We start from the raw sequence: 129,878 nt of genomic DNA, 5'->3' as shown, positions 1-129,878 counted from the left end.
AATTAGATTGTACTAATTGTTAGTAACATATAGGATGTAACAGATATTAATAAGTCATAGTAGATTTAAATCAAATTATGAAGTAATAAAATGTAGACCAAAAAATTCCTTTTATAAACCTTGCTTCCATGCACAATTTAAAAAGATTGCTCTCTAAACCAAAAGAGAAATTCTACACAAAACAAATATAATCTTTGAGGAAATCAAGCTAGTACCTGAATGTACATGACAGTCTCTGTCTCATGGATATCCTTTAGCAGTCATAAAGCTTTCTCACTTCCTTTTGATTTAACCACAGACATCTGAGTTCAGGATGGTGACAAATAGAGTAAAACCTCTGTTTCTCCTGCTTTAGCATCTGGTGTCCTCATGCATGTCAGTTGAAGCAAGTCTGAGATCTCAGATCTTGGCAGATTAGGAAGGATGTCTTGGCCCTCCAGCATTTAAGTGTGTTCATAAGCACACATATTTCCTATAGGGCAGTGAATCTGGGCTCCATGAGGACCTGCAGGAAGATGAATTCTTTGTGTGTGTTTGTGTGTGACTTTCAAGAGCCTAAGGCTATGACCTCAGCATATCACTGAGAAGTGTTGCATGGTTTTTTTAACTTTAAAAAATACCAAATAAAGTATTAGATCTTTATCACATTTTCTTTCAAAACTATAAAGCTGGTGAGTGAAACAGAAAAATGGTGGAACTGTGAGAGAATCATGAAGTAGTTGATGCTGGAAGAGGTCTCTGAAGATCATCTGTGCCAATCTCCTGCTCAGAGCAGAGGCAGCTCCATCAGGCTGTCTAGGAAGACAAAACAGCAGTTCTGAGCATAAGGGTAACAGATTTCCAGGACCATCTTCTCAGCTGCTTTATGACATCAGGCTACTCATTAGCTACTCTGTATCTCAGAGATCCCATCTGTAACAAAAGGATATTAAATTCTAGCACAATTCCTAAATTTTCCCCAACTTTCTAGAAAAACTCCTTTCCAATAGGAGTGGGAGATTCTTCTAAGGTTATTTAGAAAGCTGCTTAAAGACTTTAAGACTGCCTAAAACATTTGCATTCTAGACTTCAACACTGCTGTGACTCCTGTCTTCACAAAGTTTGTCAACGTAAACTCATCCATCCATCACTACTGGAGGAGATCTGAACTCATCCTGCCGACTCCCTGCAACCAGTTGAGAAGAGGGAAGCAGATATTCTGGAAGAACTGGTAATTTCTCGATGGATGCTGTGAGTGACATTTCAAAACCAGTGTTAGCCAACATTCATTATAAGCCCGCAGTAATTACCCATTTAAGTACCATGAAAAAGTAATGGGAGATGATAATTCCCATTGAACACTTCCAACATGCCCTCTGTCCTAGAAGAACGTGTCTTAATTTACACTGAAACTCATTAGAAAAACCAAAAAAACTTAAACCCTAATCAAAATCCTAAAAATAAAACCAACACCAACACCATCAAAACATTTAAGGTTACATACATCCACTTCAGAAGAGACTTCAGACACGTAGTGCCAATGTTTAAGTTTCAGCTCCCAAGGAATGCAAGACCAACAAAGAAAAAATCCTGGTGTTTCAAATGCCACTCACTATAAAAGTTCTCTGAATTGGGGTGATAAACATGAGGAATTTCCAAGGCTCTGCAGTTGAGGTGTGATACATCAACACTTCAGCTGTGGTTTGTGCTTCTATAGCAGATTTCCTCTCTGTCTTCATTAAGTGAGACTTTATTTTGCTAGTGTCTCCACAGCAAATGCCTTTGGAGAGAGCATGCAGACCACAGGATCAGACTAGAGCATGTCAGAGGTGGGAAATGCCCTGAACTATAAATAACGAGATCTTCACATCTTCTGCACCAACTACTTCACTCCAAGTAGCAACTCTTCTTGTCTCCACGTTTGTCATTGTGGGCACAACTCACAGGCACTATCTCCATTAATACTGTTTCCAAGAAGGAATGAGTTAGGCTGATTTATGTTACAATAATTTCTTGCATCTCCTCTTTGAGCTGCTGCAAAGAACCAGAATGGGAATTAAGTCAAAATCCTTGAAGGTAGTCTTTCTACTTTTCCCACCACTTCAGCTGCCACCCCAGGGGATGAGAAAGCTTAGGGGTAGTGCAGTGCTCCAGATGCCATTTATTCTGAGGATTTGTTTTTGAAAAATGCTTAGTATCTATTTAATCCTTGTGGTTTTGGGAGACCAAAAGGGAAATATGCTTTTTTTTTTTCCCTCTGATAATTAATATGCAATTAAAAAAAGGGGGAAGGGAAATGGATGGTAAACTGTCCCATTGCTCATCATTCCACCTGCATTCCACCCCTCCCCCACTCAAAAAAGAAACAAAACAACCTATAGGACAAGTTTGAAAGAAGTTTTGAAAACAAATTAATCATTTCGGGGTTGGGCTGAAGCAGTGCTTATGTACTCTAGGAAATAAATGTGATAAACAAGAGCTGGTTCTTCCTGTATGTTGCCACTGGTGATTACTTTATATTTAAATGTTTCAAAGATAGTCAGAGATCAGGCTTTCACAGAATCCAAATATGAAATTCAGCCAGACTGAATGACTAACTGACCCCTGTTAGTCATATGTCCTCTCTTCAGCAAATTACTAATAAATGCTTGTAGGAGGAATGTCAGGCAAGATTATACGTCAGTACCATTAGTAACTCTGGATTGTCTTTCTTATTCCATGGTTGGATAAGAAATGCTTTGTCATTTTCAGGAGTCATGCAGAAGTGAATTTCACATTCATTTACACCTCTTAGCAGAGATAACATGGCAAGTAGCAAATGGATCATCCTTTCAGCTGTGAGCTCCTGAGGGTTCATTTATAATAATTCTTGCAGTCAAGCATGCAGTCAGATAAAACACCACGTATTCCTATTCTGGTTTCATACGAACTTAAATACTGCCCCAACTTTAGTCTGAATATGTGTGGGCATAGATATACACATATGTACACAAGCATGAATTCCTCATCTTTATTATATTCCTTACTTTCCTTTCTATGTCATTTCAAACTCTCCATTATTAATCCAGCCCTTTGCTATCTCCCAGCAAAGGGTGAGCAGGGGCTTGAAAGTTCTCTGTTGCCATTTAGCAGGACTCCTCCATCATAGCTGTCTAAATGTCTTTAGATGTTCTAAGATGCTATTAGGTACCCACTGGGGTCTATAGACATGACTCAGTGCCACCAAAATGTAAGGAAATCACATGTTTAATCTACTTCAGATTGTTTTAAAAACCACATGCGACATATATCTCTGTTTAACCATCAAAGCAGCTTTGTGTACACTTACACATTGCTCCCAAGAGTCTAGCACTGGCTATACCTTCTGCTTACTGCCCTTTCAATATCATCTTGAAAAATATGACGCTAAAAACCAAGTTGTCTTTCTGTTAGTAATATGAAGGTTCATGAGACTTCAATTTTTATATTCTGTAATTTCAAAATCTGAGCGTATATTGCAATGTGCTTTCTTGTCTTGTTCTTCAAAAGATGAAACTTATCTTACATTACTACTATTACAATTGACTGTCTCCTCTATAGATGTGAAAGAATGGGTTGAAACAGCCTTCAATAAGAAAATAGTTTAAAAATCTAGTTAAGTACAATGTAGCAATAACAATAACTAGCAGATACAGTAGTCAAGAATTTCACTAAATTGGTGTAGGGTGCTTCAGAAAAGCAAGCATTTAAATCAGTTACACAGAGACAGAAAATGGGTTTATGCTTCTGAGACAGCAGTGGAAAAAACAAATTGGTTTGATAGAAGAATAATTCAGAATGATTAATGAGATGCTGGTCTGAAAATAAACCAGATTAAGATGTTCTCCCATGATAGGAAGGGTGTGTGAAGGCTACAGAGGGACAGGGCTGTGGTGATCCTTCAAAGGGGGAGGTGGCCATGCAGTGAATCTGCAAACAAGTGGTTCCTAGCATGTGGAGAAACCATGACTAGAGAATAAGCTGCAGCATTGGGTAGCAATTATCAGGCCATAGCCTCTGGGATCAGGGGGCATTATCCCTAGTCCTCTCACTGCTAAAGGGGACCCTACACTTGGAACTAGTTTTCTTATTTAAATTAAATAAGGAAAACTGATCTACTAAAAAGGTAATAGTTTTGACTTTCCTACCCTAATCAGCAGGGTGTGATTTATGTTACATTTGCAAGAGAAAATCTGAAAATAATCTGGTTTTGGTCAATCACCGTGCATTTCAGTCCTGAGTTTGTCTTTCAATCATACTGAGCCCAATTTTATGTGTGACTCTGGGCAAGCGCCGAAGATAAGCACATTATTCCACCTGGGATGTCAAAGAGGGGTGGTGCTTCCAAGCAGATGCAGGATTTCTTTGGAGGGATCCCTTTCATGAGTGTCTGCAAGGCAGGTATCTCTCCTATATCTGACTCAGTGATGTTGCTTGTGGTTCTCAACTCATGCAGCCAGTCAGCAAAGGAGAGCTGGGGCTTGAGCTGCTCATACCATCTCCCATTTGTAGAATGATAACACTAAGAGTTCCTACCTTTGTCCATCTCTACTATTGATTTACCAAATAGGCCATAGAAGAGTTTGGGATACTTTGCATGTGTTAATGCTCACTAAAGTTTTACTATTGCATTTATTCCTGTAGGGTCTACTTCAGCAAATCTAGTGGGCATAATATTTTTCATTCAATTGAGATAAATATGCCTGGTAAACTTCTGAAATGTCCCTTCACAAGGTAAAAGAAAAGAATCTTTGTAGCCATCATTAAATGCCTTCACCACAATATTTATACTGCAATCAGAACAAAGCAAATGGGCGCTTTTGGCAGAAAAAAAAAAACGAGTCTTAAAAAGACACAGGCTATTGTTGTTTTCTTGTAAAGTATAAAATTCCTCAAAAATTACATGGTGTCACACAGCCTGCCATAGCTTATAAAAAAAAAAAAAAAAGATGCACTGCCTTTAGTTTTATTTGGAAAATTACACTGTGTTAACTCTTTGTGTCTTTGAGGGCACGTCTCTGCATTGCACAGTAAAGCTTCTTCCAGACAGATGTGTGCCATGCACACGGCTCAGAGTAACACTGTGCCAAGATAGTCACTCTGGAAAGGTTGGCTCAGATAGTTTCATCAGCACAGGCAAAGCCTGCAACCAGGGGCTGGGAGCCAGACTGCTCCTGGCCTGGAATAATGGGAACCTTGCTGCTGCTGCTGCTGCTGCTGCTGCTGCTGCTGCAGGAAGGAAGGCATGGCAGGAGTGAGGGAGGCAGCAAGGATGAAGCACATCTTTCATGTCTTTCTCAGAAGCATCAGCCAACTTGTTTTTGTCTGTCTCTGGCAGAAGCGGAGTAGGCAACAAAGTAACTCTCAATGCAGCAATAAACTGCTTGACTTGTCTGTGCTGAATCACTTGATTTACTATAACCCGCCTGCAACAGAGCCCACTGACTCCAAGCACATGTCTCCCCAAGCAGCCTTCTAGGGCTGAGATAGCCTGGCCAGTGCCTGCATGGGAATCTGTGCACCACACATCCTTGCATAGGGCAGACCTGCCCCTATACTCCAAAACCATGCCATTTTTAATAAAAGCCAAAAAAAGACCTCTCTGTGAGCTTGGTGTTCAAAATGGGAAGGCTGAAGCCAGCCTCCTAAGAAATGTTGTAAAAACTCATCTTCTGAAAGTGTGGCACCTTGATATCCCTGATACAATTAAAGCCTTCTATGAGGCAAAATTATGAGACAGCAAAGCAGACTCTAACTCTTAGAGATTTTATTACATTAGTGAGCACCCTCCTGTAGACATTTGCTAGTCTTTCAAATAGCATAAGATCAAATGTTTTGTGACTACACTCTCACAAAGCAATGATTTCCAATCTTTTCCACAAAACAGTTTAAATTTTTCAGGACAATCTCCCCTGTAGCCAGTATTTAGCTGGACAAGTATTCTTTCCCATATAAAATACATGGGTGATCACTCCCTGTTTGAATTCCCATGTTAAAGATGCCAAAAAGTATAGGTGAGAAAACCCTTGGTGCTAATCTAATTTATTGCCTTATCTGTGACAAAGGGGGAAGGAAAGCATAAATGAGGTGTTTCTGCTTAGAGAAAATGTGATTGCAAGAATCAGTCCTACTTTGCACACAAAGGACAGAACTTCTGCTTAAAAGGCCATGAAGAAAATAATATTGGTTTGAGGATGCAAAGGAAACATTTGTAAAGGGACACATGATGTCTGCATCAAATATTTTATTTGAAGGTATATCTTGGTGGCAATGCTGGTAGATTCAAGTGCCATTAGCTGAAGTCTAATATTCAAGTCAAAAGAGTGGGGGGTAATAAACTGTTCAGGGTGACTGAAGGTAGTATGAAGTGGATTAATTCATCATGCATATAGCCATTTACTGTAAATAATGTATAGAGTAATGGAAAAGATCCTCAGGATCATCTCCTTTTTCCTCAGTGTAGCCTTGGGCAGTGGGATCCAAATCAGAAATAACAGGCACAAAATGTAGAATATCTAACTGAGTGACCCTGGTAAGACTACCAGAAACAAACCACGTTATGGCAATGTTGTTCTCCAGTCTGTCAGCTTCACCATGCAACACCAAGGCCAATTCCATACAGAAAATCTAAATTAAAAATATTTTTAGCAATGTTGAACTCGATCAGAATATAAAGCGTCATCGATTCAAGGATTTCATGTCTGTCCTAACCAGTATATTGGAACATTTTTCAGTTTCTCACTGATTTCATAAATCTGGTGCTCACTTGAACTCAGTAAATAAAAAACTTAAAGACTAATCAAAACCAAATGTCTTTGGTTCAAGAGGCTTGTGAGGCAGAGGTTTCCAAAATTTTTATATATGAAAAGCCAGGAAAAATGTGCTGGTGTATTTTATTATCATTCAATACCTAATTTTAAATATTGAGTAACTGTATGCTAAAGGCAGAATTGAAAAAATCTGATCAAAACTGCATCTGTTGTAAAATCTCTTTGTTAGGGACATGCAGATAGGAACTCACCTGCTGGCAGCAGGAACTTAGTCACTGAATATGAAAGAAAATGAGTGCAGCAAATGCAAAAATATGTGTCATCTAAGTCATTAGCTAAAGAGGTCATTTTAAGAAAAAAATCTTTATGTGCATTATTAAGAAATCACTCAGATTTAAAATGAACAATTACTGGAAAATATCCAGTGAAAGGCAGAGTAATTCTCCTAGCTGTCAGAGACTACTGGTGGTTCATACCAGCCTTCTTTGTAGACCTCTCATTTAATATATTTTCAAATAAATTCTTCGTAAGACCTCCAAAGCTCATGAAAGGTGACTGAAATGTGATAGACTGATTTGCGGTTTGCTTCCAACTTTTCACCATTCAGCAGTTTCCCAGAATTCCTCTGTAATCTTTGGGACTATGTATCTGGTCTGGGGGTTTATTTTTCTCTCTTTGGCATCGCTAAAGCTGGGTATCTAAGCCTGTTCTTGTCATCCTTACCTCTTTCTACAGTTTAGTAGGAGTAAAAAGTGATTCCAATTTTGGATTTGCTCCATTAATGAAAATGTTTAAGTTGTGTGAAATAAATCCCTTCTGTGGGCACTGCTCCTCTTTATCTTCTCAAGCTTTAGAGGAAATCAGGAACAATTGGTGTGTTGCACCAGACTTCAGCATCTGTCTCTGGGACATCTGCAGTCAGATGAGACAACTCTTACCTTGCAAGAGAAATATTTGTCCCAGTGCCAGCTGAGGTTACTACACAATGTACTGCTTTGGGGACCTATAGTGTCTGGAAAAAATAACTAGGAACCAGAACAAAACCCTGGCTCCTACTATTTGTATTGTAATATTTGTATTTGTATTTGAATCACTGTGTTCTTTGATGCAGACTACCTGACCACCAGAGATAGCTGGGAAAGGGATCACGCATGAGCAGCGACATCAGCCTGTGTTTGTTTTCTCTGCAACAGCCCTTATGGCAACCAGAAAGTTTGGTAGGGGATGAGCCCAAATACAAAACATAAACAGAAGTAACAAAACTGTTTAAAAAGGGGAACCCTCATCAAAATCTGAACTAAACTGTGATTTTATTTATGTTTCTGCAGATCATGGACAGGACAGAGATGGTGGGATGGATGCCCCTCCAAAGACAGCTTTGCAAAGTGGAAGAAGGTGATGCCTACATCTGTGTCCTAGGTTTTCTTCTGCTTCAAATTCTTGCAGTTTAAGAGTGTTTGTTTTCAGTTACATACCAAAACAAGCACTGTAATTACTTCTTTGTATTAAAAAACAATAACAATAAAGACATCCATATTACTAAAAGCAGAATTGCCAGTATTCCCTGTTGGCATGATCTCTGACATCAAGTGGGGCAATAACAACACAGAAACAGAGGAAATTAAAAGCACTTTTTTCATATAAAAGGCAGAGTACTGGAGTTGGGGAGATTTAAATGACATAAATACTTTTCAATCCAAGCAGAGCTGCTACACTACAAGCACTTGTGTTTTTTTGTTGGTTTTTTTTTTGTTTGTTTGTTTTGTGGGGTTTTTTTGGTTTTTTTTTCTGTATTTTGTGTTGCAGCCCATTAATGATTTAGCATGCCAGTTTCAAGAGAAAAGGGGGAATGTCTATGGGAGAACAGGGTATAAGAATGATATGTGTCCTGGGTGCTGCAGACATTAACTGCTTCTTTAAATGTGGGAAAAGCAAAATTCATGCAAGGTGTGTGAATTAGCAACAACAATAGAGTGCCAGGGTAGCAGGGCCTTTTCTACCTATGTGTAACAGAAAGAAATTACCTCAGAAGATACTTAACCTGCAATCCATGCTCAGGGAATCATCACTCCAAAATTTGAAGAGGTGGAGGCATCTGAAGAGAGAAGGGACAGAGCTGTGATTCTAGGCAAACATGGCTTTCAAACCAGGGTTTTGTTAAGGATGATATCTCTCCCTGTAGTCTTTTTCTGAACAATTGTTTGAGTGGATTATCTTAGATTTACATCTGTTTTATATTTTTATAAAAATAAATCCTTTATAATGGTGGTGGTGTTTGTTTTTTTCTTAAATGAAAGGATATGGTTAACATTAATGGTAAGTGTTAATAAATTCAGTCAACTCCTGTGCAATGGACATAGTGCTCTTGGCATCCCTGCAAGAAACAAAGCAGAACAATTATGAGTCATCAAATGTATTTGTCAGAGGATTTTGTGTGGTAAAAAAAGCCTGTTCATGTTAGCATAGTGTTGAAAGACAAGGAGTGAATTATAGCTTGGAAAGTGATGGGATAGATATAAAATCCAAGGGTCCAGAGGCCAACTGACTATATAGACTCAGCTGGAGACAGAAAATACATGTTATGTATTTTTTCAATGGATTCTTCCATTTATCCTGTTAAGAAGTAGTGACTCCCCAAATCAAATGTGAGTTAGGCTAGAATTTTAATCGTACTAGAAATGTTGCCACTGCAATTGGTGTGTGAAGCTCTCCTAACTGATAGTTATGCTATTTGTTCTACTGTGAATGCAGAGAACCAGCGGCACAGAAACAAGAGCTGTGGATAACAGGACAGGCACAGTGACATGCAGGCAACTCCGTGAGAAGTTCCTGATGAGGTGGTGCATATGTGTCTTCTTTTTGTGGATGCTGGTGTCAAGGTGAATCCTGGACCTGTTCTGATAACCCAGAGTTTACAAGCAGCATTCTCATAAACCTTAAATTTCCTTTTTTGATTGCCCTGAGATGTCTCTCTAGGGGTACAGGCATATAAGAATATGTCTGTTGGTATCCTAATATTAGTTACCAGAAATAATTTAGGAATATTACATAATTCTTTGTGATATAGCAGAAGAACTTTATTAATCTCTTTTATATTTTTCTAGGAAAAGAAAGGTGGTTGCAATTGGAGATTTTTTTTATAATGAAGACATGAAATAAGCAAAAAGAAGTTTTGTATGTACCTTCAGGATTTGAATTTAAGATAACTAATGAAGAATTTGAAAACTCCTGGATTGATTTCCTTCAGACATGTAAATGTACAATGAATTGAACATGTTGCTGTGATATAAATGGAATAATATTATAACAGGTTTTAAAAAATGTATGCTCGTTAATATTATTTCTAATCCATTGGATCTATTTGCCACTCCCAAACATTTTACAGTACCCTTAGTTGTGCAGGAACCCAAGTGTTCGATGTAAAAACATCAAATTCTCTCACTGTGGTGGAGGTTGGATACAACTGGACAATAAGCTGGAAACTGCCACTGAGGGAAGTGAAGCTCTTTCAAAAGAGATCTGGGTGAAAAGCTTATGAAACAAGTCCTAAATCATTTGTCTTCAGGAATTTCACCTTCACCTTTGTAAACTTGCATGGACTCTGGAGCTCCTTCATAGCCTTCCACTTGAGTGGTTGGATGGATCAGTGATGTGGTGATGGCATCAGCTAAAATTCACCAGAGCTGGGTGAACACTGTACTTTCATATGCAAATTTAACTTCCTTCAATGGGAACACATGCCATGAAGTCACATTCTGATTTTTCTTCTGACAGTATAAATTACCAGACCTGAAGGTACTCCTTGCTAAAAGTAGTGTCTGGCAAGAATATGATTCTACTTGGATAAAATAAAATTTGAATAAAGACCAAAGCATTTTTTTATCATCTTCTCAAAGGTAAAGAAAACTCCAGCATGTCTAAATATATGCAGAGCAGTGATTTTAAATACCTCATAAGTAGTAAAGTGTTCAATAACAATTTTAATGATAAAAATGTAATAGTTTATCAAACTAATTCAGGTACTTAAAATTACATATTTTTTGTTCAATTGGTCAAATATGCACAAATATGATATTTCAAAATTTATAAGAGTTGGAAGAATACTAAACTTTCTGGTGCAAACACTTTACCTCAATGCAAAACACAGGGAAGAAAGGTCAGCAACACCTAACTGTTTTTTTTAAGAAATAATAAACACAAACATTCTGCACAATAGTACAGTAGTAGCAGATGTGATATTATCAGGCTTTGACAGTATTTTCACATAAATTATTGTGTAAGCACAGTTAATCATTATGTACAGGTGGTCAGCCACCTGTTTAATTCAGTTTCAAGCTGATTTACACAGCTTTTAAGGTAAACAATCCCCCCCTCCAAAATTACAGTTTTGCCTGTATATGAACTAATGTGGACAATTTTATTTCCCGTCACTTCCCACCACCCTGCAAAGACACAGAGAGAAAGTTGCAGCTTCTACTCCCCCTTTACAGCCTGGTTTTAGCTGCCAAGTTGTGAGAAGTGCCATTATACAGGTATTAACAGATGGTTCCAGCCCCTCCAAAATGAATTTTTACTTGCTATGTGAACAGTGGTGATCTCACCACTTGTGTATCAATATTGTGCCTCCAGCTCTGTGTTTCTGCTAGTACACTGTGACCTGTGAGAAAGACCAGCCCCACTTGACAAGCAAACACTCCTCTTCTGCAGGCCCTATACAACCTTATGTTGTATATGACATAAAAATCTTGGTTGTTGCTTGGGTAGCCCTCATAATTAGCACATGTAAGTTGTGTAAGAAATGTTCACAGCTTTGCAGCAAAGTAAAAATGAAGAAGCAATCTCAGCATGCCTGCAGGTGAGGATCCCAGCATCAACATGAGTTCAGTGCATAGTTATGCTCATGCTAATATGTGAAGAGAAATTATTTTTCATCCTACTATTGGACACATTAGATCTGCATTTCAGTCTATTTTTTTCATCCTGTTGTTATCAGATTGAACCTGTATTGTAATCTGGAATAGTTTAGAGCTGTCACTGACCCTCCTTGTTTTGTTGGTTTTTTCTTTTTTTTTTTAATTTAATATTAATTTTCCCTTAACTTGAGGTAAAGGTCTAAAATGGATAAACAGACCCTGCTCCTAACAGGTATACTAAAATCTATCAAAATATACAGGTAAATGTTAGTATTACTAAGCCTCTTCTGAATTCATTGCTACATATACCCTACTTGTTTTAAGGGCTATCAGCAGTCTTTTTAAATTGTGCCCTGAGTACAAGGGAGAACTGGGAGGGACAATTCAGGGCTACGAGAGACATCCACATCTACAGTGTACCCCAACCTCTACTTATCTCAGCAGCACATTTTGAGTCTATTGCCATCATCTCTATTTGTTACCATTACCCAAAGTCATCCCTGCATTTACCAGCTCGGGTGGCTGCAGCTTGCCCATCCCTGTAGCTGGTCCTCACAGTGCACTTCTGGTGAGGATTTCAAAGGGCCAAAATATTCCCCTTCTTTCCAGCTCTGAAATCTTCCTCTGGCACTGAAATGAAAAATATAAAACTGTCAACAAAAGGAGAGTCTATTTTCCCTGCTACCTTATCCATCTTAAAAACCTTTTGAGGTAGGCAAGGTAAAAGTGCAACCTTTTAAAGGCTACAAAAGTTTTTTTGGTTTTTTTTTTTTTGCTGTTGGTCTCTATTAAGATGTAACAGAAGCTGAGTCCTTCCTTTAGAGGTGGATGTTGCACTGCTGGCATAGACTAAGAGAAAGAAAAAGGCATCCATTTGTTGATTTAATACACCTATGGAAAGAAAAAAACCCAGAAAAAATTTGCTATTCAATTTAATAGCACTGACCCATATGTGGAAGGTGATGGTGTGGGGTCTTTGAGGAACAGGGTAAAGCTGTGACCACTGACAATATAATGACCATTTGCTATTTGAACATGAACTTTACCTCTCTGCCCACCATCCAAACTACCTGTGTGGCTGGCAGGAAAGGCACACGCCTCTCACAGTAGGGGAAGAATTTGGCAGAAATGCAAAATGAAGTGCTGTACAGAATTATAGGAATTACAGAAGTTTTAGTATTCCTCATTTAGGTTATGGGGTAGGAATAGGGAAAATATGTGATTAAGGAAATACACCCAGTGTCTGGAAAGAAAATGGGCTGATGTGAAAGGTGTTTGCTGCTACAAAGTGGGGAATGAGTGGTGGTGACAAGTACATTTGTCTTCTGTTTGCTTGTCGAGTTTCCTGGAGGGTCCCTAAGGGTTAAGTCTGCCTGGTACTTTAAGAGTTCATCCAGAATTCTTCACCTTCATGCACCCAAGGGCAGACATTGGGTGTCACCTGGAGTTTTGACCTTATTCCCCAGGAAAGTGGTAATAGCATCAATTCATTTGCATGGGACTGAACTGAGGTGGAATTTTACTTGAGTGTTTTGTTGTTTTGCAAAGAGTCTGAAATGAATTTTCATGGTTAGAACTGGATGTAAGCACCTTAGGTTAGTGTGTAGGTAACAGAGGTTGCCTATTTTATTACAAGCTGTTAGCCCTGTTGAGAGGGTACAAGATTTGTTTGATTGTACCTGACTATCATCTTAATGTGTCGTTTACCTTACTGCTTCTCCATCACTGCTCCCTGTCCAAATATTAGCAGGTGTATTTATGCAATTATAAATACAGGACCACAGAAAATGCTCATGGCAGTGGTCACTTAATGAGGGAACTTATTTAATTGAAATAATGAATCTGAGTAAGTTCCTACTCTGATGCGATCTGACAAAAATGATCATAGGATAAAATTGCTGCTTGCTGATCCCCACCTATCTTACATCTCAACTTGCTGCAAGATTGAGGCAAACTGCACCAATTTACTGCTCCCAACTGCCTGATAATGGACACTTTGCTGTGCACTCTCCCTTCATTACAGCACAGGTCATGGCTGTTAACAGGGCTCTTGCCACTTTTGACAGATAGTCACTACCAAGATGAATGGCACTAGCCACATGACCACTTAGTACTATGCTTTTCCTCTCTAGCACCTTTAAAGCACTTATATTTTTTAAAAACTCACTTCATCCTTTAACTGTTTATTAACTAGCAGAATCAATAGGAATCTGCTGAAACTGAACTCATGCAATTCTTCTAAACTTAATTGGGTGCATCACTATGAATACATCTGGGCATTTGTTGCATGCCAGTAGTGAGAGATTCATTTAAGCATTTATTTTAAATTCCTTAAGGACTTTCAGATAATTTGCTCAGATTCTCTGTGTGTACTCTAGTGCCAGGTTTTAGAGTGATTAAAGGCATAAGAGCTGCAAGGACTGAATCATAAGAGTAACTACCAAATTTTTGGCCTTTTTAGTTAAAATATTTGTGCTTGAATTTATGGCTTCTTGAAATGTAAAGTATTTTTATTTTTCATATTTCTGATGTCTGCTTTTATCTCTGTCAGCCTAAATATTACCAATTTTCTTTTTAGCAAGTTTGTGTTTTACTAACAGACATGGGAAAGCATACTTTAAGCATGTCAATGCCAAGCATTTAACGAATAAGTTGCTTAGGTGCATTCAGTTAGCTAAGAAAAATTGTTTCTGAGGCAGTGCTAAGCATAATCTGTATTTTTGGTTAGCTCATTGCATTACACAACAGATCAGTAAACAGCATTTATTTTCAAAAACAGTAGGAGCGATTAGAGAGAGGAACTTTTTTAATAACATGTATTCCTGTGGTTTTTTGACAATGCTATTTTTTATTGAAATCTCCCAGAATTCATAGTTATAGAAATAGAAAATTTGTTCTTTGTATCAATCAAGATGCTTTATTCCTGACATGGAGTGGATCAGGACTAGAAGCTGACAGAAGTGTGATCAGACAAAACAGGTTTTTTATGCTGAAGGTTTTACAAAATCTGAAAGTCTTCATGGTTGTGAAGGGACTTTCTTGAATTAAAACCACCAACTGGTTGGTAAGCATATGAGAGGTAATGGGTGTGCCAGGAATATCAAGCTCCTTTTTACAACTGGATACAAAAGTTTTGGTGAAACTTAGATTTCATTATAACTCTCATGGAAGTTCTCTGGCCAGCCTTAGGTTACTGCACCTATGTGCACTGTTTTAAGCAGTAGCATACAAGAAACTGCATCCAATCTGCACACACACGTTGATGAGCCTTGAGTGAAGTTCAGAGTTCCTTTAGGCTCTTTGGCAGATGGATGGAAAACAGGCAGGTATGCTAAATAAAACAAATGCATTATCCAGTTTGATGATGATCTGTTTTCTTTTTGGGTTATCTGTTTTTCTCTTCTTTATTCAGCTTGTGTATGTATCTCTTTCCTATTTTGACTTTTCTGTTGTGCTTCCTTCTGTACACAGAAGGGTCCTTGAGACCCCAAAAAGAGCGTACTGTGGGGCACGTGCAGCCAAGGAGGCTTCTCTTTTGTTTCTGCTCCTGTCCTTTCTCCAAATCTGAAGGAATAAACAGAAGGCTGGGAACTTAAGGTATTCTTTCCTCACCTTAATTCAAGGTATAAATGTAAGGTTTTGTGACTGCATGTGTCCAAGAGCCAACTACAGTGTGAATGTCTCTCTTTCCTTCACACTCAGTAGGCAGTGTTTCTGGGATGACAAAGTAGATGTAGAGAAGAGGATTCACAAAATATGGTGACTAGGACTGCTAGGAAGTCCTTTCAGCTTGGAAAGTGAATACTGCTTTCTCCTGTGCAGATCTGCAATTCCAGAATGATTTCCTGCTTCTTCCATATTTGTGTTCCATGTGCCAAAACTGCTGTTTGCTCCTCAAAGGGAAGAGAAGGGGTTTTTTCTGCTTTTGGTAGAATGTGTGGAGAATCTGTATCTTCTATCCCTTTGTTATAGATGGCTGGTGGATTTTCACACGTTGCCCTGCCAGCTTCTTCATCTCCTGTGCTGGTCTGTGTGCCTCAAATCCCAGCTGCTGGTAAAAGAGAGAGGAACAGGAACCCATGTGCTATAGACTAGACCACACTTTCTGGCTTCAATTACACTAACAAGACTTTTTCTTCAGACTACAAACAAGAAAATTCGCCCACAAAGTTGCAATTCATAGGATCATAGAATGGTTTGGGCTGGAAGAGATCTTAAAGATCATCTAGTTCCAACCCTCCTGCCAAAGGCAAGGGCACCTTCCACTAGACCGGTTTGCTCAAAGCCCACTCAAGCTGGCCTTGATTCCTTTGTGTTTTGTTACAAAAAGAAAAGCACTTTGAGTGTTTCTGAAGTGTTTTTTATGTTTTTTTCTCATATTAACACAAGGAGATGAGATGTTCCTTGATGCTATAGGTTACTACAGTGTCACTACCAAGTGAAAGAGACTATTGCTCTAAAGGCAGACCTGTATCCATGGCAACATGCATTTCAACATCTATATTTTCAAACATATGAAAGGACAACCCCTTTATATAATATTTGTGCTTCAACATAATCGTGTGTCCTGTGACACATCAGCTGCAATGGCCATGATCTCCCTGCTGGTGCTCCACACTCCGTCTGTCGCGCACAGCCGCCCAGAGCGGCCATTTTCCTTGTCAAGGCCTCACGTTTGTTCTTTCCTGTTTTGTTTTTCTCCTTAACCTGAAATAAATACCACTCAGATGGAAAGCACATGACTGCTCTGTGTGCATGGAAAAATAACCGTAACAATTATTATGGCTTCGATTAACAGCAGCAGTGACCTGGGGGTCGGGCATTTCTCCAGCGTGAATGACCGCATGGGTTAAGGGCCCCCTGCTCGACGTCGGGTCCTCAATTCTTTCAGCTGGTCATTAACAGGCAGAAATGCCAGCTCTCAGGGCCATTATTGATTAATTAATGCAGACTATAAAACAATTTTCATGTGGTTTCAGTCTATAAAATCTCCATCAATTGCATAATGTTTCTGAATTGAAAAAATTCATGGAAAAGTTATTTAATATTATTTATTAATTTGCCAGTTTAATATGAATACATAATTAATGATACAGAATGATTTTTAGGGAAAGATCTAATAGAAATAATTACACTGAACTCACAGGCTTTCAAGGTTACAAGAAACTGTCACTCAGTTTACACACAATTAATGTTTTTCACTTTGTGTAATTCTTGATCATTTCACTATGCTTTGCTCTTGACAAACAGTCAAATTATGTGGTTACAACTGCTATTAGATTTACATTGCATTGTCTAATTCACTTTGCCTCATGAAATTAGATGAATTATTAAACACATAATCTGTTATTCCCTATTAAAATTAATTGATTTTCATGTCAGTTTAAAACTAATGAATTGTCTAGGGAGATTCTCATAAACCTCATCACATAACAGAAAGAGTGTTTTATTTCTCATAATTTCTGATAATGATCTTTAGAATATGATACCTCTATGCTTTCATACATGAGTAAATATATACAGGTTTTTAATCTTTTTTCACAGAATGTTTTCAGTTGTTCTACATCCATGAAAAACAAAACAAAACAAAACAAAACAAAACAAAACAAAATAAACAAAGGGAAGGAAGGAAGGAAGGAAGGAAGGAAGGAAGGAAGGAAGGAAGGAAGGAAGGAAGGAAGGAAGGAAGGAAGGAAGGAAGGAAGGAAGGAAGGAAGGAAGGAAGGAAGGAAGGAAGGAAGGAAGGAAGGAAGGAAGGAAGGAAGGAAGGAAGGAAGGAAGGAAGGAAGGAAGGAAGGAAGGAAGGAAGGAAGGAAGGAAGGAAGAAAGAAGAGAAAGAGAGAAAGAGATAGAGAAGAAAGAAAGAAAGAAAGAAAGAAAGAAAGAAAGAAAGAAAGAAAGAAAGAAAGAAAGAAAGAAAGAAAGAAAGAAAGAAAGAAAAAGAAAGAAAGAAAAGGAAAGAAAAAGAAAGAAAAAGAAAGAAAAAGAAAGAAAAAGAAAGAAAAAGAAAGAAAAAGAAAGAAAAAGAAAGAAAAAGAAATTGGGTAAATTTCTGGTAATGTGTGGTAATGTCCTCCTCAAACTAAAGTGCACAAATTATGTGACCTCTTTAAGTGCAGAAAACTATGACCAGTAGTTTCTGAGAGACATATTCGATACATCATTCCTCACAGTATTAGTATTTAAGGGAGTGGTGCAGCCGTGTCTGAATTTACAATTAATTTTATTAACTAGTTCTTTTATTCAGATGTTCTCTCCTCATCTCACCTCTCTCCCCAACTTCTTTTGTAGGTTGGTTACTGTAACATTGCTGAATTTAGCTGTGTGTTTGGTAGGTTTGACTTCATTATATTCCTTTAGACATGTATAAAACCCCATTCAGCTCTTTTGTCTGGAAGCAGCTCCATTGCTTCATGCAATGCAATTCACCAACTCACTTCTAATTCTCCTGATTGCAGTGCTCATCTAAACTAGTGGCACTGGCATCAAACAGTGGTCTCCAGTGTGTAGCATTGACACAATAGCTTCCCAGGGTTTTGAGAAAGCTGCTAATTTCACCTTTCAGCTGAGATAAAGCACTCACAAAACTGTAGCAGTCCAACAGTGTTCCGTTCCACAACATTAAAGTTCCTAGGATTTCAGTTGAATAGATTTTCTCCGATTTATTTCTTTCTACAGCTCATTCCCATTTTATGCATATGATTGCTATTTACCGAGAAACAAACATTATTTATGCCTTACATTTTAAAAATCTTGAAAGGTTATAAATTCCTTGACTTCTTTCTAACTCTGGCTTCTAATGCATTTTTTGACTTTTCTTTCTTTCAAGTCTCAGAGAAATAATTTCAAACAAGCCCAATTATGCTTTCTTCTAACGTCTTTATGTTTCACTTCAATTGAAATAATGTAATGGCATGATGAAAATTAAAAATGTTTGAAGGAATAAAAATAGTGGTTTGCTATTGTTTTCATAGACTTATCATGCATAAGCCTACAAATATGTCTAAATAATATTTATAGTATAATGTTAAGCAGTTTGCAAAGCTTATTGAATTTTACCCTGCATTAGCAGTTTGAATTTCTAGGAATTTGATTTCAAACAAGGAGGAGTTGCAATCCTTTTAGAAATATTTGGCTGAATACATAAAGCATAGTGCAATGGGAGAATGAAAATGCCTGTAGTTAATCAGTAGACTGATATCCAAGCTAAGGTTTTGTTTATACGCTTCTTTCAGACTGCTGAAAGATATGTTGAGTTAAGGGACGCTGATTATTCCTTCCAAAGCCAATTTGTCTGATCTGCTGTCTGGCGTGGGTATCACAGCTATTCTTTACAACTATTATTATCATAGGATACAGATACTTTTTGCATAAACTGCATCATAAAATGAGTGACGCTGAGGCACTTCATAGAGTCCTTCACAAAGGTCATTATCAGAGAGCTCTGCTAATAAGAAAACCTGAGTAAGGCATTTCTTTATTTTTCTTTTTTTTTTTTCACTATCACTCCCTATTTCAGTTGTGGAGGTAAGTCTCCACTGTTTCATTTTCACCAAAAGTCACACTGTAACTTGCAACATTTTGTCCTGTAGGGTTGCAAAAGGGCTTCATCTGTGAGCTCTGAGCTACATTGTCCTGGACAGACGCAGCTGGAGACTGACTCCTTAAAGACCTGAAACCGTAGGGTGAAGAACCTGGCATGGTATTCTATGCAGAGAGGGAACAACTTGACAAAGTCTGCTTTCCCCAGGATCACCTGCATTTTGCTGATTTGTCCCCTGTGAATATTTGTTTGCAAGGGTGCTGACTCCTCACACACAGCGTGTCTCATTACCAGGCCCCTGTCACACCCAAGTGGCAGATTGCTGTCAGTGAGGTCTGTCACCTCTCTGTACAACAGTGTGTGGTCTCCCACGTTCACTGGAGCAGAGCAGGGACAAGATTCACATCTATAGAAGAGGTTCCCGTGGGGTTTTCAGGGCTTTTTTTCCACACATGGCACTTTTTCTCTCTATTTAGAAGTGGTGAAACTACTAGTGGTCAGGTACTCCAATGGCCTTGAAGACAGAAGCCAATAGTGGTTTGCAAGCAAGACCTGAGGAGATGAGGTAGGTCACCACAGAAGTCACTCACATCACCAAAGTTACTTCCACTCTGCTCCCTTTCTTACAGCTGAGGGGCAGCCACTGACTTGTGATGACCAGGTTGGGTCGAAGCCTGAGAGACGTGTCTCAAAACACAGACAAAAAGGTTTCCACAGGACCTGTGACCTTCTGGGAGGTGAAATAGGCCAGTGAAGATGGTTGGTCCTTGCTGACCCTGTTTTCTTTGGATTCCATGTCTTTGCAAGTAGTGGGACTATCTCAGAGGTTCACATGAGGTCTTTGCCCACACTCACCCCTAGGGCAAAGAGCAGCCGCTGGACCTGACCCACGAGCCTGCAGAGCCAGGGCTCTCTCTGGGCTTGTAGACTGTCACTGAGAAACCTGATGTCCCTTTCCAGGGAATGGGAAATGAAGTTCAAGGCCTGAAACCTTCACCTATAGAAAGGATGAGGACTGCCCTGAGTGAGCCTGTGAAGCCTCCCCAAATCTGAATTTAGGGATAACAGCACAATCACTATTCCCCCATAAAAACCCCACCAGTTTCTACAGTGGAATGTGGCATTTTTATAGCTCCAGAGTGGTGAGGATATACCCACCTAATAAAGCCATTAAAAGAAACTTCCCCAAGTCAACACAATAAAAAATATTTTATACATTATCAAGGTCCAAATAACTTTCTTGGTATTATTAGATAATGAGCTAATAACCACCTAATAAGATAATAATAAAAAATTAAGATTCCACCTACCTAGTAGCATTCAAGCAGCAGCAAAGCCCCAGAGAAATAAGTCTCTGTGAAAGATGCAATGGAAAATGTATTTATGACAACATTCTTGTATTTATTAAGAACAGTGCAAAAACCTCACTTCATATCAGTGATTTGAACCTTTGTTTCTCTTTAATAACAATTTCTTTAATAAATTTATGATAAAACAGAAAGGTATCCTTTTGATTATTTATTATTTATTCAATAAGTATGTGTATAATTAATTCAAGAAGGTGTTTACTAGATGATTAATATTACTATTTATTATTTGCATTGCTTTAGCTTTTAGTACAGTGATTATTTTCTGAGCTGGAAATGACAAATGAGAAAATAATTCTCCTTCTAATTTCAACACTTCCGTCAATCTGGTTAGTACAATTTCTTCTTTCCTAATTTCCTTACATTGGAAAAGAAAGAAAAGCCATATATATGTGTGCATATATATATTTTGAATTCCTCCATCATTTACAATATTCAATATGATTTTCACGTAGTGGTATAAACAATAAAATATTGTTGTTTAGGAAAGAAATAATATAAAATTAAATTTAAAAATTTTTGAAAACCAGGATAGGGGTATTCAAAATCAAATTCTATTTGGGACCATTTTTAGTTCTATGTCAGATTAATTGAAAGTTTTGGAATCATGCTGAGTCCAAAATGCCATGCAGAAATAAGTCCCATGTGGCAGTTTCAGTTACTGAGGTGATTCCTTCAAGAATGTAAATCTTTTGTTTTAACATGAGGTTTTTCTCTCAAATTATTGAAGTAGAAATTGAATATGTCCCTTTAAATACCAAAAAAAAGTTCTTTGATTTGTTAGCATGGAGTAACATTTCATAATTTCTTTGTGTGCAAAGTGTAACCAGTTTATCAAGAAAAGGTAGCATGTTGGCAGCTTGAAAATTTTACAGCAGTGAATGTTCAAGAGTTAAACAATGAGGAGCAGACTGACTGTTGGCTTTGATGCCAATAATAATATATAAAGGAAAACAAATATAAAGCTTTAAAGCCTTACAGATGTGTAAAAAATATATGTACTTCGCTGTCAAAACCAATTGGCAAAGTAAAAAAATAGAAAAATCTTCATACACACCCAAATGTATAAGCTTGCAAAGAGAACAAAGGCTGCTATAAATATTCCAAGAAGCCAATAAAAAAACTAGGAGTGGTTAGTTCTCCTGTGTAATGGGCTGCCATAAAAGCTTTTATTGTTAAGGGAGTTACTTTACTAAGAGCTGTATGAAGAAAACTGAATGAATGTGAAAAATTGCATGCAATAACCTGAACTGAAAGATGATTATCAGCCTCTGAGTTCTATGCTTTTGAGTGGGTGCTGCTGTTAGAAGATTGCAGTTGTGGTTAAAGAAAAGCTTGTTTTGTACTACTATCCCTCCTCCAGGTATACAGAGAGTCACTGTGTTCTTCTCCAGTGCCTTTGTCTGTCCATATTAAATGTCATTTTTTAAAATTGAAGGGCCTGATCCTGCAGTTTTGCTTTCAGGAAGCACTTCAGTGCACTGGAACATTTCCATTGGAATAAAATTTAGGATTTAAGGGTCTGATGGCCCAATCCTGGACAGAGAAGCAACCATTACCCACTCTGTCAGCTGTGTTGCACTGAGCTGAGAAAGTGTTAGCCTGCAGGCCAGAGTTTGTAAGTGAAGCTTGACCTAAACCCACAGAGATTCCCTTGCATGACTCAGATGAATGCTGAATCCACTACTTTTCAGCAATAAAAACATGTTTTCCTTCTGTGACTGTTGATCTATTTATTTTTTTTTCACTTAGTGAGGTATTTACAAGTATACCACATGCACACATTGGTAAAAAGCAAAACCTTTAAAAGCTGCAAAGGAAGGAAGTAAAAGCCATAGTTATTTCTATACTTCACTATATGGGAGGTTCTGAGTGCTGTGCTAATTAGGACCTTATCAGTGGTTAAATGAATAGGCAGGTATCCTGTGCATTCCCTGCCACTTCAAAGGGCACTCCAAACGGAACACTTAACAACATCGGGCTTTTAGATATTACCACTTTACAGAATATCTTTCTGCCTTTGATTTTTCAGCTATTTTTTCCCCCATGACTTATCAAACACAACAAGAGCAGAGGATGGCTGCAAATCACAAATTGACAAGATACATCTGCTTAGAGTTTCCATGGAAAATGCTAAGACACCATGCTTGGGGCCCCTCAATGTTTCATGTGTGTTCATATTTCCTTGTCATCCTTTCTGATTTTGCAGAGATCAGGTAAAAGAGAAAAGCACTAACATCACTATTACTACTTCTCTTTCTGTTCTGTTTCTAAGGAAAGGAAAATTGAAAAGAAGATATTGCTCGATCTTGTGCAAAATCACCACAATGAGAAATTGAAAACACTGGAGTTGAATGTGTTTCCATAAATAAGAACCAGATTGTCCTAGATTAGCTCAAATTGCCTTCTTTTTCTACAAATCTCTAAGAATTGGTATGCTGTGTTCATATAATTCTAAGTAATATTGATATTTATACACTTAATTTATCCTAATAAAAATACCATTCAAAATCTCTGAAGCACTAACTCATTTTCAGTGTTACCAGACCACATAGAAAGTTTAGCTAATTCTCCATACCACACACTATTCTTTATACAAATAAGTTTTGCCCTGCATTGGCCATTAGGCTAATGGCCTCCGAGGTTAACAAATAAATGCTGCTGCCAGTGTACCTAGAACACAGGAGAAACTGTTGTGTCACAGCAGAAGCCTATTCTAGTAACGTGAGGCTCTGCTGAAGAGCATCCAGCATGAAATCATCTCTCCAAAGAAAACACCTCCTGGACTGCATAAATGCCCCTTGAGGGGAGAGAAGATTGGCTTCAGACCACTTGATTCCCTAGATATAGTTTCTGCTAAACAGCCATAAGTTGTATAAACTAGACTCCCTGAAAGAAAATACTTCCGACACAATCCATACTTCTCTTTATCTGTGTCTGCTTCTGCAGGCAATTCAGGGGCTCTAATCATGTACTCCAGGCTATTTTAACAACTTCAAAAAGGAGCAACAAGGTTGGCTCTTTATTATCATCAGGTAGTGTATGCGATTTGTACCTAGGAGATTAAGGATGCTGCATGTCTGCTCTGCCTTTTGCCTGTGAATCTCACTGGTTCTCACCAGGAGAACAGGCTGAACCTGTCTTATTTAAATGGGCCATTTTTGCTTCTTACCATCAGGAGCTTTTCTGAGCCCACATCTCCAACAGGGAATAATGGGTACCTAACAGAGAGCATCTGGCCAGGAGTGTTAGATGCAGCCAAATTTATCACTTCTACCTGGTGTGTCCCTGATAGAGGCTACCTTTGGCAGGGAAATCAACCACATTTTCCTCCAGCTCTGGCCATGCAAACACTTGGTATAACATTAGTCTAGGAACAGAATACTAGAAAGATAATAGGATATATGTTCTCAGCAAAACTTGTGACTTGTGGTGGTGTGGCTGGAGACTAAAATCCCTGCTGGGTATGTGGGATGGAGATCATGGTTTGGCATATTTCTACATCCCATCTGACTGCTTCAGGTCCAACCCAAGCTGCTTTCTAGTGCTTGCACAACACAACTGCTAGAAATCCCTGTTAACCTTAGCAAACACATAACTTGTTTGCAGAATTTCCAGGTGATATTATGTTCTGCTTCTCTCTATGTCATTTGCCTGGCTGAGATAATAGGTTGCTGTAGACCAGCATCAAAAACCTGGATGTATTCCAGCAGGAGGAAGTCTTCTGAACATCACTCTGAGCTGGGTAAAGCAGAAGGCTATTCCAAGCTTGCAGGCAGAGGAGCAGCTGTGTGGCAATGATTTCACAGCTTCCTCAGGATAAAAACTCAGCATTTGAAATTCCCTGCAGTGTACTTAGAAACTTGTTGGGTATGTTAAACCACAATTTTGCTAAAAGTAGCTGCGCACATGGATTCACCCATAATACTAGCAATACTACAGATATGCTTGAGAAATATCAGCATCTCAAGCATTGCAGAGCTACGTAATTTTGCTTCCCAAAATTGTAAGGTATCTTCTTATCCTCTCGCTCCTGAGCATTGCCTTACTGCTTTGCAGTGAATTTCCTTAAGATGCTTGTAAAACAACAATGTTAACTAAGGAGGTGTACCCTTGTAATTTCTCAAAAAATCAAGTGTATTCTTGAAAGCTCTCATAATAAAAAATTACTTGATTATTTAGAGAATAGGTATGGTTAAACAAAAGGAAATACTTAAAAGCCAGTGTTGCAACATCATTCAGGGAAACATCCATTGCAATTAAAGGAAGTTTTGTTTGAGAAATGACTTAATATTGGATCTCCAAAGACATAACTAAGGAAAAAAGGCATCATCGTGTTGGGTGACATGGTCACTTGGTCACTTGTTAAGCAACAATACAATATCTTGTTTATAACGAGAGCTTATTGAGTTTGGTTGCCTTAAGTTTTCAGCTTCTGCTTATGTTCTCTGGAAGACAATGGGAATGGCTTAAAATAATAAGAAAGCTGCTAAAATTGCTATGGCTGCTGCGGTATTACAAAGACACATGTTGGCTCCCTGTGTATAGTGTATAATATACATTTAACCTGTCACTAAACACAGAGAATTTTACAGGTAAAATGCAAAGGGATGCATTTAGTAGCTATCAAATGAACATTTTTTGGTTGTACTTGAAAGTAGCTACTTAACTTAAAAGACTAATTTATTAAATTATAAATTAATGTATGCTGCATCAAAAATGCTCACAATTCCCTTCTGTTATTGCATGAATCATTCTAATGCAAAGTTACAGGTTTCTGGAACATAATGAAATTCAAACTTGCATTCTTAGTGCAGTTGCCATGGCCAATTCAGTTGAAAATGAGAATTATAGTGAGAGCATTTCCTGGTCTTTGACCCCTCTTATAGGGGTTTTAAAAAGCAGGTTTTGTGGAGCATTAACCTCATTCCCAAGCAATTCATTTCTCTGAGTAATATGAGAGGTGTTAAAACACTTCAATAAAAGGAAAAGTATTTAAACATCTTTTATTCTATGTTTCAAAAGGCTGGACATTAAACTTCAAGGATTTCTGGCTGTGTAATGTGAAAGACTGACAATAGAACCAACAAAAGTAAAGTATAGTCTCTAGTATATATACATAATGCCTCGTGACAGCTAGGCAGTGAGAGACAGCCATATCTGACAAGTTATAGTTACATATGTACTCTGTATTTGTTTCTGTTTTACTGTTAACTGCATATAGTAAGAAAGAGGTGACGGGGAGAAAATAAAAAAATCTCTGACCCTGGACAATGAAAGGGAATTTCATGGGTCTTGATGGTATTCCATGAACCTAAGAAATCATCATATGTATTCTAAAACCCTTCAGCACCAGCTGAATGGTCCTGAGATAAACTGAAATGCATGTGTAAAAAGCATGTAGTGTAATTTATTTTTCTGTTGGATTCTTTGTAACTTTCAATAATTATGCCCATGGATTCTTGCAAAAGCAAACTCTGCTGAGGTAAATGAGAGTTGTTTTATACATACATATCAGAAAGAAGTTTTATCATCTCCAGCACAAAGAACAAGTAGGCCTGAATAACAAACCCAAAATTAAATAGTAAAGATTGGATTCTAAGTATGAAATATTAGATACTGCATAATGAGCCTCCTCAGTTCCAACATTTTAGCTGCTTTATGACAGAGGTAAGAATGAGTCATTGCAAATACCATGTTATTAATGAAATGGACTAAATTGCTTATTACAAAGTTAGATCCTATCCAGTTTTTCTCCCTATAAACTATATTGGAATTTTGCAGGTTTTGTTTTATTATTTTTCAGCTTTGACAAACAAGCAGCAACTTATCACTCAGGTGGCTTGTCATAGCCTGTGCTTTTCACACAGTATTACAAAACACAATGAACTTTCTGCAAATGTACTAAAGTAACTTGAAGAAATGAACATATAGAACAAACATTATTTCATTATTCTGGAAAAGAACTATAAAATTGTCATGTAAAAATGTTATGCTGATGGAGGGGAAACTTAACAAAGCAAATACTTATTTTCAAGTCAAACTGCAAAAATGTGAGAAGTCACCTAGTGTGTGAGCACCTTAATCTGTGGGTTTGCAGGCTTTTGAGACAAAACAGTGGCAGAATGTTTTTCTATTATAGGGCTTGTCTTATCAGGTACTGTTATGTGTGCAGGAAATTATGCATGTGATGGGAATTAATGGAATTTCTCAAAAGGAAACCAATTGTGTCTCATTGCATGTTTGAGATTGGCCCAGTATTTGGGAAGTATATCTCAGCATGTTCGTTCTCCTTTTTGGCTTATTGGTAAATATCCACAAACCCATGAGTTTGAATATAACAATGCATTAATTGTGATGCAAAAAAGAAACATGCAGCTCTCAACACTATATCTGGGGGCAGAGAAGGTATTATGGAAGGGTGCACCTCATGGAAATGATGAAGTTGCAGCCACTGACCCAGATGGAGATGCTTTTTTTGGGGAAAGCCAAACAAATTCATGGAAGTAGCTTCCCCAAAGGCTAGAAACAGCACACAGTGGGGCTGTGTGTACCTCAGAAGAAGATATCTCCTGCTAAAAAGCAGGGCTTGGTTACTTAGTGAAATGACTGTAGGATGTATTTTTACAATAACAGCACTTCTACATACAGAGGAGCCCAAAAGAAGGTATCCAAATGCTGCTGTAATTGAAGATCCAAAGTGTGTTAACTGCTATAGACAGAAGAACCAAAACTGATAATCTCCACAGCTGAATCCAACCCTAACATGAACATCTGTGATTTGCACAAGATGGATCTGAACCCCTCCACTCCCGATGTTGTGCAGTGCACTAAGTCCACTCAGGTGCATCTATCATAAGTGTTGCTTCTCCTTACTGCAGGTGAAAGAAGAATCTATCCACTGAAAAAACATACTGGAAATGTGAAGAATGGAATTGTTATGTAAATACATTATTGCTTTCCTTATGCTACTGGAGAATAAAAACCTATCAGCTGGAGAACTAGTTTACAACAGAATGACAACTACTCAATAACGTGTATTTTTTGAGACACAAATCTCTTTTGGAAAAGAAGAGAAGGCAACTTAATTGACACTTTTGCAAGCAATGGTTGCTTCCTTTTCAAGTGTTCACCTTGCTGAGGAAAAAATTGAAATGCAGCCCAAGACGTAAAATATTGATGTTGCATTATTCAAATGAGAAAGCTTTGGTATGCGTCTCTTTTGTTTAATCATGCTAAAAGCAGAAGTGCACAGGGCATAAATGACAGAACAATAGGGCTCTTATGTATTTAAATGACATCAGACTCACAATGTACAGCAGAAAATAAAACGCCTCTAAGCCTAGCATTTCCTAAAAATCACAGACACATAGAGAGATTAGGGTTTATTAACAGGATCCTGTTGTGGGGTTTTTTTGTTAATGGTAGTCTTTTTAAGAATGGTGTTATGCTTAAATGTGCTAATGTACACAGAATAAATAATTGTCTCTATGTTAAGACCATCAACTTAAACATTTGAAGTTAGGCAGTTCCCATGGAATCCTTTTTCTTGATAATTTTAATATCTCTGCTAACAAACAATAATTACTTATATGATCATACACTGTATCTGTCACCAAACTTCTGCCTCTTTCAAGACTCAGGAGGGACAATGCTTATAACAAAGCACTATTCAACGTTACATTTAATCTCTATTCAGCATTAAATTTCATCTCTATTCAGCATGTGGCCTTATGACATGTTTATTGTATTCCTTGTTCCGAATACCAAACTGTTAATACTCTCTTGTTTTTCTCCTTTTGTTGTACTCCTCACTGCAATAGTTGACTGCATCACAAGCAACGTTGAATTTATCTCAGAGCTCCTGTGAGGCAAATTAACTTTTTTCTGTCTTACAAATGAGAAATAGGTATTTATGCAGGATAAAGGCTCTGATATTAAGAGCCCAATCTAAGATCCCCATAGTCTGATTTTTCACAAATTTTATCTTTATTACTTTATAATTTTGGAATAGTCTGCATTATTTAAGTGCATGTATTTCCAAACACATTAATATTTGGGTATTGGCAACACTTTCTAAATTGATGTTAAGATCCTATTCCCATTGTTTACAAGTAAAACTAATTAGTATTACACTTAACCACAAGACAAAAATTTTTCATTGCTAGTATGGTTGAACACTGAACAGGGTTTCCAGAGAGACTGTGCATTTTTTGTCCTTCAGATGTGATATCCAAAACCAACTGGGCAAGACCCTGGGTAATGCTCTTTGGCTGACCCTACTCTGAGCAGGGGATTGGACTAGACAATCCCCAGAGGTGCCTTCCAGCCTCATCTACTCCATGATTTTGGGCTTCTGTGAGATTTTAGCTAGGTCAGCTGAAAACATTTATAAGAAAGAAGGAGCTAAAAAACACAGATCGTATTTATGCTTATCTCAAATTCATTTAAACCTTACACTGGAGTTGTTTTATTTAGTCTGATGTTTCAGTTCAATCAAGATAATGTCAGCATAGATTTAAATTAATGAAAAAATATATAGCTTTGTTTAATCAAACTAGATTAACAGTCCATGTCTATTTTTCTTAGATTTAGTACAAATATTGTGAAATGAATCTAAATATTTTCATATTTTAAAAGGTACCTTCCGCAAAGGAGAGATGACTCATTTAAGATAATGAAATTTAGCAGCTTAAAAATAAAATTATAAGCAGTTGCAGCATAAATTAAAGAAGATTTATGGAAATAGCATGAATTGCATGATTTAATCTAGGGAAGCAGATTATTAGAATTTGGAAAACCTAACTATCTATATTCAAATTACCTTTTTTTGTAACACAGAAGAATGAAAAATGCAAATTACTTATAATACAATATATCTTACAGTAAGTATATGTTGGACATAGTACACAACAATTGAAGATTGTGTAGTTCAAGGCAGACATTTGTATAACAGGTATGGTACAGAAGGACTTGCTTATCCTCTCACTGTCCAGGTGATGGCAGAGATCCCGTGGGACCCACATGGGAACTGCATCACCCACTGTGGGACAGGGGAGCATCTCACAGTGCTGGGTCACAGAACAAAAACCACCTCCCTGCTCGGTATTGCCTGGTGGGATTGGGGCTCCATGAAAGGGAGAGGGGCTCTACACAGTGGGATTGGAGATCTGTGCGATTATGGGATGTGGACACGATGGGATGTGGAGCTAGAGTCCAAGCTGGGCATTGCAGATGGAAGACAGGACTATCAGGGAAACTGAAGATTCCTCAGCAGCTCCATCTCTCTGGCTAATGCCCATCAAAGCACCCCTTACTATACTATGCAGTTACCTATAGAATATTCTCACTATGCTATCCCATAAAAGAGCTCTCTAAAAGCTTTTGGTCAGTAACCTGGTAGATCCATAAGCTCTTGCACTGAGGTGTGTTATCACTCTTAAGCTCTTGTATGGATTCCTTCAGTGTTGCTCAATGGGAGCAATTTTAGAAACCAAAATTTGAAAATACCGTCTCAAGCCCTGAATTTTGATGTGCTGCCTCTGTCATGAAGAGAGCCCAAATGAAACCAAGCTGGAGTCTGCACAAGACAGGAGTGACTGTAAAATTCTCTTTGCCCACAAGAGGGTACATCCCGTACTGTGACACTTCTTAGGTGAGGATAAAAATTCAGTTTAAACAGTAAATGAATGTGGTGCAAAACTGGTCACATTTTAGGTGCTTTCTCTTACACTGAACAAGATAAAAGGAAAAAAAATCATAGTGTGGAGTTTCTAGAGACAAGAAAAAGACATGAAGACAAAAAAATGCTAAGCTCGACAAAATTATACGCAAATGGACATAAATTGGATCAGAATTAAAAGAATAAAACAGAACATCATCATCATCATCATACTTTCTACAGGTCAGGACCCTCTTGTGCCTAATAGTGTCCATTCACAAACACACATATCACTGAGTAATTGCCTTATTAATGTAACCTAGCAAGAATATATTTAGAATTTATTTTTAAATACAAAAACATAATTTTGGGAACTTAACTCCTGAAATTACTAACTACCTGACAGACAATGAGAAAAAATAAATAAGCCTGCATTTAAAACCACTGTATTTAATTCTAGGTAAAATCCTTATGTTTTGCCAAACCTTTGCAACAGAAAGAGGCATTTGTCTTTGATTTCTAACAAATTTTGTCTTTCTTTTTTAAACCCTAAAAACATCCCTTAAAGCTTACAGACAAAGCTGTCATGTGTCTGGTGACTTTTTGGTGTGCACTTTGTATTCAGTAAAATAACAGGAAAATATGGTTCACTGATAAGGCAAAAAATATATACATATGAAAATAGAGATGAAGAAAACCCAAAGGTCAAGGAATGACATATTTGCATGGCAGAGAAGGTGTAAGAAGTGAGCAATCAAATCTGTATTTCAAGGAATGACATATTTGCATGGCAGAGAAGGTGTAAGAAGTGAGTAATCAAATCTGTATTTCAGCTATGTTTAGGAGTTTAGAAATGCATACACAGAGTTTGCATTGCCTCAGGAGCGATGTGGTGGGATGAGCTCAATCTGGCATGGGAGTTACAGGGTGGCCTGGTATGGCCAATTATTCTTTTTTTCATCTCCATCTCCTTTTCTTCTGTCTTTTCCTGTAGGTTGAATGTATGGATGCTGTGTGCTGTGTTGCCTGTGCCTTGAGAGTGTGCACTCTGTATTATGGATAAGCAGCACTTGACACCTACATCCACATCCAAGTAGGAAGCATTTATTTAGCACTAAAGGACCAGTTCATTAAGGCTGGGTAACATGTGTTGACCAAAGATATTTTCCTAGCTCTGTGATGTTTTATTCAAATCTTTGAATCCCTGATAAGGGAAGTGAGGTTAGGCACAGAATCACAGTGTGCTGTGTGTAAAGATTGGTTTATTCACAATCTTTTCTTGTTGCTACATTACACATAACAGCTGTGGATGGATAATTCCGTGTATGCCATGTTATTTCTTACAATTTAAGAGGAAACAGCACGATGCTCTTGCAGAAGACATGAATTTCCAAGAGTTGTATTACCTTCATTTAGTGCTGTCTTGTTGTAGACCTGCACATTCCTATATATGCACACCTTTGATCACACAAATGCACTTCTAAGGTGAAGAAAAAAATGTAAATAGCAATGACAAATTTTTGCACAACCTAGTTGTTTTTTTTTCCAGATCGGCCAAATGTTGATTTCTGTACCTCTGTGTCTCCCAAGGAATTAATTTCCACAAGTTCCCACCCTTAGTGTTTTAACTGTGTTGTCTGTGGAAGTGACTTCAGAGGTTTTTCCATCACCACTAGACTCCATGTGCAAGACAGCAACATCCCTGAGTTTTAGACTCTTGACTAGTAACACCTTATGACACATAGCAGCTAAAGAGAAGGATTTCCAAAAGACATGGTTGTTTTTAGGATTCTGGTTTCCTTATATTTTCTTGGTCCCATCCAACAGCTATACTGCAAAACAACTGGGCATACAGCTCTGAAGGAGCACAGTTGAAAAGCAAGTGGACTTAATCAAGCGCTCCTCAGTATCTGATAATATACAGCTAGAAGATATGAAGGGAAGGAGAAAAACATCACGGTCTTTCTTTTTCTCTGTATTAATGCCTTCAGTAAATGCCATTAGTTTTAGTGGAGTCACACTGTTATATATCCACATCTTCAGCTTTCATACGGTGTCTATCGGACTGATATCATAAACCAGATGTGCAGCAATGAAAGAACATGGGTCTTGAAAGAACAACATCTCATTCACTTACCACATTCAATGGAAGAGGTTGTTACTGAGGATTTGTGGCCTTCCAATACACATGGGAAAAAATAGAAATGACAGACTGTAATTAAAGACTGCTTTAGTGCCTGTGCAAAAGCAGACAACATGAAAATTTGAGGAGTGAATTTAATTCTCCCATTCCCAACCATTAAAGTGTTTGGCTTTGTAATTTCAATATTTTAACATCATTTTTGTTATGTTGTGTATATCTGTAGGACCCCACTTTTTAGTTTATACCTCCTGAGGGACTGAATGCTTCAGAGTTAATGAACTTTCTCATCAGTTGGCCATTAGTTTGAACTGAAGCCAACTCATCAGGATGAAAAGCATCTTGCACCTAATGGATGTTTGGGGTTCTGTATAGAATGAGTTTGGCAGGTCTCTTTCTCTAGCTGCCACAACACAAACATGCCATAATGCTCTGCACTAATTGGCAGATTCAGTGAAGAGGCCAAATGTTGGCTGATCTATTGAGTCTGATCTACCCTTTCTGCCCCTGGAGGAAATCTTCCACCTCAGGTATGCTGTCATGGTTTATTAGTGTTTGTTAAGCTTACCAGACTGCCTTTTTTCCAAATGCAGAGGATATCCGTCATGAAGGATGTCTGGTGATGCCTCTCATTATTACTAAAACCACACAACTATTTAAAGTTGCCATGAATACATTTTTTGCACCGAGGCAAATATTTCATTAGCTCAACTGAATAAAATGTCACCCGCTGCTATACAAAGCTTGGCGGCTACATAAATTTGCAAAATTCCTGCTTGCTTCAGAGTTTATCAGTTTATGCATGTCTAAGTTTGTGTCCCAGTCTTGTATCAACAAGTGTTTGTGTTTACCCAGAGTTCCCTTATATTGTAATCCTTCAGCCTTTCATTTGTACATTCCAGGATATGCATATATATTTTATATATAATAGGTATATAATATCAGTACATTCAGTATTTCTTCTTGGAGTCAAAAAACCAAAAGTCTGTTTCTGGACATATTAATTGGAAATTCTTGGTATGCCAGTGAATGAACAGGTAAAAAGCATATTTTTGACAAGCATCTTTTTGATTCTCATCCTTTTAATGTTTTATTTTTCCCCTCCATTAGTGTCATAAAGTAACTGAAACAACCACATGGAAAGATGCCAGACTAACATGCTAGACATGTTAGACATCTGAGGTGCTGTCTAAGCCATTCTTGCCAGCCTTTTCTGCCTTTTCCAGGGAAGATTTCAGGGAGAGATTTACCACCAGAAATCAGCCTTGTTGCCAGTGAAGCACAGAGGGCTTTAGATGCACGTGTTGTCTGGTGTATCCTGCTTTTGGATACCTACCCCAGGCTGGGATACTCCATGGAGAATTCTGTGGTGCACTCTGCTGGAAGGTACCTGTTCTTCCCAAGCAGCTCTTATGTTTTATTAGTCAGGCAACAAAAGAAGAGTCTGTTTGGAGCAGATTTCTGTTTGCTCCAGCTGCTTCCAAGATAAAAATCTGCGGGTGAACTGTGCCAGATTTGAGGGCTGGGTATTATGTTTGCTTTGCTGTGTGCAGGCTTACAGCAAAATACCCCTCTTACAAACCCAGCAGCTCCATCCTCTTCTACTCCCTTCACTCATTCTTGCTTGGTGTTTGACTGTGCATTTGCTCTTTCCCCTTATTTTCTTTCTGCTTTTATTTCTGGTAATGCAATTTGGTTTGTATTCATGATTTTATGTTTATGTGTAAAGCACTACATGGTAATATCTTTATCATTTTTGCCAATTCAAATTATAACCATTCTCATGCCCTCATATGAGGAAGGAATATTGTTTCTTAACTACTACTTATTTTTAAGTTATAAATTCTTTGTTTTTTCCCTCACAATTGATTTAAACTCAGGACATCTACCCATTACTGCTCAAAAAATTTCATAATTATTTCATATTTATTTTGTCCATTTGACAGGAAAAAGTTTGGTGGTGTACTAGGGAGAGTACACCACCAAACTTTTTCCTACCATATGTATTTGAAATACGTTAGAATAACATAGACATAACACCATATGTAATTGAAATAGACAATACACCATATGTAATTGAAATATGTTAGAAATGTATATAAAAAGTCTAAAAATACAAGATTGTACTTACTAAACACATAATTCCAGTTTTAGAACAATTCATTTATATTAATCATTAACTATTACTTTAAAATATTTTTTAGTTATGGCTTTATTTTTATGGAATTATGGCACATCCTGAGTTGGAAGGGACCCACAAGGACCATCGAAGTCCAACTCCTGGCCCTGCACAGGACATGCCAAGAGTCACACCATGTGCCTGAGAGCACTGTCCAAACACTTGAGCTCTGTCAGGTTTGTGCTGTACCCACCTCCCTGGGGAACCTGTTCCAGTGCCCAACCACCCTCTGGGTGAAGAAAATTTTTCTGATATCCAAACTAAATCTTCCCTGAGGTTATGCCCCTAGGTTGGGATGTATCCTTTATCAAATCGACAATGAATTAAATAGAAGAGGGGACTGTAAAACTGATGTGTTTATAGTAACAACTGTGTCTGCAATGAAAAAAAAAACCAGCAAACCTTTCAAACCTAAATACCAATTGTTTTCAAACATCAATGAATGAAGTCAATATTCTACACATTTCCACCAATGGTGTAATTTCTTTTTTTTTTTTTAAGAAACCAGGAGTAGTTTCTTCACCTATACAGCTATGTCACAAGTACTGGTGTTTCTTTTCTTCAAACCCTCCTGGAATGTGTCAAATTTGGGAGCAGGACTATACTGACAGAGCTGTTTCAGGACCTCCTTTAGCTCCTATACTTTTACTGTCATCAAGGTGTTCTCAACAACATCAAACTTTGTCAGACTGTTCTTCATCAAAAATTCAAGGAAAAGGAAGGATCAGCCTACGAGACAACCCACAAAAAGCCCATAAGGTCAAAGCTCTCATGTTAGTAGCAGATGAACAGGGACTTTCATGGTTGTCATTGGCGTCTGACGCCTTAAGTTTTTAACATTTTTTCAATAACATGCTTCAAGACTTACTTCCACAAAGACCCCAGTTTTAATCAAACACTGGTAAGAGCAGAGCTTAGATCTTCACTAAAGGCACTTATCAGCAAACTGCATCAGGCAACAGCTTTAAACACTCCAACTCTCTCCCAGTGGACCACTTTTATTGTAGAACTTATTGCCGACAATGATGTTGCTTCTTTGAAATATTTTTGTAAAACTGCAGGGTGGTGATTTTTTTCTATTCACAGCCCTCCTCACAGGTTACCTTTTTTTCCATGTAGTTCAGAGAAATTTACTGAGCCATATTCCTCTGTATTTTCAGTGTATGGCTTGGGAGGGGAAAGAGAGGACTTAAAAAAAAAGAGAAAGAACACTTGAAAGTGCAGGAACTTTGAAGAAATGAAGATTCAAAATTTCTCAGAGGATGTGGGATCAGCTGTAGTAGTAAAGTCACACATAAATCCAAGCCAATGAGAGACACTGTCATTTGCTTCCTGACTCAGGGTCACAAACTGATCATTTTGTAAGTTTTCAAAAAGATTCTAATATGTACAATTCAGATAAAAATGTTGTCCTTTTTATTTGCATTTGTATAGGTATTTTATACAGACATTTATGTTGTATTTATACAGACATTTTAAATTCTTACTCTTGATTACCTAAAATAGAGAGGCTTAGAAATTGCATATAATAGGCAAGGATGTCTCAAACACTTCATAAGTTTATTTTTAGTTTCATTTAAAGCTATCCATCTACAAAGGCAGATATTAAATGATTAAACAGTGATCTATATAAAAATTTCTACAATTCTTCTGTAGGTCTAATTAACCTTCCTTTCGTATTTTCAGTATTCTATGTGTAAATGAGTGTAATATCACAGGAATGCAATAACTGTTATCTTCAAAGGACTTTGGTGACTAATGTTTTATTTTCAGGATACTGTAGGGTATCCCAATTCCTGTATCCACAAAATGGTGCATACTTTTCAAGTGTGAACACAAAGTGAGTTAATAATTCATATTTTACAATATTTACTGCATAAAAGGGGTCGTGCTACACTTTTCCCATTCACAAGCTCTGGACCCAGACTTTCCAACCCTTTATTTATCAAAAATGAAATATTATGCTAACCATGACCTTTTAACAACAGCCTATTCACAGTGGCCAAAGGTTTTTATTGCTGACCTATTAACCTATTATAAAACAATAATTTCCCTGGGCTGCCTTTTTTTTTTTTAAGGAGAAGCAAAATAAAACCACAAAGATTAAAAGAATAAGGATTAAAACTCCCTGAAACATTCACCAAACACAGAATTTCTTCTTGTTTCCTCTGCCAGAACACATCAAGCAAATACTATAATTTATAGCTTACCCCCCTTATAAATCATGAATCCACACAGGAAAAAAAAAATCTATTCTGTACATACCTCTCTTCTAGTAATTTTAAGTTTTCCCATGTCCATTAGGCCCTTACAACCTAATCTTGCTCTGCCAATTGCTCCCATGGTGAGATCATTAAGTAAATTATTTAAAGATCAAACAGCCTGCAGTGACAATGGAGTTCCATGTAAGGTAAATGCTTCAAAGCCCCCCCTCCCTCCCTTCTCAAATTATAGCTCTACAGGCTATTCATCACCTCTGGATGGGGCATGCCCCACCATTACTTGGCTTTTTGCTGCAGGCTAAGGTAGGACCACTAATTGGCCTTTGTAACAAAACTGACCTGTGGACAGGATAAAACTTGTTTGGAGCTTTAGAGACAACAATTATTCAAGGTTAAAAACACATCAATGCCAGAGCTACGTCACTATAATAAGGGTGAATGAATTTCTTCCTCTTGGGTCTTAATGTGAAAGAATGCGTTCACGTTGTGCCCATGCCAAACAAAAGCTCCTTCAGGTAGTTGAACTGGTCCACTTTTCTTTCTTTCCCCCACCCCTTCTTTTTTAGCTCAAGGACAAGTAGGTCTATCATTTTCTTTATTTCTTCAGAGCCCCTCACAGTGAGGGCCCTTTGATCTCTGAGAATAATGGTAGATGGAACAATTTAACTGCTTCATACAGGTGCAGGAGTTTATTTGACAGGTTGTGGCTTTTATTTCTAGCACATTAGCTGCATGCATACAAATGGGCTCTTGACAGACTCAAGCAGGTAGCTCAGAATTTTTAATTTTTTCTTTTTTTTTTTAAGAAGCCTCAACAAAGCCTGGCCACACCTGCAATGATGGCACAATTTGAAATGCTGCATAAATTGAAGACAGGTAAGGCCAATGGCTTCCCTGCTGTGAATGAATTTTTACAACCAGTGAAAACAGCAGGTAGGAGGAAAAGCTGCACATATCAAGTAAACAACAAGGGATTCTGTCACTTGTCTCTCAAATTAAAGAGATCCTATTTGATCTGAGTTATTTTAAAGTAAATAGCGCTACTGACAAGATTTTATGTTATATTGCCTTTAGCAGGATAGAATGCAGGCTAGAAGCAAAGTGAGGGAAAACATTTTCAAATTGCATTTACTCAGACCAGCACTTTTTTCCCAAAGGAAGATTATCTGTATGCATTTTCTTGAATTTATAGTTACATATGTTTAAGACTAGTAAAGTGAAAATCTGCCCTTAGAACTCTTGTAAAATGAGGGTTTCTTCACTCTTTTTTAGGTTTTTCACTTAAAGTGTCATTGAAATGGCTTGCATAAGGGGATGCTATTCAACAGTGTACCCGCTAATAATAAGTCTGCTAAAGATTGGCTCTTCAGATTGCTACCACTTATGGAAGAAACATAGACATTTTTTGTTTATTTGTCTCTGCTCTCCTGTTTTGAACTTGTTTTGTTTTGTTTTTTTTCCGTGCATTGCAGTTTTTCAAAGAGTATCTTGCCCTCAAATTCACAAATTCAAAAAAAAAAAAGGTGTGGGGCATTGTGCCAACATAAACAATTTTTTGGAAGTTTTATAATAAATGCAGTTATACTAGAGGCAAGATATTTTCTATTGGTTTAGTTTATTTGACACTTGGGAGTATTTATTCTAGACAAAGTTTTTTATGGCAATGTAAGTGCTTTAGCACTTTATATGTAACACTATAAATGTAAGTGTGACACTGTGCTTAAAATTTTAAATCTCGAGGTCACATTGACATCACCTCTGCTGACATGGCCGTGATGGAGGTAAGAGGGGGTCAGAGCTGAGAAAAACCCTGTATAGTCCTTTCCAGTCAGAACTGGCGCATTCTTAGCCAGTGTTTTGTCACTGCATCAGGTTGGCGATGTGCTGCTTCACAGCTGACGTGTTCCTGGAGAACACATGGCCCATTTGTCACCTGTGTGGTAACTATAGCAGCTATTAAACAGATTTGATGAAAATTACACCTCTGTTTTCTGGGCAATATAATGTTCTCAGAGAGGCAGCAGAAGCACAAGACTGTGCTGAGGAATAAATACTTAGGATAACTATCAGTCAGTTTAACTGTTTCAAACTTGTGCGTAGTGAGTCATGTTCAAATGTAATTAAAATATGTGGTGATTCTTCAGATAAATTGGTATTTTACTCCACATAAATGACCTCTTCCAAAAGAGAGCTTGAGCCACACTTAAATGCTTCAGAGGAAAAATTCTAAAGTGAACGCGTAGTCCTAGAGTGAATTTTTTGCTGATAGAGCTCAGAATACTGAAATTCTGAATTGGGTGAAAACCACAATTTTCTTCTGGCACAGTATAAGGCAGTGTAATTATCCTGGGAAGATTTCTGCTATTGGCACACCCCTAGAGGATTTTTGTAATCAGCTGATGGGAGAGGTAGCTTAACTACACTGTTTTGTTCAATTTTGCATATTGCAGTTCCTGAGTGGGGGCTCCACATTGCTTCAGTGCTGCAGGTCTCGTGTAGATTAGTAACCACCTGCAGAATTATGTCTGCTGACAGCCTTCCAAGAAGTTCTGCTGCTCTCAAGCTGGATTGCAAATAGCTGCTGTAGATCGTGCTGGCACAGAGCCTGCTGGGGCCACTAGAGCAGGGAAGATGCCACCCTGTAGCAGGGCAGAAGGAAAGTGTCCTGCCCTGCAGAGCAGAGAGCACTGGAGATCTTGCAGCTTCCATGTCACTGTGGGAAATGCTGCCCAAAGCCTGGAATGCAAGGGCTCCCCCAGGCCAGACCACAGGCTCTGCCGAGGGTCTCACCACGAGATCAGTATCTGCAAACCGACTCAATTCCATATTAAATTCTTTCTTCTCCACCCTGCACCAGCTGTCCTAGGATGCTGACAGACAGGTGCTCCCTGTCCTAGAACAAACAGCCTCCTTCTTTGTTTGTTTGCCTGTTAATTAAAAAGCAAATTCTCATTTGGAAAAAGCCGAACATCAGGATGTGGGAAAGACTGGCTCAGACACAGCACTGAGTCCTGTTGACAGTCTGCTACTCTAGCTCCCGTACCCAGAGTCCAAGAATAAATGTGAGGTGTTCCTGCTGCCAAAACAGTTTCTGTAAAATAAAAAAAAAATAAATTAAGACTTACCCTGTTCTTCCTGTTTTGTCTTTTCTATTTTAACACTCGAAATAAAATATCCTGCAGCAGATTGTATTTCTGTTAAAGCTATAGCAGGTTTATGACAGTACTAAAACAGTGTAGCAAACATGGAAATTAGTGTAAAAATCATTTAGCATACTTTATTACTCTTATTTAACAAAAAGTATAATAGCTTTGTAGCACCTAAATGTACCTAAGTAGGGACTTTTTTTCCAAGAACTTTCATTTGGATCTGGTAATGGAGCAATCAAAGGATTTTTAATATACAAATCTCAAAGAACTACAGAATACCTGTTACCTAATATTCAACAGATTAGAAAATGAGCTACAAAACCAAAACTTCCAGAAATTCATATGTGATAATATACCGGTTGATACACTGCACGATGAACCAGTTAAAACAGGGCTATGATAAATTCTTTCTCAGTGCTTTCTCTTTTTCAAGGAAGACTGGAATATTAAACCAGTAGTGGTCCAGTGGTGGTGGTCAGAGACAACATCTGAATTTTTTTTCTTATTCTGGGTTTCTTTGCAACGGATTTAAAAAGAAAAAAATATTTATGCTTCAGTGGAGTGCATCCCTTCAGTGGATGATTAATCTACAGTGTGACTTCATGGTTTTTGTCAGGGGGCATCTGAAACGGCATTCTTCCTCACTATGGCATTGACCATGGAAACATCCATGATCTGTTCTTGTGGGCCCAGTGTTCAGTCCTTATGGTGGCGGTCAAAACTATCAGCTGTGACTCGTTCTGAAATCACCCTGTCTAGTGATTTCAGCTGGACTGGTGTTCTTCTGCAGTGATACATGCAGAGAGGTTAATGCATTTTCAGGCAGACATACATTAGGAAATATGGAGAGTAAGTAACTGCACAACCATCTCCAAACAGTTCAACTGCACAGTCATGTGCAGTTAGGGTCATGCTATAGCTACTGTGGTTCCCAAAAATATGACAGAGCTGTTAACTGCACCACCTTAATCTGTAATTTTTGCACCTCATCCCAGTGTGGATTCCAGCTGGACAAAGCACTTTGCGCTCTGCTGGGGAGGCCTACTTTCAGGACAAGAAACAATTGGTCAGCAGCCCTTTTTTATTCTAATTTCTCCATCTCTGCCGTTTGATTCACTACAGAGAACTAGAAAGTAGTTCCACTATACAAGTTTTTAGTTTCACTGTAGTAGATTGAAAAGTTTTCTTCATTCCATACTTTTCAGAAATCTGGGTTTATTATCCTTTTAAAAGGAAATATTTAAATGAGATCTGAAATTTATACTGTCTGTAGCAATTTAATTCTGTAATCTTTGCTTTCCACATGCAATTGAGCATGTAACCATCTCAACCCATAGTAAACAAAACTATATTTGAAGTCACAAAGAAAGCAATACAGAAAGCAACACAGAAAACTGCAACTTCTCAATGACCAATGGAGAATTGTCGTGACTTGCCCATCATAAGATTCTGCTCCAAACTGAGATGAATTTCACAGATGAAGGACCACAACTGGATATGGCATGAATGGTTCCTCTCAAGCAATTAGCTAAAACAGCAAAGACTTTGGCTTGCTAAGATCTGTACAGCCAAACAATAAAGAATTATTAAGGCTATTATTATTTAACTTTCAATACATATCAACCACCAATTATATACTCCATTTAGTTACTATATCTAAAGATGACAGGTTAGCATATACAGTGTTTCTTTCAAGCTACTATTTTGCCATCAAATATTAATATAATAATTATGAATTGGTCTAGATTAACTACATTTAGATTATTAAACAGCACTAAACCAAGATTTCTTTCTTACCTACACAGAATAACAGATTTCTTGTTTTTGTAGCATCTCAAGTGTCTAGTGCATTAAAAGTTGCTCACAATTAAAGTGCAATCAGTTTACCTTTCTCTAGGCCATTGCACATGCTCCCACATCACAAACAAAACTGCAGTTCGAATATTGCTGACTGCAGTAACGCTCATTTTTTTCTCCTAAGAGAGCCATAATAAAAACCTTTCTGTTGTTCATGACTAGACCTATAGCCTTATACTTAAACTTATACAGTGCCAACATTTTGCACATCTTTGTGAAAAACCATGTATCTCAACTGTTTTAAAAATGACTGAGGATATGACAGGTACTTTCAATGGTCCAGCTAAAAAATACCCAACATGTTAGATCCTGAAGTTCCTAATTAATGCTGCAATGCTTTTTCTCTTGAGAAGAGGCTTTAAAAATTAATTCAAAGTCAATAAAAAGAATTATAACCTTTCCCATGACTTGGAGGGCTTCAAATCTGAGTTCTAACTGAACTTGCAATTTTCCATGTGTTTCAACTCATGTAGATATTCAGCCACTTCACAGGACTTTGCTTGCTTCATTTTTCAGTTTCTCCTCTTACCTCTCCTGTTTTTGTTTTGATGTGCCAAATAGGTTGAATTACTACTTTCCCCATTTGTTTTTTTCCTATTTCACAAGCTCTTTCCAAGGGGTTTTCATCTTAGATTAGCTGCATTGTCTACCTGCTCCTGAAATTTGTCTGTTTTCAGCAGATTTTGTCTTGCAGACCAGGCTGCACATTCTTCTAATAGAGGAACACATTCTCTGATGGTTCCTAAAGAATGTAAATTTTGGAGTTTGGAATAATCCCTACTGGCTATTTTGTGTCCACAAATGTGCTTTTCACTTTTCCTAGCTACACCTGAATCTTCTTGTGCTCTTAAGTGATCTTCAAAATTCCCTGGCAAAACTGCAATTGATCATGAGGATGGGAAGTAGGAATGCCTACAGTGCTAACTGGTGAAGTGCATAGAGGGAAGGAGTTTGATTGCTACAAACCACTTTGAGTCTAGGATCTTGTGACTCTCATGGTTTTACTGGCAATGAAGCTTGCTTTGGCCTCCTATCCCAGGCATGCCCTGTGCCTGCCTACAGTGCTTGCTGCTGGAGGACACTGGTGCTGCCTCTCAGGGAGGTTCCTCTGCTTGGTGCCCATGTGTGGGACTTCAACCCCTCTTCCACCAAGGGGGAAATCCTTAGTGGCACGTTCAAACACGTGTCACCAGATTCCTGTAGATACAAAGCAAATTTCCACCAAAGAGATCCTTGTGTCACTGGTGATGCTGTGCCCCTTAGATCTTCCAGTAAAAAACCTGGTGCTAAATTGTAGGACTTTCAGTCCGTGTGAAACTTTGACAGCATGAAGAAAATTTCAATGAGATAGGATGTCACTGTATGTGCAGTTTAGGATTTTTCCTTCTCCAGCAGTTGTTTGCAAAGAACTGGCTGGACACAGAACTCTTTCTGCTCTCCCTTCCAGGTGACCACCTGCACTAAAGACCACTACAACCCTGACATCTACCCTAAATGTAAAACCAAAACCAAAGAAGCCAACAGAACAAATTAAATGGACTGGTTAGCTTTGTCAAGGTAGTATCACCTCATTAGAACTTTTAAGCAAATTTTGGTCCTTAGTCTTTCACTGCAAATTAAGATCAATTTAAGGTTATCATATGAGCCAAAATATTTTTGGCATCTCCACAAGGAAAGCATTGTATTTTTTTAAAAACAGTTACATTCTTATTTTGCTATTTTGACATAGGTTGGTTTGAATAGCACTGATCATTTGTTGTGGTGAGCACAGTTATAGGACTAACATCTTTTACTGCTAGCTGGTTTCTTTAATAAAAACAATTCTATATTATTTACCAGTGCTGTAGGTTTATATAAGTAGCCTATAACAATAAATAGGAGGTGCACTTTCCTGAAATATGGATTTGTCTCTTCTTGGCCTATGAATACAATGGAGCATTATCACTTTTACCTTGTAGACTGAACCATAGCACTGCATAATGCAACTTCAGTCCATTTTGAGATGGCTGCAAATTGTCGTAATTTTTTGTTAGAGTAATGATCAAATATTGATATTTCTTCAGTTCATACAAATGGATAAAACCTTTTTACATGCTACTTAGTCAATATATTCTGATGTTCACATTAGGGATTTGGAAATCAATGTAGTTTTCCTGTTATTCTTTTATGATTAAATCAATTGGGGTTATTTACTCATAGCAGAAAATATGGGTGATTGCAAACCCTACAGCTTGGTGAATTGCTTTCTCACTATTGCTGCCCTGTAATGAGAAGGTACAGGTTCTCTTCAGGGGTTGACTAAACTTGCTTATGTATAGAAGCCATTTGAGGTGCAAAAATTGTTTATTATTAAAGGCTAGCAGTGTTTCCTGCCAAAGGGCATCTTCGTCATTTGCTGTTGCAAATTGACAAAGCATGGAAATACTAGAGCCCAGCAGTGCTGATCATATGGGGGAAAATAGCAGATACTTGGCAATTCAGCTTAAACCAGAACACTTTGACTCCCAGGTTAGAGACACCAGTTAAAAGAAAATGGAATAATAATATGGATGAACAACAGGAATTTTGGAAATATTATTCTTGAGAATCAGAGCTATAGATATATAGGAGGTTGTGCATTAAGCAGATTCATATTAAATCTCCCCATAAAAGCAGCTGCAGCATAATCTGATATTCTAGAGTGGGCAAACAGACTTTGTTCATATTTCAGAGGCAAGAACAAATATTAATTAGCACAATAACTTTAAGTAAAGCTACAGTTAATGCATTGAAATGCAAAGCATATTGCTGGAGTCCAAGTTCCCATGTTAATGTTATTTCTGTGGGCATCATCCATACTTTTCTTTTGGAAGGGAAGCATGTGTGTGTTTAGAATATACATACTTGGCTATTCCCTTAGTGCATTTAGAGAAAAGCACCTCTCATTCATTAAAATTATTCCAGTTCAAGCCTATTTGATCAACCTAAAGCCCAGTTAATCTTGGAATCCCACTACTATTTGTGCAGCTCATTCCAGAACCTCAAATTTTGAAGTATTATGGTACTTAACCCTGATGGAAAAATATGTCTTTCATCATTTAAGGTTCAGAATATATAAACATTCATAGACACAATCAGAAATTATCAGAATTGAGAGGCTCAAAGATCCCAAATCAGACTGTCTTGTGAAAAACAATACTTCCCATACAGGAAAAATGTAAATGCTGGTGGGTGCATCATACTGCCTTAATTCACTAAGCCTTTTGTAACTTTAAGCAGCATGAGCTTTCTCCAGGCTTCAGAAGGTAAAGGTGCTCCCTGCCTAGTTTTGTACCACTCACATGATTTACTGGATAGAGAACACATATGATAAAGCAAAATTTTGGTTTTGGGAAACAAAGGAAAGCACTGGATTTTTAAAGGAATGTGACTGCAAAGCCGTTATCAAATTTATTTCTTTGGCTGAACTTTAAACTTCTAAAATCTGGGTCTGTGATGAAAGAACTTACAGCCTCTCAGTTATGTCAATAAAACTGAATGCATATACAATAAAAGTCAGGTGCCAAGTCATATTACTACATCTTAAACCACACAAATACAAGGGTGAACTACAGGAACATGACAAGGTAGCAGTGTATTTAGATCTCACTTAAAAATTAGTGGAGGTAACTTCTCTTTCTTGACAGCAGCAATCCCATAAATTAAGCTCGCTGATGAATGTTTTAAAACATATTTTCTCCTGTTTCCTCCTCCTTTGACCCAAACAGGCAAAGATTAAATACTTCTGTGCACAGAGGTGCTGAAGCCCATCCTTTCCAAAGCATCACTAGAATGCTGTTGATTCCTGTGGGAACTGGTCATTCAAATCTCGTAGTTTTGGGAAACTCACTGAAGTGTGGAAACAAAGTGGGAACAGGAGGGAAAAAGAAAGCATGTGGATTTTTATGCAGTTTTTATGTCTAGATTCAGTACTTTAAAGAGCCAGATCTCAAAATCAACACCAGCATGAACTTAGACATTGAAGAAATGATTTAAAAGTGTGTATTTCATGGCTAAAATATTTGAAATGGACAACAATGAGTGACTGGCAGGATGTGGTGAAGTCTGCTCCCAGGGGCTGCCAGGACCCCTGCCTGCAGCCGCAGCCATAATTCAGCTTGGACGTAGTAAAGGAATACACAGGTGTCAAAACCTCTGAATGCTTAAGGAGCACTGCAAATAGTTTTTAGCAATATGTTACATATGTTGATTCCTACCTCAGCTTATACAACTGCAACCTAGTGTAATTCTCTTGGTTTCACCATTGTACCAGAAAAGCAGAATGTGTTTCTGGACCCTTAAAAAATTATGTCAAAATTGACCACATTTCTGAAACAGCACTGAAAAGTACACACCTTCAATAAAGCATCTTTTCACTAATGCAGGTGACTTCTTAATTTCCTGATTTCTCTCACCTCTGTGAAATGACTCTACATACCCTTACATCTTGCCAGCAAAAGGAGTCTTCCCCCAGTGCTTGTGGCAGGGCATGATCAGAGTCTGTGTCAGTGGCGAGCTGGAAAAGGGCTGCTTCCCTCCTTCCCCAGTACTGTCAGCATCCTCCTTCCTCACCAGCCTGAATCTGGCCAAGCATTTCAAGATAATTTCCAAACCTGGCTGTCCTTCAAGCCATCATCTTGGTACAGGTTGCCAGTAAAATGCCAGTGGCCAGCTCCTTCTGGGTAAGCAATCTTCCTAATGAAAATAGGTCTGAATTAATTATCAAAAATAGTGTTTTGCATATAAGAAACACAGCTAAATACCTTGATGGAATCTAGTAAATTTTAGGTACAATTTCTTAGGGTGTGACAGGGTCTTTGAAAAGAGTTAGAAAATATTAGTGTTCTGTGATGGCAAGCTCAATTTGCTAATAAAGACAATACCTTACCCCAAAGGTTTTTTCCAGCTGCAGCCCCTGAAGCACAAATGTTGAGCATGTATCACACAGAACTGTCAGTTACTACTGGAGCCAGAAAATTGTTGTTTCAAATGTTACAGTACAGGAAAATCGCCTCTCTGCACTTGCTGCCAAAAAAATGACAGCTTAATTTATGCCATGCTGAAGCTACATTACAGAGCCATTCAGCCTGGCAGTTAAGTACACTCCATGCTCACATCTTTCCCCTGTGCAAGTGCACTGGGGAGAAATACACAGGGACTGTAATAAGGACAATTGGCTGCAGTGTTTTCCATGTCACTGGAACTAAATACAGGTGAAACAGTATCAGCAATAAAATACATCACCTGAACCTCATATGCAAAACACCACTTGGTGTGTGGATTCACAAATAATCAGGAAGGACGTGGGACAGAAATGTTATGCATGAAGTGGATTATAGAGAGGTTTGCTTGTGTCAGACCTCTGGGTTTTATGTTGAAGGGAGGTGCTGAGGTATTACCCATGCCTTTGAAAATTATGTCAGTATCCTTGGTTCAGACCTTCAAAACTTGGCAATGTTTACACTTTCTGAAATTAAAAATCTGACAGTATTAAAGCACAGCCTAGTGTCGATATTTGTCATCAAGGTTTTCAGAAGATATTAGAGATGCACATGACAGTATTTAAAATGAACCATCAGCCAAACAAATCCCATAAAATTATCATCCTAAATGAATCCCAAGATTGCTACGTAGTTTTTTAAGGCCAAAGCTTAATTTTGTTTGACATTGAAACAATGATCATCCATGTAATAGAATGAAAGGAAATTATCATGTCTGTTTTTCTAGTTAGTTTATTCATATTAATCACATGGTAATTTTGTCCAGAAAGATTGATCTTAAACAATCTTGCAAATGAAGAATTGTAATTCATTTCATAAACTCATCAAGATCAAAACCAGTTGATCTTGATGTCAGTTAATTTATTTCCCCTCTCCTTCCTTTTCTACTCAATGTTTGTACCAATATTACTATGTACAATATTAATGCTTACCTTTAGAAGGCCTTTGCTAATAGCTAACCCATTCACAGCTGACTGGCTTCACAGCTGTTTTCTGAGGTGGAGGGCAGTAAAACAAAAGGCTTCATGAAATGAATCAAATGCACTGACTGAGATTTTCAAAGCATAAATGGTCTTTGAATATGCCCATTTCTGTTTGTGCTATGAGATCCACATGCAGTGAGTAGGGCTGTGTATAAAGCCACTGTGGGTGGTGTGAAGAAAATATTTCTTATTAACTTGGAAATTCTGGGTACAACTAAATAACTTCAGAATTAATCATAATGTCAGAACAATGTTGGGCTTAGAACTGGCATGGTTTCTTTGGGAGATCTTGTGTCTTGTGTGAGCTTATGTCCACATCTATTTTAGCCTGAAGGAAATATTTCCCATTCCTGTTTTCACAGAGGTTAGAATTTGAGTGAACCCCAAATCAGGAAAAAAAAAAAAAATCTCTGTTGAAATGTGTGAAGTGTGGCTGTTGAACTAGAAATAGTCAGAAATTCTCACAGTCTATATGCTGAATATTAAATCTTGTTCACTCAGAATCAAATGCTGGGAAGTCTTTCATCCATGTAAGATGAGGTCTGCCATTTAGTAAGGCAAATCAAAAGGGAAATAACATAATTCCATAATTTTACTTAAATTCCAACTTCAATTTAGTACATTAATACTAAAATATGTTTTATTATTTTCTTGAAGCCTCTCATGAATTTCTAAATGAAAACCTTTTTAAGCTTCTGTCATGTAAAACCCTATTCACTCCAAATTGGGCATACAGCAAGGTTTTATCTTACAGTACTTGTGCTTTTTTTATTTTCTCTCTCTGTGTAAAGCCCTTGAACCGAGTCACTGTATTATTTGTGCCTGTTCATAGATTGACACTATCAAATCCATAATCTCTTAACACATACGGGGCAGTTCACACAAGGCATTTTCTGTGTGATTAGGAATGCTGTAAATTATCCATTTTCATTTCATGAGAAATAGGTTCCTGTAGTACAAAGGTCTGTGCCAATCCCATTCTTTGGAGAAAGAAACATGACATTCAGTTTCTTAGGAGCCATAACTCATTGCTAGTTCTACCACATAAACAACAGGCTCATCTTTAGCATGTGTATCTCTACTTATATGGACATGTACAAATTGTCTATACTTCAGCTGTGTCAGGATTTAGAATATTATTATTACACATGAAATAGGGGAGGCAATGCACTACTAGAAGAATGAGTTTCACACTCATCAATGATTAACGACCAGTTAATCAGACACTGAATGTGTTTCCTTGTAAAATTAACCAACAAAGACATTGGAAGGTGCAGGGATGTCCCAGGTTTCAACCATGTAGCCCTAGTAATTTAGTCTATTAGCAAGAAGAAAGGAGCTTTACAAATATGACAGCTGTATTTTACAGTTTTTCTCCTGAGGAAACAAAAGCATGCTGATGCTGCACCCAAAGTCAACCTGAAACACCTACTTTCATAGTATTAGCTAAATGTTCATGATTTAGGTGAAGGATTAGAACTCTGAGAATCCACTTTGTCCTAGGAATTCCCTGACATCAATGCATGCTTGGTCATCAGGAAGAGTCACTATATGAAATTTAGCATTTTAAGGGTGCTTTGGACTTTCAAATTTCTAATTAGTTAATTCTAAATGTAGTCCAACACAGTACTATTTGGAGTGAGGTTTCCTAGACTGTTTTTCTGTAGGCTAAGATGCCTCAAATCATGTTTCAACAACAGAAATCCAGATGCATGTGAATGCTTCTCTCTTTTGCATACGTTCTTATTAATATTGTGGCTGATACTGTTTGTTCTCTTATCTCATTGCTGTTTCCAGTAAGCTATTCTTATTTCAACCTGTGATCTTTACCTTTTGTGCCTTCAATCCTCCTCCCCAGCCCACTGCAGGGGGAAGGGGAGGGAAAATGGGGGATTGAGAGAGTGGCAGTGTGGTTTGGAGAGTCTCAGTGGGATCGTGAAATTGCGGAGTACCATTCCTAAACCACAACAATTGGGAAAGCCAGATTTTGCTTTCTTGCCTTGGGGTAGACTAATCCTTGTGAAATATGAAATGTCAGGGTTCCGTTGCAATGGCTGTACTCACAAGTACGCCTGTGTGTTGACAGTCTGACTTTTCAAACTTGGAGATGTCACCTGAGTATTGCCACATTCCGCAAGCAATCTTTCAACTCGAGCAGAAAATAGCATAACATAAGAGAAATCCTGTTTTGATTTTCCCTTTTTATTAGGAATTTCAGCCTTTCCTGTACCCTTCAAACTCAGTCATATTGTCCTGATCTCATTCTTTCAGGAAGATAACCCAGAGCCAATATCTCTAACATGAAAATTAAAAAAATTTAAAAAAAAATTGCAAGAAATATGGAAATTCTGGAAGACCTTGATTTTTCATGCAAATCACTGAATGAATATCAAGATGGAAGAAATGCTTCTCCACAAGCTCACTCTGGAAATGTGTGTTGAGAGGAATGCAGTGTGCAGCTGTCATTATGGCATCTATTGATTTCTGTAATATCATGTAATTCTTCAAATACTTCAACAAATTTTAATTTTGCTTTAATCTTTCTAAATAAGTTTTCTAGAAAGGTAATATGAAAATTTCAGGCATGCTATTACAACAAAGTATTTCTTTTCTGATCCCAAGAAAATCTTAAACCACTTTAAACTGTTCATTAATGGAAAAATCCAACAATATAGTCATAATATCCTGTAATAAAAAAGAGCAGATACAGTAATAATAACAACTCCAGTGATATGTCCACATATTATTCTTCTTATTGGCTAATGTTTAGAATCATAGAATGCTTTGGGTTGGAAGGTCACCCAAAAATCATCCAGTACCAGCTCCCCTACCATGGACAAGAACATCTTGTACTCAATCAGGTTGCTCAGAGCCCCATCCAACCTGGCCTTGAATACTTCCAGGGATGGGAAGCTATCGTGTCTCTATGCAACATTTCCAGTACTCCAACACCCTCTGAGTAAAGAATTTCTTCCTTACAGCTAATCTAAACTTACACTCTTACAGTTTTAAACCATTGCCTCTCATCCTGTCACTATCTGCGCACATACCAAGTCCCTCTTCCTCCTTTTTATGTGAGCCCTCTTGAGGTACTGGAAGGTGCTGTAAGATCTGCTTGGAGCTCTCCTCTGTGGTGTACAGCCCCAGCTGTCTCAGCCTTTCCTCATAAGAAAGGTGTTCCAGCCCACTGATCATGTTTGTGCCCTAACATTTCTGAACAGCAGCAGATCAGTGTGAACATCCACACTAAACCCCATTCCTAAAACTCTACATATGTCAGTTTTTCACCTCCAAGGATATGAAATTAATGGACAGCTGGGACTAACTGTGGTCACACAGGTCAATGTTTACTTGATCGAGCATGCAGACACCCTAAATTTATACATGACCAGGGGCAGCCACATATTTTTATTTTTGTCATAAGTTTATTAAGCCTAGAATATAATGTTTTCAGTATTAAAATACAAACCACCAAGTTACATAGTATAGAAATATTTGACTTCTCTAATTCAAAAAAATGCCATACGGTCAGCTGGACTTTTCCTTCTGTTTTGTCAGCTTAGGAAAAGGTAGAATATAAAATCAAGTCATGACCCTCACCACCTCTATTTCTGACTGAACTATCCTCCTCTTGGCAAGGCTGCAGCAGGCTGCTTTTCTTTTGGATAGATCTAACAGATAAGTTTTGTTGCTTAAAGCCCATGAAGCAGGTACCCAGACACCTTTCTCTGTACAAGTGACAACTCTCTTGCAGACAAGGTAATACTTGCACATAACCTTCCTTTCCTCAGTTTCTCCACCATTTGAGTGTATTTGGCATTAGTTACTTCAGTTAAGACCCCTTGGTGTCCTCTCTGGATCCTCAGAAAATACTGATGAAGACTGAAAATTTGGCTTCATATTTTGTAGTTTTTTTCACAAACTACCTTCATTTACAAAAAACTATACTTTTCTTTCTTCTGCTGGAAAAACTGTTAGGTCATCTCAACTTAATGGAAGTATAACTTACATTCCGGGTATTATTGTTCACATGATATGTGGGTTTTTTCCTGCAAAATTAAATATTTGTTTTCTATCAAAATGCGGCATTCAAGCACAGAAACAGTCTTTAAAGCATCAAGATGATAATTTAGCTCTGATGCAGGATTCCGTTTGGGACAAAATTCCATCAATTGCTTAAATATGCCAGTACTCTAACCTGTTTGAAGGCTCGAAAGAAAATATTTAGTTTATTGTCTTAACTGTATAATTCTGTGCACTAAGATGTCTTGCTTTTCTTATTTTTATCAACCATTCTTTAAAAATAGTATCTTATACTAAAACTAAATCACTACAAAACTGTAAAATTTATTTAGCAGCAAAAGTTATTTTTGTCTTTTGGGGTTTTTTTTGAAAATGCTAGACATTGGAGGCAGTGTTCCTTTAAACAACCATCTCTGAATAGTGAGTGTTGAGATTTTCTTGTCATTCAAGAATATTGTAACTCATATTTGGAAACAACTTTTTTTAATTTTTTTTTTTTACTTCATCAAGGCAGATGGACAAGACAAGGAGAGCAACTAAATGAGAAGTGTAAATTCTTTCCTTCAAAATTGAAGTATTCTATAATAAACAAAGAGCTAAATTTCTAGTTGCTAAGAGACCTACATCAAAACAACTACCTTTTCCTTCTAAATAAGGACCCAGCATAGACTATGATTTAACTCTTTGTGGTCTCCAGCTTTCCACACCATAACATTGAAAATGAACAAGGGAATAAAAAAATACTTGTGCGTAACTACAACAAAAACACTTAATAAAACATTAGGTACATAACTATTTTGTTAGCTAATGGTTAGGATGCTATCAAAGCTGGGTTTTTTTCCCTCAGGAAACAAATGCAATGTGTCAGAGGATATAAAATTACTGCTTCATTTAAGTAATAAGATGAACTGTTTTCAGAATATGACCTTTTAAAGAAACAAAAAGAAATGTTTTGAGCAATATGTTTTAGTAGTGCCTGTGTTGTACTGACTGACTCTTACAGTATTGGTGTCTTTGATCCACCATGTAAGAGAATGTGTGGCTGCAGGCCAGCAATAACAGCCTCAGAAACCTTTAAAGAGTCAGCAGCTTTTCCTTTTTTTCCCCTCCCCCTCTTTTTATGTCAAGGAAATCAAACATGCAGCTAAAGGGCATCATAAATATATCCGATCACTGTTCAGGGGGTTTCCAAAATGAGCCACTGGAGAGACCATCTTTATTGCAAGGCCAATCCCAGTTTTAATCAAAGTAAATGTGCTTTAAAACCTAGTTGATTAAACTGGAGTAAATGTCAAAATAAAGACCAGAGAACAGTATTTACACAGAAGACATGTCTGTCTCATTTATGCAGTGCCAAGGACACATTTCTGCACTGTTCCAAAAGCAGTCCTATTCATCTGGAAGTTTGTCCAGTGTCCTCTTCTGGACTCTGGGAAATAATGAATAGGAGGCACTGTACTTTTAATTAGCTTTATAGCTGCTTTGGTCTCTCCATGGGTACTTTGCATGTCTGTCTCACTCAGCATTCAGTGAGCCTCCCTCCCTCCCTGCCTTAACCACAGGACTACAAACTGTAGCTCCTTTTCACTTTTTGGGTCTTTAAGCAGTTCTGTCTGTGAAGCCAAGATTCCTCACCCAGAATCAGCACGTATGGTGTAAGTATTCTTCCAACTGACCTTGTCTCGCCTCAGGTCTAGTGGAAGAGAAAAATGCCAGCTCTCAGTGTGATTTAACCTCAGCTCTATAGACAACATGCCATCCAGACGATAATTTCTGACACTAGAAGAGGTGAAAATCGACACCTGCTTCCAGACTCGTGCTGACTGCTGAGATGTTTGAGACATTTTGCCCACAGAGAATAGAATATCAAAAGACAGGAGATCTAGATCAGCAGCCTGTGGGACATTTGATTGTTACTAGTCTGAGCCACTTTAGCACGAGTGTTGTACTTTACCTGCCCATAAGGAACAAACGGGGTATAAAAATTGTATGCAAAGGAAACTTATGTAGTAAGAAAAGTCAAAATATCCTGAGCAATTGAGTAGTAGCTGGTAAAAAGCTGAACAACAGCAGAGGAGTCAAATATATAGCAGTCCTCCTGACACAAGTTTCCTCTGTTTCTTCCAGCTGCTTCATGCACCTGGAAGCTTTTTGGAACTATGTGATTCTCCAGCTTCTCCTCCTGAGTACTTTGATTATCGCAGAACCCGAGAAGAGTTTGGGTTGGAAGGGTCCTCCAAAGATCATCTAATCCAACGCCCCTGCAATGAGCAGAGACATATTCAACTAGATCAGGTTGCTCAGAGCCCCATCCAAGTTGATGGTGAATGTTTTCAGGGATGTGGTATTCACCTCCACTCTGGGCAATCTGCTCCAATGTTCTACTGCCCTCATCATAAAATATATTCTTCTAATCTAATTTAAATTGATACTCTCTTTGTTTAAAATCATTACTCCTTGTGCTACTGCAGCAGGCTGTGCTAAAATCTGTCCCTTGTTTGCTTTGATTCACTTAGAGATAAGGTCTATTCATCACTCTGACTTGTTGGGTGAACCTTCACTGGGAAATACATGACATTTGAGCTACTCAGCCTTGTCTGAAGCTCCAGTCCCTTGAGAAATATGAATGACTTCCAAATTCTGTCCAGCCTTAGGACCATTTCAGTCATTGTAACTACAATGCCAGTGAGTTGTACCTCAGCATGCACAAGCCTTCAATGTCATTAAATGGATTCCACGGACCCTCTGTTTTCCCTCTTTCTTCTATTACTCATGTAAGTCCATCTTTCATTCCTATTTTGTGATATTCTTAGGAAATTGCATACAAAAATTTCATGGAATGTGGTTTTGTCATATTTTTTTTTATGAAATTGACTGCTGTGTTCTAAGTAATCATTCCCTCCAAATACTGTTGCTATGCTTGTGTTCAATAATTTCAGTAAGTCAAAGGACATCAAACCAGTGCAAAGCATCGTAAAGTTAGTTCAGATATATGCTACAATAAATGGCAGTGGACTTAGCTCAGTGATTTAAAAATACTTGTTAAGAGAAGGGAGAAGGTAGCAGAGAGAGCCCTGAAACCCAGCTGAGTCAGGTGTATGGCATAACTTTCAAACACCCTAAATATTTTGATAAGGAAGTTTGGCAAATAAAGGAAAAAGGACAAAGGTTTGCTTTTGGCAGTAGGCAGTTCTATCACAAAATCATTGCAAGAAATATTGAGCATGAATGATTAAGCATGGAATATAGAACTGCAAGCATGAGTTAGCCAAGTCAAAGACACCCAAGATTAATACATTTTTTTCCTCAGCAGCCAGCATGAGACAGTTCATTCTTTTGTTTTGATATTATCACCATATAAACTATTGTACAGGTACACATAGAGGTAGTCTAGTTCTTGAAATCAGCTCTCTCACAAGATGAGTTCCTGAATTAACTTGTTAATAAACTGGAGGCTTTATTTATTTAATGCTTTATTTAGCATTAAACATGGCCTCTGAGAGACAGCAATGCATATTTGGGAACAATACTATTAGGATTAGCACAACTATCATCAGTCACCATTTGCAGCTGTTTTACACTAGTATTTGTTTTCTTAGGTGATAATTCTGTGTTCCCCGTAAAATACATTTATGTTGCTACCCTAAAAAATAAGATATAATAATTTACTTGTTTAATCTTCAGTTTGCATGCACTCTTATGAAGGTAATAGCAATCTTCTATTGAAATCACAGCCTCAGTGCCATCTAAATGAAATTTTTTGATGCAAAATTATTATGGGAATGGGATCAAAACAAGTCACCAAATCACAAAGGGTGTTGTTACTGATTATTTAGGCCTGATTGCTTTATAAGACATTTGCAGACATTCCAAGTCCTTAAGCTGAATAAGGAAGGTTGTTCCCAGTACTGAGAGCTATGTCAAAGCAAAATGTTTAGATGTTTTTAGTGTCCTGTGGTGGCTGGCTGCCACTTGTGTCTGTCACATCACCATTTGGTGCGTGTCCATTGAATGAAGTGACACTTCTGAAGGTCAGTGTTGATATCTTCAAACCTAAAATAGCCGACTGGTGTCCACATCCTGTTAAATCAGTAGAGGTTGAACTGCTTCAAAAAATTGTCTCAGGAGTTTCCAATGCAATAAATGAGATCAGAACCTGACCCTCCTCATGACAGGTGATGGAAGAATTATAGAACAGCCTTGTATCTTCAACCTCCTTTCCTTCTCCCTCAAACCAGACATATACTGATGGAAAATATTTATTGCAAGAAAATGTCTTCTAGAAAAACAGTAGATACTTAATATTTATTCTGCCCTGAGACAGTCAGGAAATTTATGCATAACTTACAAGTTCTGTCTTTATGAACCTTTCATGTAACTATAACCATGAATGTTGAGAATTTCTGACAGGGTCAGTGTCACCTCTCACACGTTAACCAGAGGCAGTCAGAGGACATGAGAAAAAGTTGTTAGCATGGGATAAGTGCCTTGGAAAACAACAAGCATGACAAAAGCCTGAGCAAGTCATGGTTCAGAGATAGCTGTGGATATTAACTGACGTGAGATTTAACATGTCATGCCTGCCCTTGGGATTGAGAGCAGAGCTGGTCTGCCAGCTGGATGTGATGCCTTCAGTTTTAGCTTTCATATTTTCCTGATTCTGTACTGCATTAGTATATAACTCTGAACTTCATACAAAGTGTTAGCAACAGTTTAGACAAATCTTTTTCCAGTCTGACAACCAAGGACATTTTTGCAGCTTCAGGTCCAAAAAGTGTAAACAACAGCGACTTGAGGAGAGCAATCTGAGAGGGTGGGATTCATAACCTGAAGCTGTAATTGGACAGTTACCCCCAATATGTAAATGAACCAAAACTTATAAAATGTGAAAACTCGTGACCCAGAGTCCATCTTGGGTACAGCCACGGCCAGGCTCTTGTACTGCCCAAGGTGTATCCTTTGAAGGCCTTTTTAATAAATATCTACTTTATTCCTTTAACACTGTCTAGCCTCTGTTCTAGGCAGCCTCTTTAGGCATCAGATGCAACCCACAACGTAAAGCAGGAAAACAGAAGAAAAATTACTTTAGCTAGAGCTGCTTAAAATGGGAGTGGTCTCTTGGCTCTCTAGGCCAAGGGGTCTGAACTAAAGAGGGAGTGCCCCGGGCCTGAAAGGAGAACCTGAAGTTAGGGAGGAGATGAGACCATGGTGATCAAAAGGATGCAGGATAAAAAAAGGGTGGCTGAAAGGAAATTAAACCAAGTGTTTTTATGCGCAAATGTTTTTTGCTACTTTTGTATGGACCTGTAAATGGCTCTTTTTGCATATGAACAGTGGGAATGTGTTTAAAATGTTGGCTTAGAATGCTTGACTTCTTTGTTGTGGACAAACTGAAGGACTCAGGGAAAAACAATCCTAGTGAGAATGCAGGAAACTATAGAGAACATTGGGGAAAAGAATTGGTGTCAACAATTTTTTGTGGAAGAAATGGGACTGGAACACCTCTTATGCCTTCTGGGCAGGAGGGCTTAAATGGAGTGACTACCCCTGCAATGAGCCAAGGAAGCATAACTGGAGTGTTATCAGGCCAAATAAACCCAGAATCATCAGTCCTAACACAATTTTCTAAAACAAGGAGATGTTCTGAAGACTACTGCAATCCATTGAAAAAAGTATTTTTTTGGAAATTGAACCTCTTGCTCTCCATTCACTTTTGGAACTGTCAGCTGAAGCAAATTCTCTTTTGGGAGTACTGGGTTGCAATCCTGTCCAGCCATGGGTGGAGAATAAAGGGCAGGATGGACCTTATTTCTAAATAAGCACATTCATGCAAACTGTATAGGAGTCTGTTCATACAGACCAAAGTCAATACTGTTTATAATTGAGCTAATGATATATTAACTTTCTTTTATTATAGTCAGAAGCCTAATTGCTTGCTATAAGATATGAGCTTCGGTACTCCATATGTCAAGTATGCCAAATATTCAGAGAGGCGGCACACAGAAAGCTTTACAAGATTAGGTTGGGTTTTTTGGCTTTATTTTATTTCCAGTTTTCTTCTGTGTTTTTTAACACAGACTTTGTCACAGTGCTTCAGACACATGACCCATTCAATGGTGTGGTTCAGTGTTAGTCTAATCAAAACATGTTAGTCACATGAATATTTGTGAAACGCACAGATGACAGCTTCACTGTATGCATCCAGGATGAACTATCTCTTCAAATGAATGACATCAATGTAATCTCTCTGAATTCAGCAAACTATAAGTCATGTCAGCTATGTTCTACCAACTTTACAAGACTGTAGGACCCTAATCAATCTCACAGTCATGTTTTTAATCCAAAATGTTTAACCTTGCCCATTTACAATGTCATGCCTTGAAACTCGCATAGCAAACCAGACTCATTTCCTTTCTTAGAAATTGTCATTAATAATTTCTGTACTTGCTGACTCATAAACAATATGATTGTCAGGGAAGTGCACCTACTTCCTGAAAATTACTTTCTTATAAAGAATATTATTTTGGGTATTATTTTAAACTGACTGAAAGCAACATAAAATATTAGAAAGATGCATTAATCTATAGAGAATAAAGTATTTTTCCTATACATCCACAATTTAGGACAATTTAATCTTCTAGCCACAATGGTTAAATACCTCATAATACCTATATGTTAAAGCTGCCTTATGAGATGGAAATGTAGTCCTGTCAAAAGAATTTGCATATGGCATGTTGGCGTATTAAGTCCTCCATCATAATTAGATGATTAATTTTAAATTGCTTAATTTTAAAAGAAGATAGAGAAAAACCCAATAAAATACTGAAAATTCAAAATACTAGATTTTACAATGTGAGATGCGATCAAACAGAGAATCATACAAATATATCACATCAATGAAGCTATTAAGTATATTTTTGCACTAATTTCAGGGGCTATGCTATTAAGGGATTACAGTATAGGCAATATTTTCCAAGACTAAAGAATGTTCCACTGTATGGTAGGTACTGAAGAGAGGGCTAATGAGAAAAAGAGTGATTGTGACAAGCAATTATGTCACCTATGTGAATGGCTTAATTTTCTAAATTAGCCACTTTGATAATTATGACATCTCATTTGTCTTTTAATTCCATGAGCTGTGAAGTTTACCTTTGATTTTTTTTTTTTCAATCAGATAAGAGGCTTTGATAAGCCAAGGGTCTATTATGTGCCTGAAAACCTCACATTTCAGTCTGCTCATCTGCTTGAACTGGAGAAAATAGCACTCTTCACAAGAGCTCTCCAAACAAGGCTCTCCACTCCTTCTATTGGCACTAGCTATTAAAAAAATATTTGCTAAGCAAATTAATAATGTAAATAAGACTGCAAGTGGGAATGTTTAGTCTGCTTAAGAGGGAAGGCAAACAAACTGTTTTCAAGCACTTTTTAAACCACTTGAACAACAGGCCATTTGCATACAAGCAATTAGCATGTTAATTACAAATGATTCTTATTCACTCATTAGAACATTTCTGAGATTCACTGACAAATATGGGTCTTTCTTTAATTATCTTGATTCATAGGGGAGTGATAAAGCTTGTATTTAATTAAATTAAAAGGAAAGAGTAGTATTTTAAAGAATTAAAAGGGAAGAGTAGTATTTGAAAGAATTAGGTCTGATTTGGGATTTAGATACAGCAATTCTTCCAGCTTCTGCATTCATGTGCATGAAAAATACCCACAGTGGTCTCTCTGTTTTATATAAAATATGGAAAATAAATATTTCATGCAATTTTTGAATATATGTATAACCCAGCCTTCATTTTCCTTCACTGAATAGGTATATAATTTCTTTGCAGGGACCAGGCTATTAACTGTGAGAGAGAATACAATAGTTAATGACTTATGGAGGAATCTGACAAAATAAAATGCCATTTAACACGTAAACTCATTTGGTGCCATCTTCTCCTCTCTATTTGGATGTGCTGGTTGCTATTTCAGCCCAAAGGGAACAAGAGTGGACAGATTGTTCTTTTCAAAATAAAAATACGCTGCATTGTCATTATTTCTGTCGTGCCTTTATATTGGCATGAAATCAGCAGGAATCAATGAAGAGTAGGCTTTGCTCTCTGATAACAGCCACAACCGGGCAGAATACAGTCCAATTACTTTGATCAGGATGTCAATATTTGTGATATCAAAACACAAGTCATGAAAGCTTTGTAGTGGGCAAAAGCTATGCTACTTGGTTGAAAAACAGTAGTAGGTATGCGTCCTCATGTAAAGGCCTTTTCTGTTTATTTGGTATATGGCAAGGGAGGTTTTTTATTGCTTGTTTTTGCCAAAAGCATTTTCCACTTTTATTCTAAAAACTACACAGATGTAGGAAGGACATTACAAACTCTCTTGGCTGATGCTAAATGATGTGTGTGCAAAAGTTATTGCTGTTCTAAAAGTTATTGCTGTTCATCTTTTAAATGATATTGAATCCCTCTTCTCTCCAGTAAGCACCTAGGTGAGACACCCGTTAACAATGATGATAGATTAAATCACAGCTTCATGAAAGTAGTCAATCCGCTTGAAATGTCATGTGTGTTTTTGCAATACATCCTTTTTCTGATGAGTTTTAATGATGATGAGGCTTTTGGAAGTGCATTTTAAACAAAGGTCTGGTAATTTTTTTTTTTTAACCATATGCACTTTTGTTGGTTTACCGTATTCTACCAAAATCGTCTTTAAAACCATAACTTCCTGTGTTCTTGTTAGCTCCCCCTTGAAAACTCAGATGAATGCTAGGAAACCTCACCTATAAGAATCTCATTTGGCACGAGATATGAGCCAATGTCCTCCTGTGCCCAGGCCTCCGAAGGTTTTGTGAAAGTTTGCAATGGAAATCCTATGACAGGCTAGGAGACATCTGCCGGTAACAACAGGTCACTGGGCTCTTCTTCATCCTCCTCTTCTGCATTTCTCTTTTGCCATTTCTCATTCTTCTCCTCAGTCTAGATCTTCTGAAGCATCTGAGCACTCCTGAGTTTGTTTTGCAATATGTGGAATGACGGCACAAAAAAGGCACAGTCTTGCATACCAGAGTTAGAGTACATAATACCATGAGGTCCCTTACAAAAAAAAGATTCAATGATTATGTGATTATTATTCATTTACTTTAAAATCCTGAAACAGAAACATTTATTTGAAAAACCTGGAATAGAGAATTTTTTTACTATTATGCACAGTCTTACCATCTGCACCTCAGCTTTGTAAAAATTGAATATTGAATAACTATAATACAATAAACCTGTCTAAACACTAAAAAAGAAAAGTATAGAAAAACTAGTGCTCATAATATTTTTTTTTATTTCTACAGAACACTTTACCTCCAGGACTAGACTTTTATAGATGAACTTTAAGTAAAGCCATTATGTGGAGAAGATTGCATCTAAATTGTATACTAGAACAAACCTTGGATGCCAGTGCATATATTTTTATGAAAACCATTTATTAAAACCAAAAACCATAAAGTGAAGCCAACTATTGAAAAGAGAAACAAACAAAACTCTCTTCACTAGCCAGGAATTTGAAACATCTTTAAAGCATGAAAGAAATATTGTAGGTATTTTGCAATGTAACGTAGATAGAAAAAGCAATCAACCATATTTGGACATAACTCCCACTTTATTTCACTATAATTCCATTTTAAAAATGCAATAGAAATCTATTTATTTCTTTGTCTGTTCAACTTCTCACTTCAGTCACTGAAATTTTTCTCTTGTTTCTCAACTTTAATACATTAATAATAATAATAAATAATTTCTTTTCTCCCTAAATTTTCACAGCTCTGCTTATAGCTCTGCCTTTTATTCCTGACTGTCTTCACTTGAATCTATTCGGAATATCATATTTGCTTTTTCAACCATCAGCTTCTTCTCTCACTGGTTCTGCCTTCCCCTATTTTTTTATTTGCTCATAGGTATTCAATTGCTAATTTAATAACTGCTCCTACCTGTTCTAGTGTTTCTTCTGAAATTCCTACATCTCTACTTTCCAGTTTCAGTTCCTGTACAAGCTGCTACTTAACTTACTCCACTTCCTAGGGAATCTTTCCAATCATGCACACGTATTTTAAAGGCCCTAATTCTTAGTCAGGTGGGAGATTCACAATGGCAGAGTTTTTCAGAGTTTGTCTCCAGTCAAAATGTCCAATATTAGTGTCTAATTTTAACAAGTACAGATCACAGTAAGAGCCAATGGGTAGAGCCCTTACATGTTAACCTGTAAAAAATAAACTTGTAGATCTGGGGATTGTGGATTGATTACCCACAAAAGTAAAAGAGACTTATGGATGCATTTATGAAACAACCCCAAATCTACTAAAACAGAATAGTCAAATAAAATATCAGTATGTGGTACAGAAAACAGGTAATTTCAGACATGCAAGTAGTCAATCTTTAGATTTAGAAAAGCAATTGTGTGCTATTCAATACTTGGGATTTGATTTGCCTGCTCACTTACTCAAGCTTTCAACAGCTGTGCTCTCTCAATTTTTGTGTTTTATTTTCTCACAACTGCTCTACCTTGACTATGCGGAGCCTTGAAGGACAGCTGGGGTGACACATTGAGTCTGATTGATGGCTGCAGGACCCAGATGGTGAACTCTCAAAAATGTTGCTGGCAGATAGTTTTACTGCTGGAGCAGTTTGGTTCTTTCTGTGGTTCCCTTAGCTGATGCTTACTAAACGCTGAGCAGCCACTTCTTGGCTAAGGTCCATCCAAGCTGCATGGGGATCTTGATGGAATGGCTACAACCTCATAAAAGTTCATTGTTTATACTCACTCTCACTCACTGAGAGTTTGCCAGCTCGTAAGCACTCGTATTCTTAGAAATTCTTCAAAATAGCTGCCATCAATGGGATGTTTTGACTTTACTTTTACTGTAGAGAAAATACTGTCAGAAAATCTTTGTCATGCTGTTTATACATACTGTACATTTTATGTGGAGTTATTTATAGAGCTGTGAGAGTTTTGAAAGACTGGAGTTCTCTTTGTTTAACATGTCTTTCAAACCAAAAGCATATCACAGGTCAATAAAAAAGTCTCCAAGACAAACATTTTCTTTTCTAGAGTAATCCTTTCTGAATAGTCTTCTGAAACTTCCATTCATACTGTAATACACAAATTCTGGAGGTTTTCAGCATCCTTTTTCTTATGCTTAGCCTTACAGGTTTTAATCTGTCTCAGAGTGATGCTTTCAATTGTGATTTTGTGTAAATGTGATATCCCTCGCTGGCAGCTTATTAAGCCTTGTTTGTCTATTGAATCACTGCTGACAAAAAGATGCCACTGAATGGTGAAATTCTGACCCATAACATTAAAAATGTTTTGTGTGAAGGAAAATATAAACCATAAGTCTGCAAACCTGAACAACATTTGGCAATACTGAAACTGTCACAGCAAATTTTGCCTAATCTGTGTGTGGGCATGTGCTGTGGGGTTCAGTTTGGTAATTTTTTTCTTCCTCTTTGAGTAGTCTAAAAGCTACTTATAGCATCAGAAGAAATTGGTATCTTTCAGTTCTTCTCCTCAATTTCTAGGTAGTGCTGCTGTGTTCCATTCAATATCAAACAAATGCCCCAAGTACATGACACGCATTTTGAAAAAGGCAATCAGGGATCTCTACATCTCTAATATTTCTTTATGGAAAATAATGACATAAAGGGAAAGGTTTTTAAAAGAACCACTCATTGAGCGGACGTAAGGCAGGAAAGCATGAGAGTGCTAACAAGCAATAAAATAAAATTATGTTGAACTATTTACACCTAAGGACCTAATATAAAGCCTACTAAAGCCGATTGGTTTTTCATCTTTGCTGGTTCAACTATTGAGAAACAACAGTTTTAGAGACTAATCCCACACAAGTAGCCATTAGCCAAAAATATGTAACTTTAATAGATTTACTGTTATGAATATTTTGAAATTAAAATCAAGACTTAAAAAATGATTGGGTTTGTAGCTTTCTTTTATAGACTAATATCTTTCTTTCAACTGTTTAAGACTAACATTTTCAAGAAATCTGTCTATTATGTTAATGCCAGTTTTTCTTATAATAACAGCCTCAATTCCCCTGCTTTTCTCATCTTTGATAGATAAGAGAAATTGGACCTTTAAGTCTAAACTAATACAAAATGGGGTAATTAAAGACAGGTACATCAAAGCAGAATGCAGTAGAGGAGGAGAATTCCCCATCTCTGGAGGTGGTTGGGAAGAAAAGAAGAAAAAAATTCTGGCAGGTTTCAACAATTCTGACAGCAGTTCTGAGCTGCTTAGAGAAATCACCAGCTGAAAAGAAAAAATGAATGCAGCACAGGTAAGGCAGGCAAAGGGTGTTAACTACCATAAATACAGTTTATCATTTGGTTATAGAAATTTATTACAGGGATATCAAAATATATATTTAGTATAAATATCTATAAATGTATATCCAGAGGCATAAATATAAATCTCTCCATATAAACTCAAAGATTCCTTCACTCTGTTGTCACCACATTCCCTATCAAATCCACATCTAACAACAGCACTATTTCCTGTTAGACTATTCAGAATCTGCTTAGAGTGAATTTTCTGCTATTCCCCACGATCTTTTATCTAACCCCCTTACCTGTGTTAATACATTCATCATTCTCTCTTTATGCTGTCATCTCTATTTTATTGTCACTCTCACCAGCACATTGTTTGCATCCATCCCCTAGTGTTTTTATGCAGTGCCCTGTCACGGCAGGAAAAATATATGGTTTGTTATTCATGTTCTCCATAGCTTGTTGAGCTAATCCATGTTGCCTTTTTAGGCACCCACATTTCAGTTTCCTTCTATTAATAAATTCTAGCATTACAGTCAATTCAAATAAGGAAAAAATATCCAAACCTTTTTTTTTTTTTTGTTTCTTTTTGCAAAAACCCCAAAAGTTCCCGCAATAAAGCCTGAAGTCATTATCGGTATTTCAGAAGATTAAGCTTGTAATATTTTTTTTTACAATTTTAATTTTCTATTAGCGGGAAAGGGAAATAAAGGTAGCCTGTTAGAAAGAAGGAGAACTAATTGAGCTCTCTGGCCAGAAAATTGTACGCTGCATCGCATGTATCTCACAGCGTTTCCTTCAGTTATTACCTCACCAGTGATTTTTAGACTATCGTGCTGTACTGGAGCAAGATGTACTAATAAGGAATTTATACAATTAAACATCAACAGTTTAATTCAAAAATGTCAGACACGGTCTTCCTGACCATCTGCTGTGGAGGTACATACTTCATCATGCAGGCATTTATTGATTGGTAAGTGCTCATGGGCTAGCTCCTTGAAAATTCAGTGTCTTTTGCAAAAGACATAGACGTGGTGGAATGCCACCTGTGGCATCATTAAGAAAACAAAATTAAATTTGTTAAAAGATAATGAGTTAAGTATTTAGCAGGAAAGGAAGGAAAAAATAAACGAGAAATAAATGACTGAATGAATAAAAAAACCCCATTTTGTGTTCCCATCTCTTCTCTATTTTTTTTATGTAACTATTTTTTAAATTCAAATATATTGGTTCAATGTATTGCCATATATGTAGTATATACTGTTGGATGCATTCAAGTAGATGAAAATGTTGTAATTAAATGTCACAAAAAATAAATTCAGCTTACAGATTGGTTTGGACTTTTGTGGGGGTTTTTTTGTTTTGTTTTGGCTTGGTTTTTTATTATTATTATTGGGGTTTTTTTGTTGTTGTTGTTGTTGTTTTGGTTTGGGTTTGTTTTCTTACAGAGTTTGAAATATTTTCTTTCATCTTGATCTATTCACTTTTTCTCCTTAAACCTGAATGTTTTTCTTCCAGGGCAAAAAAAAATTATAAAACCCCCAAAATTACCTCCTAGTCCATATTTTTATTTTAATTTCTTAAGAATTTGTAATCTTATTTATTTTTGTCTTACTGGAACTGATTCACCCAAACAGTGGAGTTGTTTAATAAACCTTATTCTTGAAAGGTGGCATTTAGAATACCAGTATTACAAAGGATCATATCCTGATAATTAATACTCAAATTTTAAAAAGCAAGCTTGTTGGATTTTGTAAACCATGATCTCACAGTTCTGTTTCGTTTTTGCACCTAGAGAAATAAATGCTAGGAAGATAAAAAGGGGCTTCTGCTATGCAATAGTCTCCTGAAAGTCTGGGGTCTGATTCAGAGGGAGATGCATAATAAACCAGGTAATGCCAATATATTAACAATGCTGAAGTGGTTGTCATGTATGTTCTATAAAGCGTATGCCAAAGAAAAATGCTGGCAAGTGCTGTGTTGAAATATCAGCTTAGTTAAAGGATTCATCATGAACCATTTGTCTTTTACCCTTCCCTCACTAGTCCTGCCAGCAATTCTCTGTCTGCCAAAATGAGAAAGGGACAGCTGCCAAAGGGATGGATTTCAAAGTGTGATTTTTTTTCTTTGTTTGTCTCAGTTTTTCTCCCTCTCCCATATTTTAGATCTTTTTCCCCCCTACAAAATGCAGCATGTTGGATAATAAGAGTTAATAAGGAAAGCTGTTAGCTTTGGAAGCTCTGTTCAGGCTGACTTTTCCCTCAGTTTTTACACAGGAAGACCCATTCTTTCTGACTTCCACTGAATGAATCTCTGTATCCAAAGCAAATTCAAGACATAAAATATGTAATCAGTAGAAACCCCTAGTTTTAGGGTTTTCTATTGATTACAAAGTTAGTAGTCCTGACCCACAAAAACTGGTGGGTCAGGAGTACTAACTTTCTGCGTAACTGTAAAACATCTGTGAATTTGGCTAGTATAGAAGCCTACATAAAATTTATGAAGAGGTTTTCCCTCAGTGTGATGTGTTGAAGGGGTGAAGAAAAGTTTGCTCTTCCCACTAGCACAGGAGAAAGTTGCTGGCTTGGTAGGTAATTGGACCACCTGAGGCTACTGTGACCCAAAAGGACTGACAATATTGGAAGTGGACTTTTTATGTATGGACTAGATTTTCTAGGGATCAATGCAGGATGAGTCTGGAAAAAAGGAAATGCTCCTTCATGACTGCAGCCTGCTGCTTAGGTCCAACAGCTGCCGTGCACCTTCTCTCCCAGTTCCTTCTGCTCCCACATGGTTCCAGCGCATTCCCATTTGACATGTCTGTTTGCTGTAGGCTCCCAGCTCCATATCAGGCATTCCTTGTATGAGAAGTCAAACCAGAGAGTAGCACACTTCCCTTCTACAACATCCTTCTATAAGGAAAATTTCCCAGCACTAACACAAGACCTTGGAGATTTGTCCGGCAAAATTTTTATATGGGGAGGCTCTGAATTGCAGATTTGATGGCATGGTAAGATATTTTTCCCCACTAAAATACCTTTTCAAACTCTCTCTTACTTTCATGTCCTGGGGGCTTATGTCTTCACTCTACAAGTGTTTTCACCTCTCCCCAGCTAATAACATTCTCAAGTAATAGTTTTGATTGCTCAAACTGATGAATGAACCTGTTGGAAACCAAAGAAGTGCTGAGGTGTAAAGATGCCTATGACTTGAAGCCAAGGTCTGCTAAAATGCCTGGGTGAAAAGCCCAGCCAATACTCTCAGTGGGTGGAAGACTGCAGTGTGAACTCACTTCTTGAATTAGATGTTGAGGAATCCATACAGCAGAGGAGCTGTAAGACACAAATGCATAGTAAAATATTGTGCAATGAAAAGTAGTAATTGTGTTTCTCATATAAGTTCTTGTTTTCCTCCTAAGGCTGGCTGTAGAACTATACTTCCTTGGAAATATTTAGTATAAATGGAATATTTGAGTAGGATGGACAACACTACTGATGAATCTAAAAATTGGTCCCCCTCCCATGCAAGCTGGCTTACACAAGGGTCATATAGAAATGCAAATTCCTATGGATGAATGCTGATCTCAATGATAAAGAATAAAAAAATTAATTAGTTTTTATACTGCACCCTGGAGACAACATTTAGACTTAATCTTGCAAATAAACTTGCAATGCCTCACTGTTATTGTCACCAAAGTTTGAGCTATGGCTCACGAAGGCATCCATCATACCTTTGCAAGGCACACAGTCCCCAGGCTATTTAGTGCTGACACTACCAGCCTTTTGTCCCTTCTGCCGTAAACAAAATGGAAGACCCAGAGTTGCCGGCTGTTCAGCAGATAATGGCAGGCTTGCTTTTTTTATAGCTCACCTACCATACTCACGTGCAATTGAATGTGTCTCCCATACACTTCTCTTGCCAATTCTATCTCCAGCAATTATCCCGTCCCAGTACTCCTCTGCAAAGTACCTGCCAATAACGAGGGATTCGCAGGTGGCAGCCACAAAGTGCTGCTCGTCCTTTCTCCTTGCAGGCATCATGTGGTGGCAGCTGAAACGGGGTGCTGCTGGTGTTGTTCACACAGGGGGTCATCACACAGGCCAGGGCAACAACTCTGCCTGTGTTTCACCTGATCCAGCTGACAGTTGTGCTCTCTTTCACCCACTGTCTTCAAGTGAAGATGAGCTCATCAAACTAATCCATCCAACTAATTTTGAGCTACATGCTGATTTTTTCATTTTGCATTTCTCTTAATTTAAAATTCCATTTTGATGTAAGTATTTTGTGTGCAGAAATTTTGAGATTATGTTTTAGCCAGGAAGTGAATATGCTGCTTTTACTAACAACTGAAATTACTCCAGCATCAAGTAGGTCCACTGCTGGGTAAAAATCACATGCTCACAGAATGGCTGGGCTGAAAGGGATAGCAGGATGCCTCTCAGTCAATCTCCTGATCAAAGCAGGTCAAGCTTGAATACCTGCTCTGAGGTTTATACAGTCTGGAAATCTCCATGGATGAGGACTACAAACCCCCTCTTCATCTGCTGCTGAAGAGTCCTCACATGAAAGTGTTCTTTATGTGAAGTCTGAATGCCTCTTTTTTCAGCTTATGCCCCCTCATCCTCTCAGCACACATGACTGTGAGGAGCATGTCCCTGTTCTCAGTAGCCTCCCCACAGGCACTGGTGGGTCACCCCAGAGCCATCCCTTCCCTGGCTATACAAGTTCAGCTCCCTCAGCCTCTTCTCACAGGGCAAGTGCTGCAGCCATGCCTGTCTTGGGGGCACCCCGCTGAACTTGCTGCAGGCTATTCATGTTTTAGGAGTAGGGGGGCCCAAATCTGGATGCAGTTTTGTATATGTATTCAAGTACAGTGCAAAGTAAAGGGGGAATATAATCTAGTGCCTTTTCTTCTGTTAATAGACCCCAGTGTGCCATTTACTTTCCTTAATGGCATAAGGCACCCTGGCTCATGTTCAGCCCACAGTTCACCAACATCTTATGGGCCTTCTCAGCAGAGCTGCCTCTCCATCCAGGCACACCTCAGCCTGGATTATCATAAGGGATTAGTCCATCTCAGATGCAGGACTTGGCATTTGCCCTTGCTGAATTTTGTGAGGTTCCTATTCCATTTCTTGCAGGCAAAGCCCTGAGCGCCTGCCACCAAACAGCAGCAACCTCAGAGAAAGAGATGCCTTCTTCTGTGGCCCACAGCTGCAAAACTGCAGTGCTCAGAAATCAGGGACACCAGTTCATCCTTCCCAATCCCCAAACAAGCTTATTGACTCTAGATCTAGTAGTTCTTCCCACAACTAGGCAGTTTGCTTCTAAAGACAAAGGACTACAAAATCAAAGCATCAAATATTGGATAAACTGCAAGTTAGTAGGCTTTAAAATTTACACTTTTCACCCCACAAAATGCACATAAGACAATTTTTATGAGTAATTTTCTCTCTCTTCAGAAGCCTGTACCCACAACTGCCTATTTTTTGTTTTGCTTTGTTTTGTTTGGGGGTTGTTTGCTTGCTTATTTGGGGTTTTTTATCTGGTAGCAGGATAGAAAAAAACCCATGAAAGAGAAAAAGTCATCAAAGAATATTTTTCCTCTGAAATGCGTGAAATGGCTAGAAATCTGACGATTAGGTAAAGTAATACAATAAGATACACTTTAGTTCCATATTTGTCTTGAGTAAGACAGCCAACATAATGTCTTGCTTTAACACTTTATTCTGAATATTTGCATGATTGTCCTTATTCTTACCCATTGAATTCCACTCAGGGTGGCAAGAGCTTAAACCAGTGACAGCAGGGCACTTTTTAATCAATTCCTTTGGAAAATCACATAGGTCTGTACTGTTCCATACAGAAAACAGAATTAGTATTAGCTGTAATTCAAAGAGACTAATTTTGTGAAGGAGGGGGAGGCTTCTGAACTGTGACAAGTTCTTATGTTAGCTCTCCCAGACTCACCATCTCCTGCACTTATTAAAGGAGGGTGAGTGCTATCACCACAGGGTTTTTCACACCTGCAGAGTCTGACCTGGCATATGCAGCGATGAAAATGGACGCTCACAGTCCCACCTCAAGAGATGTTAGTGCCAAACCTGAAAGAATAAAAACAGGCAAAGGGAAACTGCATCAGCCCAGCATTTCTGGCCTCTGCCTGTCCTAGGGGTGAGTTATTACTTCTCATCCATCAGGCTCTGTGGAGGTTTGTGGTTCAACTCTTTGCATATGCAACTTCACAAGGGCTGTTTGTGTTCGAGTGGCCTCTCGTGAAGAGGTGTAATTCCCATCGGCTTCTTCCTCTTGTTTGGCCAGAGGCTGCTTTTGACCTTTACAGGCTTTGAAATTCGATTCATTTCGTATTACAAAATATCCATTCCTCTGAGCAGTGAATAAACTGTCTTTGAAGTCACCACCTAGGGCTCCTTAAGTGCTTTAGGAAGGAAGTAGAGGTGCCTGCTGACTGCCAGCTTAGTGCTTTGCTTGCTTCCCACGGGAGCACCAAGCAGCACAACCCTGCTTGAGTGGAAGGGGTCTGGAGAAGAACCTGCTCCTGACCTTGTCTGCTCCTCCTCTAGACACAACGCAGTGGACAGCAAGGGCTGCTCATACTGCTGTGATGGGAGTCTGAGGAGAAAGAGGTGGCAAGGCAAAATTGAGACAGGGACAGGGTAATGACATTTCCACAGAGGGAATACTTAAAAATTACTGTCTTTACACCCTAAAATACAATGTAAGTGCAATGGCTATGAAGATTGCTTATAATCACAGTATGACGAGAGGTGGGAAGCAGTTTCTGCAATAACAGTGTTTTGCTTCCTGGGAAAAAATGATTCATTCAACCTTATCCTCAGAGACAACTTTTCAGAAAAATCCATTCATATGCCAATACAAAATCTGGTCTTAAGAGTTGTGTTGTTATAATTGTCATTATTTGGTGCATGCAACTTTGGTCCACTGCAACTGACTGACTTTCTCCACTTTTTCCCTGTTTTTGCTCTCCCTGGGCAAGAAAGCACATTATGTCCACCTTGTTTACCTCCTTCACAGCACTGGAAAAAATCTTAATAAAAAACTCAGTGATATTAGCTGGCATTCAAGGCTGGCATTTGTACAGGTTCAAGTCAGAGCATGTTAATGAGTGCTGAAGTCACATCCTAATGGAGGTACAAGAAGGCAACATGTTGTCCCACTGAGGCAAAACAGATTAACATCATGCACAAAACTATGTTTTGACATCATAAGTTATGTGTGTTAGTTTTAAAGCTTTTGGTTTTGCATTTTTAACTTTTTATTGTCTAGAACTCCCTATGTTGCTCAAAGCAAGCCAAAAAAGGTTGGCACTGCATGTAGCTTGGAAATTAAAAAAAAATTATTATGCAGAACCCTACACTCACTTTATTGTACTGCTGCTGAAGAGGCCTGGGCAAACATACAGTAAACCCATTTTAAAGTCTTTCTTATTAAATCTTTGTAAGAAGTACTAAAAATTCTTAGGCAGATTTTACTGCAAAAACACACATTCACACTGCAGAAACTAATACCATTATTTTTTCAATGTGTTTTCATCAGCTGCATAATATCACACTTTAAGGGACTAATTTTTCATTTCAGTCATATTTTTTCAGTTTAAACATCACTCCAAACATTCAAAACAAGTTGATTTCTTTGCATACTAACAGCATTTGAAATAACTCAGGCCACCTCAAAATCCAAGTGGTAAAGTGTGTTTTAAGCGCACAAACTGACTGAATGGGAACCATTCACCCCAGATCCAATTATGAGACATTGGATAACAATTGAGCACATTCTCCTTTGACATGACACAAGACATTGCCTTTTGCTAATCTGCTAGAAGTATTACAACAGATTCTGGGATTTGTAGATGTTGTGCATGGCTGATGTGGGAGAGCTCAGGTCCATACCCACCTCCCTCCATTTCCACTCAGGAAATGTGGAAAAACTGGAGTCAGCAGGCACAAAAAGATGGAATTCAGCCACACTCACCCAACTGTCTCAAAGGCAGGTGCCTGTGACTGAGCTAAATATGTTACATTACTGCTATAGTCATCAAAAGCAGTGCACACCTCCAAAATATGACTCATCTGGACTATTTTAGGATGTGGTGAGTCACCATATATTGATTTATAGTTCCTCTTCATAGATTCCTATAAACAGAGGCCAGGGTGACTAATTTATACTATTATATCTGTCTTTTAAGTGTTTAAAAATTAGGAATACAAAATCTCTTGTAAAATAAAGGCTCTCTTAAATCTGCTGAAGCTGTTTTACTACTGTTGCAAGGTTTAGAATTGGAAATATTCTCTTTTTCTCAACACTTTTTCTGCAGAGAAACCACATTGTGATTCACAATAAGAAAAAATAAGATTTTTCCTTAGGAAGATTTTGATTATGAAAAGAAAATATCCTAGTTACTGTATGTATTACATTACATCTACCTTAGCATTAATTAAAAAAAATACTAATTCAGTACTGATCCATGACATATACAAACAGTCTTTTATCTTAGTTCATTTAAGCTCTTTATGGTGACCACTTGTCCCCCATCCTCTGTGTTTTTTTATTTTTCTGGTGGTTTTTGTCTCTGATGTTTGGCATAATCAAATAAATAATCATTATAATTTACACGATGCCAGTTTTTCACATGGGATTATCTAAATCAATATTGAGAAAAAAAATTAAACTGTCTCTCAGATCCAGAACAAAATGACAAGATACAGCAAAGCAGTATTGCCAAATTTAAAGTTCCAGATTTGGGGTAGAATTACATCTTTGTCTTACACTGATACTGAGAACCTAAGATAAAATATCTGAAACATCTAAGGAAGCCAGCTGGAATCACACATGAAACTAACCTGGAAAGATGGACATTGTTGTCTGTCAGTCCTATATTTTCATTGAGAGTGAAGAAGAGAAAGAAAAAAAGGGGAAAGAATTCCAGATAGAATATCATATACCAGCATTAGAAAAAAAAAATCTTTCAAAAGAAAATCCACAGGGAAAAAAAAAAAAAGTTTGTTTGGAAAAAGAATTCTGACTGCAAAAACACAGTTGTAACTGTACGTTGTTTTAAATGGAAATATAAATTAATCTGTGTGAGGGAAGGGAAGGGAAGGGAAGGGAAGGGAAGGGAAGGGAAGGGAAGGGAAGGGAAGGGAAGGGAAGGGAAGGGAAGGGAAGGGAAGGGAAGGGAAGGGAAGGGAAGGGAAGGGAAGGGAAGGGAAGGGAAGGGAAGGGAAGGGAAGGGAAGGGAAGGGAAGGGAAGGGAAGGGAAGGGAAGGGAAGGGAAGGGAAGGGAAGGGAAGGGAAGGGAAGGGAAGGGAAGGGAAGGGAAGGGAAGGGAAGGGAAGGGAAGGGAAGGGAAGGGAAGGGAAGGGAAGGGAAGGGAAGGGAAGGGAAGGGAAGGGAAGGGAAGGGAAGGGAAGGGAAGGGGGCTTTTCAGTTGTACCAGTGATGCAGTGATGCCCTAAGCCTTCACTGCTACTCCTGGAAAAGATTCAGCTCCAGTGTTTGTGTAGGCTGCTGCACCAGTGTTGCTCCCTGCTATAACACTGGGTGTTAAAATCTCCCCTAGGAAGCCAATCCGTCCCAGCAATGGTTGTTGCTGCATGGCAGCACCTTTCTGAAGACCCCCTTTTGGTAAGCAGCCACTTTCCATGGTCACAGAGCCACAACAGTGCTTGCAAAGGCAGTGACAGTTGTCACTGCCAATACAACAACAATCATGCTGTTTCAAGATATAGATTACGTGGGTGTTTGGAGGTTTTTGGTTTTCTTTAACTTAAGCAAATTTTACTTTTAGCTACTTTAGAGATGTAAAGATGTCACATTCCTGTAAGCCTTGGTTGTCTCATTTTTGGATAATTTCCCTTGTTTTTCTGTAAAGATAAGGTGTTGAAATTTGTTTATGGTTTGTGTCAAGCAATGCTTTGCAAAGGCAAACAGAATATTCATGCTGCAGATCAGTTTGTGCACACAATATACGGACAAATGACACTGGGTGCTAGAAAGTGTTGCTCAATTGCCAAAGGCTCTTTCTTTTGTCACACATGGAAAAGCATTATTAAATATAGCACCTATATTACCATGGTGCCTAGTAGTCAGGGAAGAATCTGTCATTGGGTGTCTACTGCAAGCTACCTGTTTGAAAAGGATTTCTGCCTTTGGGTATTAAAAACTTGTCCCTGTTCTGACCAGACCCACAAGATGGGAAATATTCCATTAGTAACTAAAACATGCATGACAACTTATTTTTATTTTTTAAGCTAAAAGAATATTTAAAAATCCCATTTATTCCTGCACAGTAACTCTCTGTTGTGTGTTCATCAGCATGGAAGGAATAAATGGAGGCCACAGTGTAATAGAGCTTTTCTCTAAGAAGTCCTGTATCATGTTAAAAGCTGATGCAAACCACAGGGACTTCCAGGCATTGAGAGAAAATAAAAAAGAAATATTGAGCAATCGGTATAAAATTCAGAGTGCAAAATATCAAATAAAGAGAATTTTAATTAGTAGAAAATCTCTACCTATATACATTTCCAAAATACAGGTCATTTTAAAGAGATGCAAAAATTATTAACATAAAGAGCTGTGCTAACAGAATAGTTTGAAAAATTGTTCTGTGGAACAAAAGTTGAATTGTTCCTTTGTGCATGTGTTGATTTCTATCCTTCCTTATTCAAGAAAAGAAAAAGTTAAATAAAAAATTTATACCATATGTCATCTGAACATTCTCTGATTCCAAAATCTAAAGTTTCACATATATTATACATGCAAAATTTGAAAAAGAGCCCTTTCTTCTTAATAAGACAAGCTAGGAGTCTCAGTCCATTTCCTGTTGCATTTTGAGCATTTGACCAATTTAGATATTTTTTTCAGGTACTAGATCTATACGTTTTTTAGTGACATGAATAGAGAGAACAGACCTTAAGGAACAAACCTGAAGAAGAAAAAACAGTGTACATTTAGACCTTGGAAGTATCCTGACAAAATAGATATAACTAAAACATATCAAATGTTATGCTTTTTTTCCAGCCATAATTTTAGAAATTAAATATCTGTCTGACCTTAATCTCACAAGCCTCTGAATAAATTCCACAATAGATTGCATTTTTTATCCAGACCTCCCCATTAGCTACGTGACCATATTTTTCAGAATATCTACTCCTTTGTTACTAGAATTTATCCCTTGCATTGTTAAAAGCACAGAGGAGAAACAACAGGTTGGGAGTGTTCATCACCTGCATCAGTGACAGCTACAATGAGCACAAATTTCACAAAGGGATTCAAAGTTCACATATTCCTGCACTGTGATCTCACACTGAGAAAAGAGAAAATGTACTCATTGTAGCTGTCACCACTTTTCAGCCTCTTCATGTTGCCTTTTTAATTTATCATTTACAGCAGCATTGGCCTAATAACAGCACTGCTTTTCTCTTGGGCAATTTTATAATGCTTTTGCAGATTCTTACTAGCTTCACTTCTTCTGAAACAAGATTTTTATTTATTTAAAATAAGAGAATAAATGTCAGGTTAAGCCCAGCTGAATAGCAAAAAATGGATGAGTGTTAGTTACTTCATCCCAAATTATATGTCTGGATATGATGGAAATGCATCACTTGTAGTACAAATAGACACATCCTCCACAATTTCAAGGAATGTAACCAAAACAAATAGGAATTTGCCCAGAGAGATGTAGCTGCATTAGCATACTGTTCTCTCAGACAGCCCTATCACCACATCATGTATTCTTTCAAAACAATAGTGCACCAAATATTTATACCTATCCTGCTCTGGCTGCCTTAAATCACCACGATGATGCTGGTGTTGGACTTTTAGGAAATCATTGTTTTTAACTGCAGGACATTTGCTTCAGTGAATCACTCAGGGAGGGAGAGAGGTTTTGACAGGTTTTCTGAAGTAACCTTCAGAGATGAACTTGGAAGCCAGTTACTTCCGTTTAAGATGCTGTCCTGCTGTAAAAACCCAAGTCTTTAAATGGCCACATCTGTTGTTTCAAAGCATTTTCCCTGTGAGGTGTTTGTACATTATCCTCACTACTACATCTAGAGCATGAAGTATAGCTCAATGAATAGCTAACTGATGATTACATTTATGAGTAAAGACTACTCATAGCAGACAGCTACTTCCTACAGGTGACAAGCAATCTTTGGCTAGGGCTTCACCTGACTAGTCATTTTGGGATATGATCACAAGGGCTGGAGACTGATGAAATTATCCTGTCCAACATCAAACACAAAGTGGTTGTAAATCAGCTGAGGCTGTGGCAGGAGTAGAACAACTCATTCTTTATGCAGCACTGGCAGCTCTTTCACCTAGTGGCTACATTAAGAATCCTAACAATGTCATTAAATGACCCCAGGAAGAACTTGGCAAATTTTTGTTATTGACTTTTGTATGAATTTAGCATTGATTGAAAGTGGGGGGAAAATCCTGTGAAACAAAAAGCCGTGTTATTCTAAAGCAATAAAATGGTTTATTGGTGGGGCTGGAGTGTACTGGGACAATACTTGCAAGATACATACATAAAATATGCCTGTTGTAACTCTGTTTGACCTTGCAGAGCCATCTAGGTGCTTAGCTGACATACCATTACAATATCCCAAAGGCTTGCTCAATAAAAAGAAAATGATAAAAGTCTGACCTCGGCAATACAACCTTTTCTTCACACAGAATAAATAATTGTTTTTCAAAACAAATCTAAGCCAGAAAGCATGTATCTGCTGCTTCTGACCTGACACAGACATGATGTAAAGAAACACATTTTAGGAAAGAATTTGGATGTTGTATTTAGAGAAGCTCAGATTAACAAATATATCCATAGTTAATATGCTTAGGAGCTTATTTCTGAGATTCCTGCTGCTGCTAGACACAATAACTAAATCTGCCTACAAACAATAAAATTATTGAAAAAATGTATTCTATATAACTACAGGGGCAATAAAAAATTATCTTGTAGACATAAAATCTTCATTAGAGAAATATATTCTCAGGAAAAAAAAAAAAAAACAAAACAAAAAAACCCCAAAAAAAACAAAAACAACCAAAACCACCAGACCTACTAACAAGACTACCCAGGGCAGTCAGAAATTCAGTAAAGCCCATTGTTTTGGTTTTTGCAAGGACACATCTGCTGCACAAGAACACCAGAGCAGATTTGAAGAAAAAGAAAAATGCATATTGTGATCAGCTACTTTGTTTGGGAGTAAGGATGGAAATTTTGTTTGTACATTTGTATATACTTTATCTCCTTTATCTAATTCCCCAGCCTGCTCTCCCCTTCCCTCTCCAACAGTGTTTTGCCCATCTATTAACAACCAGGCTTCCAAGTAATACATGTTTCAGCTCTGTTAGGTTTTGTCACTGGATGCCTCAGAATGCCCTCAGAATCATTTGTAGAGCATTTAGGATACTAGATGTTCAACACAGCTTGCACAAGTTTCTAATAAGGTCATTGTGAATTCAGTTTAGTAATGCAGACCTGTTTGCCTAGCAGGGAGTGGGGGGAACATCTGACTCCTCAAGGGCTTTCATTTTGATCAGTGGAATTACAGGCCTTGTTTCAATATTTATACATAGCTGTGTACGGAATGATTGCTCTATATTTTTGCAGCACATAACATGTGTATAGTGCACCCAATCCATGTATTTTTATAAAAAGCTCTATTTCATAACATGCTTCCCAAAGTTAGTTCTTCTCTATATCTTCTTGCCTCGATTCACATAACAGAAATCCTCTCTCCCCTGCCCAGCTAGAAAAGAATCTCCTCCTCACCAAGACTTTCCCAAACTTCTCTAAAGAATAAAAATACTGAAGGGGGGAAAACAGATTCCCTTGAGGGGAAAACATCAAGGGAAAGAAATAAATGGATGGAACAGCAGTCCTCCAATAAGCCAAAGAAATGTATTTTCCAAGTGCTTTCTTGGATGGCTATTTTTGTGCTCTCTCTCAGCAGCACTCCTTTGGCACTTCCACTTTAATTGCCCTGCACTTTGTTTGTGCAAGGTACATGCTGGCTGGCCGCCAGCGTTGGCTGAGATTCATCTTGTCACCACACTGTCTAACAGCAAGTACAGAACAATATCCCAATTAGATCCCTAAATGCTGGAAACATGAGACACCTCTGTTACGCTGCTCTGGAAGCCAGAGGCAGGAAGTTTTGAGAAATAGATTAACAGTGTATATTCATTCTGATCTTTTGCACCATAACAGTAAAAGGTGCAAAAAAATTTTTTTTCAATATTATAAATCATGGTAGTGATTCTGCATTAGGGCTTCCAGTGTGGGTTAGAGGGGACTGAGTTTAGTGCCCTCCTATGTAGGTCTGGGTCATTAGGAGATTTATCATTTTACCTTTCATAAGATCACATGTAAAAATTACAATCCCATCATCATTTTTCCTGAAGATTCCTTGTTATATTTTTTAATAAAGGGATTTTTTTACCTCTCACTATAAAAATTTTATCTGCAAGCCTTGTGGACTATTTCAAAGGAGAAATGTTTAAAGTTCTGCTCCACTAAGTTATTGCTGAAGTGTAAAGAGATCTGGGGAAACCTTCATGGTAAAATATACGAAATTTAGAACACTGCTTATTGTGAAGAATCTGACTTGGAAAATTTCCTTCTTGCTCTTTTTTTTTTCCTTAATGCTGCCATAGGAAATGACTAAACAATTACATTAGGCTTTCCAGAGTAGGTTCTGATCTTTATTGCTGCATTTTGTCTGTTCCAATCACCTTTCCTTGCATTTTTAAGGAAAAATAAAACATAAAAATTGAAAATAATTTACATATCTCGCCTTTTTTTTTTCTAAAACTCACATTTCCTCTTTATTCTCCCATTAAAAATGCACTGACCTAGACACTTTTGCAATCCTGCTTGAAAAACAAAGTGAATTGGACATCCTGCATCCTTCCCAACTTGCTCCCAGTGTCTCAGGAATAAACACTGAAGAGACAACAATTTAACTCTTGGGCCCTACAGTTTCCCAGGAGAATTTGGTGCTTGAACCAGCAAAAGGCAAAGTTATTTTCTAGTTTGGGATGCTATGGATGCACAAAGGAAAAAGGCTGAAGCCCCATGGATGTCCTTGCACTTGCTACTCAGTGTTCCACTTCCCATGTACAACAAATTGTTTTGCTGCAAAGGATTCATATATGAGTCCCAGATGTCTGAAGGGCAAACAGTTTTCTAGTTCACAACTAATTTTTAAATCTTTCACACAAGCCCTAAATCTCCTGGATAACGTTCTCACCTTGCTTTACTTGTGGAAATGTTGCAGATGTTTTAAGCACTCACATCATGAGGGGGAATAAGGAGCACAAAATCTTGCATTTGGAGGAGGCTGAGCAAAACTGATCCAACACAGTTGTACTGGATGATATATGAGGCATCTTTCCTTTGAGCAAATTTCTGTGGTTGTGATAGAAAAGAAGCCACAGAATTTCTTTGACTTGGCAGACTCTTATCAACCTAATAGTCTTGAACTCTAAAACACAGACGTACTTGCTTCTATCTTTTCTGTCTGCAAAAATTATTTACAAAATGCGTGCACAAAGAGGATAAAATGGAAAGGGAAGGTGAAAGTTTTAGCCTAGACTAAGACCAGGAAGGTGCTTTTAGCATAGGGCCTGCCTACAGAAATGGGGGAAGAAGGAAGTCCTCTGCCATCTCATCCTTGTCCCACACAAGAAGAGCATGGAGTATTTGCTCTGCATGAAGTAAATTTTCACTCCTTCTTTCCCTGTGTGAGCTCGACAGACAATGGTGGGGCAGCTGAGGCCACTTACTCTGCCTTATAAGGAGTCTCTGCCTCTTATTTACCTTCTCTGTCCTTTCCACTCTTGTGCTTCTTGTCTGTGGACAACACAGAGCAGGCAAAAAGGTCTCACCATTTCAGTGCAAATGGTGTGGGTTTGATATCAAAGTGTGATCCACATTTTGGTGAATATATCCAAAATCCTGCTCGACTGTCACTGACACCCACACTGGGGTTTCTCTAAGGCCCTCCTAATCCGGTTTCATGCAATTGTTTTGCAATTCCCATCATTCCTGCAACTCTCCAAGTCCTATAATCACAGACACTTCTCTCTCCTCATTAATAAAATCCCCAATGATACTGCATCCAACTTTCAGACAGTGGAAAAAAATTGCCTTAAGGGAAGATTTTGTCATAGCACTTATAAGAAAAATATATGTAATACCAGGATGCATATTAAAACAAAAGGTTATATGGCATATATCTTAAATTTTGATAATAGGTAAAAGTGCATGATATCATAGAAAATTCACCCACATTAATCTCTGGTTGAGCTCTAGATAATGACCGGGTATGCACAGTCTGTCTATGTGGGCCCCCTAATCTTTAAGGAGATTCAATTGGTTATAATTAAAGGTTTCAACCAAAATACTAAAAAGAAAGATACAAACTGTCTTTTCCCAAAAGACCTAGACTGCAGAGTGTAAACTACTGCTTGTTTTACTGCTTAGTGAAGAAATTAATAGATTTACGATCAATTCAAGACTTAACAACTTAAAAATTTGTGATTTACCCTGTAGCCTTTTTTTTTCATGGTTTATAGATGTAAAATTATATTCTAATATACTATGTGCAATACTGAGCATATTAATGGCTTAAAAATAATAATAGCCATTTAGAGGAGCTTTCTTTGCATGTAGGTTAAGCAATTTAGTTGAGTTTACAGTAAAGTTGAAATGTGAGTTACTAAGCTGAGCCATTCATTTAATGTGGTAGCCATAAATTATTGTTCATATCTGTACCTGTCATGATTCCAAGGAATAAAATCTTCCAGTTAGTTGAAAATTATGTCAGCCAAATAAAAAGAATGGTCATGGTCTTGTATCTAAAAAAGCGGATTTTTAAAACTTGTCTTAAGTACAACTCAATTTTTAATAGAATTCTGAAGACGTTTACCTTGCATGCCAAAAGTAAATAGTGAAGTCAAGATGAAAGGAAAAATAAGACATTCTTGTAGTGTCTTAATATTTTTGTTACATTCTTGTAATATCTTAATACTTCCTTCTTTTACTGAATTTGTATCTTTACAAGATACAAATCTTTACAGATACAGATCTTTACAAGTTTCCCTGCTTTGAGTGAATAAATTTCTTTGTGAAAGACTTGTGCAAGAAACAAGAAAAATTATCTAAATTTACAGCATATGAAGAAGAGTTTGAAAGATTAAAAAATTTAATAATGTTTAATCCATGAAGATTCAGAATCTGCACACGTGTTGCAGCCCATTAAAATCAAGCCTTCATGCAGGATTATAACTGATCACACAGAGTAAACAAGTAATTTTCATACAAACAAGGTTTGCATGTACTTGATGTAAAATATATTTACAGCTAAAACTTATTTGAAACTTGTAGCATCTCTGTACTTGCTACAACAGATAAACAGATTTCTTCAGACTGGCTTTTAAATATTATTCTTGTCAGCAATCTCAATTTAAACCTTTCTCACAGAATTTCTCACTTTAAACCTTTCCTCTTTATCCCCCTCATAAGCTAATGAATCACAGACTCAATTAGGTTGGAAAAGACCTCTGAGATTATTGAGTCCAACCTTTGGTCACCAAGTCCATCCTTTAAATTAAGGAAATAATAACATACAAATATTATATAGCAACAGTTTATCAAATTAATAATTATTTTATATCATATATTAATTATAAATTAATTAAATACACAGTATTAACCTAATAAACGATGCATTACAACCAGATCTTGTATTTTCTTATGATAAGATTATTGAAGAACAATTGTGATAGTTACTAGCCATTTAGCAAATTACTTCAAGTAACTAGTATTGTAGTCATAAGAAAAAGAGAAAAATTTTAGAAGTGTGGTTTACTTAGTTATATATGACATTCTTCAGTAGAAGAAAAAGCTTTACTTTGTGACAGCACAGAGATGATTCTGACAACGAGACTTGTGCTCCACAAGGATGGCATCTCATTCCTGCTGGTGTAGAACTCTCAGTCCAGTGTTGGGAAGGAGAGATCATGGTTTGGTGGCTCACTTGCATCTAGGTCTTCCCAGCAGTGACATAAACTTATGTAGCTGATCTTATCTTACACAGCCCCACCCTTGTCTCTGTTGATGAGGAGCAGCTGAAGTTCACAAATGAAGTTCACTATTTAATTTATTTTGAAAGGATTATGTAGGACTATGTAGACCCTGCATTTCTACTTCTTCACCTAGCTCAGGGAAAGTAAAATGCTTCTGGTTTATGTCCAAAAGATAAATATAGAGAGATGAAAAATCAAATAAAACTCCTGCACTGTGATAAAATCCTGAATGAATAAAGCAATAATAACTAAGGCTTTCCTAAAGGAGCACAATCTGGCTATCTTAGTCTGTGCCCCAGTGATACACTAGCACAAAGGAAATACATATAAATCTCTCCAACTGTCAAATGGTTTTAAAAGTTTTGCTGTTGTATTGTAAAAATTCCACCTATGCACTCTTCTCTAGTTTCTCACAAACCTGACTGCTCTGAGCATAATTCTGCCCTAGGCTCCATTACCTAAACAAAACCCACATCAGCTGCCTGGAATGTGAGTGGATCATTCTTGAGGACCTTATAGAAACCTGGGTGGTGTTGTTCACTGAGATATGTGAGATGATATTGCTCCTTCCTACCTCGATTAATCTCATCTTGCAAAAAAGGTCACACTTCAGCCCTCCTCCTTATTGCTTCTTCCCCCCTCTTTCTTCTTACTAAAAAAAAAAAAAAAGTAACTTCACTTTATTAATAAACTTAGGAAGGTTCTTGGAGAATTTCAGCTGGGGTTAATGCAGCTCAAGCAGAGCTCCCCCACTTCTGCTAGGGCAATACAGATTTTGCCTCCTTCCTGCACATATCAACTGATTGAGTTGCATGTATCTATAGATTCTGTATGTACTGCCACGGCATCAGGTTTATGATCCTGTCCCTCCCCTCAGCTATCTCCAAAATGAAAACCTCAAAACAGTTTATTCTTATGCAGAGGATGGAGAAGAGAGAAAGAAGTGTAGTGCAGGAGGGAGGGGAGGAAGCGAGGAGAGGGAGTAAAAGTAGCGCTAGTCTTTGCACCTGTGGTCTTTAAGTAAACTCTGTTTTCATGATGCCTGAAAGCTTACATTCTGCAAAGTTTTTAATTTTATTTTTGATAACAGTGCCCAGAACAGCCAACCCAGTGAGTGAGAAAAAAAATCAGTTGTGTACGATAACAAATGGATTTCTGCCAATGACAGGTCATGATACAGAAAAAAATTCTGTGATGACCCTCTTTCCTCTGCTCTCATTTATCTCTTACTGGTGACCACTGATAGATTTCTGTTGTATGATTTATTGCAGAAAAACACCACCTAGAAATGGGCTTTTGATAAAATTGTTCAAGGATTCCTGGACAATAAATCCTAATCTTTACATGCATGCTGCAAGATGTTTCACCTTTCTTATGCTATAAATAATATATGCCAAATGTGATAATAAATCCATACATCTAAGCTCTATCTGTGTGGTTTAAGAAACAAAATTACAATATGTAAGCCTGATATTAATAACAGCTATATAATGCCAGGAATATTGATGGCAATATTTGTTTATTTGTGATCCAAATTTCCAGTGTTGTGCTGTACTGAAATTTCATTGCTTTTATCAGCCTGGATGGTTATCTTCTGTAAGGAAATCTGTGATAAACACAACAGGCACTAGCTGGCTTGAATCAACAAAGATGTTTCTGTAGGTCTGCCAAGAACCTCAGCTGAAATTTTCAAATATAGTCTATGCAAAGATCGCACTTCATAATTAATCATCTACAGTAGGAAGTGTCTGATAGCATCTGTCACCTCCCTGTGACCCTACAACTGTTACAGTGGGGTGAAATGGGCACCAGCCCAGCATTTAAAGCTCTTTACAAACTACAGGCTCAAGGTCAGGGTCTGGCGTAATTTTACTCCACAGTGGGAATGAAGCATAGCTTCTGTCTAGAGCATGTGTGCTGTGGTATTTGGTTTAAGCCTAAAGACTCGCTTTAATTATTGAGTCCTATACAAGCTAGAAAATATTGGAAGCATCTTTCCCAGACAAAGCGAGCAAGCCCTTACCCAGGATATGAAAACAGGCAAATCAACTCTTTGCAGTCAAAGCTTATCATTTGGGATTTGGGAAAGAAGAAATTACATCACAAAAATAAGAATAATGATGATTGTAAGAGACAAGACAAAAAATTGTAAGAAAAGAATGAATTACAGAAAAATAACAACCTCAATGAAACATACTTCTCTTAGTTTTTGTTTCTGTAGAGATAAAACCGTTTTTTTGCTGTTTTTACAAGAAGGATGCACCCAATTTTTACAGATTTTTCTGATTTTTTTTCTTAAATTTTAGCATTGCAATATTTGGCTGCTTTTTTATTTCCTGCCTAAGGGAAATAAAATATCTGCCATGCACCTGTGCAAAAGAGAGTATGTTACTGCAGTCTTTTCCACACTCATAGAGGATTTTCTGTTAACATCTGTGAAAGAGGAATGTATTCAAAGCAGGAAAACAACTGTGTTAAATTGGTCACTGAAACTTAAGGAATGGTAATACTGAAGTACTGAAGGAAAAAAGACTGGGAAAATATGCAAAAAAAAACCCCTTTAATTGGAAGGGGCCAAGCCACATAAACAGTGTGTTTGATTTCAGCTGTGTCCTCTGATCTATACTGAAGGTCAAAGAAGGAAATGCCATAGAAGTTATGATTATGTGAAATGAAGTGAGAAACAATGATTTGGCGTAATAAATACCTCCTGCAACTAGAGAACGTTCTGCTCACTGAAATTGTCTCCCAGGTGTCTGCCTGTCTCCCGGACACATGGATAATCCCAGGCTAAAATGACAGTGAGGCATGTTGTTTTCAGAAATACATGGCTAATGTTGGTTTATATGAAAGAAAACTCACCTCATGGCTCTAAAATACAGCAGAAACAGATCCTTTCTTTTTTTGCATGAGTCAAAACATCAGCTTTCCACCTTCAATTCCAGGATTTTTCAGTCGGCCATAAAAACCTTTGTGATTTTCGTGATAAATTCCTCTGTCCTCTCAGATGCAAGACAGACTAAACTACTCCTGTACTTGAACCATATCCTAAAGGGCACTTATTTCTCTACAGGCAACAACTCTGACAATTCTGAGAGGAAAATCTTCTGACAAAGCATAAGAGGCCATCAATGCTTTGCTGTCATGCTACTGCACTTGCAGTTTATGAAACTATTGAGCTCAATTTATTGTTTTTACAAATGGACCCCAGATTCATTCTGGGTTCAGATCTGTTTCTCAGATCAGGCATTCTGTTCTCCCCTATGCCAGTAAGAAAAGCACGTCCTTCACCGGTGTCCCCCAGCTATCCAATTCACTTCTCTGCAGCAACTGTGGCCCGAAATACCAGTATGTTTCCAGGACCATTAGCAGATCCCATATCCATACTGAAGATATAAGGCCATGTCCACTTCACCCTCCCCAGGGAGTTGAGCTCACCTTGGTGTATTTTTAATGTCCATGGATAATAGGGATCTATTTACTCATGGATGGTACAGACAGTTTTGAGCGTGCACATAGTAATGCTGGTGACCTTCCAAGAGCATTAGACTACTGTAGCACTTTATTCTCCTTTAGCCATTTGTCTTATTTATGTAGAAAAGCTTTTTCAACATTCTTTAAAAAATATGGATTGAAAATATTTAGAAACCAAAATAACCCAAAAGTTAGGTTGAAGTAAAACTGTGAGCTGAACTCAAAGATTCCTGGGAAATGGCTGTTTGTTGCTTTTGTTTGTTTGTTTGTTTTGGTTTGGTTTTGTTTTTGTTTGTATCTGAAAAGTTGTGGGGTTTTTTTTTTGTTTCTTTTTTTAGAAAATAAAAAAATAACCTGATAGATATGTACTACTGTGTATATTTTTAACACATTGTGTAACATAACCATACATTATTATTAATTCTTGTAGCAGAAATTTCATTAAGATTTTCAGCTGGATTACATGACAAATTTATCAAAGAAGGCAGTTTAAAACTTGAGTACTAAATATATCAATAGAAAATTTATCCAAGGAATTTTTTCTGTTTCAGTGATCAGTTCCATTGACAGTTGCAATAAATTGTACACCCACACAGGCATAAGCTCTTCAGAAGTAAATACTACCTTGTATGGCCATTGTAATTTTAAAAATTAAAATACACTGTGATTATTTAATTTAATTAAAATGAATTAATAATAAATAGCTAAATTAATAATCATAATTTAATAATAATTAAAATTTCTTTCCTTCTCTTTATGAGTTTAGGCTACTACACAAATTTTATTTAAGATAATTTTGACTGAAAAGGAGAGAGTACCTTTCAAAGACAGTGGAATTAAACAGAATCAACTGTTTGAAAAATGAGTTTGTTCTTCATTCTACAGGCAAGAGAAAAGTGGTGCAGGACAGCAAACAAAAGTAAAGAGCAAAAGGAAAAAAACCTCTCCTCTGAATGTCTGGTTCAAACCCTGGCTCAGGTACATATGAGATAATTTATGGGAGCATAATGATCTGCACCAGGAATCTCAGGCTCACCCTGCCACATGACTGAGCTAGTTTCTATAAAGGACCTAGAAAGCTGGCGCCACAGCAAACGAAGAAAATGAGTTTAATCACTTTACAAGCTTTCTGCTTGTGATCTTTCTGGCTATATCTGAATGAAATGTAGGAAGAAAATAGTCACAAAAAGGTAAGCTGGATGCCTCAGTAGTTGATGATTGTTGAGACGTGGGAGGAAGGAGGGGAATTAGTATACCTAAGGGGATGTCAGACAAGTGAAAACAAGGATGTTTTACAAGCAGCACACTGGAAGGCTGGGGTTTGCAATGAGTAGGATGTGAAGCAGCCAGATGCCTATTCCCTAGAAGGGGTTAAAAGCCTGATAAATGCATAAGCAGTGGAGCTTATAGTTTCCAAAGCAAGGTATTCACAGGACAGAAAAGATCTACCTGGCTGCAGAAACAATATTTCTAAATACTATTCTTCCCCAACCACACTGGAACTGTACCTATGGATCTGAAAGCAGCAATGTTTGAAAACACATCCAGCAAGATCTGCTTCAGTGTTACATAGCAAGACTGAAGCTCTGTGGTCCAAAACATCTTTATAGGTATAACCATGCTATGATTCACATCAGGTCAGGGTGAATCAGAAGGGTGAGAAATCTTAGGGTTAGAAGGGAGTTGTAAAGACAAAGAATATTATTTTGAAAAGGAATTCAAGATGTTAATTTGAAACATTTTTATTATGGTTTTGAAAAAAAGCTATCACTACAGAAAAGTATTTTAAGTAGACATAAGCAGAAAAAGAATTAGACTTTTCTTTGTTTTTCTTTCTCCTATAGAGCTTAAAATTTAGAGAATAAAAGTTTTATAATAACCAATGTGTGTGTACCTTAATGAGTGGATACATTACATCAACCTTTTTTTTTTAACTTCTTGACACTTTGCTCTTGGCCTGTTAGGACAAACTTGTGCTCTCAGAGGGTAATTTATATTAAGGCATTCGGAATCCTGAAATGGCTTTCCAACAGCTTGCAAACTGGAAGGTTCCTCATCACCTAACAGGTCTGAGAAAATTGTATCAGATTCAAGACCAGTAATGACTATCAAGAAGCAAGGCTTCATTCTTTCCAGAATTATTAGAAAGGTTACCTTCACCTTTTTTCCTGTTCATTGCTACTTTTTTCAAGTGACCAAAATATTTTGTTAAAGCAAATACTAGAAAAATATTTTAAACAAAAATAAATAAGAATAAACAAAGGACAGAAATACTGCTCAACTGCAACTCCTTCATTATCACAAGGTTAAGACACTAACATGGATTTTTCATCAACATCCATGGAAGATCAGAATACTTGGATTGCTGCATTGCTTTTAACACTGCAGCCTACACTGCATTGCATTGGCACTGAGGGACACGCTCAGACAGAGAGGAAACAGAGAGGCAGAACTACATGTCTTAATAAGGCCTTCTGACAACATCTTTTGTGGTGGAAATACCTCTGTGGATAGCAGTGTCATTAAGAACATCTAGTGCTACTGGCTATATTCACAAAAGCACTCACGCTAAAATCAACAGGCTGAATTTATGGCTGGGGTAACTCCATGATAGTCAGCACAAATAGGAACTAAAATACTGAGTAAATATCTCAGAGCCAACACCTAGATTTCTAGATATGATGTGGAGAAAAATCTAGCATTAACCAGTGGTTTTATTGAGACTTTGGATGTCATTTCTTTCATGTGTTTATGTAGTTGTGAATATAAATGTGCCATACATATCATTGAGCACAGCTTTTGAGGATCATTTGTGTCCCGTATAATGCTAGACCAGGGCATCCTATCCCACTTGGAACACAACGCTTTGGGACACTCAGGTGTCCTTGGGAGCTCAGCCAAGGTTCTTTTCCTAAGAGCTCAACAAGATGAGGCAGTTTGTTGCCCCTGTCCTTAGGAGCCTGCAATGACTCTGGTCTGAACATTCAAACAAGCTCATGGGGTCACTTCCCTCTAGCACAGGTCCTTTCACAGCACCTGACTCTCAAACTCATTTGGATTTGATTATTTCAAAACCTGGTGCACGAGATCATGCCAGGTCCAGATTTCTGTCATCAGCTTTCAAATCAATTAACAACATTTGTCTTGTGGACTCGGTGATTAAAGAACTGTTTAAAAAGTGCCCCGAGGGAGTGGTGTAAACAGTGAGGGAGAGCAATCCAGAAGACAGAAGGTGAGCCAAACCCTGAGTAGACAGTGGTTCTCTCATTATCCTATTTTTTTCCAAGTATTTTATCACCAGAACTCCACTGAGTTACTGTTAACATACATATATGCCACAAAGCTGTAAGTCTTAGAGTATACTGAAAAGTATTTAAATTTCAAAGATTTTTCCAATGCAGCATGGGCACATTTGCAAAAAAAAAATTAAAATCATTTTCACTGATGAAAACAGAAAATTGGATAAGTAACAGTGAATTTTTATTGCTGTATTTGAAAGGTTTTTAAGAGACATTATTATGAATATCTGACCAGCTTGAATATATACTTTAGATTGTCCACTTACATAAGAAAAGTAAAAATAAGTCACAAGGAATACCATTTTATGTACTTGCCAGGATTGAGAAAGATTAATTCCACTGTCTCAAATATATAATCCAGAGGTTGAAAGAGAAGAGAAGAGAAGAGAAGAGAAGAGAAGAGAAGAGAAGAGAAGAGAAGAGAAGAGAAGAGAAGAGAAGAGAAGAGAAGAGAAGAGAAGAGAAGAGAAGAGAGGAAAGGGAAGGGAAGGGAAGGGAAGGGAAGGGAAGGGAAGGGAAGGGAAGGGAAGGGAAGGGGAAGGGAAGGGAAGGGAAGGGAAGGGAAGGGAAGGGAAGGGAAGGGAAGGGAAGGGAAGGGAAGGGAAGGGAAGGGAAGGGAAGGGAAGGGAAGGGAAGGGAAGGGAAGGGAAGGGAAGGGAAGGGAAGGGAAGGGAAGGGAAGGGAAGGGAAGGGAAGGGAAGGGAAGGGAAGGGAAGGGAAGGGAAGGGAGGAAAAGAAAAAAAAGAAAAGAAAAGAAAAGAAAAGAAAAGAAAAGAAAAGAAAAGAAAAGAAAAGAAAAGAAAAGAAAAGAAAAGAAAAGAAAAGAAAAGAAAAGAAAAGAAAAGAAAAGAAAAGAAAAGAAAAGAAAAGAAAAGAAAAGAAAAGAAAAGAAAAGAAAAGGGTTTTTTCTGTGCTCAGGCTGTACAGAAGGGAGTTAGAAGGGAGTTTACCCCTGGGTACATTAATAGCTTCCTATAACTCCATTCCTTTTAATGTTGCCTCTTTTCTCAATAGCCCTGCAGCTTCTCACTTCCTTCTTCTCCACATGTCTTCCAGTCCTATGCAGTTTATGACAGATATGCAGAGCTGACCAAATCAGAATCCCTATCATCCTCTGTCACCATTTTTTCATCATGCTCGTGTCTCCCATTAAACCCAGATGCTAATTCTTAAGTTGCTGCTCTTACACATCCCTGCCTCTCCTGAACTACACAGGAAAACCTCTTTTCAATCTTGGAATTACATCCAGAAAATGGTAAAGGTTTTTACATCCTGAAAATGGTAAAGGTTTTCCCTTTTCTGAAAAATCACCTAACAAATTAATGGAGCAAAACCCATTCTGTGCCGTGGAACAAGGTGGGTTAGTTTTGGTGTCGTTTGGTACAGATATTTTGTGCTCTGACTTCACATTTTCTGTCATGTGGGAAAACGACAAACTCTGCCTTTCAAAACTCAGGGATGTCAACATCTTCCTTTTGCTGTCAGAAAAACATGTGAAAGGAAGAAGACATAGCAGTCCACTATGTGGCATGTATAAAATATCTTGCTAAAAATCTGGCTCTTGCTGTCAGCATCTGATTTAAGAATAAAGATTTTTGTTTATTCAAGGTTGACAGTGAGATTAAGATTCTGCCTGATAGCAATCTGATAGGTCCTCAGTCCATCCTCGAGGTGTGTTTGTATACAGCTCTATATGCAGCCTTGCAAGAAAATCTGTGAAAAAAAAATCATATTTGTGCAGGACACTAGCAAATGACTTAAACAGGAGGTACAATTTTTTAATATAATACCATTATGCTATAAGCTTTGCTGTGAAAATTGGGATTTGTATCATTTTTTTAGACTACAACTGACTTTTCCACCTCTGATCTGTAGTGTAGTTCTGTGATTCAGTCTAAGTACACAAAAAAGGTAACTAAAAATACAGCAAGGCTTGACTAATAATCGATTTTCAGACTTCTAAGAGCTGTCATGACTTGTCAGTCTTAGAAGAGAAGGTAAAAATTAGTTTTCCACCACTAAACAGAGTCACAAATAGCACTGGTTTCCTTGGAGACTTAGCAGTTCTCAAAACACTGTACTTGCAGGAAAGGAGTGACTTGTAAAGATACATTCCCTGTGCAAACTTTAATTAACCTCTTCTCTTAATAATGTACACCCACATCACCTCTGTGTATTTGGTATTTACCACATTACACCCTCCTCTCAAGTCCTTTTTCAAGATGTGTATATATAATATATAGTGCAAATCTGTTACTTGCAAAAATTTTTTTCTATATTGCTTATAATGTGCAAAAATCATAATTCTACAGAAAATTATTTCTGCTTTTTCATAAAATACATATTTTCATCAATTGCCTACAATGATAAAAGTGACTATCAGTTAAGCATTTCTAAAATTCCTGATGTAAAAATAACATTGCAATTGAAAAGAGCACTATTGTCTCCTAAGTAAATATCATGAGAATAAAACCTTGAATTTTTCCAGTGAGGACAGAGATGACAAAAATGAAACACAAAGTGACAGCAAGAAAGTTCTGTCTCATCCATACTCACAGGGAACTGGTTGCAGGCTGGTAGGCCAGACACGAGTTTTTGTCATGTTTGCCAGTGCATGAATGCTGCCTTGCCCTCTAACACTGCTCCATTTCCTGCTCCATGTGGTATCAGAGAGTTGGATTGTGTCATCTACCACTGTTTCACAGTGCTTTTACTTACTTTCAATAGCAGAGATAGAGTAGAAAGCAACAGCCTAAGTGATTCCACTATTTCTAAAGAAAATGTTTTTATTTGTTGTTAAAAAGTGTTTAAGTATATCAAAGTTCATGTCTACCCATATTAACGCTTATGTCTACCCATAGCTATCTGTTCACAACATATGAGAAAAGCATAATATTATCTATAGGTGAACATATTCATAGTTAAGAAGCAATACTAAAAATATTTCAATTGCTATACCTAATTATAACTGAAAAAGTAATTACTGGAAAGTGTCTTCAACAACTTAAGTTAAATACAATTATGAAATTTTTACTCGGTAATAAATTGCTTTCTTGACATCACAACTGAAATAACTCATTTTCCATATACTGGACATCAGAAATTTTTCAGAATGGCAAAAAGCATTTTTTAACAAGGTGGTGTAATTAAATGGAGTGCTGATTAAAGTTTCATGGGCACACCACTAATCACTCAAATGTTCTGATATTTCAGCATTGGAATTACACATTTATAAGTCACTACATACTCAAAGAAAATATTTCATATGCACAAGACAAGATCATCTAATAAATGGCCTAGAAAGGAGAAAACAGACCTTGATATTAGTGGGGATTGAGCTCTTTGTTGTATGACAATTAAACAGCATACAACACAATAACCTCGATTTGGTCTGCTGTGGCTCTCACAGTCTAGGGGTTCATTCGCCCTACAAATCATTTCAGGCTTAGAGTTTTAACACTATATGAGAGACTCTGGGTTCCATCCCATAAGAAATCTCAGCTTGAGTCATCAGCCGACATCACATCCATTCAAACATTTCATGAAGATTTCATCTATGTTATCTTTCATCTTTTTAGACTGTTATATTCCTGTTTAAGTATCAAGCACATGTATTTACACATTTGTGTTTTGTGGTTGTGCACGTGTTTTCTCTTTTCAACCTTAGCTTTGCCTGCTGCCTTTCCCATAACTTGCCAGACACAGGGCACCAGATTCTAAATCCAGCCCTCGCTTACTGTTTGATTTTAAAATCTGTCTAATCCTGTGGTGTCATTTGTCTCTGATCCTCATCAAACCTATATCTAAGCCATCAGAATACTGACTTCCTTTTGACCCCAGTACGGACAGCAGTGGGCCCAAACAGGAATGTCTAACCTAGGTTGCCATGAGTTTGCAAGTATTGCTCACATGCAAATCATTAGAGCCGAACCTGACCCAACAGTTTCCTTTAAGGGGCAAATCCTGAACAAAACCATTCTGCTTTTCAGGTCCAGTCTTAGTGAAGCCACTTTTCACCAGCTCAGCTCCCAGATGGTCAAAGATTATAATCTTAGATGATAACCCACTTTACTAAAACAAATATATTCTGATTCCCTTTGTTGATTTTCCAGGAGTAAGACCTGTTCCTCTATGCTTCATTTTTTTTCCACTTACAAAATGTAACTCTTAATAAAAGATGTCACCTCTGTCCTAATTATTTATTATCTATTACTCTTAGGTGTAAAATTATTGTCTTAAATCAAGAGGTTTCAGTAACTCATAGAACAGCCAACTCTTGAATTGCCTCACACAGAAGTCACCTAAGTGTCTTTTGAAGAGAATGATGGCTATGGAAGCACGAAGCCCTGCAGTGCTAAACGTGAAGAGAAGGTGGAAGGTGGCTCCAGCTGGGAATAAGCCTGCCTCCTGCCACAGTGAGCAGAATTTCTCATGTTGACCAGAGAAGCACTGAAATATCATTGTGCCTGTGGTTTCTGAAGCCCTCATGGGCCATAATTTCCACAGCATTTTAGTACACCCTGTTTAACTTTTTTTTTTTTTTTTTCACCACTTCTGCTCTCTGAGATATATGTATAAATACAACAGAGCTCACTGTTGTATTGTACCTTGGGCATACAGCTCTGGTAATGGGAGTTACACAGATGTTTCAATAGCTAAATATATTCTTGTGTTTTATTCATTCAAGGAGTCATTGTCAATTCAGTTGCACACTTCCACCTTGATAGTCTGTAATTATAATAGCAAAAATAAGTGAGATGTTTTAAAATACTTCATATTTGGGAATCTAATATTTTATTTTAATCTTATACCTGCTACTTGTAAGGACTCTCTTTGGGGTGAACATAATTTTCTGAACTTTTAAGTCAAAACTTCCATGCTGTTTTGAATATAATTTATATTTGTGTACACAAAGCTAGAGTTTTTATTTTTTTATGTATTGTTCACATCATAAATGCATGAAGTACCTTTAATTATAGAAAACATCATCAGATAGATACAGAATATTTTGTGTGTTTCCTGTCTGTTCCCACTAATTTGCTGTAGGGTTGACAATTCAGTGAAAAGGCAATTTTTCCCTTTCAGTTTTTTAATTTCTACTGAGCTGAATATTTATAGAGTCAGTGTTTTACTCCTGAGTACTTCATGTGAAAGTTTACTTCAAACTTTGGTCAGAGGCTCACTATGTTTAATCGAAATGTATCTGTTTCTGAGTTACAGGCAGAAGGTTGGCACTGTACTGGTTAATATACCAAACATTTTTGAAGTGTCCTCAGTGGGAATGCTACAGGGCTTATGTGAAAAACTCCCATTTATGGAAATGTGGAGAAGAAAGGGAAAAGAGAAGCAGATGGAGGGATTGGTAAGTCAAAACCTAAGGCTTCAAAGTGTTTACATTATTCCCTGCAGATAATAGTTGAATAGCAAAATCATAGGTCTCCATGTTGGTTGTTTTTTTTTTTTTTTCAGGGAGCTGAACTATTGTCTACTTATTCACAGCAGACAGTGGTTGTGATTTGAAACACACAGATCATTCCCATTAATTGCTGAGTGTTAAACAGCCTAACCTTTACTAAGTATTCTTGTGGTGTCTTTATAAGGCTGTGTGATGGAAAAAATAGTCACATATTCCTGGCAATTTTGCCACAATACAAAAATTCTTCCCTAATTCTGAGTGTATTATACCAGTTACACTCGCAGCACCCTGAAAACACTGATTCCAAGTGCATTACAGAGACAGAGGGCAGAAAATTTAGAAGACAAGTAGACAACCATGTGCTCCCCTTGTTCTGTTCTTTATACTAGCATTCTGATTTTTCTGAACATAATAAGAAAACCCTTGCAATTTAGAGACCCGTTGCAGAACAAGCCTGCATTCATGGCCTTTTATTCTGCACAAGTACAAGTTAGAAACTGGCCATAAAGCCAGAGCCAGAACACAGAACAGAATTCACACTCTACCTGTGATTGTGACTGAAATCCAAGCATTTCGGTTTGTATTGCTTGAGATGATGAGAAGTAGAGGAAAAAGGTGAAATAGCATTAGAGTAACTTTCATTGCAGAAGAGCCCATCAGATGAGCATCACTTAAGAAATAAATTTTAATAAATCTGTCAGGTTTCAAGAGAGATCATACTACTTGAAGCTTTTATTTGATGGGGAAGAGAACATGGAGTTCTGTTCCTGTTACTCTGAAGTGAGAATATAAGGTGTTTGAGTGCAAATTGGGGGAAATTTTAATTACACTCTTAAGGTAAAAGGGAAATGGATACATTGCAGCACAGGTTTATTATATGTACATTGTACTAGAATAACCTATCAACTTTACAGGTTACCACCCTTCCAGCAAAGGGTCATGTTCCGTGCATATTTCATGATCTGGATAAGAGGAAGATGGCAGGGAGTAGTGCTAGAAGGGAAGTAACATGTTGGGAGGATTTTAACAGTTTAAACAGGATTTTAACCTCCAGGTCAGTTCATACTCTTAGGATAGGGATCATGGGACAGAACTTTTTTGACATTCTCTTTTGGAGCACTGACACAGAATGAAGAGTGCTGATGGAATTGGTTAGGACACATAGTAGGGTACAAAGGCAAACAATGCAGAAACCATGTGGAAAGCTGTGGAAAGCTGGCCTGAATAAACGGGCCAAATTCAATGGTACAGTGTGCACTTGTGGCCTATTAAAGAAAGATGCTGTGGTGCAGAAGGCAATGTCTGTTTGAGAGGAGGCCACAGTGTTTTCAGGAAAGCCAAGAGTCACCAGGTATAGTGCAGATACTTGCAGATAGTGACAGGATGGGTCAGCCAAGGTGCTTCCATGATGGCAGACAAATATTGCTGTCATTAATGAGTTGCAGATGAGATCTCATTTGATGCACTGGGTGTGGCAGCTTGTGCTGAACGGGTCAAGCCATAAACTTGTATATGAGCTCTTACTTACACCAACACAGCAAAACATATTTTGAGAATTATACAAACTTTGGTTGCCTGCCAACACAAAAGGTTAGTGGTGTCCTGGACATGTATTCTCACACATCCAAATGCACATAAACAAGAAAAAGACACTTTACAGTAATAAAGGGTTATCTCAAAACTAAAGGAATTAAGCATCTAAACGATTCTGATGCCTTTGTAAATAATTTTGTCCTTTAGAGTCTGAAAAAAATGTTTAAAAATGGGCTATAATTCCTAGGATGTCATTAATAGACTTGTAACACTCACACAGAGAAAAAAAAAAAATTACTAAATGACCTAACCTACTCCACTACCTGGGAAATCCACTTAAACTAAACTGTTTCTAAATTGACTCATTCGATTGAGGTTCCAGCATTTTTATCAGAGAATTGCTACATAATTTAATGCATCTAACTAATGTACTCTGATTTGTATCTTGAGGTTTAAAAAATTCTCGTATGCTAGTAGCCTTCTTAATTTTCATATCCATCCAGCCAGTGCAATAGTTGAATATTTTAGTGTTGCAAGGTTTCTTCTGACCATACCAGTATTTACACTTACTATAAAAAAACTTAAGACACTTCAATAAACTTAATATAAAGTGTCATTTTACACAACTCATACATGCAATTAAAGATAAGTGATTTATATGAGAGTTTCTTCATAGCATGACTTGGCTAATTAAAGTACACATTTTCTTATTACATTTTATGGACTCCATTACTGTAATGCAGGAAGCATCAAGCAGTGAGAGCAAATGAGCCTGGGGAGAAGTATATGACACATTTGAATCCTTTGTATAAGTACTGTGGTATTTTGGCTAATAGAAGATAACACATTGCTCTCAAACAGGTCTAAGAGAAAGATTCAATACTTACAATATGTTGATGGGTACCTAATGCCCTTGAATTGCAAGGATGGCTTTGTGAAAGCATGCTCACTTGCTGTATGCATCTTTATGAAAGCATGTCCAAGCCTATTTTATGCCAATAGAAAAATTTTACAGCAATAATACAACACAGGCTTGCACTTATGAAATGTTAATCAAATTATGTGATGGTTGGAAAACCTTACTTTTAAACTCTACCATATATGTTATGACAGATAGATTTCTTTTTTAAAAAAATATAACACATTAAAAACCTGGCTTTTTAAAGCAGTATGAATTTTATTATATTTCATTAAAATAAAGAGGAAAAAACTAATTATTCTAAAACCGGGATTTTCAGAAGAATCCTTCTTATTTACTTTTGACAGGCTTCAAAACTGTCACCTGACACTAAGGGGACAAAGACAACCATGTAAATTGCAACATACCACATTAAAATAAGTGTATCTTTGATAGGTTTCAGGTATTTAATTCCTAAAATGTTGATGAAGTAAAACATTTGATTGTTTATTTAAGTCACTGGTGGTCTGAAATTTGTAACACCTATCAACTTTTTTCAACTGTGTATTATATGGGTTCTTCCTTAAGGTTTCTAAAGCCAATTGTTCAATATTGAGAGGGGTTCTTTTTCAGTAACTCAGAAATATTTAGCACTACTGATCTGTAAATAAATGATCTCACAGAATCTTGGAATAATCAAGTGGAAAATAAAGGCTAAAATTCCTTTAAGTTGCCCAAAAGTGAAGTAAACTTTTCCAAGGATCATTCCAGCTTGTGCCGTGTTCATTTAAGAGAATTTCAGGTAACTGCAGCTTTCATGCTCATGCAAACAATAAGAGGACATCCAGATTATGCAAAATATTCATGTGCTATGCCAGAACACAGTGACCAAATGTAGTGGTAATTTCTTTTAACATATAGTTTAAAAAGGACAAAATCAATAGATTAGAAATGAGAGGTAGAAAGAATGGTTAGGACAAGATGAGAGCACATTTAATTGGAGGTTTTTAACAATCCATTGCCTTAAAGAATATGTAGCAGTGGTATGTATTAATTTCTTGAGTTCCATCCCCAACCATGGCACTAGGCACGTTCTGTGTGTCCATCCCATACAGCTAGAGCAGCATACAAAAATATTGCACAGCTGTTTCTTTGCTGACAATGCTTAATGAAAATGGAAAATGATGAATATTTTGCCAGCTATTTTGGTTTGTTTAGATTCAGGCTATATCAGTTTGAACTTATGCAGATACCCATGGTTCCCACCCTCTCAGAGAAATTAGGTGATCTGCTTAAAATGCAAATTTATTTTTGTTTTAAGAGGGAAGTGTTAAAAGTAACTAAGCACCTCAAATTCCTCAAGCAGATCAAACACTGTGGTTCAAGGGTACAGAACCTTATAAATAAATCAGTATAGAATGATCCTTATAAAGACTTTGACATTCTTTGTCACCAGTAAGGGATTGCCTACCAGAATCAAGGACAGGTATATGAAATGTATTGTGCCAGCCATCACCTGTGGCTTGGGCATGAGAGACTCTAAAATCTTAAAAGCAGCTCTGGCTCATTCATCAGCAATACAAACTTTACTTAATTAGTAAAGTGAACCTAGGTGCAATGTTTTCTTCTTAAGCTTTTTCTAAGTAGAAAAACACTCATTCTTTAAGTGGACCTTTCCTATCAAGCCCATATGATTAATGAAATATATGAATAACCCATAGAAAAGAAAAACAGATATATTAAAATGCATCCTATACATTGCAAACTAAATTGGTAGGTTTTTAGCACATGAAAATTTACAGTAATTTTTCATTGCTGGTTTCTACATGGTGGTAAAATCTCTGCCATCTGATAACAAATAAAAAAGGAACAAAATCCAATATCTCATTCAAGGACACTTAAAAAAATGCCCAATGCATCATCCACATTGCCTCCAAAAATATGTTCCCTTTTTAAAATGGTGGTATTGCATTTAACCAGCTTTGCCAGTTTTGCATAAAATTAAAATAAGGATTATGAAATCTTATTTAAAATAACTGCATGCAGGAAGAAGGAAATAAACTACGATAATTTAATCTTCTTTCCTAAATGTTAACAGCAGTATAAAAATGGATGCTCTCATCCTTGTAATCAGTTGCATGGTGCACAAGGGCAGCAGTCTCTGGTGCCTCATCTGTGAACTAATCTTTCATTTCATAGCAGATCTTTCCATATCAAACAACACAAATGACTTAATTTGCATGACAGGATTTGTAACGGGGCAAATCTAGTGTCAAAGTCGATTAAAGATTACACCGGAGAACTATCATAATCAGTACTCTAATGAGCCTAAATAGTACATGTAAAGTCTCCCCTTTTTGCCATTCCAGTCATGTATAAAAGGGAATGTGTTTCTTTTCATCGGTGAGCCAGTCCTTTGGTTTGCACATTACGCCCTACGTTGAGCTAAAGTCATGTCAGTCTGGTTTCAGAGGGAGAGAAAGGGAAATAATAAAGCAAACATCACTTCACAAATGACATTGCTTGGTATAAGCCAACGTTTGAAGCCCTTAATTCTTCTAATCTGCAAAATAGTCAATGCTAATGGGTTTTTGCCTTTGTGAAAGCTGATGCATAGAAAGAAAAACTTTAATGAGCTGCCTGGGTTGTATGCTTACAGATACCTGTCAAATGTCTGTCATCTTAGCTATCGTTGAGGCATTATAAAGAAAGTAAGAAGGAAGGAACGACAGTATTTGTACAAGCATTTTCATGCTAAAATGGCACAATTTTCTTCCTGTCATAATTTCATTGTATCTGAAAGTCAGAAAAGCTTAACCCTTTCAATAGCACATCCTGCAGAGCACATCACACATAGTGTTTGAACTGGCAGCTTTAGAAATAGCATCATGGTTTTGTAAACAGCATCTTCTCTTAAATTTTGTCACAAAACTAATTTATCTGTATCTTAAAAAAATGTGTCAACAAATTACTGGAATCAGTTGCTGCAGCCTGAGGAGATTAAGAGTTTACCAAATGCACCAAACCCTTAGTGTGAGAGTCTGTCATCACAGTAAATCCCTCCTGAGTTCTTAATTTCATACCCCTTTTGTCTTTATGCTGACAATATGAACAGCCAAGAGGTCAACAAACTCCCTTACTCTTACTTTTGTATTTATTTAAGCAAATGGGAATTTGAATGCAACTTACTAGAAACACACCTGCTAACTCTGCTATTCTAAGTTATATTTATGTCAAGCCAGTCTTGCTTTCGGATGTTTATATTTAGTGTGAGAAATTGCCTATGAACTGAATTCATGCATTCAGAAAGAAGTCTTAACCCAGATGAACCTATTTGCCTATTTTGCTTTCCAGATTTATCATCCATCCTCACTGTTTTCAAAGAATTCAGGCATCCAGAGCATGGACATTTCAGTGCAGTCCTATGATTCCACCAGTCCAAGTGAAGACCTTTAGCATGGACATTGACCTTTGGGAATCAGGATCAAAAAAAACCACTTAGGTACATGGTGAAATCTGTTCATGCACAGAGCTGTTTGCAGACTCGGGGCCTTCCTTTGGGCAGAGGACATACCAGAATATGCAGAGGAAGGGTTTTGTGTTCGAGGGACACCTGCCGAGCCCAGCAGAAAGCATGACTAAGGGTTGTGGTGGCAGGTGCTCTGCTCTGCTGCCTGCCTGCCTCTGGGGACGTCACTTACACTCAGTGTTTCAGTACCCACAATGTAAAGCAGGATAAATGTTCTGAGCGCTCTCTCACAAGTGTTTGGAAGCCTCATTTATTCCTGCCTGCAAGTCATTTTGGTGATATTTTTGCTTATTCTATTGAGCTGTCAGTGTTGGTACTTCAGGGAAGCACTTCTGTTATTGTTCTGTTATGTCTCTGTTGTTGTTTTTACCTGTACTTGTCAATCCTCATTCTGGGGTCTGCAACACTGTGTAGAGGTGTGCTCAGGCATGACACACTTCAGTGCATCTTAAATATTCTTAAAAGCCCTCAGGCTCTGGCTCATACGCTTCCATTGAGCCATTACAATCCAAATAAAAGAACTTTAATGAGCGTATTGCATCTGTATTGCTTACAAAGGACTCACTGGGAGCTCACTGACAATATCTTTCATGCTTCTGCTGCAGGTGAGGATTTCAGTGGAACGGTGTTTTTCTCTTGCTCTCTCTTTTTTTTTCTTCAAACAAACTCACTTAGAGAAACAAAAATAAAGCTAACCATAAGGCAAAATGATTTACGTGACTTAAAAAGTTTGAGATTAAACAAACAAAACTAAGGAATGATAATTACAGCTGAACTTTTTCACCCAAACTGCACTGGGTAAAATATGTGCTGATATCTCATCTAGAAGCATAATGGGAACAGGGAATCAGGTGATTTAGAGCAAAAGAGCTGTATTAACAGCAAACTTGTTATTCTTTTACTTAAGCTTTAGCTTACAAGTATAACATTCCTAGCACCTCCCAATATTTAATGTTACTGAGTGAAAGCAATTCTCATACCAAAAGAGTGGAGGGAAAAAAAAAGGTTGCTGCCGTAGTTGGTGAAAGGAGAGGAGGTTTCCACCCAGAATTAGTCAATCTAATAATTTTTTGTGATTTTATGATACTTTTTTTAATTTTGAAACTTTTCAGGTATTGTATGGAGAGGAATCCTCTGTCAGAAGGGAAATACAGCTCCCTCTAAGGTCCCTGTAAAACTACAGCATCCTGCCAAACTGTCCCAAAGCAAGGAGGGGCAGGGGTGACAGAAACATCCTAGTGTTTTCCCAGAGGTGATTCTTTCAGCCCACCGAGGCTATTCTTCCCAACTTTTTTCACAGTCGGAATTTTTTTCCTGGTGAGTGCCGGGCACAGGCAGGCGGCAGAGCAGCCCAGTCCCCAAGCAGGCCAGACCTTCCAGCACATCCCCCCAGCCCTGGAGAAGGGCTCCTTCCAGCCGCCAGCTGTGGCGGTGTGGCAAACACACCTACACCGAGGGACCACATGCACTTATTAATCACTCCCTATTTAAACTGAAGCGTGCTGAGCACCGAGGGCTCACTCCTGAGGGGAGTGCTGGGGACGGCAGGCACGGTGCTTGCTCCACCATCCGGAGAGCGGCCCTCGGAAGGGCGAGAGCACCAACGTAAATAACATACATTAGCGGCGCACGGTTCGCTCGGACTTGGATTTCATCCACTTTCAGATATGAATTATTCATCCCCCATCTCCCTCCAATTGTTCTTTTAATTCATATCGCAGTTGTTAAAAGGTTAGAAGCCACGTTACTGAATAATCCTTTACTGTTTCCCCGCGGCAATTTGCGCCCAATTTTTGCAGATTTCAAGGCTCGGCCGTCCCCGCCGCAGAGTTCATTTTTATTGCAATTCCCGGCTAGCCTTTTCCCCCCGAACACTACCTCTCTGACCTAGCTGCTGTACCTCTGATCCCATGCACCCCAGAAGCTGTCACAAGTCTCCCTCCTTCCCAGGAGTTGAACACACAATAGAGAATAGGCCCTGGCTGTGAGGTTCAGCAGCCATTAACCCCTACCAGCTGTTCCTGCAGGGAGCCTTCTGTGGCTGAATGTCCTTTCTCTGCGGAGGCCCTCATTTCCACTAATCTAACTATTGTTGGGTAGGAATGCTGACAGGAGAAAAGAAATTTTTCTTGTGTCCATGCAAGTGTGTGTATCCATGTGTAAGTGAAGGAAGAGTGAAGGCTAATTTCTATAGTAGGCATGAATGGAAGGATTGGGAAAAAAAACTAGTTAAAATGTGTTTACTTGCTTAAAAGGCTCAGTCAATTTAAATAATTTCAGTAGTACGCTCTATTTTGGGGGGATGGGAAGAAGGAGGAAGCAAGTTGCTATTATCATTTTATGCAAAAGCCGTTGAGAGATTCCCCTGCATTTCTAAATACTTCTTAAAATGTGAAAATAAATAGGACAAATATATGAATATCAGCTGCAAATGAACAGAAATGCATAGCAACAAAATCTAATATTTTTAAAACCATGGACATGAACATCCAAACATTTACCTTTATTTCACATGGATTATCCATTTTCACTAGACTGATGATCCAGACTGTCTTGAAATACACAAAACATTTATCAGGTTTTATTAGAAAATTCAGGATTTTGTACCAATACTCTCAAAAAAAATCAATCGGGAGGAAAAAACCATTTTTTTCAAATTATCAACATTTTCAGATAACCAAACTGAAGTCCTCACCTCTCTCACAATGACATCATCACTAATCAGAATTTAAACTTGCATTTACAAATATTTTTATGCAACACTAGTAGATATAACATCCTAAATCACAAATTAGTGTTAATGTTGCTTTTCTTTTTGAACCACACAGGTGAATGAAATCACAAAAATGTAGCTAGCAAGAAAGAAAACTATTTCATTTGCTAGAGAACCACATGCCATTTTAAGTTTCAATTAATTCATCTTTTTCTCTAAAAAGATTGATAAGAGAAACTGTTTTGAAATGCAGTGCTCCATTTTATCACCTGATAAAGTTCAGCAAAATACAACAGTTGGTCTAGTTCAAATCAAATTAGAAATAATTCATGTAGAAATATATTTTCTGGGCAATTAGACTGTATCGTAGCAGGGCAAATGTCTGATATAATAAAGCTCTACTTTGCATCTGTTCCTGTGTCTAGACGGCTGCAATTACTAGTCCTTACAACAGCAGCGGCAAGATAAAGCACTGCTTACAGGTTATAGCTATTAAAATGGAACATTTTCTTTCTTTGCCCCCCTTTATTACCTAAATCATTTGATTGTTATAAAATTTAATTTAATTTAATGAAGTTGCACTTTCCTCATCTTCAATATGAAAACACGCACAAATAAACAAACAGTAGAGAATTCAGCTCATTGTTTCTCCCCAGCATTAGCTGCCATGCACGGATACTGGTCTCATTGAAGTTAAATATGTGCAAGTAATGCTTGCTCAGAACCCAAATGGCTGAAATGGCTCAGTGGGTTAAGAGAGGACCCAAAGCCCCACAGCCGACCGTCAATTTGGCACCTTTCAAAGGCACTGTGAAAACCCCACACAGCATAGCAGACAAAGCATATCCCTAATTGCTGTACTTGGCAAGGAGAAAGGCCAGTGGCAGGGAGGGTAGTTAGATAGGTAAGTTTATATCCCTAATAGAAGGAAAACCATAGGTTAGACAAATACAAACTAAAGGCCATGCACAGCCCTGCATCTACAGGTTGAACCCCCACTGACATCTCAAGGCAGCAGCAGGAGCTCTGACATCCCTGCTCCTTCGCTGATGAGATGACAGCAATGAGGAGGGTGTGCTGCACCAGCTGGACTTCAGGCATTGCAAATCAACTCATATGGGGTTGGACAAAATCACGTGCAAAAGCAATGGGTCCAGGGCCTTGAGGTGACATGGAAGTACTGCTTCTTTACTATTTTGGCTTACTGAGTACACTGAAGGATTATTTCAGCAGGATTTCTGAAACTGCAGTTTTACACAGTTCATGGGCATAAACAGTAGTTTCTGGTGTTAATGAAACTGCTTTCTCCTTCAAATTCTCCCTATAATTACAGGGTTTCTGGGTTTCTCAGCAAACCTGAGCAAATTTTAAGTAGGGCTTTGTTTAGACAATCTAAGATATTAAATCATAGTCTTGAAACCCTGCAAAGAATCAAACATAGCAATAAATGGTATTTGTGAAATATTTCATGAAAAGAAAGACATTCATTGAAACAAATAGAAACCTTTTGGTTAATTTTGAAAATAGTGGAAAACCAGAATGTGTTGCACATTAAGGAGATCTGGTGGTAGTTACAGGCGTCCAAACACAGCTTTCCACAAGACATGCCACAATATACAAAAAACCAATCCTGATGAGGAGGTCATCTACTTGTGCCTATTCCTATTCAAACTTTTTTCTTATCATATTCATTCATTAAGTGGAGTGAGACAGTGTCTGTATTTATATGACAGACCTTCAGGGATGCTTTGGTACCATATGAGAAATTTTTTATGCTGTTTGAAATAAACTAAATTCCTCAACTAGGCCACACTCAGATGCCTCAGATGCTGGTTATATGTCTATAATCTTCCTACATCAACTTCTCCCAGGGTGCTTCATTGTCTAATGTGTGTCCATCTTGTTTAAATAGGCTGTCTTACTGAGCCCTGAGAGTTCTTTTTAAGGGCAAATGCCATTTGTAATACGGATCATGTTTCAGATGGGTCAGAACTGTCCCTATGAACAATGTAAAAAGAAGACCACAGGATTCTGTAACCCTGTTTGAAATAAAATAATGGACTGCACTTTCTAGTATTGGTGATTCTGACTGCCAAGTAACTGTTTTGAGCTGACCCATTAACAACAAATCTGAAATAAAGCTGCCACCCAGTGTTTGCAAAGATAAAACTTGTTTTTTCATTCTCATAATGGATATTTTGTCATAAAATTAACTTCCTGTCTAAGAAGCTGGAGTTCATTTCATCAATATTCAAAAAATGGTGATGGGCAGTCTTCTGTTCCACCTATGGCTATAGTATCTCACACAGGGAATGTGTCTCAGAAGGCTTCCCTTGCAGAACAAGTGTCCTGCTTCCAGATCCTCCACACCAATATGTCACATCCCTGAGAGGGATGAACATTACCCTAGAAGTGCCCAGTAAGGTAATGACACTATCAAATAGTGCACATGTTATTTTCATCTTCACTTCATGTGCTGCAAATAGCACAGAATATTGCTTTGGTAATTTACTCTAATAATATAATAAAGACATCACTTTGAAATTGCTTACCAATATTTTATGCTGTATATTTAATGAGAATTATATAAACTGAAATGTAATTATGGAAAAACCCAAGGAAAATGTCTGTGTCAGAATCTTAGACTTTTTGCATGTTCTTACTGTATCAGGATAATGTAATGTAATGTAATTGAAGTAACACATATGTAATTGATATGTGACACATATCAAACTTCAATTAACTTGGAATTACAGCTCTGAGGTGTGAATTTCCCCAACTACATAATTCCAGATCCAATTGACTGCATGCCTCAGAGGCTCAGACTTTGATTTTTATTTCCTTCTGTACTCCAAACTTCCACTCTTTGCACAGGAAGATGTTATTCTGCAGCAGGTGAGTGCCCAGCTATTTGTTACCTGACTCCTCACCCTTCTGAGATCTGCTTGCAGCTGCCTCCCCCTGATATTTCACCTCATGCCTGCAAAGTGTTTGGGTTACAGCCCGGGTTACTGTCACCATTCTGCAGCAAGAGTGGGAAGGGAGGAAAAGGGTGAATGTCCAGCTCACTGCTCAGAAGAACAAGGGAGTCTCAGGCATACCTTGAATGAACAGTCTGGGTGATGGGTGTTTTCCCAACTGTATGCTGCAGTACTAGATGAGAATATGGGCATAGGATGGGTGAGATCTTTCCTCAGAAGTTACACTAAGTTTATCAATAGATGTTGGAAGCTAACACATTGAAGAAAGCACTGGATTTGCATGATCTGTGGGAGGGCAAATAAAAATGACAGTGATATGTGGTGCCACCAGATCAATGACAGCTTAGAGCGATCAATATACAGGCTAGAAGTGAGGGAGGAGCCATGAAAATTAAAGTCTGCCCAACTTCTGGCTGGGTTGTTGAGGTGGCAGTATGCACGTGTTATGAGGAGGGGTGGAAGGGTTGGTCACCTCAGGAAGTTGTAATTACAGTGTTAGCAAACTCCCCGTGATTCCTCAGATAGAAACAGAAAGAGGAGGAAGGCATTGGCCACTTTTTCAGCAGGGGGATTCCTGCAGTTATTGAATTGGCTGACTGACTTCTTACAAATCCTGCCATCCCTTCCCCAGCTCTGTTTTACTGACTGCTATTTGGAAAATAGCATTTCCTTAAATATAACAATTCAAGAAAATAATGTTTTATGAAATGCTGACATGTCAGATTTCAGGAGAAATGCAAACTCAAATTGTGATTCTGCGCCTTTTTTATTTTAACAGAGGATGTTAGTGAGTTTTCAGTCATGAGGCTTAGAAAGATGACATTAAATGTCACTTGATGCTGAAGAAAATAGAGAGACTGTTTAAAAAGAGTTACATGGAAACCAAAATTCTCTCTATGCTGTTTTCTATCAGGAAGTCTGTTATTTCATTTGCCTTTTGCATGTTTAAGCATAGCAAGTAGAAAACCAGAAGGATGTTTTTCACTGACTATTGGCCTGGTATTGGTGTTTTAAGTAAAATTTTCTAGCAAGACACAATTCCTGGTAGAGTATCCTTTGAGTAGTGCCCAGATCTGAGAACTTTTACCCTCAGAGTATTGCTTGATGATATAAAATGTCATTGAAATGTATTATTCAATATTTTTTAAACACTAAGCTAACATCATAGATAAAATTTCTAGTTCTGACATACATTATGAACCTCATCTCAAGCAGAAATTCAACCCTCATCTATTACATCAGTTCAGAGAATGTGGATGTGCTCTGTGCTAACTTGTTGCAACTGTTATTTCTTTCAAAATGCTTCTAAAAATAACCAAAAATCATATTTATATCTCTTCTTGAAAGAAAATGCCCATACACCATCTATAGAGACATCATTTGAATTTACTATGGATCTCAAACTGCTGCACTGACACCCTCATCCTTAACAATCTTACCTAAAATCTCTGCATACTTTTTGCTATTTGTCACTTTTAGAGAGCCATCTTTCAAATCCGTGCATGCAACTCTTCACAACCTGACATCCTCAGGAGACTAATAATAATGTGCTGGATATTTGTGAATCAGTAGTTGGTACTAACATAGGTTTACAGTCAGGTGTTTTCAAACAGCACAATAAGAAATCTCCCCACGCAACAAGCAGCTCCTACTTGGAGAAGATCTGGAGATAAAATTGTAGTTTTTATTATTGCTCACTATGAAATAAGGAGCTCACATTCCTCAGGGAAGTTTTAAAATAGACTTAAAATAAGCTTTAACTTTCATTTCTGAGCACTGAATTCATAACTAGAGGCTAGCTGACCTCAGAGATGCCTTAAATATCTTTCTTAATGTTAGTGTCAAATAATTCCTTTTTGCACAACGGATCAAGAGATGTAGGCACATTAGGGGCTATCTAAAAAAGAACTACTGAGTTCTTTCTACTCAGAAGCAACTACAGCACTCCCTAATGTGTCAATAAAACCATATGACAAACCACAGAGGGTAGTCCCCACACACACACACACACACACACACTCAGGTTCTTGATAGACTTTAATGAATATATAGATTACAGTCTTTTGTAGCATAATCTTACTTGCTAAAATAGTGACAGTATTATGCAACATTTATTTCAGGTCATGAACTCACAGTGGAAATTTCTTTTTAAAAACTTCTTGGTCAGCTGCTTTACTCTTCAAAATATCCAGATTTTGTATTCTAGTGAAATATTAAAGTGAAATGTATTTAGAAAATCAAATTCAGTAGAAATTAATGATGAAAAACAGGGGACTTAATTTGCTGATAAATCTGATCTTAAATTTTCTGGTTTGTGCTGATCATTAACACAAAGTGATATGCTAAAAGTATTGCACTTCCAGTAACTATCTTTTTATTTTCAGTCTCTTCTGACATCAATAAACTGCTGGGAACTACTTCTAACTCTGGATAGCAATTGTTCTGTCCTCTGAGAATTTTGGATTTCAAACAAATTTCCTATCATGAACTGAAAAGCACAAAGTTTCAAATGTTCAAAAAATATTATAAAGAATTAAAGTGCATTGGGATGCAATGTTATGTGTTAAGAAATTCAAAATATTTTATTTTGATTTTAATCTGGGGATTTAAAGTATTAAAGTAGCTAATATTTCAAATCAAAGCCCATGAAGGTTACATTACCAAAATGCTTAAGAAGACTGGTTTGAAAAATTCAAGTGCTCTTTTCAAAATAATTTAGAATCTGAAAACACCAATTCGTTGGGTTAATTTCATCACTTCTGAACTTTCTAGTAACTGAATTATCAGGCTAGGATTTTTTTTTTAACTTTGTTTTTCTTGGCTTTTTGGTTGGGTTTTTTTGCTAAGGTTTTTTTGGGATTGTTTGTTTTGGCTTGTTTGTTTGGTTTGGTTTTTTGTCATGAGGAACACCAAATAAAAATATGTGCTTGCACTGCTGATCATAATTCATTCTGAACACACATGAAGTAACAGGCCAAATTCAGCTTCTGTTTACACTGTCTTAATGCCATGAAGTTGTACTGCTGAAGCTGAGAGATGTTAGCAGTCATTCAACAATTTACCTCTGCTGAAAATCCTCTGTTGAGAGCTCTGAACAGTTCTGAAATTGGAGATTTCTGGAATGTATCTGACGATACAGAAGACGTGTGTTTTTCAGCACGCTGATCGTGCATGTGTGGGGTTGGGTTCTGTGGTTGGACTGCACTGCACAAGGCTAAGCACACACTCACACAACCAACCTGCTTTCCCCCCTCTTTGTCTGCTTAAATTCCAACATTGCATGGGTTATTTCCTCCTGATCCTGAATCTGGCTTGCCTAATTTTTCTGCCATTGTCTTGGCCAGCAACACTTTCCTACAAGGTGAGGCTCAAATATTTTCCCATATGGCATGGCTATGGGACTCTTAGCTGTCCACATTCATATCATCTCTCATGCCATGTACCCTGTAAGCAGAGAGATAGCAGGGCAGGCAGAAAGATTCCCTGAGCAGGAGTTCTTTAAACTCCCTGCTTTGCATGGGCTCGTAGAGCTTTAGAGAGCCAGTATCTTTCAGAAAGCATTATATCTAAGAAAGGGGGAAAAATACAACTATTAAAAACGCACATACACTGCTGGCACTGTTGTGACAGCCAGCAGTATCAGCGTCAGTCAATTATCTTCACAAATGCCTCTTGTGCTAATGAGCACTCACAAAAATCACCAGACTTTTCTGGCAAGGAGAAAAGATCAGTTTCATTGCTTGCAGAACTAATTCAGTGTACAAAAGTGAAGGCTCCACCATCACTGCCTCTTTTACTGCTCCTTTTGTAAAGGCTTTTGATGTGCACTGAAGAGATCGGTCTGTGTTTGGGTCTCTTCATCTCCAGTTCATTGCCTGTCATTAACATACATATCCATATGAAAAGTTTGGTAAGTCACTAACAGCTGTCCAGAATGGAGTTTCAGGAAAAAAAGGACCTATTCCTTCTCAAAATGCTGACAATACTATGTAGCCCTTTTTGGCAATGATATACCTAACTTTTTAAAGCCGCCTTTCACTCAAAAAGCAACTAGGCATAATACTACATTCAAACACATAGTGGTTTTCATTTTGAAACAGTCATTTGCTGTATTCAGAAAAGGCCTATAGTTGCCAGAAGCAAAAAGAACTCCATCATTCATTATAAAAAAAAAAAAATTCTTTCTGAGCATAGCTTTTCAGTATGCCAGATAACCTCACATATCCGATTTAATGCAGGGGGAAAAAAGCCCACAGCAGATGCTCCTGAGGGTCATTTCATGCACACTGAGTTCCTGCTCGAAATTATGAGACCTCACAGCTCATGGTCAGCAGCAATTGTGAATTTTAGCAATGAAAGAGCACCAAATCATGGCCATAGTAGCTTACCACTAGAAGTTAAGGAAAAATATGTCTGCTTCTCTTCTGATAGAATTCAAAATCAGCCTGGAAGATTAAGTCCAGAAAATGTGAAGTATAGATAGATGATTTAACTATTAACTGGCATATATCAAATGGTATAGGTAGTGTGTACTCCTTCCTATATGAGACTTTAGTAAATATCTTGAAGCAAATTTAAAATGGCTCCACTATAGGTTTCACAGAGCATACACAATAAATTGCAATTTTTAATTATTTTTTATTTTCAAAAATAAGAGAACTGGATAAATTTGCCATGATTCTATTTAATTTCCACTGGTGTATGTATGCCTGCCTTTAAGGAGTGATCATAATCCCAGAGTGGAAAGACAACAAAAAAAGAACAACATAGATTTAAAAATAATGAATTAAGAGGTTTTCTCTCTCAATCACTTGGGCTGTAGCTTAGTCATGTCAGACTCAGAAAGAAAACTTTTGATTGATAAACACTTTTCTGTCCCACCCTCTCCCCCCCAACAACCACTCTGGAGTTCATGACCCCGAGCCATAATTTACAATACATCGCACCCAAGGTTTTCTAGGTCTTAGTTTGAAAACCATAGTGGGTGCATCTGTGTCAATTATCAAGGGGTTGACATAGTTTTACAAGCATTTTATCAGAAGCACAGTGCCCGGCAGGCTACCGACCACTAATTCTGGAAAGATTTTATTCCTGTACTGATCCTCCCACCATGCAAAACCAGCTTGTGCTGCATAAAACCCAAGACTTTAATCCCACTTGTTGCTTCCTTTTTTTTCCTCCCCCTTTTCAGAAGCATCTCTCTCTCCCACATCAGTCAATAAAATCTTTAACTCTGCCTATTTTGATCTGAAAATTAAATCTTATTTATTATGCATCCTGTTTGTTGTCTTTGAAGAACTTGAGCATTCATTTAAAGAGGGCCAGAATGACTTCTTAAACACATTTCTCTCTTTGCTGCAATTAAACAAAGTGGAGCTGTGATTAGTCCACCACAGGGGGGAAAGAAAAAGACACCCTTGAATCAAAATGGGGGGACCTGACTGTGCATTATTGTCTCACAATGCAGGAGTTTATTGCTGAAACCTGCTTATCGCCTTGCACTGCAAACCATGGGAACTTCAGTCAGGTGGAAAGTTATTCTCTTCTCTGGCTGAAGCAGCTTTAAGTATCATAAGAACAGCTAAAGCCACTAAAGCTCTTCCTAGTAACTGAGACATTTAGGATAATCTTTATGAGAGTTTTGCATGAGCTTCTGCTTTTTGTTGCAGTTAGAAGTAGAGTTAATGATGAGCTTTCACTGGCTTTTTCTTCCTCTTTTTTTTTTTTTATCTAAGCCAAAAGCGCCTGTTTAAGTTAAGTACCACCTCCCTCTAGCCCTTGGGAAACCACTCAAGAGGGATTTGCTTGGCTCTGTGTGCATGACACATAATGAAAACAATTTTACGCTGTGGAGGGAAGTATCGGGCAATTACTGATGTAACAGCCACCTGCAGAAGCGAGGCCCTCGACGGAGCACTGGGCTGTTCATGAATATTTTATGGTGTGATGTTATTTTGAATGGCTGGGGCAGGTGAAGGGGGCTGAGGATGTAATAAGTAACTCTGCTGGAGACTGTGTCGCAGCTCTGTTTCTCTGCAGTGGTCCATAGTGTAACACCAAGAAGAATCCTGACCCTGCATAAGACTATGCAAGGGCAGCTGAGGCTGAGGAAAGATGATGTGACAAGTCATGGTGGGCACCCTTTAAAATCTGTTGTCTAGCGATTTTACACATGATGTCCGGCTTAAAAAGCCCCCGCATCAATCTTGTCCAATTTAATTTGATAAACTAAGTGTGGATAAGGATTAAATGAGAATTTTGTAATGGAGAAAACTTGTTCTTACTCTTTAATCCATGAAAGATCTTATGAGGTAAACCACATAAAAATTTAAGCTGTTGCTGTGTTACTTCTTTGTTTTGAACTTGTTTTAAAATCTAGTGTTCTCCTAAGAAATAGATTCCAATTTTTTTATTTATTTTTTTTTACTGCCAACACATATACACATTTTACTCAAAATGGATCACTTCAAAGAAACCATTTCAGAAAGTTGTTGCAAAATTTTATTTATTTGATGTAATTTATTCCCAGGAGTGAAACTGAAATTCACATTTTTTCAGAAGCATAGTATTTTACAAACATTTCTATTCTTCCGCACAGAGAATTTTTTCATTCCTGGAAGAGGCAGGGAAGAGTTAAACCAGGCATGATAAAATGCAGCATGAAGGGGACATGTTCAAAAGCCTTAATGATCTGGGATGATTTTGGTATACTTGAGATCTTTAAACCAAACCAAACAAAAAAGGAATGAAACTGATAGGACTAAAATATTAAAGGTTTATTTTTACACTTACCTGCAGAAAGTAAAAGAGAATAATAAATAGAGCAATTGTCTCGTATTACATTGATATCAGCAGGATGTGTAATAGTCTTTAAAATTATTTTTCGCCTTGCTTATTATATGCATTCATAGATTATGGTATTTGAAAAGAAAAGCTGAAAAAGGTTTCACTGTAAGCTGCAGAGTGAATAGCTGAGGGATTCTTTTTTTAAGAATAGGACGTGTTTAGAAAAAGGACACAAAAGATTTACAGAAACCTTGGACAGAAATTGGCAATGAGAACTGAGATCCGGAAGAGCGGCTGAGAAGGAAAATGTAGCTTACCATACGCTGAAAATAATGTGTGACAACACAGGAATTCCCAGAGTGACAATTGGAAGATTATAACGATACTCTTTAATTTTTGTAAGAGGTAGTTTTGCAGATACGCTCATAACATTTCATAACATTAATTTATAGCTTGCACCAGTAAGAAGTAATACAATGTTATGTTAATTTTCTATTCTTATGTCACCTTCCTAACAGAATACTGAAGTTGTGCTGCTTGAGATAGTCGAGATGGTTGTCTGTTGATGTTTGTATCACAAAGACTGCAAAAGTAGCCTGACTAGGCTGATGGTACGTTGCACAATTCAAGCCATGATTTGCTCTAAGATTTCCTGGCTAATTATGTGAGGCTGATCTAATCAATCAACATCGGCATTAAATATCCAGTGAATAATACACCAAACAGAATAAAACATGCTGGAGTGTTTTTCCTAGATTCTCTCAGAGAAATGCTGAGATATTCTTCTTGCAACACAAAATAAATATTCACTGAATGAAAAAACAGTAAAAGAACATTAGGCATCTCTATCAATAGCCTCTCCTCTTGCTCTGTACCTCTGTATGGAAATTTAAGATAAACACAATAAGAAAAATCAAAAAATATTGTTACAGAATCAATTACATTTAAGACTGAAAAAGTGTCCAATAAAGAGTGTGCTGATTCAGCTCCAGAATAAATGTTAAAGGTGTTGTGTTTTAGCAATTTTATGTAGACTGAATTATAAAACAGCAAACATGCAGTAAATTTTGGATACTTATAATTAGATTTTCAACGTAAGAGAAGTTAAGCTCTGTATGTAAACGGCATTATTCAAAAGCTTGTCTTGAAAAAGAAAATTGCTGTTTGACAATTCTATAGAATATTCAAGAAAGGTAATTACACTGCAGTGGCTGTTAAAGACGCAGGTGTTGAATATAGTCACTGCTTCAGCTTTTACAGAAAACTATAGAACATGAAGAGAAAGGAGACAATAACATTAGCATGGGGAAATATTCACCTCTGCAAGACGAATTTATATTGTCTTACTTTACAGATATACAGAAATTATTAACTAAGCCTCTTTCATCCCTTTAGATTTTTAGATTATTTGAACCCTTTCCACTTTCTTGCCTAAAAAAGAGGAAAAGCACAACCTAGAGAAGGCCCTGGTGTAAAATTCACCCAGGCAAAGACACAAGTGAAATGAAAATGGCAAGAAACCAGAGTGCCTCATTTTTTAATGAAAGGCTACATAATTAATCTGGAAAACAAAAGTGATTGACTAGCACCAGTGTAAAAGAAATGTACTGACTGACCCCCAGCGACTACACAAGTGCTCTGTGTCACTGTTGATCCACAGCTAACTGCTTTCTGAATTGCCTGTCCTTTGATACAATGCACCACTCAGAGAAGCAGGCTGAAAATAAGTCCATTATTAGAGTTACACTTTTAATTAAGATGTTAGAACAATCAACAAGTGCACATGAAACCAGAAGAGATGACATTTGGAAATATCAAACCTTGTTAAGGGGTGCACTATTATTATCAGTCCTTACAGTCAGATAGCAAAGGAAAAATTCATCTGCTGGATAAAGGATGGCTTTCTTCCAGCTCTTAGAGTGGACATGTGGACTTGCATGTGGTGACTGTTGACTATTCTTCACTTCAAAATGCTCCATGCCAAGAGCAGAAAACCCACGACAGTTTTCAGAGCCTCAGTTTCTTAAGGGGGCATCTAAGAGATGCCACAATGCTGCAACAGGCCACAGCCCCAGGCAGCTAGGAAAAAACACTTTTCCTGCAGATCCAGGGGCTGCACTTGTTGAGAAGCGATGTTGCACAGTGCTGCAGGAGACCAGCTCCCTGCCCTCCTGACATCCAGATAATCTCTGTGGAAAAGACAACCTGGCTGACACAAGCAAACACCATGCTTTGGTGTGGTTAGAGAGCTCATGGGAAGCAAATCCTAGATCCCAGCCAGCTCAAATTCATTTCCTGCAGCAATGAAACTGCCCAAGCAGCCAACTGGTAGTCAAACTACCTTCTGAGCTCTTTGAGGAGACAAGGATAAGAAAGTCAATAGTGAGGGGGGGAAAATGAAAGAGAAAAGGCAAAACAGAAAGGAAGAGGCATTCCTGATTGGACTGGGAAAGGGAGAAAATAACTGGGTTAAAAATTAGCTTAGAGAAGAGATGAGAACTAAGGTAATTAAAGATATATATATATTTCTACAGAATTCTGTGAATATCCAAGGGTTTCTGGAAGTTTTTTTTCATATAGGTGCCTAAATTGTCCTTACAGTGCATCTGCTCTAAGTGCCTGAGGCACAGGCTTGCTCCATTTTCTTGGAAGCTAGAGCTCTACCAAATAAAATCAATGAATTAACAAGGATGCATTCAAATTGCAAATCTAACTATGAATTTGTTAGAGACATTTTCTATTGATGAGACAGCTTCGGCACCTTCAGTTGAAGAGCCCATGGGAGGATGAAGCATTTTTTTATTGTGTACATTGCTCGAATAAGTTTCTATATGGTCATACTTCTAGGCAGTACCATCACCAATGTCATCATGGTAATGATTTGATGCCCAGCAGCTAGCCTTGAGGGGAGTTTACTGAAAGCACCAGCTTCTCTGAATAGTACAAATAAGCGGGTACTTCAGAGAAGACACCCTGGGAAAAACAGAGAATGTAAATTAATGGTAAAGATAACAAATTTCATTATTATCCCATGCAAGGGTTAAATGGGATCACATCTGGGATGAAAATAGCTTCCTTTCTTGCTAGGAATGTAACTGAACAGGCTAAAAGGTGCCTGAGGTGACTTGTAATACCTTTCAGAGCTAGGAATACACACCTAGCACACCAGCTCAAAAATGGGCAGATGGTCCACAGGACAAGGCTGTAAGCATGCTAAAGAGAAGTTTTATTTTTCTTAGACTTTTGTGATTTTCTGCTGGCAAAATCTATCAAAATGCATAAATAATGTGGGTTCTAGGCCTCTCTGTTCTATCAAGAGACTTCTTCAGTCAAAAGAAGAAGGCTTAACTTAATGGCCACCATTACCAGACTTTTTTCACAGTGTACAATTCTGGCATGTACTACAACATGCCCTTGGAAATCAACTGGAAATTATGCACCTTAGTAACCCTGCTAACATATCACATGCAGCCCTAATAGCCAGGAGAAAGGTAGGAAATGGAGAATCAAAATATTTCTTTAAGGGGAAATGTAGGGAAGTTTCTTGGAAGTGGAGAATAATTATTCTGCATAGAAGAGAGATTTTTCTAGTCATAAAAGCAAAAAACTAAAACCTATGAAAAAAATATGAATTTGTGTAGACTGTGGGGGAATTAAAAATACATTTTCTAATAGAGTAAAGAATGCCAAAAGTGGCTAAATGTAATTAGCACTAATGTTGATGAGAAGAACATGACTTTTGTGAAGTGGGAGCTAGACAAGTAGTGAAAATTCCACCGGATATAAGGGTCACCGGTCATATTTCAGGTATGCCACTTCTTCCCTGCTTAATTTTTTAATTGTAGAAAAGGCTTTTTCAAAAGGTATTTAGTTTAAGCTCACTTAAATAATGTATTTCTGATTTTCTTGCCTTTTCATATATTTAAGAGCATTTAACTACCTAAAATCTTTCCCTGTACCTGCAAAGGTAGACATCTTGAACAGTCAAACAAGAAATGGCATGGTTCTAGTTCCAGGGCATGGTTCTAGTTCCACAGAGGTCCTACTTCTGAAGTCCAAATGGACCATTGCTGTGGCAGGGGTGAAACAGGACCTGACACTCACAGCAGTGGCTCTGCAGTGTGTCACACTTTACATGGTCTCTTGATCAGGCAGCTCTAACTGAGAAAGAATGTGGATTGCAGGATTGCTCCTGTGAATACTGTCCTGCCTTACAAAGATGGAGAATTCTGAGTTTTGCACATGAGTGGAAAGAAAGATAAGAGCTACTTTCCAGCCACCATTGCAGGCAGCTTGTCTTAGAAAAAAAGAGTTCCTGTCAGCAAGGAAGAGCAGAATTTTTGGATCAAAGAAGACATTTGCAGTGCATCTTTCAAGACTCCAAAAGCAACATCAAGACAAATTACAGAAGCAACAAAATGAGAACAGAGCAAGGAAATCTCTCAGTAATACATTTTTATCTCTGTTTTGATATTTCATAGATGGACTTGCAATCAATACATTATGTAAGTACTCTCTCTGGGCTTGGTTGATTAATAAGGGTCTCCTGATGGGTTCTAGGTGAAGTAGTTTTGGGTGCCTAAGTGATGGCAAGAGAGCAGATGAGTATCAGAAAGTGATTGTGAAGATGCATTTGAAGGAGAGCAGTGCAGCTGCTTTCTCTTTTTCATGTATTTCATAAAACAGACAAAGAATCAGATGTCTTGGAAAGTACATTTCAGACAAGCACTCTGACAGCAACCAATAATACATGGAAAAGTGTCCAGGCAACAAGGAAAAAGTCTTTGTAAAAATAATCTCCCAAGTCCCTTTCCTGCATAACATAATACACCCTTCAAGCAGCATGCTTGAAAGAGGAATTTATTCCCCCACTTAGTTGTTTCTATTTTCATAGAATCAGAAGCTGGTTTGGGTTGGAAAGGATTTTAAAGACCCTCTAGCTCCAACCCCTTGCCATGAGCAGGTACACCTTTTACTAGACCAGGTTACTCAGAGCCCCAGCCAACCTTGTCTTGGACACCTCCAAGGATGGGGAATCCACAACTTCTCTTCAACCTGTTCCATCCAATGCTTCACCACACCCAGTGTAAGAAACTTTTAATATAAACCTACGCTCCTGCAGCTTCAGGCCATTCCCCCTTTTCTTACTGCAGCATGCCCTTGTGAAAAGTTCTTCTCCATACTTCTTGTAAGCCTCTTTACATACTGGAACTTACATACTTTCTTTCATTGTCATCTTTTCCTTAGTGATTTTTCCATTTTTATTAAGGACTAACAGAAAAAGTACCTGAAGCTACAGCTGTGCTTTCAAATGTTGGTGATTCCCAGAAGAAATGGGAAAATGTCTGTGGTTGCTATTTCAGCATATGTGAGCTGAATGTTCAACACCTGTATTATGAAGCGTGACTGCAATTCATTTTGACAATGTTATAGAAAAAAGGGCTATCTCAAAAGGGTACCATATAAAAGAGCAAGTGATTCAAATATGTAAAATATCAATACTGCTGATTTACAAAGAAGCTTTTTTTCTCTTTTGGTACCTTGATTTGAATGATAAATTGCAGGTGAAATCTACTGGAGGCCTGGGACTCAACTGTTTGCCAAGGAGTGTCCAAAATGAAAGCAAGTTGTTTAAGAGAAACCTGTAAAAGTGACAAGGATGTTATGATGCCTTCACTAAACCATTAAACCAAGTCCCTCACAATAGCAGCCACTGTTGAAAATGCCCCCTGTTGTAGCAAACATTTCTTTTGAATTCACAAAATCAAGTCATCTGCTGCTGTTTCAAATATTCCAGTAGAAAAGGAGATTCATGATGCAGTATAAACATGTACATTGATTTACTGTTGCTATTCATATCCAAAAGGATATGGGTTCCAGCCACACTATGGATATATAAGCATACAGCAGTTCTGAGGTTTCTTGGGATGGGAAGCACATGCAGCACACATACTGTAAAACATGTTCTCATTAATACTTCTCAGTATGTACACTCATAAAGAACATCAACCTGCTCACATTCTCAGATCAATCCTGCCCCCCACTGAAGCCAAAGGAAACTAACCTGTTGGTTTCAATAGCACCCAGTCTTTTATAAATTGGCAGATATTTCTATGTAAAAAGCATGAATTCATTGTAAGAAGCAATGAATTACTGCTCAGAAAGGAGCAGTGAGTCCTTATACCTATGTGCTGAGTATTATGAAACTTTGGGATTGGTACACCTATTTCCACTAGTGCTCACAGAATAGCTGGGGATAAATTTCACAGCTTTGAAAATTTATTCCCAGATGTTTAATAACCAAAGTATAAAATTAGATTGATAAATATTAGATTGTTCAGTACAGTAACAAGACAGATAATTAATACTACCATAAATGACACCAACCCTTTCTATGCAGATTTTTAATTGTGACAATAAATCTTATGGATCAATATGACAGACCCAGTTGAATGGACCATGCCAGAGATCAGATTTTCCAAAACTCACCTTACTATTTTAATGTAAATTCCCAATTTTCTTATTTCTCTTAGAGCTTTTGCTACTGGGGCTGGACCTCGGTTTAAAATAATTTGGATATCCATTTCTTGTATCTCTTCTTTTGGATCTCTATTCCCCCATCCCAGAGCATCTTTTATGCCATCATCCTTTTCAGATATCAATCCCAAATCTATTTGATAGAAATCTCAACATGTTTAAATAAAACCTCAAGAAATGTGTTACATTCTATCAATAACTAACATCTCATTGTAAAGTTGTACAACAGCACTCTGTTTTCAAAACCAAGTGTGATCCCTATCTAAATAATTTTGCTCAAAACACCAGGACATGGTTGCACTGACAAAAATCCTAAACCTTTAAGCAACCTTAGACATGGCCATGTGTTAAGCATATTAGGTTTCTTAAATTATTATTCCTTTATAAACAGATCCATATCAATACACTCTGTGCATCTAACCTCTTTTTGTAGTGCCTAAATTAACTTGACCCAACTTGATTTTCTGTTTCCATGGAGTCACTGGAAGTCTGACTGAAGAAAAAGTTAAGGGTCTCATAAGCAAATCTTTGGTATAGTTGTAAAAACATCTCTTCATTTGTATTTAAGGATGTAGTTAACCCTGTCAATAATTTTTAATGAAAAGCAGCTAGCCATCATGTTGACACTTTTTAATAAACATCTTACTATTCCCAGAGGAAATCTGGACCAGTTATGTGTCTTGACCCAAAGCCTACATTACTATCACCCTACTTGCTTCATTCAGAATTTCAGTATGAGCTTTTGGATCAGTTACTGTTTATTTAGCTAAGTCACATGATGGAAGAACAGAACAGGAATTATTACCTTTATCCACCAAAATCAGTGGTAATGCTAATTCAAATAATAAAACCAGAACAAGTTTAATTTAAATAAGGTGAATTTTGTTTTTTCTTGTAGTAGAAGTGTGGTTATTTATGTTAGGATTTTTCCTGCATAAAATATATATTTAATGATGTAGATATATAGAGAAATATTATATATATATTTATATATATTGATATAAATATTTTTAAATCTACAGGGATTTTTTTTCTGTTTATACACTAAGCATTTAGATCTAAGTTAGAACTGATCCTCTCAAGCAAAATAAGCTCACAAAAATTCATGCTGTCTTTCAGCTACATACAGGCATGGTTTAAAAACCTTGGTTAAAGGATGTCAAAGCCTACACACTTATCCTGCTGTGGGTAAATAAATTTGCACAGGTTTCATTGTCTGACTGCTGGAAGTATACACATAGCAGAAGCTCTGGAGAGCAGACAATCTGGAATCTACATGTACTGTCATTTGGTATGTGCATTATATACATAGCTTTATATATTTACTACATGTATTTATATTATATATTACTATTAAATCCATTCCATCCACTCAACTATAGGTGCGTTTTTCAAGGGCAGTATAAAAATGTCTACTATGATATAGTTTATAAACTTATCGCTGCATTTCAGTCACATTCAAAATGTGTTTGAAAAATACACTTGCTCAATAATGTTTAGTTTGAGCAATTCCATTTTGATGGAGATTTTCTAACTTGACTCCCAAATTCAGTTGGTCTAGATATGTGGCTGGGCAGCATAACCACTGTGAAATCCTTTGCTTATCACAAATGCTTGTTGCCTTTGCAAATAGCTGGCTGTCAGAGGGTTTACAGATTTGTAATTCAGACAACAATCGTATCAGTGTTTATCTAACCCAGAGGCAATTCTGTATCTGGGCTACTCTCTGCATTTAGTTTGTCCTAATTTTTCTCCTAATGTGGAATGTTATTATCTGGAGGAAGTTTACAACTTCTTCTGTTTAAAAATCCAGATTACCTTGATGGGTGGCTTGGAAGATGCAGAGAATACCACATATCCTGACTCTGCCCTGAAGGATTTTTGGCCATGACCTCACCTTTGCCTGTTTTCTCAGCAAAGTCAGTATCTCTGCTAACATCAGAAGTCAGTTATCTCTGCTAAAAGAATCAGGGCTTCCTAGGAACCTGGAGATCAGGCCATGTGTGTCAAGTGCAAATCAGGCTCCTGGTTCTCTCCTAATAGACAAGGATGATAAAATCCTCAATTTAACCTAAATACTACAGAAGACATTTTGATAGTTTGTGCCACTGTATTGTGGCACAAAATTATTTCTGTGCTTTGGATGTCACTGGCTGTAGCCTTGTGGTAGGAACAGTAGATATGGACAAAAGCTCAGTCTCTTCTGGAGTGCTACTACCCCTAGCAAGCTATTCTCAAAGCAAAAACTTTTTGACACATAACCAGGAGAAGACCTAGAAGTTGGCTTATGCCTTTTTCAAGGATAAACATAGAAGCACATAGCATTTTAGAGTTTAGCTGAATATATTCAGTTCTAGATACAGTGAATGCAATGTTTAAAAGATTTCCTGAGCTTCTCTGAAAATCAAATTTCAGTGAATACAGGAAAAAGTTCAGAAGGATGATTTTCAGATAAAATGTTACAGACTGCTTGAGAAGATCACCGAAACCACGCCTTTAGCTCAGGTAAAGCCTGATAAACTAGGAAACAGATGGTACAAGGTTAAGTCTCACCAATGGCCTCTCCATGAAGATTAATTAATTGGCATGTACAATACTTTTTTAAGGGATGGGAATTAGATGTTTCATGAATATGCATTAAATGCTTGTTGAAGTCAAGAGGTCTTCTTTTTCAACTACCTCTGTTTTCCCAATCAACATACCCTAGAGGTATATAATGAAGTTATAAGTAAACAGCATTTAAATTATTAGGCAGAGCTGGGGGGTGGAGTATGGAAAATATTCTTTTCCTTGCCAAAAAGTATTTACATATTTGGTTTCTTTTAACTTGATCACTGACAGTCACTGTGGTTTTGGGCCCTGATGTTAACATTGTGAAGTAGAAACAGAAGCATAAAATGACCTGTTGTTTGTGTTTAGAAGCTATTCTACATTGACAGATGTAGATGTGTAGTAAGGGAAATGGCTATTTAGCAATAAAACTAATTTTATATTGCAGTGTAACAGCATCTTAAGCTATACTTGTGAGAATGGCCTCTATGCCCCTTAGCAGACCTATTAACTTCAAGTTGACTTCTTATGCAAGAGAAGGTTGTGGGAATAAGGTGATAATGTATTTTTATTCTTAGCGGACAGTCCCCTGAGCTCTTATTTACCAGTTCAGAGCAAGGCAAGTCAGCCCAGAAAGGAGCCATGTCTGCAGCAGCACTGGTGACCTGGACTGGAGACTATAATCATCAGTTTCAGCACTGCTGCTCCAGTGCAGGCTGTAAAATGTTTAAGAGGAAACAGGAGAGTGGGAGCTGGGAGGGAGTTCAAAACATGTCAAAAAAGTCTTAGTAGACAAAAAAGAAGCAGAGAAAAAGAGCAGAAGTAAATTAATCTTCCTGAAGTATATTACATAAGGGGAAATGCCTGGTAGTCGTTATTTGCTGTAACAACCCAAGACAAATGAGCAGCCGGTGTGTTAGTTCTGATGAAGGACACACAAGAAAGACAATGGCTTTCCATTTTTAAGTTAATCAGTACCCAAGTGATGTATTTCTGAAAAATAATAAAATGGATTAATCAAGAGCTAGGGGAAAAAAGAGGGCAGACATTTTATTTCCACCACGTGTAGATGAAATATACATAACATAATAAAGGGCTGCTGTCGACTATCTGCAGGAAGAGCACCTGGAAGATTAAAGCTGTGGACATAACATTAACAAAGTACAGACCACACTGAATTAATGAGCACTGGAGATAGACATTCAGTGGAGTCTTAATTTATTTTCCTTTTCTAGCTCATCCTTTAAGAAAATGACAGTGTCTTCTTATCGATTTTACACTCAGAGATCAATCAGAATTGCCCTGACTCAGACAAAATTTACAGCACTCCCTGACACTGCCTCGAGCATCTGGGCCTAAACAGACATTACAAGGAAGCAATATATCATGTTTGTATGTAGAGCTTGACATGCTTAAAAATAAGCTAATCTGTAGTGGAATTTCCTTCTTTTTGACAAGTTGTTCTGCCCAGCTCTTCGGCCCCTTGTTATGAATTTCTCTTCTAGCTCTACTATTAATTATAACATGCACATAGGATTCATGTATTTAGACCCTGAGGGAGGTCATCTGCTCTGCAGTTTTAGATAAAATATAAACTAACAGATCACTCCTACTTAAACAATGTGAAATGTCACTCTGATGCACTCCATAAAAAAACCTAGAAGTGTTCCGTCAAGAGCTATGATCAATTCTGACAACCCAACAATATGAGAGCTAAATGATGGGCCTCTACATTCCCAAACAGCCCTCCGTGGAAATTGCTGTATCCGGAAGCTCTTTTGTGCAAGTAACTAGCTGTATTAAATGCAATAATTACAGAAAAAACACAGAGGCTGGGATGCTTTGGCAGTAGTTGGCTAAGGTAACTTAGCACTACAATTCATCTTGTACCTAGGGATTGCCCCCCAGCTGACTTGTTGCACCAAAGGAAGAGAGGTGTCTTCTGCACTACAGACCTCAAGACCAGAGAGTCCCTTCTGGGCTCAAAGGAGACCTGTTTTACAAAATATTTGCTGCATTTTACTTGAAGGAAAATATCAAGATGCATCAAGGGAAATATAGGTTGGATATTAGGAAAAAGTTTTTTTCCTGAAAGAGTGATCAAGTGCTGGAATTGTCTGCCCAGGGAGATGGGGACTCACCATCCCTGGATGTGTTTAATAAAGGATTGTATGTGGCACTCAGTGCCATGGTTTAGTTGAGGTGTTGGGAAATGGGTTGGACTTGAAGATCTTGATGGTCTCTTCCAACCTAGTCAATCTGTGCATTCTGTGAATTCTATCAAGACCAGAGCTGAGAAAGAACTAGCTCGTATCTGGGAACAATTGAGGATCAGCAGGTTTTTCTAAATTTAAATCTGTTGTCTCCTTCAGGCAGTGATTTATTGGTCGCTTCCGTACTTATAAGAAGCACTGAGGGACCAAGAACTAAAATGTTTAGTTTGGGAATGTCCCAAAACCAGCATAATTTTTTGGGTGTTTGTTGTTTTCTTCTTAATCTTCTGTCATCTGACAAAATACAGGGTGGAGGGGAGGACAGCTCACTTTAGACATTACATATTTTCAATGTATATCAGAATCCTCTGTTTCCTTTGCTTTTTGGGAAGTTCAGCATATCACAAGGCTAAACCACTTAGTATTAATGGTATTAACTGGGATGCTGGATAGTACAGCACAAAACAAAGAATAAGCCCCAAGTCACAGCCTACAATTTCAATACTATGAGCTGCTCTTGTTACATCCTAGTTCATTAAGGGTCCTGCTCACATTTCACTTGGTTAAAAGCTGATAAGCAAAAAAAATATATATAAACTCTTCTTATTTGTGCAAGCAGAACAGCTGCAGCCAAAGGTTTACAAACACTCATTGTAGCAGAGGATTCTGCTGTTTCCCCATGTCCCAATTCTTCATGCTAGTGGAAGTAAAAACATGTAATTTTTGGACTTGAAAAAAGTTGAAGAAACAAAACTGATACCAAATTGTTAGCAAGATAAAATGATAGCTGACTTGTAATAGAAACTCTGATACACAGAAATATGACAACATGCAGAAAATCAAATGTTACATGGTTTATTTACGATACCTCAGCACGATTTGCCCTTAAGTATTATGATAGTAAATCACTACAGTTTGAAAAACCAGTATGATGAACACTGATTTATTTTACATTTTCTCCTTTCCCTTCATTTGTGATTGTCTGACACAGTGGGACCAACCCTCAAGAAATTAGAAAGATATCATCTTGTGAGGGATATTGCACTTATTTTCCCTGCAGGTGTCTTTTTCCTTGATACTGTCTCTGCCTCTTTTAGCCTCTGGTAATCCTCTCTTATGGCATTGTCTTATGCTACCTGAGCACCTGGCTGCTCTCAGCATAAGCTTGAAAAGAAATCAGTATTTTCTCCCAGAATGAGGATAGAGACAAGTTCTAAATTAAATAATTTTTTTTCACTCTGTGTTCACCAACACCAACATGGACATTTGACATGACCAGCAGATTACCTTGTCAAAATGGACACTGAACTGGCCTGGTCTTCCAAGAGACCACAAGCTCTGACTAAAACCAAGGGCCTGGTTTTTTAATACAGAAAAATAACTACTGAATAACTCAGCCAACAAAGTCTGGGTTGAGGTTAACCATTTCAAATACAGCTAGTAATCTAGGATGTGTCTGCTTCTGCCAAACTAATCTGAAATCTCTTCAAGGAAACTAATCTCAGACAATGTTGAGTATGAAACATAGAAAATCTGGGCTGTTTAAAGATACTGTAAACTGTCCAGAGCACAAGTCTCCCTCTGGGTCTCAGGACTCAGTTCTTGCCTCTGACTCTACTTCAGACTTGTTACTGTGTCAACAGACAGTTCATTGCTTAATTTTGAGCTCTAAAAGTTACCTGTCCTAGCTGACCTTTCTCAGCAACCTGTGCAGAGGAATGTTGGACCCTGGAAGGCAATTCATCCCAGTCTTACTTTTGGCCTTCTAGACCAATTCATCCCTTGCTAAAGGCAGTTTTTCAGCCTACAGCCTGTGCAGTAGGAGCGATGAGAGGTCTGTCCTGGCAGATGCACAAGGAGCAGAGTTCTCTGGTGATGCAGTGCTCCTACAGCTTGAGTCAGGTGAGAGAAATGCATTCACTAGATTCCAGCCTTAGAGGATCTTTAAAATCCCTCTATCCAACATTCATAGGTACAGCCTGGGACAGCAAAGAAAACCATAAAAATTTCATCTGTTGCTTTCACAGCTAGTTATAAAATTTATAATCATTTACATTTCTATTGACGTCCTCCTAAGCAGCAGATGAAATTCTTCATGAAGTTTGAAAGCTATACTCACTAGCAAACCAGAAAACCTACTGTATCCTTCTTCCATATAATATTTGGTAACTCTTTCTACCTTCTTTAATATTTTTGTATAGTTTTCAAGCTGATCTGATTTCCCAAAGTTAAAAGCTTTTTACCTTAGCATTTAAAGAAATGTGTTATTGGGAAAGCATCATAGATGCTATATGACTCTGTCAAGAATAAACTAAAAGATTTTATGTACCTTCTAAAATTTCTCACACAGTTATACATCTCACCTTTTTTTTTTTTGGTAGAGTGATGGTGTTCAAGGAAGGAATTACAAAGAAGTAATGCAATTCAATACTTCATAAAATTTAAATACTTCTAAATAATAGTTACTGCTACAGCATGTAAAACACAATGGAATTGTTTACCTTTGAATGTACACATAATGTGTCAGAATCTCTTCACTAGTAAAAGAAGAAATAGATAATATATTCTCATATCTTCTCACACCAGGGAGAACCTGGTATGTTCTTTTGACAGTCACACAGAACCTGTGTCTTTTCACTAGTCACACAATGAATAACAGGTGGCATTGCTGTTGCTGTGCTCTCCTGGGTGTTCTGCCATGCAAGCGACTGTCATTTCAGTTTACAGTTCAAATGCAACAACAGACCTTAGGCGGAGAGAATGTGCAGCTATTCATCAAAACTTTTTCTTAATACCCCAGTGAATTTCACCTGCCACCTGCAAAAAATGAATATTTCTGGCTGAGTTGCAATAAGTGCAGCACCACACACATCCTATTCCATATACCTGAGCTAGCCAAAGAACACATCACACAAGATACACTACATCAACCAGAACAAAATATAGAAAATTCTGAAAACTATCCCCGTATCTCCTCATTCTGGAGAAATCACAGCATCCCCAAAGCACAAGGTCAGAGATAGAAGCTCTGGGGGAGTTTCCCATGAAGCCTCTTGTACTCTCAGGAAAGGTCACAGCTCACCAGGAGCTCCCCATGCCCTGCAGCATCTACTCAACAAGGGGGAAGAGACCTCAAATCACCAGCCTTTCAGAGCAGGGCGCTAATCACCACTACTGCTGGGATTGTTTGCTAAGTACATCATATAGATTTGCACTAGAATTCCCATTAAATTCCAGGAATTCTTGTTTCTAAACTTTTTTTTTTTTCTCCAGAAGTAAAGAAACATGTGCACTCCTTAGCAATTCAAAAGCCAGGAAAATCATCCAAAGGAAATTACACCACATTTAAAAAATGTATACTTTCATCTGTTGACCTCCTAGAACCTCTTTCCTGAAATGTAGTTTAAGTGACCAAGATATATTTTGTGTAAATTCATTAAAATAATAAAGCTTAGCTTCTGAGATCCTGAGGGCAGGTGTAGGCAAAATTACAGTCAATCTATAAAACCACAATGCAGCAACACAAAGAAATTAAAGTGTATTACTATCTTCAAGGATAATTTGAGAGTTCTGAATAAAGCTCTTGAATACTCTACAAACCCTTGGCTCTCTTTTATGAAGAGGGATGCTGGAGGTGAGTTAAGAAAGTAAAAACATTATGGTTAAACACTTAATAATATCAATGTTAATATGTATTAATGGTAGGAATAGACAATTCCTGATAAATTTTGGAGGGGAATGTGTCCCATCAGACTGATCTGCTCTGACCTGGACCTGCTCCTCTGAAGCAACAGCAAAGCTGCTCCCTCAGCTGTAGTGTGTTGCAAAAAACTATGTATCAACATGAACATTTAGCTCATAAATCTGAGCAAACTACTTACAATCTGAATATGGGCAATGAATTTAGCACTACTAAAACTGAATCATAAAAACAATAATAGCAAACTTCCAGGAATTTCAGTAATCAGCGGATGTCAGGTTAATCACAGCATTTTTTGATTTTGAAATAGAAACTTCCGAGTAACAAGAGACAAGTTATTTCATTATTAGGTCTAATTTATGCACTGAAAGGGCTGAGAAGCCTTTATCCAGCATGGCTCTCCAGCTTGTATGATCATCCCCTTTAAAAGGATGAACATGTGCACTGGCAGAACCTGTGGTTACGCCCCAAAGAGAACTATAAGGTCAGAAGATTTTACTGAAAGAATATTTATGACATTGCAGAACACCACTCAAAGGAGCAGATATTCTTGTGACTGGGGACACTGGTGGAGTGACCACGGTGATTTGGATAATCAAAGAAAAATTTCCACTTTTGTTACTATAGACCCACACTGCAGCCAAGGGGAAGGTACTATGGCCACTAAGTAGAAAGGCAGATAATCAAAAATTAATTACTTGATTTCCCAATGCTTTGTAAATCTACTCTCCTAAAAAACATAATCTGTTCATTATTTATGCACAGAACTTGAAGAGCAATCAGTAACACCTGACTCTGAAGCACAGAAAGCACCCTTCAAAAAATGTCACTAAGGACCAAAACACACTTCCTAGATACTTCAGGTCTTACTCAGATGTGTAGATTTTCCTCCAGTCTTCTTCCAATTGTGCACCTCTGGATGTCCTATTGAACTTTATTTTGATCAAAGATACATCTTTCCTACTCAGCCACTGAGAGGTTCAAAGGAATCCAGTCACATTTTACAGGGGAAGAACCTCAAGAAAATATTTGGGAAATGGTTGCAAATCAGCTGGTTTGAAAACCAAACTTGGGCAAAATTACACATAGGAATATGCCACTCTTAGAAATCTGAAAGCAGGCAAAAAAAAATCAGCCAGCTTCTGACCTTGGATTACAGCTGTGATGTCTCAGTAAGAACATGGTGGAAGTGAATGCAAGCTGGAAATGAGTCCTAGATGAAATGGAAAGGGGCAGGGGGGCCCCAAACAGCAGCAACATCTAACTGGAAACCTCACAGAATCAGCTCTCAGGCTCTGGCTGCTTTAAGCAGGCCAACCCCAAAAGGACACATGCAAAAGACCATGTAGAAGGACAGCTCTACAATTATATGGATAGGTTAACTGGAGTAAGAATTCCTTTCAAGATGGCCTGTTAAGGACAACATTGTACTGTTAAAGCATTTCTAAAATATACCTGATTCTATTTCTAAGCAAAACACAATATATTCAGGTATTTAATTTGCTTCCTTGACTCCCACTGCTATAACTGCAAGATTGGAATGAGTAGGTGTTCCAATACTGTGAATCTAAGACACTGTTGCAGATCTGAGACAAATCCGGGCACACAGGGACAGGAAAAAATCCAGCTTAAAAAATCAGAGTATAAGATTTGTCCAGACAACTGCACAGTTCATCATTTAATCCATTTACTATACCAGGTCTCTTACCATTCTAGTTAAGCCAAGAAATAAAATTCTATCTTAGGTAAGGTAAAAAGGGAAAAAAAGAAGCAGTGAGAAACAATTGCTTCCATCAGTTCGGTCATAAAGAGCATGAGAGGTTGCTTGGTCCAGGACAGTATAATTTTCCTGCTTCCTTCCATGGAAGGGAGTGTCACCAGACAGCACCTTGCAGGGAAGCTGCAGGCACTGAGCTGTCAACACAAATACAGGGATTTTTCTTTGTTTTCCCTT

The 129,878-nt window shown here is 37.7% G+C and overlaps 1 long non-coding RNA gene across 7 annotated transcripts; it reads right to left on the bottom strand.

The window, feature by feature from the left end:
* Window positions 1-57,913: 57,913 nt before the first annotated feature.
* On the bottom strand, window positions 57,914-102,609 carry LOC135296038 (uncharacterized). 7 transcript variants are annotated; one of them, XR_010358099.1, is made up of 7 exons: window positions 102,345-102,609; window positions 101,010-101,114; window positions 70,195-70,258; window positions 67,447-67,486; window positions 64,457-64,564; window positions 61,805-64,137; window positions 57,914-60,920 (listed from the first exon to the last, which is right to left on the bottom strand). It is a non-coding gene; the product is annotated as an uncharacterized LOC135296038 (long non-coding RNA). The 7 variants fall into 7 exon arrangements; XR_010358108.1 differs by lacking the exon at window positions 57,914-60,920 and adding an exon at window positions 67,212-67,318 and having other exon boundaries at window positions 61,186-64,137; XR_010358094.1 differs by lacking the exon at window positions 57,914-60,920 and having other exon boundaries at window positions 61,186-64,137.
* Window positions 102,610-129,878: the final 27,269 nt, after the last annotated feature.

Source organism: Passer domesticus, chromosome 1 (assembly GCF_036417665.1).
Source record: "Passer domesticus isolate bPasDom1 chromosome 1, bPasDom1.hap1, whole genome shotgun sequence".
Taxonomy (NCBI): domain Eukaryota; kingdom Metazoa; phylum Chordata; class Aves; order Passeriformes; family Passeridae; genus Passer; species Passer domesticus.
This window is presented reverse-complemented; position numbering and strand designations above follow the sequence as displayed.